The sequence below is a fragment of the Macaca thibetana genome, chromosome 7, assembly GCF_024542745.1.
Source record: "Macaca thibetana thibetana isolate TM-01 chromosome 7, ASM2454274v1, whole genome shotgun sequence".
In the NCBI taxonomy this organism is placed as follows: domain Eukaryota; kingdom Metazoa; phylum Chordata; class Mammalia; order Primates; family Cercopithecidae; genus Macaca; species Macaca thibetana.
The window spans coordinates 58,237,895-58,382,073 of NC_065584.1; the positions used below are offsets into that span (position 1 = coordinate 58,237,895).

Sequence of the window (144,179 nt, forward strand, 5' to 3'; positions counted from 1 at the left end):
GGGGTTTCACCATGTTGACCAGGCTGGTCACAAACTCCTGACCTCGTGATACGCCCGCCTCAGCCTGCCAAAGTGCTGGAATTACAAGTGTGAGCCACCGTGCCCCAATGGATACCTTTCTTTCTTGTGTGGTTATTTAATAATTCTTAAGTTTAATTCTCCAATGACCTGATAAGTTCTTCAAGGATCAGGATTGCCTTTTCCTTTTCCTTTGTATCTCTCTAAACCCCAAGCCATAACAGGTCAACTGTTTTGAGTTAAATTGATGACAATTTTCTGAGGGCTTTTGTAGAGTCATGCATCACAATGACTGGGGTGTGTTCTGAGAAATGTGTTGTGGGTGATTTTGTCATTGTGCAAACATAGAGTGTAGTTACATAAATTTAGATGGTATAGCCTATTAGATACATTGGTATAGTCTGTTGCTCCCAGGCTACAAACTTGTTGAGCATGGCACTGTGCTGAATACTGAAGGCAATTGTAGCACCATGGTAAGTATTTGTGTATCTAAATGTATCCCAACATAGAGAAGGTAATGTGTTGCACTATGACATTAAAACAGCTATGACAGCTATGATGTCACTAGGTGATAGGAATTTTTCAACTCTATTATAATCTTATGGGACCACTGTTGTATATGTGTTCCATCCTTGACCAAAACATTGTTATCGGGTACATGGCTGTACTTGTATCTCTGAGTGAGAACACAAACTTTGGAGAAAGGAACAAACTTTTACTAAAGGCTGACCATGGCTGAGCACTGACTTTGGAAATAGATTTTTCTTCCACTTCCCATTTCTTTTTCTTTTTTCTTTTTTTTTGAGACAAGGTCTTACTCTGTCACCTATGCTGGAGTGCAGTGGCGTGATCATAGTTCACTGTAGCTGGATCTTTGAAGCTCAACCAGTCCTCCCTCCTTAGCGTCCCAAGTAGCTGGGACTACAGGCATGTGCCCCCATGCCTGGCTGATTTTTTTTAATTTTTATTTTTAGTAGAGAAGAGGTCTTCCTATGTTGCCTAGGTTGGTCTTGAACTCCTGAACTCAAGCAACTCTTCCACCGTGGTCTCCCAAAGTGCTGGGATTATAGGTGTGAGCCACCACATCTGGCCTCTAGTTCCCATTTCTGGCACTTTGTATTTATTTATTTATTTGTTTGTTTATATTTATAATGTTGGCCCCCTGTGGTATTTCCACCATTTCTGGCGTGTTTTAATCTCAAATTTGCTAGTCAAAAGTGATTTTTGAGTGTTGTCTTACACATTTCTATTAAGAGGACTGGCTCTCTCCTTTCTCTTTCCTCCAGAGTGGTTGAATTCCCTCTGCTGTCTGCCTCCTGGTTTGAGTAGTAACCCAGGTGGCAATTAGCCTAGTATCCCATCCCTCCTCGCTCTGATATTTGGACTTTATAGAATTAAAGGTCATTTAAGCCTTTGGAAATGTGTCATGTTTCAGCTGGCATGGCTATAGAGTACATATCTTATATATTTTCTTGTAGAAGTCATTTTTTTTCCTGTTGAGTCAGGAGGCAAACTTGTGGAACTCAAATTTAAAACATTGAATAGGCAATCACTATCATGCCATATCCAATGCACAATCACAGGGTGCTTGGCACTGCCATTGATGCTGTAAATAATGGATCCTTTACAATTGTACCTAAAATATACTTAGCTAATTTACTGGAGTGACAACTCTGGTCTGTGTGCTATTAGAACATTTTAATGGCCAAAGTTCTGATTTGTTTGACTGGTTAAAGGGCACTGAACGGTTTTTACCCTGAGGAGGTGAAAGGGGCAGGATTCGAGTCACTCACAAATGATTTCAAGAATTCATTTCAGAAGGAAAGCCAGCTTAGATCTCATGCTCTTCATTAGCTTTCCCAGACCTTCACATTTCCATTGTCACCCTGGAAATGCCTCTTCAGCAACCTTCCTCTTGCCTTCCTCTTCCTAAGTTTCCTTACCAAAATTGCTACGGAATCCCACTGGTTGCTTCCTTGACTCTAGCCCCTACTCTCCATTCTGTGTAGCATGTACTCACCAATTCATCTCTCTTAAACATCTCATTCACCATGTCGGCAATGATGGCTTCCTATAGCAAGTCAGAATTTTTGGCCTGCTAGAACCGGGTGAGGGAAGGGTCAGCTGCTTCCCACCCTGAGTGAGGTCTTTGTGAGTTTGGGGGCCTTGCTTCCTTCCCAATATCTCTCATAGCCTAGGACTGGGACACCCAGGAACTGGGAAGGGACAAGAAAGCAAGAGGCCTTGCAGTACTGAGTTAATATCCTCTCCCTAAAATCTATTAGACCTCTATGCATTGCCTCCATAAGGAAGTTTAGAAATCATCTACCCCTGCGTTTTCTTCCTCACATGTCTCCATTCCATAAATGAATGAGTTCAACTCTGGATCCCGTAGACACTTGCCTAAGCTTACCCAGCTAGTTGTGGCAGAAGGTCTTGACCCCGAGCCATCATATCTCCTCTTATTCCTCCTCTGCATTAAAAAGGCCCTTTGTCACCTGATCTCTCCTGCGAATCTTTAGTTCTTACAACTGTCTGACTTGGCCTGCCCTTCTGATTAGGGTAGACTTTCACTGTCATGTGAAAATGAAAATCCAGCCTCTGTGCCTATAGTCTTAGCTTTCCTTCTGCCTACAGTACTATGTTCTCTTCCTTTTGACTGTCTAAATTTTACTCATTTCTGCCATGTGGGTTTTAGGACAAGGTATTTAATCAACTACTGCTTGAATGATCATGGGCAAAATAATGAGTTTGTTTCCTCATAGGATAGTTGGATTAACTGAGGTAATACATACAAAGGAATTGTTCAGGTCCAACCAACATCAGTTTTCTTTCTTTCTTCCCACCTCCATGGTTAGTGGTGCTTTATGTCATTCATCTTGTCTTTCACCTTAGCCTCTCAATTTGCCCCATAATTATCTTATGTTTTCTGGTATTAGCTCTTTGTGGTAATTATTCGTTTTCTCTACAACTTACTCCCCTTTCCTTGTAAAAGAATCATCTATCTTCACCCCGCTGATGTTGGCCTTGATCGTGTGACTTGCTTTGACCAATGGAACGTGAACAAATGTGACATAGGCCATGCTTTTCTTAGAGAAATTATTTATGTTTCTGCCAACTAACTCTCTCATCCTTTCTGCTACAAGAATGGCTTGTTGCAAATAGGGGCTGTTGGTTCAGCTTGAGTCCTAGATGAGAAAACACGTGGTGCTGCAGTAGTTGACTTGAAACACGAGCACAAAATAAATGTTTATTGTCATAAGTCTGTGAGATTGTGGAGACTGTTCTCATGACAGATTCACCAATAAATGTCTGTTTTCTCTGTGGTAGTCTTGTTTCCCAAAGTAGATTTAAACTCCTTTAGCTTATAAACTAAGGTGTTCAATAATTTTAATAGGCTTATTTCTACAATGCTTTTGCTTCCAAGCCTCTATTCTGCTCTTGGGATCCTCTCTCCCCACATACTACCCTAATATTGCTACTGTTATTATGAGGGTCCAAGGCCCTGGAGTAGCGGGTTTCATTCAGATGGCCATCATCCTTGTAGACATGATTCTTCCAGGTCTGATGGCACTCCCTGTGGCCATGCATGGGAATCTGCAGCAGAGCTACCCATGATCCAGATGTGATCCGTGGCCACTCCAATCTCTCCAGCCCCTGGATGCTGCCAGGAAGCAAGGCCTAGGTGCCTTCTGTACTTGGGCCACAGATTCTTTCCATCTCTCCTATCTCCCCTAATCCGGAAGCACCTCTTCTCAATCTTGGGTAAGCACCTCGTTTCAATCTTTCAACTTTTTCCAAGAAATTTGGTCTTTGCTCTCAAATCCTCTTCCCACAAAAGTTGTAAAGCCTTACAGGCCTCTGTTTTCTTGCCATGTACCTGTTTGTCCCAAGGCAAGCGACATAGAGCTGACTATACCAGCTTGATCACAGTGGAAAAGAAAGGGAAACATCACAGAACAAAAATAGGTTAGTATTTCAAATGATTATCTGATCACATTTCTGATTCAGGCCAGGGTTTCTCAACCTCGGCACTACTGGCATTTGGGGCTGGATAAATCTGTGTGAGGAGCTGTCCTGTGTACTGTAGACTGTTTAGCAGCATTGCTGGCCTCCACCTACTATAGGTGCCAGCAGCACTCCTCCTTCAGTTGCGACAACTCCAAAATATCTCCAGTCATTGCTAAATGTCCCGGGGTGCATGGCAGGTGGGGTAGAGCTGATTTAAGTAAATGAACTAAGCTATAACTTTTGCTTTCCCTAGGACTTAGTACAGTATTTAACCCATAGTAGGTACTTAGTAGATAGTTTCTGATTGAAGGAATTAAAGTAGTGCATTTATTTGTATTTTGGCTGGGGGCTGCAGTTCATCTTAAAGGATGTGAAATGAAGGGAAGTGAAGGGAAATAAATGAGTTTTTCTTAAAAACACTTTCTACTTCCCTGCCCTTTTGTAGGTATGCAATGCATATGGGTGAATGCTCAAGCTAATTACTGTTACTAAGCAATTCTAATGAAATTCTAAATTAGGTCACTCAACCAGAGTGGTGACTAGCAAAGGGTTGGTTGGGAAAGAATATTTGTGAAAAGGAACAACAAAATAAATAATTTATGTGCCAAATAATATAATTCCTGGAGGGCATGGGTCAACAGTAGAGTTCTGCCAATGTCACACTCCCAGAGTTGGGTGCTTGAGGAATTTGCAAGAGTGGAGAAGGATGAAAAGGTGAATTGGAATCCCCTGTGCTAATAAAGCTGCACATACTTTCATGGATCTGGTGCCTCAGAAGACCTTTCTACAGTGAAAGGAGCTTTTCCTTTGAAAGGTGAGGGCTTCCAACATGAAGTTACCTTAGCAGGGGTGAAGGTTCCACATTGGACAAGAGTCAAGATTATATATTCTTTGAGTAAGAGAGGTAAATCTTGTATGTATGCATGTTAGAGTTGAGGATGGAATTACAGAAGAATTGCTATTTATGATATATAGGAAATTAATTCTACCTCTTTTCTTGGACACAATGGCAACCCAATTATGAAGTCAAAAAGGCTAGCCAGGGATTAGCATCACTCATGTTTCATGCTGCTTCTTGCCTGGCTATAATGAACATAGGTGCTTTTATCTTCAGACACACAACACATAATCTGTCATCTCAGGCTTTCAGAAATTTAAATATGCAAGCACTTGGCAGAGCAGGTATCTTTGCAACCTTTCTTAATAATGACAGACTGCTGTTCAGCACCTGGGGTACAATTTAGTGGGTACATCTCATTTTGGCATATGTGTGAAAAGGAAAACCCTGTGTGGTAGGATTACTTTACCAATATGATATTTCAGAAATAGCTGAGATTTAAGTTACTGTGGGGCTGTATTATTAAAGTGAGAGATTTATTCGGTTTACACTGCAAATCCCTGGAGGGATAAGTGTGCTTATATTATAGGTAAAATCAGGAAGGTAAATAGCAAGTCTGGACACCATTTTCTTTAAGTAGTATTTTGGTTGTATGATGATTTCTTAAGGGCAAGAGCAGATAGAAGAGTGTTTAATCAGAATGTGAAAAATTAGACTTAAAGGGAACCAAGAATTTAAAAAGAAGCTTATATTTTAGACAATAAGATATGACTGCTGACTCTAGAATACAATATTTTTAACCTAAAAGCAGATGTTTTAAGTAAAAGGACTCTATCAGGTGTGGTATGTTGATAATTTGGTGACTTACTGGTTCTTCTCCTTCCTGATCATTCTCACTGTCAATGGGGATCCCACTTCTGAGAATACTTACCCCACAAAGTACTTGTGGACACAACTTGTCCCATAAGATTTTCCTCCCTTCCAACTTTCACTGCCAGTTGGAAGAAGTGTCAGACTCACCTTTCCTGACCTCACCACCCGGAAAGCTCCCCTTGCTTTCTCTCTCCCAGTTGCATGCGTTGTCTTCTTGAGGCCAAGCACCAGCCTTCCCTTATTCACAGAGTCCTCCTTAACTTCCACTGCTCGGTATACTGATGCCTCTTGTTGGTGTGGGCTCCACATTTAATTTCAGAATTTGCTCCCAGGATGTTTATATCAGTGCATTGCAAAGTGTGTTGCAGAGAATAAAACTCTATGGGATGTTAGTAGACATCACACGGCAAAGGGGCCCATGTTGAAATAAGTTTAGAAATTCTGTGTAGATAAAGTTTTGCCATCCCTTCCCTACTCCAAACCCTCTTGTCAGAACTGCCCAATGATGTGAATCTCCAAGGTGGGAAAATAATACATGATAGGTTCATACATTACTTACTCACAGATTTTTTTTTCCTTGTAACATCTATTAACACTCTACTGAATTAGCATTCCATACAACAGTACAGACTTCGGGAATGCTCAGTTAGACTACAGGGTTAGATGATGCTGGCTGTGCACATGCTGGGAATGAAGAGGGTAACTGAGTTTAGACGTGGAAAATAAAATCATTAGTGGAATGTCAGGAAGAGAATCCCCAAGAAGGTACCAGCCACTGGAGAGTAATACCAAATGGGTGGGAAATCTCTCAATGCCTTCCAAGTAGGCATTGGGAGTCTAGTAGAAAGGGTAACAGATCCGGGGGTGTAGAATGGGGAAATAGCCTTGAAAGTACTATGCCAAACTGTCAGAAAACCAAGATGGGAAAGAGATGGAAATAGGCATAATTATTTATAAATTCAACAAATATTTATTGAGCATTTACTTTGTACTAGAGACAGGGTTCATAGGACTGAGGTCATCAAGCAGGACCCACACAGCTTGCTGAAATTGAAGTCTCGAGTGGAGAGGAAGAGAATGGAGAAAATCCATTCACAGATGCTAGGACAGGTGAATGGGGGTGGCCCGTCAGAGTAACTCTGCTCAGGGGTATCCTGGTGCTTCCACCCTGGAGCCAGAGACAATCTCTGTAATTTCCAAACCCCACTGCCTAGCAGGATGTGGGCTGTCAAGATATTGCCTGGCAAATCAATGAGAGCACAAACAGCTGGAGCTGACCAGAAGCTGACATTACTGTCCATGCCAGGATGGAAACAAGGAGCGAACTCCTTGCTGCTTAATGACTTCTTGAGTGTCAAGAGCAGAGAGCGCCATCATATTAGATGAACTCCCTCGCTAATTTCTTCTCATTTGCCGATCACATTTCTACAACCATTTTTCTCCTTTACCTCTTTCCTGAATTAACTCCCATTTACATTCTTTTATTTCCAATCACTCTTCAAAGACAGGCATATTGAAGGACTTAAAAAAAAATAAGGCAATTTGAGCCCTCTGAAACAGTTCCTTATTCTTCCTGCCAAGAATGTCCTATGTCCACAGCAGGAAGTTCAATTAGCAAATCCATGAATCAGGATTTTAATTATATATTTATCTGGAAGGAAAAATGCTAGCTTCATTTTTACCCTATACCTTACTTGCAGGAATCACAGCATGACATTGACTGAACCTCGGTCCCTGTGGTGAAATGTGAGATGGTGAAATGCAAACATGTTGGTGGAAATGCACTCAGTTTGTTCGTAGGTATTTCTGTATTTAATAAATAGCAAGAATTCTTGGTTGTATGAAGAAAACTAAAATTGACTCCAGAAGGTTAAGAAGTATCCTAATTAAGAAATTTGCTAATCGTCATTCCCTGCTGTGTCTATACGCTATATTTGGTTTTAAGTCATGACTAAGGCATCTGAACAGTATCTTTTACTGGAACACGCTCTCTGCTGTTATCTTGCCTTCTCAGCTAGATGGAATGAATTATCTTTAAGGCTGGAGACATTTTTTCCTTCTCCTCTTCTTTTTCTTCCTTTCTCCTCTTTCCTCCTCCTTTTTCTTCTTCCTTTTATATTTTCCATTGCAGCTCTTGAACCTAGATGCCCCAAAATGCTTATTGAGTGTCTCCCATCAATATATTTATAAGAACACTGTTTTCAATGGCTCTATGATTAAATATATCATCACCTGAGTGGAAGCACTAATCAAAGGACTGGATATTGGGGGAAATAAGGCCCGTCCTTTCTGTAGACGGTAGCCCACATTGTCCTCGATGAGTAAAGAGAAACACCATTTGTCAGAAAGGATCTTAAGAGATTTTTGTTGACCATATGAGGTCAATCATCTCTCAGAAGCTGGAGGTGGTTCAGAGAGACAGAATCTCTGAGTAAGATCTGAACTCCAGACTTGCAATATTTTCCCAGGTCCTCTACAGCAATCAACAGGTCCGTTCTTGTGAAATTGCTGGAATATAGTTACTGTCCATATCATTGTTACAGGATACCTGGATGGCAACCTTGAATCTTGGTCTTTGGAGGTTTGATTTAATTTAGTTGAATTTTTTTTGTTTTTTGTTTTTTATAGAGATGAGGTCTTGCTCTGTGGCCCGGCCTGCAGTGCAGTGGTATGATGGCAGATCATTGCAGCCTCAAACTCCTGAGCTCAAGCAATCCTCCTGCCTTAGCCTCCCAAGTTGTTGGAATTACAGGCATGAGCCACTGTGCCTGGTTCTAATCTTGCTTTTAAAGAGTCCAAAGCCATGATTAGATTCCTTGTCTCCCCATGCCAAATATTATAAAATTAAATTATTAATTTTATATATCAGATGAATATGAGGGAAATTTGCATTTTTCCCCTTTCCCTTTTATTCCCGTTTACAGAGATTTACCAGGGCTCAAGATTTGCAGACATATTTGTTTGACCCAAGGAAGAACAGGAGTGAAGGAAAACTATTGAGGGATGTCAGGCTACTCCAAGCCACCCTGCCTTAAGATGTTCACTAGCAATGAATGGGGAGAGGACCAAAGAGTGAAAGTTTTCTGTTCCCTCTAAGCTCACTGCTAGTTTCATTGTAATATGACATATATATCGTATTTCCACACTGTTTAAGCATACTTATAATAGAAAAGGATTTGTGGGACAGTGAGGAATTAGAACTATCTCCTAAAAGGGTAAGTCTGAGATGTTTAAATAAGAAATAAAAAAAGATGTAGGACTCAAAAAGTAATTCTCCTAGAGGCAGCACTGGGCTAAGATTTAACCAAGACTTTGTGAACTTTTGGGATATTTCTACTAAAGACCATTAAATCTAGGCTATAGGACTAAACATGAAGAAGGATAAAAAGAGCTTTGGAGTTTCTTCATAGATATTATCGTCATTTTTTTCCCCTTGCTTGCTTCTAAGGAATTCCTTTCCACATTATTATTATTATTTTTGAGACAGAATCTCACTCTGTCACCCAGGCTGGAGTGCAGTGGTAGGATCTTGGCTCACTACTACCTCTGCCTCCCGAGTCCAAGCAATTTTCGTGCCTCAGCCTCTTGAGTAGCTGGGACTATGGGTGCCTGCCACCACACCCGGCTAATTATTTTATTTTTAGTAGAGATGGGGTTTCACCACGTTGGCTAGGCTGGTCTCAGACTCCTGACCTCAAGTGATCCACCCTCCTCTGCTTCCCAAAGTGCTGGGATTACAGGCTTGAGCCACTGTGCCTGGCCCCTTTCCACATTTTTAACTTTTAAAATCTTTAACTTCTGAACTTTTCAGTGTAAGTTTAAGTAGATGTGTATGTTTTAGTCAGTTTGGGCCTCTATACCAAAATACCATAGACTGGGTCGCTTAAACAAGAAATATTTATTTCTCATAGTTCTGGAGGCTGGGAAGCCCAAGACTGAGGTGCTGGCAGATTCGGTATCGCAGGGCTTTCTCCCTGGTTCGCAGATGGCCACTAACTTGCTGTAACCTCACACAGTAGAAGGAGAGGGCTCTGGTCCTTCTTCTCTTATAAGGAGACTAATTCTATCATGAGTGTCCCACCCTCAAAACTTCTTCTAAACCTAATTACCTCCCAAAGGGCCTACTTCCAAATATCATCACATTGGGAATTAGGACTACAACATAAATTTTGGGGTGACACAAACTTTCAGTCCCTGGCAGTATAACTTACTATGTATTGTAAATATGAACATTTCAAAATATAGCTATTGCATTCCTCTTTGAAAATAATTTTATTTTATTGCATTCCTATTAAATGCATCAAATACATTTAAGAGTCTAAATACTGCAGCTATTTATGTTGAAGTGGAATTTATCTTAGCATATTTCTCTCACTATAAGTTTCAAAGTATTTTTTTGTACAGGTTATCATTATAGGTCGGGATATTTATTAAATATAAAAAGTAAAATTAATTGGAAATATGTCTCTTAAAGAGATAGAAGTTTTCAAAGTTAGTTCTTATATCTGTGGATGAATAATGCTAGAATGAAACCGAGTTAGCATCAATGTTACATCTATTTTTCATTTTTTATATTTGTAAGCATTGAGAAACCTTGTTCATAAATGAATAAATGGAAAGTTTTGTTGTTTCAGTGCCAGTCAATTCTTTGGATTCCTTTCAAGTTAGATTCCAAAAAATCATCCAGTGATCTTTCATAAGAACAGGAAAAGAAAGTTTTTTTTAATCAGTGGATTGTTCGACTCAGGCTTTATTTAGCTAGATTAAAATAATAAATTAGAAACCATCTGACTCATAAAAGGATACATAACCCAGTTAGAGAGTCGCTCACTTTCTCAACAACAAGGTCAACAGCAATGTTTTGATTTGTCCCTTTGTTGCCCCTGAAGCTTCTTCATTGCAGAGTAATGCACAGCTGTAAGATGCGGCAAGGGTGAGGTCTGCCTTTCTTTCACAAAACAGGACACGGGCTATTATGAAAGAGGAGGAGGGAACAGAGAGACAGCATGGTGCTCCGATTACATTTGTTCTCAGGAAGGTCATTTTTAGGAAAGAGGATAGATGGTATCTGAGAATCTGGAAATCGACGCTCACGGGACTCTCAGAGAGCCCAAGGAAGAGTTTTTGCATCCACACACCCTAGTTAGAAGACCACTCATGTAGGAAAGATGAATAGATATGCTTACACTATTGGCAATAGACCCTTTGAATAATACTGCAAGGATTTGGAGTTATTCGACTTGTGACAAAAGTAAGAGAATGGAAGAGAATAGAATATAGTCTGGTGGGTGGTGAAGTTACTCTATTGTATTGAAACCATAATAAGAATCAGTGTAACGAATTTAGGCCATAACCCTAAGAAGTTCAAGCACTGGGATGTACCATCAGTCCTTTGTTGAGGGTTTTTAGGAAAGTCATAAACTGATTTGATGATAAAATTTTCAAGGTCTGGGAGAAGACTAGTAACATATTTTCTCTTTTTGATCAAGGATAGGCCAGGATAAAAGGAAAGATAGGGTAAAAATGATTTTCAGTAAAATTTTGCTTGATTTGACTATACGGAGAAGTTACTTACTGGTAGTAATAGTATAGTGAACTTGTTTTCAAATAAAGTTCTGCCGTGGTCACTCACTGGCTGTGTGACCCTGGGAGATTTATTGGTCTCCATGCGTCAGTTTCCTTATGTGTAAAACAAGACCTACTTCATAGCTTAGTGAAGATTAAATGAGATAATATGAAATGATTAAGTGATAGTGCTTTGCATGCTGCTGGCAGGTACTAGTGGCTCAATAAATAATAACTATTAGCCAAAGACCATAGAGAGCTTTAGAAAAGGAGCCTCCATCTCTAGAACTTGTATGAGGAAGTCTTTGGCCTTTGATAGCCTCTAAATTTTGCAGTTTTTGTTCAACTGTCAACTATCTGGCAATTTCTTTGTGTATAGGAGTGGATGTCAGGGTCCCCAATAGGAGAAGCAGTGCTGAAATGCACAGTGATGATGCAGTGACTCTTTTATCCCTTAAATGTGGTGAAGAATATATCACAATGGAGAGAAGAATGGCTTGGTGGTTGAGAATCTCTGGTTCTAGGCTTTGGTATTGCCACCAACCAGAAATAGATCATGGGCAGATTATTAGTCTCTTTGGACTTTAGTGCCATTTGCTAAGAAGTAAAGCTATTGATCAAACCCACCTGTGTGCAAGAAGCATGTGATTAGAGTAAATAGGTGAGGTTGCAGGGATGTAATATGGTAGATACAAAATTGCCTCGATTGTGGTACAGGATAATGCCTGTCCTGTGACAGGTATCATCTTTTAAAAAGCTTGAGCTGCCTTTGCAGAGCAATCAAACAGAAGTCGCTCCAGGGTATGCATTCTGAGCAGGACTTTCAGTTTGTGCTCTCAGATGTGGAAGGATCTTAAAGCTCCCTTTCCGCTCTATAAATCTGATTCCTTGGATACATTTCATCCTTAAGAACACAATAAAATAAAATCAATTGAATTTGATGTCCTCCTGAATTTTCTCTTATCAGTACTTGAAAGGAGATGCTTTCATATAATAGACCAAATAATACGAGAAAGAAAAAAACCACAAATATAGAAACATAAAAAGATGTGTCAGAAAAAGAATTAAAATTACGTTGACAGCTTTCTTCTGTTTGAACAGATGAAACTTTTCTAAAAGATGAAAATGGTTGGTTATATGAAGTCAACATTTAATAAACGAATATAGGCAGAAGGCACTTGCAGGGCTGTCAGATTCTGATGAAAATATATTTAAGAATAGATGTGATTTTTCAGTCTGAAAATTTACATTTGTCAAAGAAGCACTTCTATAAGGATTCCAGAAGTACTCTGGTCCTATTGGTCTCCTTTGCCTTTTTATAGCCTAAGCCCTCAAACTGAAGTAGGAGCTGCTAATTAGCACAGGCACAAATCTTCACCTTGTAACTCTGCCTACATCTTTGGAAGAATAAATTCGAATTTTGGAAGGCTGCAGAACAAAGGCAATTGCCCGTTTTTCTTAAATAAAAAAAAGTGAAAAGTGACTTGAAGCTAACTGTCTGTTTCCGGGGAAATCCCAGAGTAACAGTCCCGAGGTAGGCACATTCCCTTTGAACTGAGAGCAGGATAGTCCAGTTGCTTTCAGGATGTTCCATTTTATAATTTAGAACATTGAAAAAGCATCATAGCTCATCTAAATACCACTTTAGAAATCTCCAGTTTCCCTCATGAGGGCAAAAGAGGCAAAGATGTGCTCATTATTACTACACGTGGCTTCTGACAATTAGCTGTATTCCAGAAACATCACCAGAAGTCAGGCTGAGCCTTTCTGCAGGGTGCATTGAGGGTTCCACATGCCTAATTAACCAGGATTAAATTATTCAGCATCAAATGGAAAACCAGTCAGGACTTCCAATTCTAATTCAAAATGTTTTCTGTTTTACACTGCAATAAAAATAACATTCTGGGGTGAAAGAATCAGATAAGGCACAGTTACAGGAAATGCTGGGGGAATAATTTCCAAGAAGTGAAATTAGAAAGTTTTAAGTGGATTGCTGAAACCTGACTGGAATCAACATAGCCTTCCTTTGGATAAATTGCTGGTGAAATGGACCTCATGAAGACAGTGACACCTTTAGCCAAGTCATGAACATTCCAGGAACAATCCAGTTTTTGTAAGATTGGTTTAATCACGAATGGGGTGAAGGAGGGCATGCAATTCTCACTTAATTTACAGCAGTAAAGAAAGTAAACTCTTAACCAATGTTACTGCAACAAAAATATTTCTTTAGGGTTTTACCTCATATAATAAAAGCTAATGGTTTAGGACCTGTGATACAAATAAAAAACTACTCACTTGATTTTTTTCTTTTGATATTCTAATGAAAAAGCAAACGAGAAAGAGCAGTTTGGTGATAAGGGTTGAAATTCTGAGTCACATTCCCAGACCAAACATTGTCACAGCGAACAATCCACTTCACTCCGAAAGATTTATTTATGGCTGCAGGTAGGATGGAGTGGGAGGCAGATGGGTTGGAGACAGGAAGGTGGGTGGGTATTGGTAGGAGGAGGTAGGACTAGAAGTTTTGACTAATATAATGTGGCCTGATTTTCTGGTAATTTCTGAATCAAGATTTTTTTTTTGCCACTTAACATGGCTATAGGACTTTACATTACCCAAGAGTAATGAGAAAAGTTATAGGGATGTCTGAGGTTTTGACCAAAAGCATGGGAAGAAACAAACCCACTGAATATATTGTAATAAGACAGTGAGAGACAAAATTAAGTTGTATTACAAATTGCTAACATTTATTAAATATTCACCATGTGTCAGCCACTGTGCTAAGTGCTTTAGATGTATATTTAATCATATAGGCCAGTGACTAAGGGTGTGGCGCTTGGGGTCTCACTACCTGGGTTCAAAACTTACTGTGAGCCTTTGTCCAGTTATGTAACCTCTCTCTGCCTACCTCATAGTTAGAAGGTGTTTTACAGAAACATAGCATAAGTCACAGGTGTAATTTTACACGTCAGATTCATATAGTCACATTTTAGAAAGTAAAAGAAACAGGTTAATTTAATTTTAATAACGTATTTTGTTTAATCCAACACATCAAAAATGTTATTTCAATATCCAATCAATATAAAAATTATTAATGAAATATTCTACATTCTTTGTATTGCCTTCAAGATTGGGTGTATATTTCACACTTAGAGTACTTCTAGTGTTCGACGGCCACATGTGGCTAGTGACTACTGTCCTGAACAGCATAACTCTTCACTCCAGGTTTCCAGGGTCACCTGTCTGAGGGTATGATTTGCTTGCAGCATGCATCGAAGTTGTGTTTCCTGAGGTTAGGCAAAAACCCAAGACTCTTGCCAGATGAGAGGATTGAAGGTTTTTTAGAAACTCGCTCAAATTTTCAGCCACTTATAGAAAACTTGCTAAAGGAAATTAATTCAGTTTTTGAATTTTGTAATGCTTTGAGACCTGCAGTTGGTTCTCTTTGTGGACTTGGCCTTTGGCTTCTTACAAGGTACAGTGAGCTCAGGCTACCACCCTGATCTCAGGCTCAAAGTCATGAGTGTAAAGCAGACATTCAGAGGGCATACCCTCAATTTTTGATGCCTCCTTTAGGACCAGAATTTTCTCTCTTTTGGAAGCAGTTATTTTTTTAAAGTGACATTAGGAAAATTCAGGAACTAATCAAATTTGGATTTGATAAGTTCAACATACTCTCTTCCAGTTAGGTATAAACATAATGCCTGTACTCAAGGGGGCTCACAGCCCGGTGGGGGAGGCTATAGAGAAAGCCAGTAATCACATCAGCATACCTGGGTAAGTCTATGAGAGAGATCAGCACAGGTAACAACAGGAATAAAAAGGAAGAGCACTCTCCCATGTCTGGGAGAACTTTGCCATTCAGGGGGTGCCTCACAGAGTTTGAATCTCCAGTGGGACAAGGTGATGCATGGCAGGAGGGTGTTCCTGGCTATGTATTGTATTTTAATAAATGGCAGTGGTGAGTTTATTAAACAAAAGAGACTCCAGTTTAAGCCAACGAATGATTACAGTTGATAATGAATGTGCCCTTCCCTAATTTGTGCAAATATTAATCATTGTTTTTGCATTGGTTCAGGCTATTAAGGACAGAAATGCTCAATAATGAATATAAAAATCTCCTTTTTAGGTGATGGAAAGGAGGAGGTAAGAAATTGCATAGCAATTCATAGTTTCAGAACTGGCATCTACAGCTATAAGACTCCGATCTTCAGAGTCAATTCAATTGTCTTCTATTCAGACACAGCATTTTGGTGAAAGAGAAATGACATTGGGACTTAGAAGAAAATGCCTTATAATATTGTCTATATCTTAAACTACTTGGTCTAAAATTTTGTCTTGAAGTCTTGTATTTACATAATTACATTTGAGTATATTTATCATAATTTATGAAATTATATGTTGAAGTAGTGCTATCCCAAGTGCACTGGGCAGCCAAGGACATTGAACCCTCAGATATCCTCCCCATATAGGGAGCTAGATGATGCTTATACGAGGCTGGCATATGCCAAGAACACTCTTACAGATACTAACTCATTTAATCCTCATAGTACCCCTAAAAGTAATAGTGCAATAGCTTCCTATCACTGCTATAACAGATTACCACACATTTTGTAGCTTAAAACAGTACAGGTTTATTAATCTTACAGTTCTGGAGGTTAGAAGTCCAAAATGGGCCTTGCTGAAAATCAGGGTGTCAACAGAGCTGTGATCTTCTAGAGGATTTAGGGGAGAATCTATTTTCTTGCCTTTTCCAGCTTCTAGAGCCTGCCAGCATTCCATGGCTCATGTCCCACTTCCGTCTTCCAAACCAGTAGCTGATGGAGTCTTTCTCTCGCCCTATCACCCTGACATGGACTCTTCTACCTCCTTCTTCTGAATTTAAGTACTATTGTGGTTATATTGGGCCCACCCAGATAAACTAGAATAACCTCACTCTTTTTTTCCCTGATTATTTTATTTTTATTTATTTATATTTATTTTTAAACTTTTAGTTTCAGGGTACATGTGCAGGTTTGTTACGTAGAAAAATTGCATGTTTTGGGAGTTTGGTGTACAGATTATTTCATCACCTGGGTAATAGGGTAATAAACATAGTACTGGACAGGTAGTTTTTGGGTCCTTTCCCTCCTTCCCTCCTTCCCTCCACCCTCCACCGTCAAGTAGGCCCTGGTGTCTAATGTTTCCTTCTTTCTGTCTATATGTATACAATGTTAGCTCCCACTTGTAAGTGAGAACACGTGGTGTTTAGTTTATTGTTCCTGTGTTAGTTCACTTAGGATAATGGCCTCTGGCTCCATCATGTTGCTGCAAAAAACATGATCTCATTAAAAAAAATTTTTTTTTTTTGAGACAGGGTCTCACTCTATCACTCAGGCTGGAATGCAGTGGCACAATCTTGGCTCACTGCAACCTCTGCCTCCAGGGTTCAAGCGATTCTGTCACCTCAGCCTTCTGAGTAACTGGGACTATAGACATGCACCACAACGCCTGGCTAATTTTTGTATCTTTTGATAGAGGCAGGGTTTCACCACGTTGGTCAGGCTGGTATCAAACTCCTGACCTCAAGTGATCCACCTGCCTCAGCCTCCCAAAGTGCTGGGATTACAGGCGTGAATCACTGCACCCGGCCGATCTCATTTTTATTTTATGGCTGCATAGTATTTCATGGTATATATGTGTCACATTTTCTTTATCCAATCTTTGTTGATGGGCATTTAGGTTGCTTCTATGTCTTTGCTTTTGTGAATAGTGCTGCAATGAAGACACACGATCATGTGTCTTTATGGCAGAGTAATTTACATTCCTTTGGGGTGTATACTCAATGATGGAATTGCTGGGTGAAATGGTAGTTCTGTTTTAAGTTCTTTGAGAAATTGCCACACTGCTTTCCATAATGGCTGAATTAATTTGCATTTCCACCAGCAGTGTATAAGTGTTCCCTTTTCTCTGTAGTCTCACCACCATCCGCTATTTTTTGACTTTTTAATAATAGCCATTCTGACTGGTGCGAGATGGTATCTAATTGTGGCTTTGATTGTATTGCTCTAGTTAGTGATGTTGAACATTTTTTATATGCTTGTTGGCTGTGTATGTGTCTACTTTTGAAGAGAGTCTGTTCATATCCTTTGCCCACTTTTTAATGGGGTTGTTTCTTTTTTGCTTGTTAATTTGTTTAAGCTCCTTATGGATTCAGGATATTAGACCTTTGTTGAATGCATAGTTTGCAAATATTTTCTCCCATTCTGTAGGTTGTCCATTTAATCTGTTGATAGTCTCTTTTGCTGTGCAGAAGCTCTTTAGTTTAATTAGGTCCCATTTGTCAATTTTTGTTTTTGTCGAGATTGCTTTTGGCATCTTTGTCATGAAATCTTCAGCAGGGCCTATATTCAGGATGATATTTCCTAGGTTATTTTCCAGGTTTTATAGTTTTAGCTTTTTACATTCAAGTCTTTAATCCATTTTGAGTTGATTTTTGTATATGGTGTCAGGAAGGGGTCTAGTTTCAATCTTCTGCATATGGCTAGCCAGTTATCCCAGCACCATTTATTGAATAGGTAGTCCTTTCCCCATTGCTTGTTTTTTCAACTTTGTTGAAGATCAGTTGGTTGTAAGTGTGTGGCTTAATTTCTGGGCTCTCTATTCTGTTCCATTGGCCTATGTGTCTGTTTTTGTACCAGTACTATGCTGTTTTGGTAATTGTAGCCTTGTAGCATAGTTTGAAGTTGGGTAATGTGATACTTTCAGCTTTACTCTTTTTGCTTAGGACTGCCTTGGCTATTTAGGCTCTTTTTGGTTCCATATGAATTTAAAAATAGTTTTTTTCTAACTCTGTGAAGAATGTCATTGGTAGTTTGATAGGAATAGCATTGAATTTGTAAATTGCTTTGGACAGTATGGTCATTTTAATAATATTGATTCTTCCTATCTATGAGCATGTAATGTTTTTCTGTTTGTGTCATCTCTGATTTCTTTCTACAGTGTTTTGCAAATCTCATTGTAGATATTGTTCACCTCTCTGGTTTGCTGTATTACTATGTATTTAATTTTTTGTGGTCATTGTGAATGGCATTGTGTTCTTGATTTGACATTCAACTTAGACATTATTGGTATATGGAAATGCCACTGATTTTTGTACATTGATTTTGTATCCTGAAAGTTCGCTATAGTTATTTATCAGATCTAAGGACTTTTGAGCAGAGACTATAGAGTTTTCTAGGTGCAAAATCATATGTCTGCAGAGATAGTTTAACTTCCTCTCTTCCTATTTGGATGCACTTTATTACTTTCTCTTGCCTGATTTTTCTAGCTAGGACTTCCAGTACTATGTTGGATAGGAGTGGTGAGAATGAACATCCTTGTCTTGTTCCAGTTCTTACGGGGAAAGCTTCTAGCTTTTGCCTGTTCAGTATGATGTTGGCTGTGGTTTGTGATAGATGGCCCTTATTATTTTGAAGCATATTCCTTCAATGCCTAGTTTGTTGAGAGTTTTCAACATGAAGGGATGTTGAATTTTACTGAAAGCCTTTTCTGCCATCTATTGAGATGATTATGTGTTTTTTGTTTTTAGTTCTGTTTATGTGATGAATCACATTTATTGATTTACATATGTTAAGCCAACCTTGCATCCCAGAGATAAAGCCAACTTGATCATGGTGAATTAGCTTTTTGATGTGCTGCTGTATTAATTACCTAGTATTTTGTAGAGGATTTTTGCATCTTTGTTCATCTCATCTTGGTGAGAGACTGAGATATTGGCCTGAAATTTTCTTTTTTTTTCTTGAGTCTTTGCCAGGTTTTGGTATCAGGATGATACTGGCCTCATAGAATGAGTTAGGGAGGAGTCCCTTATCCTCAATTTTTTGGAACAGTTTCAGTTGGAATGGTACCAGATCTTCTTTGTATGTCTGGTGGAATCCAGCTGTAAGTTTATCTGGTCCTGGGCTTTTTCCAGTTGGCAGGCTTTTTATTACTGATTCAATTTGGGAACTCATTATTGGTCTGTTCAAGGTTTAAATTTCCTCCTGGTTCAGTCTTGGGAGGTTGTATATTTCCAGGAATTACCCATTTCTTGTAGATGTATAGAGGTGTTCATAATAGTCTCTGATGGATTTTTGTATTTCCGTGGGGTTGGTGGTAATATCTCCTTTGTCATTTCTAATTGTGTTCATTTGGATATTCATTTTTTATTAATCTAGTTAGCTGTCTATCTTATTTATACTTTTAAAGGTCTGATGTCTGGTTTGTTGATTTTTTGTGGTTTTGTACATGTGCGTGTGTGTGTGTGTTTCAGTTTCCTTAAGTTCACCTCTGATATTGGTTGTTACTTGTCTTCTGCTACCTTTGGGGTTGGTTTTCTCTCGTATTTCTAGTTCCTCAAGGTTCGGTGTTAAGTTGTTTACTTGAGATCTTTTTATTTATTTATTTAATTTATTTATTATACTTTAAGTTCCGGGGTACATGTGCAGAACATGCAGGTTTGTTACATAAGTATACACATACCGTAGTGGTTTGCTGCACCCATCAACCAGTAATCTACATTACGTATTTCTCCTAATGCTATCCCTCTCCTAGCCCCTCATCCCCTGACAGGCCCTGGTATGTGATGTTCCCCTCCCTGTGTCCATGTGTTCTCATTGTTCAACTCCTACTTATGAGTGAGAACATGCAGTGTTTGGTTTTCTGTTCTTGTGTTAGTTTACTGAGAATGTTGGTTTCTAGCTTCATCCATGTACCTGCAGATGACATGGACTCATCCTTTTTATGGCTTCATAGTATTCCATGGTGCATATGTGCCACATTTTCTTTATCCAGTCCATCATTGATGGGCTTTTGGGTTGGTTCCAAGTTTTGGTATTGTGAATAGTGCCGCAATAAACATATATGTGCACGTGTCTTTATAGCAGCATGATTTATAATCCTTTGGGTATATACCCAGTAATGGGATGGCTGGGTCAAATGGTATTTCTAGTTCTAGATCCTTGAGGAATCACCACACTGTCTTCCACAATGGTTGAACTAATTTACACTCCCACCAACAGTGTAAAAGTGTTCCTATTTCTCCACATCCTCTCCAGCATCTGTCATTTCCTGACTTTTTAATGATCGCCATTCTAACTGAATGAGATGGTATCTCATTGTGGTTTTGATTTGCATTTCCCTAATGACCAGTGATTACGAGCTTTTTTTCATGTGTCTGTTGGCTGCATAAATGTCTTATTTAGAAAAGTGTCTGTTCATATTCTTCACCCTCTTTTTGATGAGGTTGTTTGTTTTTTTCTTGTAAATTTGTTTAAGTTCTTAGTAGATTTTGGATATTAGCCCTTTGTCAGATGAGTAGATTGCAAAAATTTTCTCCCATTCTGTAGTTGGCCTGTTCACTCTCATGATAGTTCCTTTTGCTGAGTGGAAGCTCTTTAGTTTAATTAGATCCCATTTGTCTATTTTGACTCATGTTGCCATTGCTTTTGGTGTTTTAGTCATGCAGTCCTTGCCCATGCCTATGTCCTGAGTGGTATTGCCTAGGTTTTCTTCTAGGGTTTTTATGGATTTAGGTTTTATGTTTAAGTCTTTAATCCTTCTGGAGTTAATTTTTGTACAAGATGTAAGGAAGGGACCCAGTTTCAGTTTTCTGCATGTGGCTAGCCAGTTTTTCCAAAACCATTTATTAAATAGGGAATCCCTTCCCCATTGCTTGTTTTGTCAGGTTTGTCAATGATCAGATGGTTGTAGATGTGTGGTGTTATTTCTGAGGTCTCTGTTCTGTTCCATTGGTCTATATCTCTGTTTTGGTACCAGTACCTTGCTGTTTTGGTTACTGTAGCCTTGTAGTATAGTTTGAAGTCAGGTAGTGTGATGCTTCCAGCTTTGTTCTTTTGGCTTAGGATTGTCTTGGCTATGTGGCCTCTTTTTTGGTCCCATATGAACTTTAAAGTAGCTTTTTCTAATTCTGTGAAGAAAGTCAATGGTAGCTTGATGGGGATAGCATTGAATCTATAAATTACTTTGGGCAGTATGGTCATTTTCACAATATGGATCTTGAGCATGGAATGTTTTTCCATTTGTTTGTGTCCTCTCTCATTTCCTTGAGCAGTGGTTTGTAGTTCTCCTTGAAGAGTTCCTTCACATCCCTTGTAAATTGTAGTCCTAGGTATTTTGTTCTCTTTGTAGCAATTGTGAATGGGAGTTCACTCATGTTTTGGCTCTCTGTTTGTCTATTATTGGTGTCTAGGAATGCTTGTGATTTTTGCACATTGATTTTGTGTTTTGAGTCTTTGCTGAAGTTGCTTACCAGCTTGAGGAAATTTGGGCTTGGATGATGGGATTTTCTAAATATATAATAATGTATTATATACATTATATAAAATCTACAAGAAAATCTTGTAGATTTTCTAGTTTATTTGTGTAGAGGTGTTTATAGTATTCTCTGGTTGTAGTTTGTATTCTCTGGGATCAGTGGTGATATCCCCTTTATCATTTTTTGTTGTTTCTTTTTGATTATTCTCTCTTTTCTTCTTTATTAATCTGGCTATCAATCTATCTATTTTGTTTATCTTTTCAAAAAACCAGCTCCTGGATTCATTGATTTTTTTGAAGAATTTTTCGTGTCTCTATCAGTTCTGCTCTGATCTTAGTTATTTCTTGTCTTCTGCTAGCTTTTGAGTTTGTTTTCTCTTGCTTCTCTAGTTCTTTTAATTGTGATGTTAGGGTGTCGATTTTAGATATTTCCTGCTTTCTCTTGTTGGCATTTAGTGCTATAAATTTCCCTCTAAACACTGCTTTAGCCATGTCCCAGAGATTCTGGTACATTGTGTCTTTGTTCTCATTGGTTTCAAAGAACATCTTTATTTCTGCCATCATTTCATTATTTACCCAGTAGTCATTCAGGAGCTGGTTCTTCAATTTCCATGTAGTTGTGCGGTTTTGAGTGAGTTTCTTAATCCTGAGTTCTAATTTGATTGCACTGTGGTCTGAGACTGTTTGTTATGATTTCCATTCTTTTGCATTTATTGAGGAGGGTTTTACTTCCAATTATGTGGTCAATTTTAGAATAAATGCAATATGGTGCTGAGAAGAATGCATATTCTGTTGATTTGGGGTGGAGATTTCTGTAGACATCTATTAGGTCCTCTTGGTCCAGAGTTGAGTTCAAGTCCTGAATATTCTTGTTATTTTTCTGTCTCATTGATCTGTCTAATATTTACAGTGGGGTGTTAAAGTGTTAAAGTCTCCCACTATTATTGTTTGGGAGTCTAAGTCTCTTTGTAGTTCTCTAAGAACTTGCTTTATGAATCTGGGTGCTCCCGTATTGGGTGCATATATATTTAGGATAGTTATCTCTTTTTATTGTGTTAATCCTTTTACCATTATGTAATGCCCTTCTTTGTCTCTTTTGATCTTTGATGGTTTAAAGTCTGTTTTATCAGAGATTAGGATTGCAACCCCTGCTTTTATTTGCTTTCCATTTGCTTGGTAAATATTCCTCCATCCCTTTACTTTGAGCATATGTGTGTGTTTGCATGTGAGATAGTTCTCCCAAACACAGCACACCGATGGGTCTTGATTCTTTATCTAATTTGCCAGTCTATGTCTTTTTATTTGGGGCATTTCGCTCATTTACATTTAAGGTTAATATTGTTATGTGTGAATTTGATCCTATCATTATGATGATAGCTGGTTATTTTGACCATTAGTTGTTGCAGTTTCTTCATAATGTCAATGGCCTTTACAATTTGGTATGTTTTTACAGTTGCTGGTACCGTTGGTTCCTTTCCATGTTTAGTGCTTCCTTCAGGAGCTCTTGTAAGGCAGGCCTGGTGGTGACAAAATCTCTCAGCATTTGCTTGTGTGTAAAGGATTTTATTTCTCCTTTGCTTATGAAGCTTAGTTTGATTGAATTGAAATTCTGGGTTGAAAATTCTTCTCTTTAAGAATGTTGAATATTGTCCCCCACTCTCTTCTGGCTTGTAGGGTTTCTGCAGAGAGATCAGCTGTTAGTTTGACGGGCTTCCCTCTGTGGGTAAGTTGACCTTTCTCTCTGGCTGCCCTTAACATTTTTTCCTTCATTTCAACCTTGGTGAATCTGATGATTATGTGTCTTGGGGTTACTCTTCTTGAGGAGTATCTTTGTGGTGTTCTCTGTATTTCCTGAATTTGAATGTTGGCCTGTCTTGCTAGGCTGGGGAAGTTCTGCTAGATAATATCCTAAAGAGTGTTTTCCAACATGGTTCCATTCTCTCTGTCACATTCAGTTACACCAATCAAATGCAGTTTTGGTCTTTTCACATACTCCCATATTTATTGGAGGCTTTGTTTGTTCTTTTTTATTCTTTTTTCTCTAATTCTGTCTCCATGCTTTACTGCATTAAGTTGATCTTAAATCTCTGATAGCCTTTCTTTTGCTTGATTGATTCAGCAATTGATACTTGTGTATGCTTCACGAAGTCCTTGTGCTGTGTTTTACAGGTCCATCAAGTTATTTATGTTCTTCTGTAAATTGATTATTCTAGTTAGCAATTCGTCTAACCTTTCTTCAAGGTTCTTAGCTTCCTTGCATTGGGTTAGAACATGCTCCTTTAGCTTAGAGGAGTTTGTTATTACCCACCTTCTGAAGCCTACTTCTGTCAATTTGTCAAACTCATTCTCCATCCAGTTTTGTTCCCTTGCTGACAGGGAGCTGTGATTGTTTGGAGAAGAGGCATTCTGGTTTTTGCAATTTTCAGACTTTTTGTGCTGGTTTCTCCCCATCTTCGTGGATTTATCTACCTTTGGTCTTTGATGTTGGTGACTTTCAGATGGGGTTTTGGTGTGGACGTCCTTTTTTGTTGATGTTGATACTATTCCTTTCTGTTCATTAGTTTTCCTTCTAACAGTCAGGTCCCTCTGCTGCAGGTCTGCTGTAGTTTGCTGGAGGTCCACTGCAGACCCTGTTTGCCTAAGTATCACCAGTGGAGGCTGCAGAACAACAACGATTGCTGCCTGTTTTCTCCTCTGGAAGCTTCATCCCAGAGGGCACCTGCCAGATGCCAGCTGGAGCTCTCCTGTATGAGGTGTCTGTCAACCCCGGCTGGGAGGTGTCTCCCAGTCAGGAGGCATGGGGGTCAGAGACCCACTTGAGGAGGCAGTCTGTCCCTTAGCAGAGGTTGAGTGCTGTGCTGGGAGATCTGCTGCTCTCTTCAGGTCTGGCAGGCAGGAATATTTAAGTCTGCTGAAGCTGCGTCCACTGCCACACCCTCCTCCACGAGCTCTGTCCCAGGGAGATGGGAATTTTTATCTATAAGGCCCTGACTGGGGCTGCTGCCTTTCTTTCAGAGATGCCCTGCCTAGAGAGGAGGAATTTAGTGCGGCAATCTGGCTAAAGTGGTTTGCCAAGCTGCGGTGGACTCCGCCCTGTTCGAACTTCCCAGAGGCTTTGTTTATGCTGTGATGGGAAAACCGCCTACTCAAGCGTCAGTAATGGCAGACGCCCCATCCCCCACCAAACTGGAATGTCCCAGGTTGACTTCAGACTGCTGTGCTGGCAGTGAGAATTTCAAGCCAGTGGATCTTAATTTGCTGGTCTCCGTGGGGGTGGGATCCACTGAGCTAGACCACTCGACTCCCTGACTTCAGCCCTCTTTCCAGGGGAGTGAACTGTTCCATCTCACTGGCATTCCAGGCACCACTGGGTTATGAAAAGAAACTCCTGCAGCTAGCTCAGTGTCTGCCCAATGGCCGTCCAGTTTTGTTGGTGAAACCTAGGACCCTGGTGACATAGGCACCAGAGGGAATCTCCTGGTCTGTGGGTTGCGAAGACTGTGGGAAAAGCGTAGTATATGGGCTGGAATGCACTGTTCCTCATGGCACAGTCCCTCACAGCTTCCCTTGGCCATGGGAGGGAGTTCCCCAACCCCTTGTGCTCCCTGGGTGAGGCAACACCCCACCCTGCTTCTCCTCACCCTCCATGGGTTGCATCCACTGTCTAACCAGTCCCAGTGAGATGAGCCAGGCACCTCAGTTGGAAATGCAGAAATCACCTGCCTTCTATGTTGATCTTGCTGGGAGCTGCAGACCAGAGCTGTTCCTGTTTGACCATCTTGCCAACCACCCCTACTTGAGATCTTTTTAATTTTGTGATGTGAATATTTAGCACTATACACTTCTCTCTTAACATTACTTTAGCTATGTCTCAGAGATTCTGGTATTTTTTATCTTTGTTCTCATTAGTTTCAGTGAATTTCTTGATTTCTGCCTTAATTTCATTGTTTACCCAGCAGTCATTCAGGTGTAGGTTGTTTAATTTTCATGTAATTGTATGGTCTTGAGTGATATCTTCTTATTACTGACTTCTATTTTCATTGTGCTGTGGTCTGAGAGTGTGGTTTGTATGATTTTGAGTTTTTTTTGAATTTGCTTAAGATTCTTTCATGGCTTTGGGCAGATGAGAAGAATGTATATTCCATTGTTTTTGTGTAGAGAGTTCTGTAGATGTCTATTAGGCCCATTTGGTCAAGTGTCGATATTCAGATCCTGAATATCTTTTTAGTTCTCCACCTTGAAGATCTGTCTAATACTGTCTGTGGCATGTTGCATTCTCCTGCTGTTATTGTGTAGTTATCTAAGTCTCTTCATAGGCCTCTAAGAACTTGTTTTATGAATCTGGGTGGTCTTGTTTTGGGTGCATACATATTTAGGATAGTTAAGTCTTCTTGTTCAATTGAACGTTTTACTATTATGTAATGCTTTTCTTTGTGTTTTTTCATTGTTGTTGATTTAAAGTCTGTTTTGTATGAAATTAGATTATCAGCCCCTAGGCTGGGCATGGTGATTCATGCCTATAATGCCAGCATTTTGAGATGCTAAGGTGGGCGGGTTGCTTGAGCCCAGGAGTTTGATACCAGCCTCAGCAGCATAGGGAGACCTTATCTCTATTAAAAATAAAAAAAAAATAACTGAGCCATGGTGGTGTGCACCTCTGGTCCCAGCTGCTCATAGGGCTGAGGTGGGAGGATCACATGAGCCCTGGAGATTGAGGTTGCAGTAAGCTGTGTTTGCACCACTGAACTCCAGCCTTGGTGAGAGACTGAGACTCTGTCTCAAAGCAACAGCAACAACAACAACAACAACAAAGAATAGCAAACTTGGCTTTTTTGTTGTTTTCCATATGTTTGGTAGATTTTTCTCCATCCCTTTACTTTGAGCCCATAGGTGTCATTGCATGTGAAATGGGTCTCTTGAGGACAGCACGCTGTTGGGTCTTGCTTCTTTGTCCAACTTGCCACTCTGTGCCTTTTAATTTGGGCATTCAGCCCATTTACATTTGAGGTTAACATTGATATGTGTCGACTTGATTTGATCTTGTTGTGTTACATGTGTTGTTGGCTGGCTATAATGCAGTCTTGGTTGTGTGGTTGCTTTGTAGTGTCAATGGTCTATGTACTTAAGTGTGTTTTTGTGGTGGCCAATAATGGTCTTTCCTTTCCATGTTTAGCACTCCCTTAAGGGCCTCTTATAAAGCAGGTCTGCTGGTAACAAATTCCCTTAGCATTTGGTTGTCTGAAAAGGATCTTATTTCTCCTTTGCTTATGAGGCTTAGTTTGGCTTGATATGAAATTCTCAATTGGAGTTTTTTTTCTTTAAGAATGTTGAATATAGGCTTTCAATCTCTTCTGGCTTGTAAGGTTTCTGCTGAAAAGTCCACTGTTCCCCTTGTAGTTGACCAAAGGGAGACTCATGGGGTTTCTTTTGTATTTAACCTGCCCCTTCTTTCTAGCTGCCTTTAACATTTTTTCTTTCATTTTGACCTTGGAGGATCTGATGACTAGTTTTTTAGTGATGGTTGTCTTGTACAGTTTGTCTTAGGCATTCTTTGCATTTTCCGGATTTGAATTTTGGCCTCTCTAGTGAGGTTGAGGACATTTTTATGGATGATATCCTCAAACGTGTTTTCCAAGTTATTTGTTTTCTCTCTGTCTTTTTAAGGGACATAATGAGTCATAGATTTGGTCTCTTTACATAATGCTATATTTCACAGAGATTTCAGTCATTCTTTTTACATTCTTTTTTCTTTATTTTTGATTGACTGAGTTATTTTGGAGAAAAGTTTTTGAGCTCTGAGCAGATTCTGTTTTTAGCTTGGTCTATTTTGCTATTAATCTTGCAATTACAGTATGGAACTTTTATAGTATTTTTCCAGCTCTGTCAGGTCTATTTGGTTATTTGTTAAATTGGTCATTTTGCCTTTGATATCCTGTATCATTTTATTTTTATTTCTTTATTTTATTTTATTTTAAGTTCTGGGATACATGTGCTAAACGTGAAGATTTGTTAAATAGGTATGCATGTGCCATGGTGGTTTGTTGCACCTATCAACCCGCCATCTAGGTTTTAAGCCTCACATGCATTAGGTATTTGTCCTAATGCTCTCCCTCCTCTTCTCCCCCAACCCCTGTCAGGCCCCGGTATGTGATGTTCCCCTCCCTGTGTCCATGTGTTCTCATTATTCAGTTCCCACTTATGAGTGAGAACATGTGGTGTTTGGTTTTCTGTTCCTGTGTTAGTTTGCTGAGGATGATGGTTTCCAGCTTCATCCACATACCTGCAAAGGACATGAGCTCATTCTTTGTATGGCTCCATAGTATTCCATAGTGTATATGTGCCACATTTTCTTTATCCAGTGTATCATTGATGGGCATTTGGGTGGGTTCCAAGTCTTTGCTATTGTAAATAGTGCTGCAATAAACATACATGTGCATGTGTCTTTATAGTAGAATGATTTATAATCCTTTGGGTATACACTCGGTAATGGGATGGCTGGGTCAAATAGCATTTCTAGTTCTAGATCCTTGAGGAATCACCACACTGTCTTCCACAATGGTTGAACTAATTTACACCACCCACATACAGTGTAAAAACATTCCTATTTCTCCACATCCTAACCAGAATCTGTTGTTTCTAGACTTTTCAGTGATCACCATTCTAACAGGCATGAGGCAATATCTCATTGTGGCTTTGATTTGCATTTCTCTAATGACCAGTGATGATGGAATTTTTTTCATATGTTTGTTGGTTGCATAAATGTCTTCTTTTGAGAAGTTTCCTTTGCCCACTTTTTGATGGGGTTGGTTTTTTTTTCTTATAAATTTGTTTAAGTTCTTTGTAGATTCTGGATATTAGCCCTTTGTCAGATGGGTAGATTGGAAAAATTTTCTCCCATTCTGTAGGTTGCCTGCTCACTCTGATGATAGTTTCTTTTGCTGTGCAGAAGCTCTTCAGTTTAATTAGATACGATTTGTCAATTTTGGCTTTTGTTGCCATTGCTTCTGGTGTTTTAGACATGAAGTCTTTGCCTATGCCTATGTCCTGAATGGTATTGCCTAGGTTTTTTTCTAGGGTTTTTATGGCTTTAGATTTTACCTTTAAGTCTTTAATCCATCTGGAGTTAATTTTTGTATAAGGTGTAAGAAAGGAGTCCAGTTTCTGTTTTCTTCATAAGGCAAGCATTTTTCCTAGCATCATTCATTAAATAGGGAATCTTTCCCCATTGCTTGATTGTGTCAGATTTGTCAAAGATCAGATGGTTGTAGATGTGTAGTATTATTTCTGAGGCCTCTGTTCTGTTCCATTGGTCTATATCTCTGTTTTGGTACCAGTACCATGCTGTTTTGGTTACTGTAGCCTTGTAGTATAGTTTGAAGTCAGGTAGTGTGATGCCTCCAGCTTTGTTCTTTTTGCTTAGGATTGTCTTGGCTATACAGGCTCTTTTTTTTGGGTTCCATATGACATTTAAAGTTTTTTTTTCTAATTCTGTGACCAAAGTCAATGGTAGCTTGATGAGAAAAGCATTGAATTTATAAATTACTTTAAGCAGTGTGATCATTTTCATGATATTGATTCTTCCTATCCATGAGCATGGAATGTTTTCCCATTTGTTTGTGTACTCTCTCATTTCCTTCAGCAGTGGTTTGTAGTTCTCCTTGAAGAGTTTCTTCACATCCCTTGTAAGTTGTATTCCTAGGTATTTTATTCTCATTGTAGCGATTGTGAATGGAAGTTCACTCATGATTTAGCTCTCTGTTTTTCTATTATTGGTGTCTAGGAATGCTTGTAATTTTTACATATTGATTTTGTATCTTGAGACTTTACTGAAGTTGCTTATCAGCTTAAGGAGATTTTGGGCTGAGATGATGGGGTTTTCTAAATATACAATCATGTCATCTGCAAACAGAGACAAGTTGACTTCCTCTCTTTCTATTTGAATACCCTTTCTTTCTCTTGCCTGATTGCCCTGGCCAGAACTTCCAATACTAAGTTGAATAGGAGTGGTGAGAGAGAGCATCCTTGTCTTGTGCCAGTTTTCGAAGGTAATACTTCCAGCTTTTGCCCATTCAGTATGATATTGTCTATGGGGTTGTCATAAATAGCTCTTACTATTTTGAGATATGTTCCATCAATGTCTAGTTTATTGAGAGTTTTTAGCATGAAGGGGTATTGAATTCTATTGAAGGCCTTTTCTGCATCTATTGAGATAATTGTGTGGTTTTGTCATTGGCTCTGTGATGGATTACGTTAACTGATTTGTGTATGTTGAATCAGCCTTGCATCCCAGGGATGCAGCCGCCTTGATCATGTTGGATAAGCTTTCTGATGTACTGCTGGATTTAGTTTGCCAATATTTTATTGAGGATTTTCACATCAATGTTCATTAGGGATATTGACATTTTCTTTTTTTGTTGTATCTCTGTCAGGTTTTGGAATCAGGATGATGCTGGCCTCATAAAATGAGTTAGGGAGGAGTTCCTCTTTTTCTATTTCTTGGAATAGTTTCAGAAGGAATGGTACCAGATCCTCTCTGTACTTCTGGTAGAATTCTGCTGTGATTTTGTCTGGTCCTGGGCTTTTTTTGATTGGTAGGCTATTAATTACTGCCTCAATTTCAGAACTTGTTATTGGTCTATACAGGGATTTGACTTCTTGGGTTAGCTTGGGAGGGTGTATGTGCCCAGGAATTTATCTATTTCTTCTAGATTTTCTAATTTATTTGTGTAGAGGTTTTTTATAGTGTTCTCTGATGTTAGTTTGTATTTCTGTGGGATCTGTGGTGATATACCCTTTATCTTTTTTTTTAAATTATATTTTAATTTCTAGGATACATGTGCACAATGTGCAGGTTTGTTACATATGTATACATATGCCATGTTGGTGTGCTGCACTCGTTAACTCGTCATTTATATTAGGTATATCTCCTAATGCTATCCCTCCCCCCTCCCCCTACCCCACGACAGGCCCGGTGTGTGATGTTCCCCTTCCTGTGTCCAAGTGTTCTCATTGTTCCATTCCCACCTATGACTGAGAACATGTGGTGTTTGGTTTTTTGTCCTTGCGATAGTTTGCTGAGAATGATGGTTTCCAGCTTCATCCATGTCCCTACAAAGGACATGAACTCATCGTTTTTTATGGCTGCATAGTATTCCATGGTGTATATGTGCCATATTTTCTTAATCCAGTCTGTCATTGATGGACATTTGGGTTGGTTCCAAGTCTTTGCTGTTGTGAATAGTGCCGCAGTAAACATATGTGTGCATGTGTCCTTATAGCAGCATGATTTATTATCCTTTGGGTATATACCCAGTAATGGGATGGCTGGGTCAAATGGTATTTCTAGTTCTAGATCTTTGAGGTATTGCCACACTGTCTTCCACAATGGTTGAACTACTTTACAGTCCCACTAACAGTGTAAAAGTGTTCTTCTTTCTCCACATCCTCTCCAGCACCTGTTATTTCCTGAGTTTTTAATGATCGCCATTCTAACTAGTGTGAGATGGTATCTCATTGTGGTTTTGATTTGCATTTCTCTGATCATCACCAGTGGTGATGAGCATTTTTTCATGTGTCTGTTGGCTGCATAAATGTTTTCTTTTGAGAAGTGTCTGTTCATATCCTTCACCCATTTTTTGATGGTGGTGTTTTTTTCTTGTAAGTTTGAGTTCTTTGTAGATTCTGGATATTAGCCCTTTGTCAGATGGGTAGATTGCAAAAATTTTTTCCCATTCTATAGGTTGCCTGTTCACTCTGATGGTAGTTTCTTTTGCTGTGCAGGAGCTCTTTAGTTTAATTATATCCCATTTGTCAATTTTGGCTTTTGTTGCCATTGCTTTTGGTGTTTTAGACATGAAGTCCTTGCCCATGCCTATGTCCTGAATGGTATTGGCTAGGTTTTCTTCTAGGGTTTTTATGGTTTTAGGTCTAACATTTAAGTTTTTAATCCATCTTGAATTAATTTTTGTATAAGGTGTAAGGAAGGGATCCAGTTTCAGCTTTCTACATATGGCTAGCCAGTTTTCCCAGCACCATTTATTAAATAGGGAATCAATTCCTCCTCTCTTGTTTTTGTCAGGTTTGTCAAAGATCAGATTGTTGTAGGCATGTGGTATTATTTCTAAGGGCTCTGTTCTGTTCCATTGGTCTATATCTCTGTTTTGGTATACCAGTGCCATGCTGTTTTGGTTACTGTAGCCTTGTGGTATAGTTTGAAGTCAGGTAGCATGACGCCTCCAGCTTTGTTCTTTTGGCTTAGGATTGCCTTGGCAATGTGGTCTCTTTCTTGGATCCATATGAACTTTAAAGTAGTTTTTTCCAATTTTGTGAAGAAAGTCATTGGTAGCTTGATGGGGATGGCATTGAATCTATAAATTACCTTGGGCAGTATGGCCATTTTCATGATATTGATTCTTCCTATCCATGAGCATGAAATGTTCTTCCATTTGTTTGTGTCCTCTTTTATTTCATTGAGCAGTGGTTTGTAGTTCTCCTTGAAGAGGTTCTTCACATCCCTTGTAAGTTGTATTCCTAGGTATTTTATTCTCTTTAAAGCAATTGTGAATGGGAGTTCATTCATGATTTGGCTCTTTGTGTGTTATTGGTGTATAAGAATGCTTGTGATTTTTGCACAATGATTTTGTATCCTGAGACTTTCCTGGAGTTGCTTATCAGCTTAAGGAGATTTTGGGCTAAGACGATGGGGTTTTCTAAATATACAATCATGTCATCTGCAAACAGGGACAATTTGACTTCCTATTTTTCTAACTGAATACCCTTTATTTCTTTCTCCTGCCTGATTGCCCTGGCCAGAACTTCCAACATTATGTTGAATAAGAGTGGTGAGAGAGGGCATCCCTGTCTTGTGCCAGTTTTCAAGGGGAATGCTTCCAGTTTTTGCCCATTCAGTATGATATTGGCTGTTGGTTTGTCATAAATAGCTCTTATTATTTTGAGATACATTCCATCAATACCTAATTTATTGAGAGTTTTTAGCATGAAGGGCTGTTGAATTTTGTCAAAGGCCTTTTCTGCATCTATTGAGATAATCATATGGTTTTTGTCCTTGGTTCTGTTTATATGCTGGATTACGTTTATTGATTTGCGAATGTTGAACCAGCCTTGCATCCCAGGGATGAAGCCCACTTGATCATAGTGGATAAGCTTTTTAATGTGCTGCTGGATTCTGTTTGCCCATATTTTATTGAGGATTTTTGCATTGATGTTTATCATGGATATTGGTCCAAAATTCTCTTTTTTTGTTGTGTCTCTGCCAGGCTTTGATATCAGGATGATGCTGGCCTTATAAAATGAGTTAGGAAAGATACCCTCTTTTTCTATTGATTGGAATAGTTTCAGAAGGAACAGTACCAGCTCCTCTTTGTACTTCTGGTAGAATTAGGCTGTGAATCCATCTGGTCCTGGACTTTTTTTGGTTGGTAGGCTATTAATTATTGCCTCAATTTCAGAGCCTGTTATTGATCTATTCAGGGATTCAACTTCTTCCTGGTTTAGTTTTGGGAGAGTGTATGTGTCCAGGAATTTATCCATTTCTTCTAGATTTTCTAGTTTGTTTGCATAGAGGTGTTTATAGTATTCTCTGATGGTAGTCTATATTTCTGTGGGATCGATGGTCATATCCCCTTCATCATTTTTTATTGCATCTATTTGATTCTTCTCTCTTTTCTTCTGTATTAGTCTTGGTAGTGGTCTATCAATTTTTTTCGTCTTTTCAAAAAACCAGCTTCTGGATTCATTGATATTTTGAAGGGTTTTTTTGTGTCTCTATCTCCTTCAGTTCTGCTCCGATCATAGTTATTTATTGCCTTTTGCTAGCTTTTCAATATGTTTGCTCTTGCTTCTCTAGTTCTTTTCAATTGTGATGTTAGGGTGTCAATTTTAGATTTTCCCTGCTTTCACTTGTGGCATTTAGTGCTGTAAATTTCCCTCTACACACTGCTTTAAATGTGTCCCACAGGTTCTGGTATGTTGTGTTGTTGTTCTCATTGGTTTCCAAGAATATCTTTATTTCTGCCTTCTTTTTGTTATGTACCCAGTAGTCATTCAGGAGGAGGTTGTTTCAGTTTCCATGTAGTTGAGTGGTTTTGAGTGAGTTTATTAATGCTGAGTTCTAGTTTCATTCCACTGTGGTCTGAGAGACAGTTTGTTATAATTTCTGTTCTTTTACATTTTCTGAGGAGTGCTTTACTTCCAACTATGTGGTCAATTTTGGAGTAAGTGCGACGTGATGCTGAGAAGAATGTGTATTTTGTTGATTTAGGGTGGAGAGTTCTGTAGATGTTTATTAGGTCTGCTTAGTGCAGAGTTGAGTTCAATTCCTGGATATCCTTTTTAACTTTCTGTCTTGTTCATCTGTCCAATGTTGACAGTGGGGTGTTACAGTCTCCCATTATTATTGTGTGCGAGTGTAAGTCTCTTTGTAAGTCTCTACGGACTTGCTTTATGAATCTGGGTGCTCCTGTATTGGGTGCATATATATTTAGGATAGTTAGCTCTTCTTGTTGAATTGATCCCTTTGCCATTATGTAATGGCCTTCTTTGTCTCTTTTGATCTTTGTTTTTTAAAAGTCTGTTTTATCAGAGACTAGGATTGCTACCCCTGCTTTTTTTTTTTTCCCCATTTGCTTGGTAGATCTTCCTCCATCCCTTTATTTTGAGCCTATGTATGTCTCTGCATGTGAGATGGGTCTCCTGAATACAGCAGACTGATGGGTCTTGACTCTTTTTCCAATTTGCCAGTCTTTGTCTTTTAATTGGTGCATTTAGCCCATTTTCATTTAAGGTTAATATTGTTATGTGTGAACTTGATCCCGTCATTATGATATTAGCTGGTTATTTTACTCATTAGTTGATGCAGTTTCTTTCTAGCATTGATGGTCTTTACAATTTGGCAGTTTTTTGCAGTGACTGGTAGTGTTTGTTCTTTCCATGTTTAGTGTTTCCTTCAGGAGCTCTTGTAGGGCAGGCCTGGTGGTGACAAAATCTCTCAGCATTTGCTTGTCTGTAAAGGATTTTATTTCTCCTTCACTTGTGAAACTTAGTTTGTCTGGATATGAAATTCTGGGTTGAAAATTCTTTTCTTTAAGAATGTTGAATATTGGCCCCCACTCTCTTCTGGCTTGGAGAGTTTCTGCCGAGAGGTCTGCTGTTAGTCTGATGGCCTTCCCTTTGTGGGTAAGCCGACCTTTCTCTCTGGCTGCCCTTAACATTTTTTCCTTCATTTAAACTTTGGTGAATCTGACAATTATGTGTCTTGGAGTTGCTCTTCTCGAGGAGTATCTTTGTGGTGTTCTCTGTATTTCCTGAATTTGAATGTTGGCCTGCCTTGTTAGATTGGGTAAGTTCTCCTGGATAATATCCTGCAGAGTGTTTTCCAACTTCTTTCCATTGTCACCGTTACTTTCAGGTACACCAATCAGACGTAGATTTGGTCTTTTCACATAGTCCCATATTTCTTGGAGGCTTTGCTTGTTTCTTTTTACTCTTTTTTCTCTAAACTTCTCTTCTCACTTCATTTCATTCATTTGATCTTCAATCACTGATACCCTTTCTTCCAGTTGATATAATCAGCTACTGAAGCTTGTGCATTCATCATGTAGTTCTCGTGCCATGGTTTTCAGCTCCATCAGGTCATTTAAGGACTTGTCTACACTGGTTATTCTAAGTAGCCATTCATCTAATCTTTTTTCAACGTTTTTAGCTTCTTTGTGGTGACTTTGAACTTCCTCCTTTAGCTTGGAGAAATTTGATCATCTGAAGACTTCTCTCAATTAGTGAAAGTCATTCTCTGTCCAGCTTTGTTTCGTTGCTGGTGAGGAGCTGTGTTCCTTTGGAAGGGGAGAGGTGCTCTGATTTCTAGAATTTTCAGCTTTTCTGATCTGTTTTTTCCCCATCTTTGTGGTTTTATCTACCTTTCGTCTTTGATGATGGTGACGTACAGATGGGGTTTTGGCGTGAATGTCCTTTCTGTTTGTTAGTTTTCCTTCTAACCGTCAGGACCCTCAGCTGCAGGTCTGTTGGAGTTTGTTGGAGGTCCACTCCAGACCCTGTTTGCCTGGGTATCAGCAGCAGAGACTGCACAGCAGCAAATATGGCTGAACAGCAAATGTTGCTGCCTGATCGTTCCTCTGGAAGCTTCATCTCAGAGGGTTACCTGGCCATGTGAGGTGTCAGTCTGCCCCTACTTGGGGGTGCCTCCCAGTTAGTCTATTTGGGGGTCAGGGACCCACTTGATGAGACAGTCTGTCTGTTCTCAGATCTGAAACTCCATTCTGGGATAACCACTACTCTCTTCAAAGCTGTCAGACAGGGACATTTAAGTCTGCAGAGGTTTCTGCTGCCTTTTGTTTGGCACACTCTGCCATCAGAGGTGGAGTCTACAGAGGCACGCAGGCCTCCTTGAACTGTGGTGCGCTCTACCCAGTTCGAGCTTCCTGGCTCCTTTGTTTACCTACTCAAGCCTCAGCAATGGCGGGCGCCCCACCCCAGCCTCACTGCCACCTTGCAGTTTGATCTCAGACTGCTGTGCTAACAATGAGTGAGGCTCCATGGGTGTGGGACCCTCAGAGGTAGGCGTGGGATATAATCTCCTGGTGTGCCATTTGCTAAGACTGTTGGAAAAACACAGTATTAGGGTGGGGGTGACCCGATTTTCCAGGTGTCATCTGTTACAGCTTCCCTTGGCTAGGAAAGGGAATTCCCTGACCCCTTGAGCTTTCTGGGTGAGGTGATGCCTCGCCCTGCTTCAGCTCACACTTGGTGGGCTGCACCCTCTGTCCTGCACCCACTGTTTGACAAGCCCCCATGAAATGAACCCGGTACCTTATTTGGAAATGCGGAAATCACCTGTCTTCTGTGTCCCTCACACTGGGAGCTGTAGACTGGTGGTATTCCTATTCGGCCATCTTGGGACTGCCCCCCTTTATCTTTTTATATTGTGTCTATTTGATTGTTCTCTCTTTTCTTCTTTTTTAGTCTGGCTAGCGATCTATCTATTTTGTTAATCTTTTCAGAAAACAAACTCCTGGGTTCATTGATTTCTTTTCGAAGGGCTTTTCGTGTCTCTGTCTCCTTTAGGTCTGCTTTGATCTTTGTTATTTCTTGTCTTCTGCTAGCTTTTGAATTTGTTTGCTCTTGCTTCTCTGGTTTCTTTTTTTAATTGTGAAGTTAGGATGTCAATTTTAGATCTTTCCCACTTGCTGATGTGGGCATTTAGTGCTGTAAATTTCCCTCTAAACATTGCTTTAGCTGTTGTCAGAGATTCTGGTACATTGTGTCTTTGTTCTCATTGGTTTCAAAGAACTTATTTATTTCTGTCTTAATTTTGTTATTTACCCAGTATTCACTCATGAGCAGATTGTTCAGTTTCCATGTAGTTGTGTGGTTTTGAGTGAGTTTCTTAATCCTGAGTTCTAATTTGATTGCACTGTGGTCTGAGAGACTGTTTATTATGATTTCCATTCTTTTGCATTTGCTTAGGAGTGTTTTACTTCCAATTATGTGGTCAGTTTTAGAATAAGTGCAATATGGTGCTGAGAAGAATGTATATTCTGTTGATTTGGGATAGAGAGTTCTGTAGATGTCTATTAGGACTGCTTGGTCCAGAGCTGAGTTCAAGTTCTGAATATCCTTGCTAATTTTCTGTTTCATTGATCTGTTTAATATTGACAGTAGGATATTAAAGGCACCCACTTTTACTGTGTGGGAGTCTAATTCTCTTTGTAGGTCTCTAAGAACTTGTTTTATGAATCTGGGTGCTCCCGTATTGGGTGCATGTATATTTAGGATAGTTAGCTCTTCTCGTTGCATTGTTCCCTTTACCATTATGTAATGCCCTTCTTTGTCTCTTTTGGTCTTTGTTGGTTTAAAGTCTGTTTTTACCAGAGATTAGGATTGCAACCCCTGTTTTGTTTTGTTTTTTTTTTTTTTTTTCCGTTCCATTTGCTTGGTAAATAGTCCTTTATCCCTTTATTTTGAGCTTACGTGTGTCTTTGCACATGAGATGGGTCTCCTGAATACAGCACACTGATGGGTCATGACTCTTTATTTAATTTGCCTGTCTGTGTCTTTTAATCTGGGGCATTTAGTCCATTTACATTTGAGGTTAATATTTTATGCGTGAATTTGATCCTGTCGTCATAACGGTAGCTGATTATTTTTTATTATTGCACATTAGTTGGTGCGGTGTCTTCATAGTGTCATTGTTTTTTTATATTTTGGTGTGTTTTTGCAGTGGCTGGTACCAGTTTTTCCTTTCCATATTTAGTGCTTCCTTTGGGAGGCAGGACTGGTGGTGACATAATCCCTCAGCATTTGTTTATCTGTAAATCCTGTATCATTTTATTATAAGCCATAGATTCCTTGGGTTGGGTTTCAACTTTCTCCAGAACCTCAATGATCTTTTTTCCTATTCATATTCTGAATTCTTTATTTGTCATTTCAGCCAGTTCAGCCTAGTTAAACACGTGTTCAGGGGAAGTTTTGCAATTGCTTGGAGAAATGAAGACACTTGGACTTTTAGAGTTGCCATAGTTCTTGTGCTAGATTTTTCTTATGTTTGTGTGGGTGTTCCTTTACCTATGATGTAATTTGGGTGTAGTAAGTTGACTTCATTTCTGGATGTTTTCAGAGGGCTGAGGCTTTATGCAGAGTCTTTATTTGTTGCTGAATTCTTGTCCTTGGTTTCACAGGGGGGTATATTAGCAAAGCATTTTTGGTGTTGAAGCTTGGGCTGTGATCCAGTAGATGATGCTTAAGTGTAACGGCCAGTAGGTGGGCCTCTTGGTCAGCCACATGGCTCCCGTGTGTTTTCCTCATGTTCTCAGCTGTGCTCCCTCTCAGTGCTCTGGGAGTGTGGGCTCCTCTCCTACTCAACTGCTGGCTGCAGACCTTGGCTTGGCATTCCTAGGCTTCACACTGCAGCCTGGGGTGATCTCAGGCTTTATGTTCCCTTCTTAGCTTGGATGCAGCAGGGGTGGGGAGCTTGGCTGTGGCAATGGAAGCAGACCTTTCACTTGTCTTTTGGGGCTTTACCCTAGAGAAATGCAGGGCTGCTACCAATAGAAGCAATCAGCCCAGGATAGGGGTGGCTGCATTGTGGGCCTAAGCCAGGGGGCCCCTTCTGGTGATGAGCAGGGTAGTGGAGGCTCATGGGGAAGATAGACTGACCTTTTCTCCCTAGGGTGACTGTGGTGTGCTGGAGGTATGTAATCTCATTATTTTAAGGTGAACTGATTAGTGACCTTAATACCATCTGCAACCTTAACTCTGCCTTGCCATGTAAAATAACATATTTATAGGTTTCCAAAGATTAGGAAGTAGACGTATTTGGGAGGCTGTAATTCTGCCTACCACGTTAAGCATTATTATTACCCCATTTAACAGGTGATAAAACACAGTGATGTTAAGTAATGTACACAAAGCCACATAGCTAGAGAGGATCTGGTGTAAGATTTGAACCTAGTATCAAAGTCCATTCTTTTAACCAGTACACTATACTACCTCTTCTGATGTCTGAGAAGCAGGGGATTGGATTACCCAATCTCAATACTATCCACATGCCCTTTAGCTAGAATCTTCAAATTCTCCATATCGTAGTCCTGGGTTTCCTACTCTAGAGGACTGCTAGAATGACTCCATGTCTTTCAGAGTAGAACTTGCCTGCTTTGCCCTTTCATAATTTTAACCTAGGTAAGACAACACAGAGCAGGTAGTTAATCCCCCCAGAGTAAGTTGCATCTTTCTTACCTCATTAACATGTATTTATCAAATACTTATTGAGAATTTATCAGGCACTATCTTTGGCTTTGAGGAATCACAGAAGGTGAAATATGATTCCTGCATTTAGAGAGAGATGGGAGTTATTGGCAGAAAGAGACAAAGGAACAGTTAAGAGAGAATGTGGTAACTGCTATTTTAGAACCGTGTGAAAGGTGGAACTCAATTAATTCTGCCTCCAAAGTGTTCCTTGACCCTGTTTCTTTTCCACAGCCATGATATAGGCTGCCCAAGCCACTGTCTCCTTTACCTAAACACTAGTTTCCTAACTTGTATCTCTGCCTTCCTTTATGAACTCCTACATCCAGTCTCCAAAGATCCATTTGAGTAACTAAAAAAATGCAAATCAGATCCTATTATTCTTGGGCTTAAAACCTTTCAGGAGCTTCTATTGTACTTAAAATACACCCAAACTCTGTAACAAGTTCTGAAACCTCCTTTGCGGTCTGGCCTATGTTCATCTCTGCAAATTATCTCATGCTCCCCTCCCTCTTGCTCACTGTTTTCTCACAAACCCACCTTCTTAGATGGAGTCTCACTATGTTGCCCAGACTAGGCTCAAATTTCTGGACTCAAGGGATAATCCTGCTGCAGCCTCCTGAGAAGCTGGGAGTACAGGCATGAACCACCGTGCCAGGCTCCACCTTCTTCTTAAACTGTAAATACACAAAGTTCTGTCTAGCTCAGGCCCTTGCACATGCTCTGCCTTGGTTTGCTCATTCCTCTTGCTCATCACATGGCTGGTTCTTTATTATCTCTCAGGTTTTAGCTGACCTGGCCACTTGAGCAGATTTCTTCCTCCTTCATTATTTTCTACCATAGCCCCCTGTTTTTTTTTTTTTTTTTTTAAATATTTTGTATTGTCTATAAGTTTCCTGAGGGCAGGGACCACACCTAGAGGCCAGCACAGTACCTAGCACATAGTAAGTATGCAGTATATACTTAAAAAATCCAAAGTAACAGAAAAGGGACCAATTAATTTAGTCAAAAGAGATAATACCAGTACTTTTCCCTAGCTTTGTAGTGTGGACTACAGGAGAGAATTCACAAAGCACTTACTATGGCTCTTGATGGAGATAAAATGTTAGCTATTGTTACTTTCATAAATGGATTAAGTAGTGTTTAAATGTAAAATTCCACACTTATTTCACTCTTTCAAATACATTTTATTTTTTTTTAAAGGGAAGAACAAGTGCAGAGTTTGCCTCAACTAAAGCTGTATTTAATTTATCTTCTGGGTCTTTACATCAAACAGCTCTGTAGGAGAACTTTCTCTCCCTCCTTACTATGAGGGCAGCTTTCACTGTGGTTCCAAGTTCTATCTTTTCCAAGAGAGTCATTTGACCTAATGAGACACAGACCAGTGCTTACTTAGCTTTTATAACAATTCTGCTTGTTAATAAACAGAATTAATCTTGATTAAGCCAATTTATTCAAGTATTATTCGCTTCTATTTCCTTAGGGGTCTGTTTCCGCAGGTCTTTATGCTCTTATTCTAATTTTTTTTTTTTTTCCTTTCGGAGGGCATTTGCTTCCTTACGTCACTCCCAAAGTAAATGTTTAAAATGTTGAAAGAGGTTATGGAAGGAAATAAATGGGAGGAGAAATTCCTCTGAATTTGTTCTCTTGAAACTAGCTGGTTATATTTCCTCCTTCTTGTTATTTTAACTAAGAGATACATTAATGGCAAAGACAGACTTGCTTCCTTGGCTTAGAGGGGGTTCGTCAGTTCAGAAAAGGCCTGATTGGTTTGTTTTTACTGTCAAGTGGCCCTGGCTCACTAATCTATATTCAAAACAAGGCTTGTAAGTCATAGTTTCCCTGCTGGAGTCAATAGGGATCAATTTCCAGACTCTGGAAACATCTTCCACAAATCTCTGAAAGTACTTTGCAGAAAAAGCTCTCTGGCTGCATTCATTCAGCCTGCTTCCAAAGTTTATCATCTGTCTTGACACCTGAAGGTACTCTGGTTCGGAGCATTCCTTGGAGATGGTGTCCCAGCAGAGAGGGCTGGAAGGTGCTAATCTGTTCACATTCTGTTACTGAGTCCCCATACAATGAAGCATGTGGCATCAATAGGCATTTAGTCTGATTATTATGATTTTTTTGTCACATTGATTCATAGAAGATTTAACTCTTATTAAGATTGATACCTAAAATGGAGCATTACTGCTGCATAAGGAGCTGTCACTGGCCATGGGTTACTCAGTTCTGAGAGGATTTCTTCATTGGACTCTGAAATTTTATTCTAATTCTTAAAGGGAAACACTTACTATAAGGTGGAGTTTGCTGTTCCACATAGTAGGCCTAATGTAAACTCTCTCATACTCCTTAAGGTCTTCTCAACCACACTCCGTGGAAGAATTAAGCGTAATGTCCCAAAGTCATTCATTATATGTAATGAATTAATTTCTTGCCTATGCATCTAGAATGGTACTAGATTTGTACCATTCTTGGAAGAATTAAGAAAATAGTCACTCAAATAATTTTTGTAGGGTTGAATTCTGTGATGGAACCTTGATTGAGAAAGAGTCTAGGAAATCTAATGCCTACTTTAGAATCAAGGCTTTATGGAATCAATTCTTTGAGAGGGACTCAAAGGCCAGTGTTAGAGAGAAACAAATCTTCAATATTCACACTCAAGGTGCTTCCTAATTCCTTAAGAGGTCCATCCGTCACACCACCCAGGAGAGGTTGGCTAACCTTCAGCTTGTTTCTCTTGGATTCAGCACAGTCTCAGGCCTTACATTTTTCTTGCTTAGTGTTTATATGACATGCCCACACTGTAAATCCTTGTTCTAGTCTCAGTTCTAATAGTTTCTACCCCCTGACCTTTTCTCATCCCTTCTAGTTTGTATTAGCAATAATAATATGAGTGCTATCTGTCTCAAAGAAAGATCAAATAATATTCTTGAAAGCACTTCACATAGTATAAAGTCATCAACAATTGCTATGATTCTGGCAATTATAATTCTAAGAATGAGGCAGTGCATCTCGGTGGATCCACATAAACATGAGATTCCAGCCCAGATTGACATGGCCAGTTCAGGCAGCCAGGACAATTGGCACAAGGCGTCAGTGACCGGGACACTTGATACTGAAGAATGGGAGTCACCCAGCCGTGTCAAGAGGTAGGGCACAGAGCAGAGGGACTGCGCCTGAGGGGTGGGTGACAGCACCCAGTGGACAGGAGTGTTAGAGAGCTGCAGTGAGGAGAGATCATCCTGTCAGCCTGAGGGAAACCATCAGGGGATCTTTATTGGCCATTAGTTTTTAGTAAAATTTACTGGTAGAGCAAGCTCAAAAGTACAGCATTTAAACTGTGTAAATTAGAATATGCCTAAGTGTACTAGGATGCAAAGAACCAAACTATGTGCCTTATTCAACTTGTATTTATGGGGTGTATGTGGAAGCCACCACAGGCCTGAAAGAGATGAACCAGTTGTGGGTTTATAAAATAATTTGCTGGCTGGCTGCATTGGCTCACGCCTGTAATTCCGGCACTTTGGGTGGGGGTAGCTGAGGTGGGCAGATCACCTGAGGTCAGGAGTTTGAGACCAGCCTGGCTGACACGGCAAAACCCTATCTCTACTAAAAATAGAAAAATTAGCTGGGTGTGGTGGCGTATGCGTGTAATCCCAGGTATTTGGGAGGGTGAGGCAGGAGAATAGCTTGAGGCTGGGAGGCGGAGGTTTCAGTGAGCCAAGATCATGCTGCTACACTCCAGCCTGGGTGACAGAGTAGGACTCTGTCTCAAAAAAAAAAAAAAAATTTACTTCTAGGGAGGACAAATAGCAAATGTACATAAAAACATATTTAACACTGTATACTGCAAGTCAAAAATAATAATTATAGTAGTAATAATAATAATAGTAGCTTAAAATTATTGAGCATATATTATGTGCCAGGCAGCATTTTAGGTACTTCTTTTTAATCCCTGCAACAACTCCATAAGACACTGTTATAAGTACGATTAGTTATTTTCCATATTACAGTAAGGAAATTGAGCCCTAGAAGGTATAAGTGACTTGTCCAAGCTAGCACAACCAGCGATTGGCATAGTCATGGTTTGACTTCAGAGTGAATATTTCTGTCTATTCTAGGTTGCTTGATTGTGGATATAGATAAAGTGCTTGTCAGTAGAATGACCTTCGAAGCTGGGATGGCAATGCCAGATAAGGCCATGAGAAATAACTAGAATTTAATTGAATATCATTTTAATATATTTATGAGCTATAAGGTCCTATAGATATGAAAAATATGAAAAAATACAGGATCCTGTCATATTCAAAGATATTTAGAGCTAGATAAAAGGACATTTAAATTGTTAAGAGCCAAAGAAATCCAAAATCTGAACAGGTAATGTAGCAGCCTGAGCTGGTTAGGAGGAACTCAAGATCTACTTCTCTTTTCCTACAAAGCTCCCATTAAGGACCATAAATAGGACTCAGTAGGCCCCATCAGGAATTCAATGGAACTGGGAAATAATAAAGTTGCAGACAGAAGAAAGGGGATGACAAATTAGAGATGAATTGAATAAATGTTGAAAAGGTTATAACTTTGAGATACCTGGTGACTTCATCCTTTTATTTTAGGGAACAGAGTGTAATAAACTAAATGCTTTGAAGAATATGAATAGTTTGTGCTAATTTTATTTTTATTTTTATTTTTGAGACGGAGTCTCACTCTTTTGACTTGGCTGGAATGCAGTGGTGCAATTTCAGCTGACTGCAGGCTCCGCCTCCCTGGTTCAAGCAATTCTCCTGCCTTAGCCTCCCGAGTAGCTGAGATTACAGGTGTCCACCACCACATCCAGCTAATTTTAGTATTTTTAGTAGAGATGGGATTTCACCATGTTGACCAGGCTGGTCTCAAACACCTGACCTCAAGTGACCCACCTGCCTCGGCTTCCCAAAATGCTGGGATTACAGGCGTAAGCCACCGTGCCCAACCAGTTTGTGCTAGTTTTAACTTAGTTACGTTTTCTTTCTGGATGATAAAAAGGACTAATGTATACATTAATGATCGACATTTAATTGAGTAGATTAAATATGTGGCAAATATGGAGTTCAGACAATATTAATAGAACATACTGTTTATTGAGCCCATACGTAGCAAACATTTTGCTGAGTAGCTGTGCATTTCTCATTTAGTATAACAACCCTATGTCCTATGTACTACAAGTATTTCCATTTTACATATGATACGTGAGGCACACAGAGGTTAAGTCATTTACTCATGGTTGCATGTCATTTATTTAGTAAGTGACAGAGTTTGGATTGGACAAAATCCATCCGATGCCAAGGCCACCATGGGCTTGTTTAACTTTATCGACAGTGATATACCAAGGTGGTGGGGCTGTGGGAGTGGGCTGCCCCAATAGGGAGGAGCATTTTATCACTAACTTTGTTTATAGATGTTCCTTCTGTACTGAACTTGTGTTCTTCAAAATTACTCTTCTGAATAAGCTTTATCACAACTTTTAATTTTTAAAATACTTGGATTATAGTTACATTAAAGAGACTTCTGTTTCTCACCAAGATGGAGTTGCAAGAACTGGATTTACTCACCCACTGAAGCAACTAAAATCAAGCCTCAAACATGTATGATATATATGAAATAAGAGTTTTCAAGCCATTGAACATTAGATAGCAAAGAAGAATAATGCCTGAAAGATGGGAAACAGATGAGGTGAGCCCCTATGATTACCCAGCTTACTGCCCAGAGAGAATTTCCAGGCATCAGGAAAAGGAGTGGGGACCCAGGCATAGTTCAGTGGTCTGAGAATATGGAGCTGGGAGTCTGGAGAAGTCAAGATGCCTAGAGTTCACAGGATGGAGTATCGGAGAGGAAAGAGCTGGAGAGAGAGAGAAAAAGAGAAAGTGAGCGGGAGCCAGAGAGACAGAGAGTGTGTGTGAGTGTAAGAGAGAGAGTGTGATAGAGAGAAAGCAAGCGAGAAAGCTCCAGAGATGTGCAGAGGGTCCCCCTCAAGTTTTCAGTTGGGTACTGGCCAGCTCATGCATCTGTGGAAACTACCTTTAAAACAGTATTTGGTTCTTTTAAATAAGTACTTGGCTGTTAAAAGCAAAATTAATAATAATGTATCCCGTGGTTTATAACATATGTAGAAGTAAACTATGTGACAATACCACAAAACTTTCAACACCTACTAACTTCCATACTTTCTTATGAATTTAGAGAAATAAGACATGGCTATTTGTACCTTTTTGGAAATACTTTTGAATAGCCAAACAGTACTTAACGTTTTATAAAACTGAAAATGCTATTTATTTGTTACACTATTTGCTGTGCACAGTAATAGGTGATAGGTAAAATTTTGTCTTCATAAAATATGTTGTATTTGAAAACAACAATAAATGGTGGAAATAGTATGGATTTTGAAACTACCTGGGGCTTTGAGTCCCAATCGCCCCTGAGTGGATTGTGCAATTTGTATTAGTAATTTAGGAAGTTAGGTTCTGAGCCAAAGGACTGTCTTACCCACTATATATTTATTGTTTATTCCTCTAAAATATAAGTTTCCATGAGGACAAGGGCTTGGTTTTGTTCACTGACCTCAAACCTTGACAGTTTGCATGTCATAGGCGCTCAATAAATATTTGGTGAATGAATGAATAAGTGCGGGTGAACACTCTGGGGCGAATATATAATGGTGGGAGGAATTTTATTCTAAGTAGTTTTTGTTAGCCTATTTTTGTGTCAGAGACTATTTTGAGGAAACTATAAAAGTTACGATGAATCTTTTTTCCAGGAAAATTACAAACACACATATACACGCGCACCCACACACAGAGTGCTTCCTACAACAGGATGAGATTGATGGACTGCTAAGCTAGCTAAGCTTGATTGTGGACTTCCACGTTAATACTCTAAATTGCAAACGTAATTTGGGGCTTGGAGTTAGTTAAGGAAGTTAAGTAGAGGTAATTATCAGAATCACAATTAAACATTTAGTACAATGCTTGGCACTTTATAAACACTCAATAATTCTAATTCTTATTATTACCTGTAGAACTTCGGAAGTAAAATGACCCTGTTCTGCTTCACAGAGATTGACAATCCACAGGACAGTGTCCCAAGTGTGTGTAGTTTTACAAAGATCCACGGATGATTATGACATGTGACCCTATATAAGAGACACTGGTCCAAGTGAATGCTGAACGGGGTCATTTGGCAATTGTTCTCAAGAATCATGTTGAGGGAGGGAGAATAATCACTGTAACTTATTTACATTACAATATAATGTCTAATTGAGAGTCACTGTTTAGTGCTTTTGGAGTAATAGATGTGACTTTGATGAGGTAGACACACAATGAGACAAAAAATGCTAACGTTCAATGGAGAGAGGGGAGGGCAAGAAAAAGTAGGGAGCCCAAATACAACTGGAATAGAAGACAAGCCATAAGAGCAAGAGAACGATATTAGTAATGCTGAAGCCTTTATCATTGTAGTTGTTTTACTTTATCTATTTTTTTCTTTTAATTTTCTTACATTTTTTTAAAAATTGCGGTAAAACACACATAAAATATACCATCTTAACTATTTTATTGATTGATTGATTGGTTGAGTTGGAGTCTTGCTCTGTCACCAGGCTGGAGTGCAGTGGTGCAATCTCAGCTCACTGCAACCGCTGCCTCCTGGGTTCAAGCGATTCTCCTGCCTCAGCCTCCCGAGTAGCTGGGACTACAGGCACGCATCAGCATGCCCAGCTAATTTTTGTATTTTTAGTAGAGATGGGGTTTCACCATGTTGGCCAGCATGGTCTCAATCTCTTGACCCCGTGATCTGCCTGTTTCGGCCTCCCAAAGTGCTGGGATTACAGGCGTGAGCCACCGCACCTGGCCAACTATTTTATTTTTGAGACAGAGTCTCACTCTGTTGCCCAGGCTGGAGTGCAGTGGCACAATCTTGGCTTGCTGCAGCCTCTGCCCCCCGGGTTTAAGCAATTCTCCGGCCTCAGGCTCCCCAGTACCTGGAATTACAGACATGCACCACCACACCTAGCTAATTTTAGTATTTTTAGTAGAGATGGGGTTTCACCATGTTGGCCAGGCTGGTCTCGAACTCCTGACCTCAAATGATCCACCTGCCTTGGCTTCCCAAAGTGCTGGGATTACAGGCATAAGCCACCATGCCCAGCCCATCTTAACTATTTTTAGTGTACAGTTCAGAGATATTTAATACATTCATAATGTTGTGCAACCATCACCACCATCTATTTCCATAACTTTTTCATCTTGTGAAACTGAAACTCTGTATCCATTAAATACAGATTAAAATTTCCCCATTCCTCCTTTCCCCCTGCCCCTAGTAACCAGCATTCTGCTTTCTGTCTCTATGATTTTGACTACTTTAAGTAGCTCATATAAGAGAATGCAATTTGTCTTTTTGTGATTGGCTTATTTCATTTAATGTAATATCATTAAGTTTCATCCATGTTGTAGCATGTGTCAGAATTTCCTTCCTTTTTAAAGCTGAATAATATTTCATTATATGTATATGCCACACTTCGCTTATATAGTGATTTTTTAAAGCCCAATCTCTACCATCATTGTGAACATTGATGAGCAATATTGCATGTGTTTGAGTCTTCTAATTTTGAAGAGAGATGCTCTAAAGGTTAGTGAATAGCCTGAGATACTGGTTTTTAGAAAGTTAGTGCCTATAAGAAAATGTGTAGACACTTAAATTATTTAAGATAAGAAATAGAGTCTGTTACCTAGTGCCTAAGTCTACAACAAAATGGCTGTGTGAAAAATTTAGGGTTAGACATAAGGAAGAATCTTCTGGTAGTTTTAAAGCACTGAATTAAGATTTAAGAGTAGATTAGATAAGGTTCATTACTCTGCCAGTAAAATAAAAGCAGTGTCTTCCACAGTCAAAGGTTTCAATTTTGTTTTAGGCAGATTAAAATTTCCCTATTAACCTTAGCTGGATAGGTGAAGCTGTTTGGCTGACTGCTTATTTTTTAGGTAGAGTGAGTGGGGTTTTGGTCTGTAATCTTCCCATGATGTAGCCAATAGGGCCCACTTTCAAATGGTCAGAGCTACTGTGTCGGAGTAACCAGTTTCCTAGTGAGGCTATCTTAGCTGCAAGTTTAATATTCATGTTACACTGATCATAAAATATGATTACAGAAAAAGCAGATCAACTTTATTTAGAGGGTCATGCTTTGAATACGCCACTCTGAAAAATAATTTAGGTGGATATACTCTTCTAGACGACACCCTTCTAGACTGGTGTGCTGGTTTGAAAGTATGCTGTTCCTTGTTTAAATCTTTAATATCTTCCATTTTTATTAGGAAAAAATACAATGTAAATTATGAAACAGTAGTGAGTGAATTTTATTTTCCGTAGGATCAATTCAGTATTGTGTTTTTTTCCCCCTTATTAATAGATTATTTATTTGTCTTCCCTCCGTCAAACCCTGAGCCAACCATGTGCCCCAGGCTGCCTGGGGAGGTACAGGAAAACGAACACATAGGGCAGACAAGACATGGGAGAAAGAACTGTGGGAGGTGGATATGGCTCCTTCACATGGCAAAGAGGGTGAGAAAGGCTACCATCAGGCAAAAGAGCCCCATGGCCCCAAGAGGGCAAAACCTGGAATGGCACAGGAGAAGAGCTGTTGCTTCAGAGATGGGTTCCTGGCATGACCATAATGAGGCTCCCAAACACAATAGCAGTCTCAGCCCCAGAGTTAGCCACCCTCACTGTGGCAGCCCCAGCCCCAGTGAACTTGGGTGCTGTGTCGATGTCCCTGGGAATGGCTCTGGTTTGGAAGCTGTGGCTATGGGCAAGTGAGGTATGGGGACATGAGACTGCTAAGCTGCTGAGGCTCTCATCTGTCCATGTCTCTGGTCATTTCAGCACCCCTGCAGATAGTGGATGGTTCAGCAGCTGAGAGGTGTTCCTCACCAAGGAGGAGGTGGAGAGGAACTTGAAGCAGGCTACATTTTCAGAGGTTTGGGGGCTGTGGCAGGAGAACTGCTCCCAATGCAGAGAAAACCCGTGTGGTGGTTTTTAAATTGGGTTCCCTAGAGGCAGAGCTTGACATGGAGCCCTAGTAAATCCAGTGATTTATTGGGGAAGTGCATGCAATAGAAGAGGTGGGAGAAAAGTAGGATAAGGCAAGGGAAAAAAGATGCATAAGAATGTGATTTCAACTGTAGACTAGCTAGCTCTGGCCCCACAAAGGCCCCACAAGCCCTGGAGTGGAAATTTTACTATTAAATGGATCCCATCTTTTATTTTTATTTTTATTATGTTTTTACATCTTTTTTTTTTTTTTTTCGTGACGGAGTCTCGCTCTGTCGCCCAGGCTGAAGTGCAGTGGTGCGATCTTGGCTTACTGCAAGCTCCACCTCCCAGGTTCAGGCCATTCTCCTGCTTCAGCCTTCCGAGTAGCTGGGACTACAGGTGCCCACCACCACACCCAGCTAATTTTCTGTATTTTTAGTAGAGACGAGGTTTACATCTTTTTGAGACAGAGTCTTGCTCTGTTGCCCAGGCTGGAGTACAGTGGCATAATCTTGGCTCACTGTAACATCCATCTGTCAGGCTCAAGCAATTCTCATGCCTCAGTTCCCCCGAGTAGCTGGGATTACAGGGGTGTGCCACCATGCCTGGCTAATTTTTGTATTTTTAGTAGATATGGGGTTTCACTATCTTGCCCAGGCTGGTCTTGAACTCCTGGGCTCAAGTGATCTGACCTCCTTTGGCCTCCCAAAGTGCCGAGATTACAGGCGTAAGCCACGAAATTGATCCTACCTTAAAGCATATTCTGTTCAGTCATTGGTCAAGATCTGCCTCCTAGGGTGGTGGGTAGGCTTCCTGGGCAAGGCAATTGCCTTTTGGCCCGGGTAAATTCTCTTGAAGGGGACAGCTCTAAGTTGTCTTCAGGCAATACTGTTGGCCCTCTTAGCATCCATGCGTTCTGCATCCCTGGGATCAACCAACTGCAGATGGAAAGTATTCAGAAATAAAATTGTGTTTGTACTGAACATGTACAGATTTTTTTCTTATTATTTCCTATATAATACCATATAACAACTACTTACATAGCATTTACATTGTATTAGGTATGAAGCTAGAGATGATCTGAAGTATATGGGAGGCTGTGCATAGGTTATATGCAAACACCACACCATTTTATATCGGGGATTTTAGCATCTGTGGATTTTGGTAACTGCTAGAGGTCCTAAAACCAATTCCCCATGGAAATTGAGGGATAACCGTACTCACAGGTAGGGATTGGCGTGCCAGCTTGTAATGGGGATATACGTGGAGCACCAGCAGCACGCACTAAAGCACACCCCTTATACTGCTCAGATCTTCTCGCTTCTCCTTCTGTTCATTTCATTCTGACACATCTTTAACTCTCTTCCTCAGTCCCTCTCGCACATTCCTCTTACTTCCTGTCCACAGTAAAAAGAAAAAGAAAAAACTGGAAGAGTACAGAAGATTATTAAATGAAAAGGAGGTAGACCCCTTTTTGGATCTACCAACCTCTCTTCTCAGATAAACTCACTTTATCATTCCATAATATATACATTATAGCCCTATGCATAAGGCATCTCCTAGCTTAAGACAGAGCTCCTGTTCCAGTCATCAGGTTTGTCCTCCCGCCAGCAGGAAGGAGAAAGGGAAAGTGGCAGGTTGTGCCCTTTCCTTTAAGGACACGTTCTGGGTGTTTCATCTGATATTTTCCCTGACATCTTATCGTTCAGAAGTGAAGTCATATTGGTACACCTCTCTTCAGTGGTGTCTGGGAAATGTAGTCTTGATCCATGTACTCAATTGAAAATAGGAGGTTCTGTTATTATAAAAGAAGTGGAGAATGATTGTTGAAGGACAACTGGTGGCATGCTCCATACTGCATATCTACAATAATCTTCTCAGTGGTCTCCTTTATTTTTTATGCAGTTTGGGTGCATTAGAAATTCTTGATGACTTCTCTACTACTGAAAAAGCACTAGAAGAACACTGAAATTTCCAAGTGTACCTTACGGTGTTGCTTCCCTACATTCCTAGTTTGTGATTTTATTTTATAACCTGTTTTACTTTTTTTGCTTGACAATACACAGTATCAATGTAATATCTGTCAAAGTATAGTTGAACCATTTTTAATCTTGGAATTTATCATTGTAGAAAAGATTTTTTCCTGCGTATTTGCAAGGTTAGGAATGTGAATCAGGATAGGCTTGTATTGCTGCCACACCATTTTTTTTTATTATAAAAATCATATTACTACTACCACTTTATATTGCAAACTATGGAGTTGCCGTGTTACCTCAAACTCTCTTTTCTGATGTTATTAAAATAAGAATGGAAATAACTTAGTTTAATTGTGTTTCTCTACAATTTATCTTTATTGTAGCAAGTTAACTACGGTTTCTAACTGCATTTGACTATCATTGAGAAAATTTAGACAGTCTGAAGTAATTATAGCATGCCAATGTAGGGAGTAACGAATAGTGTCTCCGTTGCTGAGAGCAGCTTCTGCTTTTCATAATGGTGATAAAGGAGACAGTAACTCCCAGCTTATCGTACATGACTCCGTAAGGGATGTGTCTCAGGAAATCTCCAGAATGGAGAGTTTGGGTTTGTAAAAACATATGCACTAGAATGTAGCTTCAAATATGTGTGTACGGAGCCCTATTTTTAAAACACCAACAAAGAAAGATAATGCACAACCTAATATTTCTCTGGTTGGTGAGGATACTTGCGAGATAGTGGTTCTTTATTTTTCACCCTCCAGTGGTGAGTCTCACTGAGAAGCTTGAGATCTTACATTACATAAAGGAGGAATGAGTTGAGGGTTTATAAAAGGGCTAAACTCCACTTTGGGAGGCCAGGGTGGGTGGATCAACTGAGGTTGGGAGTTTGAGACCAGCCTGACCAACATGGAGAAACCCCGTCTCTGCTGAAAATACAAAATTAGCCCAGCGTGGTGGTGCATGCCTGTAATCCCAGTTACTTGGGAGGCTGGGGCAGGGGAATCACTTGAACCTGGGAGGCAGAGGTTGCGGTGAGCCAAAATTACGCCATTGCACTTCAGCCTGGGCAACAAGAGCAAAACTCCATCTAAAAAAAAATAAATAAATAAAAAGGGCTAAACTGTTATCTGTGTTATCTGGGTGTTGATTCAACAAAAAAAATTACTCATCTCTGTTAGAGTTTTTCTATACAATCAAAAAAACCAAATGCTCTAAAACCATGTTAAGTTTCATCCATGTTTTCCAGAGCAACATTCTTCATGGTTGTCTGCTCATGTGCTTCCAGGTTTAGGAACTGGCGGTGGCAAAACTGTGAGTTGTTTATTTTCTGTGGAACAGTGTTTACTTCTGTAAAGGGTTTTTCCCTAGGACAGTGTTTTCAAAGCACGTCTTTTATGCCATGTTCATGTCTTCCTGTCCTCTGTATTCTTATTTTCTTATGATTTTTCTTTGAGTAGACTTCTTCCATTTTAACTTTAAATTCATTTTAAAAGGAAATGTTATATTATTGCTACCAGTAAAAACCAGTTTCTTATCACAAATAGAAAATAACTGCAATAATAAAATTTAAAAGCCCCATGCTGTTATTAAAGTACAGAGAAAAAAATATCAAATTATAAATGCTATAATTATAGAGTATCAAATTGTAAACACTATAACGATTAAAATTACATATAACATTTCAAATATTATAAATGTCATTGATTTATAAAATGCAAAACTAAAAATTAGTTCCTTGAGAAGAATGAAATTTTGGGGGCTGTCAATAATAAGGGAATAGTAGGTTTAATGTTACCTAGTTTAAGACACAGAGGAAGTTTTACTTCAATAGTATTATTTTTTAATTTTGGTTTTACTTAGTACTGATAGTCTCACTCACATGTGCACATGATCAGAAAGGGCCAAGGACAATTAGTTGTCTTTTCTGATAAAATTACATATGCTTATACATGCCCAGAAGGAGTACAGTGATGTGTGTGGAATATGCCATGTGAGCAGGCATGTTAGAGGTCTAGGCCATTGTTTATTATTAGCAATGCTTCTAGACAGTTAAGAAGTTCAGTTACTAAAGATCTGAAACACTCACACCTACGCCAGGGTGCAGTGCTTTATTCAATCTGAATAAGATGGTTTACTGCAGCCGTAACAACTATTATCTCATTCTAAGCCACAATATCTGTGGGTGTGTTATATTAGGTATATATATATATTTTTTTTTAATAAGATACAATAAAATAAATACACAATTATTAAAAAATGTTTGCTGGCATAAATTCTAATTCAGTGGATACCACCTCATTATATTGCCCATGAGGGAGGAGATCCACACACACTTGGTCCAAGTAACAATCTGTTTATAGAAGAGAGATGATTTAAGGAGCTAGTAAGATATTTTCATCTGTAGCACAAGGTATTTATTTGCATTTCTGAATTTGAGATTTTTCAGAGAAAAGTATGTGTTTTGGGATATTTCAGAAAAATAAAATTATACATCCCACCCCAGTGCATTTCTTTTAAGACTGCATTTACCCAAAATGCAGAGGCAGATTCCATGTTGGTATTTGGTAAAATAGTAGAAGTAATTCCTGGAAGTTTCTGGGAGACTTTGTCATTTGATATTACTTTTATATAAATAAACCATTTCTAACCCAGAATTAGGGAACTAGCAGATTTTCTAGTGCAGTATCAGTCTTTTGATGGGACAGAAGTGTTTATTGCTGTCAAGTTTGCAGCTCATTTTGTGTTAGCATAAAAACAGAGGCTTTGAAACTATACTATAAAGGTTAGAAGTGAGAAACCATCCTTGAACACTCTGAAGATCTTGTAAGAAATCACTTGGCTTTGTCATTTCTATCAATAAGTGACCTTTCAGTAAACATGATTGAAACTCAAAATCCAAATTTAAAAGGTAGAAGGCAATAGCTTAATAGATTTTATGTTTGGAAGTATTTTAGTCTGGAAAGAGCCTTTTTTTTTTTTTTTTTTTTGCCAGCAAAATGTATATTGGACCCAGTTTCCAAAGGTTGCTTTGAGTTCTCCAATTCTTATAATGTTGGGACTTGGAGATCTAAGCTATTTCCACTGCCACTTTCTTCAATGGATGAAGCGACAGAAATGATTAAAGATGCTTATCTTCAATTTACCAGCTAGGGATTTAAAAATGTTTTCTGAAATGACTTCAGCAATCACTTACTGAGGGTGATAGTTGCTAGTATCACTGACCTTTGCCCTAGAGATGTTCACATCCAGTGACAGAGGCAGGCATTTACATAATGCAAGCCAAATGGTGATGAATGATCTATATCTATTTAAAGTGGGAAAATGTGGGAGAGAAGAGGAAGCAATTAATTCTTGGCTGGGGACAGCTTTGCAGGAGCAATACTTCAGTGGAACTTTTAAAAATAAGGAGTTTGCCTGATGGAAAATGAGAATAAGGCATTTGAGGTAGAAGCATGGTGGCTTGATCAAAGATGAATGAGTCACCCCGTGGGACTGAGGCGGGTGTTGGTAGAAGTGAGGGGAATCTAGGGCATGTTGGGATCTCTTGGGAAGGTTTTTGAATTCTATACCGTAGACTTTGGACATTATCCTATAGTAGGTGATGAGCCATCACAAAGTTGAATAATGGAATGATACCATTCAACTGGTTTTACAAAAGATAACTGGGAGCAATTTGGATGGGGAGGATTGGAAGCAGAAAAACCAATCAGGAGCTTATGCAGTCACCTGGGTGAGAGGTGATGATGAACTAGTGAAGGAAAACGAGATGAAGATACAGACTCAAGAGACAGATTAAACACAGAATCAACAGAACTTAGCTATTGATGGACATGTAAATAAATAATGGTAATTCAGTGTTAGTTCTGTAATAAAGGCATGTACAGGCTACTGTGAAAGACCAGAGAAAGCTTCACAGATGGTTGACCTGGCAACCACATGTCAGCAGTTTTTATTATAGTTGGGTTTCACATGAGGGTCACCTGGGAAACTTAAAAAAATCTATCAGACTGGGCGCGGTGGCTCACACCGGTAATCCCAGCACTTTGGGAGGCCAAGGCGGGAGAATCACTTGAAGTCAGGAGTTTGAGACCAGCCTGGCCAACAGGGTGAAACCCTGTCTCAGCTGAAAATAGAAAAATCAGCCAGGTGTGGTGACACATGCTTGTAATCCCAGCTACTTGAGAAGCTGAGGAAAGAGAATCGCTTGAACCCCGGGAACAGAGGTTGCAGTGAGCTGAGATGGCGCCACTGCACTCCAGCCTGGGTGACAGAGTGAGTGAGAGTCCATTAAAAAAAAAAAAAAAAAATCTATCAACGCTTAATGCCCACCCCCAGAAAGTCAGATTTAATTAGTCTGGTATTGAGCTGGATCACAGATGCATTTACAAAACTTTCCAGATGATTTTAATTTGTAGCCAGGGTTGAGGTCCATTGCCATAAGCAGTTTGTTGTGTTTGAAGTATGATGTGTGTAGAAGAGCAATGTTAGATGATTGTGGAGGTTAGTCCTTAGACACTATACTAGGGTGTTATTATCTTCTAACTGGGACATTTTTAGAGTAAAAGGAAGCTGAGAATTAACCTGGTACAACATGTGTAAATTAGGACTGTCTCGGGGAAACCTGGATGTGTGTGGTCCCACCATCATAGGAACTGTGGGGAAGCTTTGAAGGTTTCTAAGTAGGGGGAGTATGTGAACTAAACATTGGTTTTTGAACCATTTTAGCTACAGCAGTGTAGGGAAGGGATTGGAAGGGGGAAAGATTGAAATCAGGGAAGCTGATTAGGAAATGACTGTAGTCATCTAGATGAGTGAGACAGCAACTTGAATTAAAGATTTGGCCCTAGAATGAGACAGGAAAAAAAACAGAAACAATACTTGACAGGTGTCAAGGAGTTGGGTTGGCTGGTGTCATAGCAAATATTGCGCCAAAATTAAACAGACAAGACAACAGACTTTTTTCAAGGATATTGTCATGGGGAGAGAGAACAGAACTCTGAACTCAACTCTATGGAAATGGAGGGTGGGAGGATTTTTAACAGCTGGATTGAGAGGGAGAACAGAGGTGGTTTGTGTTTGCTCATTGGCTTTACCCAAAGGAAAAGTCAACTTTCTCTTATGGACAGGAGATAGTTTTACAACTTAGAGCAAGGTGCTGGTTGAAGTTAGGCTCCTACCCTCCCACACAGCCTGGGACTATCTTCCTTGACATTTACATTTTCAAAGAGATGGTTCTCAAGTCCTTGAGAAAAACAGGCATAGGTTGAAAAACTGGCAAGAGGCTTCTAAAAACATTTACACACATCTCAAAAGGACGAGAAAGAATTTATGTATTTCCCAAAGTAAATGCTCTAAGAAAAGGGAGATCAGGGCCTAGAGTCAAGAAGCCTCTCTAAAGTTTTGTCAAGCTGAGGGGAATGTGAAGGCTGTCTTGGTCAGTGGACATGGATATGGGGGTTGAGGGGAAGGGAGGAGTTTAGAATGATTGGAGTCTAGAATGGTTTCTGGCTTAGGTTCTGGGTGGATGTTGATGCCATTTACTACCACTGTAGAGAAAACAGGAGGAAGAGAAGGTTGGTAAAAAAGACAAATTAAGTTTTGGAGAGACTGAGCTTGTAGTGCTTTTCGTATATCCAAGTTGAGTTGGATGTATGGGTCTGTGACTCAGGAGTGGTGTTGGGAGGGTTTGGGAGGTAGGTTTAGGTGTAGTGAAAATACAGAGCTAGTAGCAGCAGCTTTTTTTTTTGAGACAGAGTTTCGCTCTTGTTGCCTGGGCTGGAGCGCAATGGCATGATCTAGGCTCACTGCAATCTCCGCCTCCCAGGTTCAAGTGATTCTCTTGCCTAGCCTCCCAAGTAGCTGGGATTACAGGCATGCACCACCATGCCCGGCTAATTTTGTATTTTTAGTAGAGACGGGGTTTCTCCATGTTGGTCAGGCTGGTCTCGAACTCCCAACCTCAGGTGATCTGTCTGCCTTGGCCTCCCAAAGTGCTGGGATTAGAGTTGTGAGCCACCGTGCCCAGCCAGCAGCTTCTGTGTTAACTCATTGCACAATTTATGTTTTGGTGGGACTAGTCTTGCACTCCCCTACTCCCAGTTGAAGGAGAATTCATATGGATTAAATGGAGTTTTGTGAAACAGTAAGATGTATCTAGTAAGTGCCCAATTCATTTGGTTAGTTTTATTATTATGGTTAACTAGAGGCTAAGGTAAATCAGAACAGGGGAATCAAATGGTCGACTGGTAAGTGTTACTGTAAAGGTGTTTCACTGTATTTTAGTGGCTGTAGGACAAGTAGTTTTTACCGGAAATTCATTTTCCTTAGAATTAGCAAACAAAAACAAAACAAAAAAACCAACAAAAAAAGCAAAAAGGCAGCTCTCTAGAGTTCACATTCTGAATTTTTGCAAGACAATTGAGATTCCTTCTTCTGGACTGAGAAATAACGAATCTCCTTGAACGTGAAAAGAATAACCCCAAATAAAACCCAAACTAAAAGTTGTTTGTTTTTAGAGTTTCACCAAGTGGTGGGAATGCAAAACAGCAGCAATTCGTCTGTTACCTTTGACTCAGTTCCTGCCTACTTTTCCTAGGGGTTTAAGGTCTGTTTCCTTGCTGGAAAATATCTTACAAAGAAGTAATTGGGGAAAAGGATTCACGTCTTAGTTACATCTTCTCCTGTGTGCTCCTGGAGCTTCATATGCTTATGGGAAGCCCAGAGCAGTGTCTTAATTATAGAAACTTTCTGAAAAATGGAGAATGGATACTTCTGCACTATTGTGTTATGACTGGACAGCAGCCCAGCAGAGAATTGGATTTACTTGTGACAGCCTGACAGTATCCTCTGTCCAGTAGTGGCTGTTTCTGACATTTAAATGGTGAGGGATGGAAGTGTGTGAACTATCGATGTCTAACCTACCCTTGACTTCAGGGGCCGATGACAACTGTTCTTACTCTTTAGAATTTGGCATTGAAGTTTGTTTACAGCTGACAAAACTTTCCTGTTATTAAGACCCAAATTTAGATTGGTGTTCTAAGAATTCTCCAAAGGCTGTCCACATGCATTTTGAAGAGCCCTTTGAACATCAAATGGCTCTCACAAAAGAAGGCTTCTTATCAACTGAATGTGAAGGGGAACATTATTCAAAGGAAAAAAAAATCCCACCCCAGGCTTTTTGTGAGGTAAACCATGGAAGAGAGCTCTGGGTTGGAAAATTGCTTTCTCTTAAGCTTATTATCAGACAAAGACTGTAGGGTTCTTATATTTTGCCTGTCCATATGTGCTGGGATCCTTGAGAAAGGTAGTTGTTTTCTCTGGTCCTGAAATAGTTTTAATGTCTTTTAGATTTTTTGGTGTACTTTAGTGGCTGTGCCCTTTCTGGAGCAAGTGGGTATTGACCAGAAGTTCATTTTCTTTAGAGTAAGTGAACAAGCAAACAAAAGCAAAGGGGCAGAGTTCTCCTGCAGAGGCCACTTTCTGAATTTTGCAAGCTAGTGAAGAATCATCTGGGAATCGTGTATCTCTTGGGAAAAGTTAAAAACAGGAAAAACCAAAATAAAATCCCAATCAATCACACACACAAAATCTGTTGTGGGGAGGAGGGTGCTGCCAATTTTCAGTGGCAGAGGAGTAACAGCTGGAGTCTAGCCAGGAGGGCAAGTGGGCTGGGCTGGATTCATGCTGCAAGGTCTTAGTTGGAAGGAAGCTGTCAGATATCAACATGATATATTATCCTTTGCAGACAAACCAATACACCTAAAAATAAACAGCAATCAATATTAAGATCCCATAGCGCACGTTGACACATGCAAGCACAAACCTCACAAACAGATTAGTCTGCCCTGCTTCCCTGTTCATGTGAGATTTAGGGGGAGGATAGGGGGAGGAGGAGGGATGAAGAGATGCCACTCTCTAATCACCCTAGGTAGGTCTTGATGCAGATATGGTGGGTGAAGAAACTAATAGTCAAATATCAGGTGTTTTTGGAAGGTAGAGTCTATTTTAAAACAATTGACTCGGGATTCCATTTTGAAGTTTAGCTAGAGTGTCTGGGACTGACATGGAGTGCCAATAGTTTTCTTTTAAAATAAAATGATGCAGTTTATTTTTTACCATGACACTGCTCCTGCTAACTGAGGTCTAAGTTAAATTGTTGAAAAAGGAGAGTCATTTCAGGCAGTCTTTCATTTTTGCCCTATGGCTGACCCCCACTGATTTTTAGCTCAGTATCATTTTGTTATTAGACTCAAAAATCTGACCTCAAGGGATCCTTTAATGTGTGGATTTTCAAGATAGACCTTACTGTGAATGACTGGGTTAATCTCCTGAGTTTTGAGAGCCAGTTTTGTCCCTTGAGTTTCTAAGTACCAGAAACCTTCTTCTTTAAAAAATGTTGAGACTATGTAATTTGTAAATTCACTGCAGATGATCAATTACACAGAATGGATTTTTTGGTCCCACAATATCACTTATATTTATTGCCTAAGATTAGATGCAACAATGTTGAATTCCAATGTGTGCTTCCAGAAAGTGGTTATAGCAAAATGAAACAAAACTAGGACCTCTGATTTAAATGCAGCATTGTCATCTGTTTGCAGGGATTGCAGAATCCAAAAAGAGATAAGGTGGTTCCAGAAGGGTAATATTTCCAGAACAAAGCAAAGCTTACCCTCACCCGTGAGTGTAAAACTAACATCCTCACTGTCGATCCAACACAGTTTTCACAATAATGCCAGGCAAGTCTCAACATCATATCAGTGGCTTTCCAAGATTTTGGACCATGACTATAGTAAGAAGTATTGTTAGCCAGTGTACACACATAGTTTATTTTAGGAGAAAAATACAGGTGATACACTCTGATTCATTGCCCCATCTCACATTTCTGCCTATTCTATTTTTTTCTACCTTGCCCCCGGTACTGGCATGATCTGGATTCACATCCCACTAAGAGTTGCGACCTCCTGTATGAAACCTCTGAGCTATTGCCAGTCATGCCAGTGTGTATTGAATATTTATTTTCTCTCTCTTTATTTATTTATTTTTTTATTATTCTTTAAGTTCTAGGGTACATGGGCACAACGTGTAGGTTTGTTACATAGATATACATGTGCCATGTTGGTTTGCTGCCCCCATCAAATTGTTATTTACATTAGATATTTCTCCTAATGCTATCCCTCCCCAAGTCCCCCACCTGCCGACAGGCCCTGGTATGTGATGTTCCCCACCCTGTGTCCAAGTGTTGTCATTGCTCAATTCCCACCTATTAGTGAGAACATACAGTGTTTGGTTTTCTGTCCTTGTGATAGTGTGCTGAGAATGATGATTTCCAGCTTCATCCATGTCCCTGCAAAGGACATGAACTCATCCTTTTTTATGGTTGCATAGTATTCCATGGTGTATATGTGCCACATTTTCTTTATCCAGTGTATCATTGATGGGCATTTGGGTTGGTTCCAAGTCTTTGCTATTGTGAATAGTGCCGCAATAAACATACATGCACATGTGTCTTTATAGTAGAATGATTTATAATCCTCTGGGTATATATCCAGTAATGGGATCGCTGGGTCAAATGGTACTTCTAGTTCTAGATCCTTGAGGAATTGCCACACTGTCTTCCACAATGGTTGAACTAATTTACACTCCCATGAACAATGTAAAAGCGTTCCTATTTCTCCATACCCTCTCCAGCATCTGTTGTTTCCTGACTTTTTAATGATCGCCATTCTAACTGGTGTGAGAGGGTATCTCATTGTGGTTTTGATTTGCATTTCTCTGATGACCAGTGATGATGAACATTTATTCATGTGTCTGTTGGCTGCATAAATGTCTTCTTTTGAAAGTGTCTGTTCATATCCTTTGCCCACTTTTTGATGGGGTTGTTTGTATTTTTCTTGTAAATTTGTTTAAGTTCTTTGTAGATTCTGGATACTAGCCCTTTGTCAGATGGGTAGATTGCAAAAATTTTCTCCCGTTCTGTAGGTTGCCTGTTCACTCTGATGGTACTTTCTTTTGCTATGCAGAAGTTCTTTAGTTAAAGTATATCCCATTTATCTATTTTGGCTTTTGTTGCCATTGCTTTTGGTGTTTTAGTCATGAAGTCCTTGCCCATGCCTATGTTCTGAATGGTACTGCCTAGGTTTTCTTCTAGGGTTTTAAAGGTTTTAGGTCTTACATTTAAGTCTTTAATCCATCTTGAATTATTTTTTGTATAAGGTGTAAGGAAGGGATCCAGTTTCAGCTTTCTACTTATGGCTATCCAGTTTTCCCAGCACCATTGGTTAAATAGGGAATCCTTTCCCCATTGCTTATTTTTGTCAGGTTTTTCAAAGATCAGATGGTTATAGATGTGTGGTGTTATTTCTGAGGCCTCTGTTCTGTTCCAATGATCTCTATATATCTGTTTTGGTACCAGTACCATGCCGTTTTGGTTACTGTAGCCTTGTAGTATAGTTTGAAGTCAGGTAGCTTGATGCCTCCAGCTTTGTTCTTTTTGCTTAGGATTGTTTTGGCTATGTGGGCTCTTTTTTGGTTCCATATGAACTTTAAAGTAGTTGTTTTTCAATTCTGTGAAGAATGTCATTGGTAGCTTGATGGGAATGACAATGAATCTATAAATTACCTTGGGCAGTATGGCCATTTTCACGATATTGATTCTTCCTATCCATGAGCATGGAAGTTTCCTCTGTTTGTTTGTGTCCTCTTTTATTTCATTGAGCAGTGGTTCGTAGTTCTCCCTGAAGAGGTTCTTCACATCCCTTGCAAGTTGTATTCCTAGGTATTTTATTCTCTTTAAAGCAATTGTGAATGGAAGTTCACTCATGATTTGGCTGTTTGTCTGTTACTGGTGTATAAGAGTGCTTGTGATTTTTGCATATTGATTTTGTTTCCTGAGACTTTGCTGAAGTTGCTTATCAGCTTAAGGAGATTTTGGGCTGAGATGATGGGGTTTTCTAAATATACAATCATGTCATCTGCAAATAGGGACAATTTGGCTTCCTGTTTTCCTAATTGAATACCCTTTATTTGTTTCTCCTGCCTGATTGCCCTGGCCAGAACTTCCAACACTATGTTGAATAGGAGTGGTGAGAGGGCATCCCTGTCTTGTGCCAGTTTTCAAGGGGAATGCTTCCAGTTTTTGCCCATTCAGTATGATATTGGCTGTTGGTTTGTCATAAATAGCTCTTATTATTTTGAGATACATTCCATCAATACCTAGTTTATTGAGAGTTTTTAGCATGAGGGCTGCTTCATTTTGTCAAAGGCCTTTTCTGCATCTATTGAGATAATCATGTGGTTTTTGTTGTTGGTTCTGTTTATGTGATGGATTATGTTTATTGATTTGTATATGTTGAACCAGCCTTGCATCCCAGGGATGAAGCCCACTTGATCATGGTGGATAAGCTTTTTGATGTGCTGCTGGATTTGGTTTGCCAGTATTTTATTGAGGACTTTCACATCGATGTTTATCAGGGATATTGGTCTAAAATTCTCTTTTTTTGTTGTGTCTCTGCCAGGCTTTGGTATCAGGACAATGCTGGCCTCATAAAATGAGTTAGGGAGGATTCCCTCTTTTTCTATTGATTGGAATAGTTTCTGGAGGAATGGTACCAACTCCTTTTTGTACCTCTGGTAGAATTCATCTGTAAATCCATCTGGTCCTGAACTTTTTTTGGTTGGTAGGCTATTAATTATTGCCTCAATTTCAGAACCTGTTATTGGTGCATTCAGAGATTTAACTTCTTCCTGGTTTAGTCTTGGGAGGGTGTGTTTGTGTCCAGGAATTTATCCATTTCTTCTAGATTTTCTAGTTTATTTGCATAGAGGTGTTTATAGTATTCTCTGATGGTAGTTTGTATTTCTGTGGGATTGGTGGTGATATCCCCTTTATCATTTTTTATTGTGTCTATTTGATTCTTCTCTCTTTTCTTCTCTATTAGTGTTGCTAGTGGTCTATCAATTTTGTTGATCTTCTCAAAAAACCAGCTCCTGGACTCGTTCATTTTTTTGAAGGGGGTTTCATGTCTCTATCTCCTTTAGTTCTGTTCTGATCTTAGTTATTTCTTGTCTTCTGCTAGTTTTTAAATTTGTTTGCTCTTGCTTCTCTAGTTCTTTTAATTGTGATGTTAGGGTGTCAATTTTAGATCTTTCCTGCTTTCTCTTGTGGGCATTTAGTGCTATAAATTTTCCTCTGCACACTACTTTAGCTGTGTCCCAGAGATTCTGGTACATTGTGTCTTTGTTTTCGTTGGTTTCAAAGAACATCATTATTTCTGCTTTCGTTTCATTATTTACCCAATAGGCATTCCAGTGCAGGTTATTCAGCTTCCATGTAGTTTGCGGTTTTGAGTGAGTTTCTTAATCTTGAGTTCTAATTTGATTGCACTGTGGTCTGAGAGACAGTTTGTTGTGATTTCTGTTCTTTTACATTTGCTGAGGAGTGTTTTACTTCCAATCATATGGTCAATTTTAGAATAAGTGCAATGTGCTGCTGAGAAGAATGTATATTCTGTTGATGTGGGGCAGAGAGTTCTGTAACTGTCTATTAGGTCTGCTTGGTGCAGAGCTGAGTTCAAGTCCCAGATATCCTTCTTAACCTTCCGTTTTGTTGATCTGTCTTAATATTGACAGTGGGGTGTTAAAATCCCCCATTATTATTGTGTGGGAATCTAAGTCTCTTTGTAGGTCTCTAATGACTTGCTTTATGAATCTGCGTGCTCCTGTACTGGGTGCTTATAGATTTAGGATAGTTATCTCTTCTTGTTGAATTGATCCCTTTACCATTATGTAATAGCCTTCTTTGTCTCTTTTGATCTTTGTTGGCTTAAAATCTGTTTTATCAGAGACTAGGATTGCAACCCCTGCTTTTTTTTTTTTTTTTTTTTTTTTTTTTTTTTTTTTTTTTTTTTTTTTTTTTTGGCTTTCCATTTGCTTGGTAGATCTTCCTTCACCCTTTTATTTTGAGCCTATATGTGTCTCTGCACATGAGATGTGTCTCCTGAATACAGCACACTGGTGGGTCTTGACTTTTTATCCAATTTGCCAGTCTGTGTCTTTTAATTGGGGCATTTAACCCATTTGCATTTAAGGTTAATATTGTTATGTGTGAATTTGGTCCTGTCATTAAGATGTTAGCTGGTTTTTTTGCCTATTAATTGATGCAGTTTCTTCATAGTGTTGATGGTCTTTACAATTTGGCATTTTTGCAGTGGCTGGTACCAGTTGTTCCTTTCCACATGTAGTGCTTCCTTCAGGAGCTCTTGTAAGGTAAGCCTGGTGGTGACAAAAATCTCTCAGCATTTGCTTGTCTGTAAAGGATTTTATTTCTCCTTCACTTATGAAGCTTAGTTTGGCTGAATACGAAATTGTGGGTTGAAAATTATTTTCTTTAAGAATGTTGAATATTGGCCCCCACTCTCTTCTGGTTTGTAGGGTTTCTGCAGAGAGATCTGCTGTTAGTCTGATGGGCTTCCCTTTGTGGGTAACCTGACTTTTCTCTCTGGCTTCCCTTAACATTTTTTCCTTCATTTCAACCTTGGTCAATCTGACAATTATGTGTATTGGAGCTGCTCTTCTCAATGAGTATCTTTGTGGTGTTCTTTGTATTTCCTGAATTTGAATGTTAGCCTGTCTTGCTAGGTTGGGGGAGTTCTCCTGAATAATATCCTGAAGAGTGTTTTCCACTTGGTTCCATTCTCCCCATCGCTTTCAGGCACACCAATCAAAAGTAGATTTGGTCTTTTCACATAGCCCCATATTTCTTGGAGGTTTTGTTTGTTTCTTTCTACTCTTTTTTTCTCTAATCTTGTCTTCTCATTTTATTTCATTACTTTGATCTTGAATCACTGATACTCTTTCTTCCACTTGATTGAATCACCTACTGAAGCTTGTGCATGCATCACAAAGTTCTCATGCCATGGTTTTCAGCTTCATTGGGTCATTTAAGATCTTCTCTACATTGTTTATTCTAGTTAGTCATTTGTCTAAGCTTTTTTCAAGATTTTTAGCTTCCTTGCAATGGGTTAGAACATACTCCTTTAGTTTGGAGAAGTTTGTTATTACCAACCTTCTGAAGCCTACTTCTGTCAGCTCGTTAAAGTCATTCTCCATCCAGCTTTGTTTTGTTGCTGGTGAGGAGCTACAATCCTTTGGAGGAGAAGAGGCACTCTGGTTTTTAGAATTTTCAGCTTTTCTGCTCTGGTTTCTCCCCATATTTGTGGTTTTATCTACCTTTGGTCTTTGATGTTGGTGACCTACAGATGAGGTTTTGGTGTGGATGTCCTTTTTGTTGATGTTGATGCTATTCCTTTCTGTTTATTAGTTTTCCTTCTAAGATCCTCAACTGCATGTCTGTTGGAGTTTGCTGGAGGTCCACTCCAGACCCTGTTTGCCTGGGTGTCGCCAGCAAAGGCTGCAGAATAGCAAATATTGCTGCCTGATCCTTCCTCTGGAAGCTTCATCCCAGAGGGGCAGCCACCTATATGAGGTGTCTGTTGGGCCCTACTGGGAGGTGTCTTCCAGTTAGGCTATATGAGGGTCAGGGACCCACTTGAGGAGGCATTCTGTCTGTTCTCAGAGCTCAAATGCTGTGCTGGCAGAATGACTGCTCTCTTCAGTGCTGTCAGACAGGGATATTTAAGGCTGCAGAAGTTGTCTGCTGCCTTTTGTTCAGCTCTGCCCTGCCCACAGAGGTGGCGTCTATAGTGGCAGTAGGCCTTATGGAGCTCTGGTGTTCGAACTTCCCGGCCACTTTGTTTACCTACTCAGGCCTCAGCAATGGCGGACGCCCCTCCCCCCACCAGGCTGCAGCCTCGCAGGTTGATCTCAGACTGCTATGCTAGCAGTGAGCAAGGCTCCATGGGCATGGGAACCTCCAAGCCAGGTAAAGGAGAGAATCTCCTGCTCTGCCGGTTGCTAAGACCATGAGAAAAGTGCAGTATTTTCACTGAGTGTCCTCATTTTCCAGGTACAGTCTGTCACAGCTTCCCTTGGCCAGGAAAGAGAAATCCCCCAACCCCTTGTTCTTCCCGGGTGAGGCAACACCCTGCCCTGTTTCAGCTCACTCTCTGTGGGCTGCACCCACTGTCCAACCAGTCCCAATGAGATGAACCAGGTACCTCAGCTGGAAATGCAGAAATCACCCATCTTCTGCATTGATCACGCTAGGAGCTGCAGACCAGAGCTGTTCCTATTTGGCAAACTCCTATTTTCTCTTTTTGTCCCACAGCTCCTAGAGTAAGGAGGGACTCAGTGTTTGGAGAGGGGACTGTCACCTGAGAATTAGTAACCAAACCTCAGATCCTGGAGGATTCAGCACCGTTTGTGGAAGTTGTCAACTCTGCTGACACACAACAAGGTCCTAGTACTTTAACACCATTTTCAGAAATTTTGAGGTTCACCTACCATATTGTCCTGTCACTATGGTTGCCAGATTTAGCAAAAAACAAAACCCCAAACAGGTTGCCCAGTTAAATCTGAGCTTCAGATAAAAAAACAATTTTTAGTATAACACGCAGAATACATTTCTAAGGAAAAAAATTATTTTCTCTTCTTGACTCTATATTTTCGGATTTGTGTTCTAAAGAATACTACTGTGTATGGGATGGTAATAGGTGCTCCATAAAAGAATTCTGTGGACAAATTAGTTTGAAACTCTTTGGCTAAACAAAGGCACCTTGTTGTGTGTGTGTGTGTGTGTGTGCATGTGCAAATGTGCATATGCATGTGTATGTGTGCGCACACAGAATTAAACTGCAGGACATTTCAGAGCCTTGTCTGTCTCTTATCAATATGCACTTGACTCTTGAGGGAGGTACTGATGCAGTGATACAAACTGATTTGACCACGGAGCTGCCAAGGAACCTAGTTTGGGAAACGGTATCCTGGATAGATGCCTTTTCTTTTTATGGAATGTTTTTACAGAAAAATTACTTTGTCACCATTTCCTATAACCTTAGGTTGTTTATATTTGTAATATTGCCAATGTTTTGAATAAAAGCAAGTAATTTGCAAAAATAGAAGGGAAGATTTTTCTTTTTCAGTTAGCTCCAAGGATGAGAAGGAAATACATTAATTTTCCAAGCTTCCTGTGAATGTTATGTTTCATATTGCCATTATACAGATTGTTTTATACTTTCTTTATTTCTAACCTTAATTCTTAAATTATAACTTTCCTTTTCTATTTTCAGTGGTAATGGTAAGGTAACAATTGAACTCTTAAAAATTTAAACAAAATGTATTTTTTATTTAAAATAATTTATTTTTCATTATAGAAAATATAGAAAAGAATAAAAACAAAATGAAAGAAATAAAAATCACCCAAAATCCTGATATTCAGAGATAACCACTGTTGATATTCTGCATAAATCAGAGCTGCTAACAGTAGTTTAAATATGTGCTTTATTTGACTGTATAATATTTACATTTTTTGAATTACAATGCCAGCATTTACAACTGGAATGATTTCTCACAAACACACATATTTCTAGTGTCTTCTGAAATATTGAGAGTAGGCATCAAGTAGCCTGCATTCCAGCATCGCAGAGCTCAAAGCTGAATGGGAGCTGCTCTTGCTAGGAAAGAAAACTCCTTGTCCTAGTTTATCTGCCTACACCCTGAGGTTTTTGGATTTGAGACTCTAGTTGTAAGCCATTCTGATCTTTTCCTTCTTGGAAAATATTTAATTTTAAAAAGAGAGTATCCTTTCATATTCAGTTGTAAGTTCTTAATATTTTGCGAACATTTCCCTACATCATTAAATGGTCTATGTATTATATTTTCTGCATAATATTCCATTATATGGGTATGCCATACTTTATATAACCAATCCCTTACTATTGGGTTTTTATGTAATTCCTTTTTAATCTATTAAACACATGATACAGTAGGATAAACATCCTTGTAGCAAGATTGTGCATGTGTATGATTCTTTTTTTATTAATAAAGTTTTGTATTTGAAATCGCTGGTTCAAAGAATAGAAATATTTTGAGGACTTTTGAGACTCCTTGCTAGTTATGCTCACCTATACTTTTGTATGTTGAACAAGGAAATAACTTTTTCAGAGCTCTTAATAGGTTAGTGTGTCTTTCTAGGAGCATGTCTGTGGTAAGCAATGTTTCCCACACTTTGAAGCAGAACCCTCTTCTCACAAACCCCTAACTACTCCCAAAGCAGTACTGTTCTGTGGAGGAGAGTCTGAGAAATTTCAAGCTGAATTGGTGGTTGTGAGGAAGTGCAAAAGGTGACAAGCATTTAAAACAAGCTGTATTTACGTCACAATTCCATTTAGCTGACAACTGAGCTTAAGGTTTAACTGCAATATGTTATGAATTCCTACTCAGAGATACCTTCCTGAAAAGGCTGCAAGCCTGTGGGATGGGGACTCTGTTCTTACCATTCTCACTCCCCAGAGCTCCACTTCCCAGCCCCTTCTTTCTTCCTTCTTCCTCACCAGTGCTACCCTCATTGCCCCTGATTATTTTTCTGATTATTTGTGAAGGAAAAAGGGCTGAGATTCCTCCTCTCTGGGCAGGGCATCTCTGAAAAAAAGTCAGCAGCCCCAGTCAGGGGCTTATAGATAAAACTCCCATCTCCCTGGGACAGAGCACCTGGAAGAAGGGGTGGCTGTGGGCACAGCTTCAGCAGACTTAAATGTCCCTGCCTGATGGCTCTGAAGAGAGCAGTAGATCTCCCAGCACAGTGCTCGAGCTCTGCTAAGGGACAACAGACTGCCTCCTCAAGTGGGTTCTTGACCCCCCGTGCATCCTGACAGCAAGATACTTTATACAGAAGGACTCTGGCTGGCATCTGGCAGGTGCCTTTCTGGGATGAAGCTTCCAGAGGAAGGAGCAGGGAGCAATCTTTGCTGTTCTGCAACCTCTGCTGTGATACCCAGGCAAACAGGGTCTGGAGAGGACCCCCAGCAAACTCCAGCAGACCTACAGAAGAGAGGCCTGAGTGTTAGAAGGAAAACTAACAAACAGAAAGCAATAGCATCAACATCAACAAAAAGGATGACCAAACTAAAACTCCATCCAAAAGTCACCACCAGCAAAGACCAAAGGTAGATAAATCCACGAAGATGAGGAGAAACCAGTGCAAAAAGGCTGAAAGTTCCAAAAACCAGAATACCTCTTTTCCAAAGGATCACAACTCCTTGCCAGCAAGGGAACAAAACTGGATGGATAATGAGTTTGATGAATTGACAGAAGTAGGCTTCAGAAGGTGGGTAATAACAAACTCCTTTAAGCTAAAGGAGCATGTTGTACACAATGCAAGGAAGCTAAGAACCTTGATAAAAGGCTAGCAGAATTGCTAACTAGAATAACCAGTTTAGAGAAGAAGATAAATGACCTGATGGAGCTGAAAAACACAGCATAAGAACTTCGTGACGCATACACAAGTATCAATAGCTGAATCCATCAAGCAGAAGAAAGGATATCAGAGATTGAAGATCAACTTAATGAAATAAAGCCTGAAGACAAGATTAGATAAAAAAGAATGAAAATGAATGAACAAAACTTCCAAGAAATATGGGACTATGTGAAAAGACCAAACCTACATTTGATTGGTATACCTGAAAGTGATGGGGACAATGGAACTAAGTTGGAAAACAGTCTGCAGGATATTATCCAGGAGAACTTCCCCAACCTAGCAAGACAGGCCAACATTCAAATTCAGGAAATACAGAGAACACCATAAAGATACTCCTCAAGAAGAGCAGCCACAAAACACGTAATTGTCAGATTCAACAAGGTTGAAATGAAGGAAAAAATGTAAGGGTAGCCAGATAGAAAGGTCAGGTTACCCACAAAAGGAAGCCCATCAGACTAACAGCGGGTCTCTCTGCAGAAACCCTACAAGCCAGAAGAGAGTGGGGGCCAATATTGAATATTCTTAAAAGAATTTTCAACCCAGAATTTCATATTCAGCCAAACTAAGCTTCATAAGTGAAGGAGAAATAAAATCCTTTACAGACAAGCAAATGTTGAGAGATTTTGTCACCACCAGGCCTGCCTTACAAAAGCTCCTGAAGGAAGCACTAAATATGGAAAGGAAAAACCAGTACCAGCCACTGCAAAAACAAACCCAAATGTAAAGACCATCAACACTATGAAGAAACGGCATCAACTAAGGGGTAAAATAACCAGCTTAGGATCAAAATATGGCATCAAATTCACACGTAACAATATTAACCTTAAATGTAAACAGGTTAAAGGCCTGAATTAAAAGACACAGACTGGCAAATTGGATAAAAAGTCAAACCCCACCAGTGCGCTGTATTCAGGAGACCTATCTCATGTGCAAAGGCACACATAGGCTCAAAATAGAGGGATGGAGGAAGATTTAACAAGCAAAGGGAAAGAAAAAAAAGCAGGTGTTGCAATCCTAGTCTCTGATAAAACAAACTTTAAACCATCAAAGATCAAAAGAGACAAAGAAGGGCATAACATAATGGTAAAGGGATCAGTGCAACAAGAAGAGCCAACTATCCTAAATATATATGCACCCAACATAGGAGCACCCAGATTCATAAAGCAAGTTTCTAGAGACATACAAAGAGACTTAGACTCCCACACAATGATAGTGGGAGACTTGAATACCCCACTGTCAGTATTAGACAGATCAGCAAGACAGAAAATTAACATGGATATTCAGGATGTGAACTCAGCTCTGGACCAAGCAAACCTAATAGACATCTACAGAACTCTCCACCCCAAATCACCAGAATATACATTCTTCTCAGCACCCCATTGCACTTATTCTAAAATCAACCACAAAATTGGAAGTAAAACACTCCTCAGCAAATGCAAAAGAAAGGAAATCATAGCAAACAGTCTCTCAGAACACAGTGCAATCAAATTAGAACTCAGGATTAAGAAACTCACTGCAACTCACTAACAACTACATGGAAGCTGCACAACCTGCTCCTGAATGACTACTGGGTAAATAATGAAAAATAAATAAGTTCTTTGAAACCAATGAGAACAAAGATACAACATACCAGAATCACTGGGACACAGCTAAAATAGTGTTTAAAAGGAAATTTATAGCACTAAATGCCCACAGGAGAAACCAGAAAAGATCTAAAATTGACACCCTAACATCACAATTAAAAGAACTAGAGAAACAGGAGGAAACAAATTCAAAAGCTAGCAGAAGACAAGAAATAACTAAGATCAGAACAGAACTGAAGGAGATGGAAGGGATGAAAAACCCTTCCATATATCAATGAATCCAGGACCTGTTTTTTGAAAAGATTAACAAAATAGATAGACCACTAGCCAGAATAATGAAGAAAAGAGAGAAGAATCAACTAGACTCAATAAAAAATGATAAAGGGGATATCACCACTGATCCCACAGAAATACAAACTACCATCAGAGAATACTATAAACACCTGTACGTGATTAAACTAGAAAATCTAGAAGAAAAGGATGAATTCCCGGACACATACAACCTTCCAAGACTAAATGATTGAGCAATAACAAGTTCTGAAATTTAGGCAGTAATTAATAGCCTACCAACCAAAAAAAAAAAAATAAATAAATAAAAAGCCCAGGACCAGAAGAATTCACAGCCGAATTCTACCAGAGGTGCAGAGAGGAGCTGGTACCATTCCTTCTGAAACTATTCCAATCAATAGAAAAAGAGGGACTGCTCCCTAACTCATCTTATGAGGCCAGCATCATCCTGATTCCAGAACCTGGCAGAGACACAACAACAACAAAAAAATTCAGGCCAATATCCCTGATAAACATCAATGTGAAAATCCTCAATAAAATACTGGCAAACCGAATCTAGCAGCACATTAAAAAGCTTATCCACCATGATCAAGTTGGCTTCATCACTCAGTTGCAAGGCTAGTTAAACATGCAAATCAATAAAATCCATCACATAAACAGCACATAACGACACATAAACAACATCACATAAACAGCACCAATGACAAAAACCACATGATTATCTCAATAGATGCAGAAAAGGCCTTAGATAAAATTCAACACCCTTCATGCTAAAAACATTCAATAAACTAGGGATTGATGAAATATATCTCAAAATAATAAGAGCTGTTTATGACAAACCCACAGCCAATATCATACTGAATGGGCAAAACCTGGAAGCATTCCCTTTGAAATCCAGCACAAGACAAGGATTCCCTCTCTCATCATTCCTATTCAACATAGTATTGGAAGTTCCGGCCAGGGCAATCAGGCAAGAGAAAGAAATAAAGGGTATTCAAATAGGAAGAGGAAGTCAAATTATCTCTGTTTGCAGATGACATTATTTTGTATTTAGAAAACCCCATCGTCTCAGCCCCAAATATTCGTAAACTGATAAGCAATTTCAGCGAAGTCTCAGGATACAAAATCAATGTGCAAAATTCACAAGCATTCCTACACACCAATAATAGACAAACAGAGAGCCAAATCATGAGCGAGCTCCCATTCACAATTGCTACTAAGAAAATAAAATACCTAGGAATACAACTTACAAGGGATGTGAAAGACCTCTTCAAGAACTGCAAACCACTGCTCAAGGAAATAAGAGAGGACACAAACAACTGGAAAAACATTCCATGCTTATGGCTAGGAAGAATTAATATCGTGGAAATGGCCATACTGGCCAAAGTAATTTGTAGATTCAATGCTATTCCTGTCAAGCTACCAGTGGCTTTCTTCGCAGAATTGGAAAAAACTACTTTAAATATTATATGGAATCAAAAAAGAACCCATGTAGCCAAGACAATCCTAAGCCAAAAGAACAAAACTGGAGGCATCACACTACCTGACTTCAAAGTATGCTACAAGGCTACAGTAACCAAAACAGCATGACACTGGTACCAAAACAGATTTATAGACCAAAGGAACAGAACAGAGGCCTCAGAAATAATACCACACATCTACAACAATCTGATCTTTGACAAACCTGACAAAAACAAGCAATGGGGAAAGGATTCCCTATTTAATGAATGGTGTTAGGAAAACGGACTAGCCACATACAGAAAATTGAAACTGGACCCCTTCCTTACACTTTATATAAAAATCAACTCAAGGTGGATTAAAGATTTAAACGTAAGATCTAAAACCATAAAAACCCTTGAAGTAAACCTAGGCAATACCATTCAGGACATAGGCATGGGCAAAGACTTCATGTCTAAAACACCAAAAGCAATTGCAACAAAAGCCAAAATTGATAAATGGGATCTAATTAAACTAAAGAGCTTCCGCATAGCAAAAGAACTATCATCAGAGTGAACAGGCAACCTACAGAATGGGAGAAAATTTTTGCAATCTATCCACCTGACAAAGGGCTAATATCCAGAATCTACAAGGAGCTTAAATGTACAAGAAAAAAAGAAAAAAAAAAAACCCATCAAAAAGTCGGCAAAGGATATGAACAGACATTTTCAAAAGAAGACATTAATGTGGCCAACAAACATAAAAAGCTCATCATCACTGGTCATCAAAGAAATGCAAATCAAAACCACTATGAGATACCATCTCACACCAGTTAGAATGGCAATCATTAAAAGTCAGGAAACCGCAAATGCTGGAGAGGATGTGGAGAAAAAAGGAACGCTTTTACATTGTTGGTGGGAGTGTAAATTAGTTCAACCATTGTGGAAGGCAGTATGGTGATTCCTCAAGGATCTAGAACCTGAAATACCATTTGACCCAGCAATCCCATTACTGGGTATATACCCAAAGGATTATAAATCATTCTACTCTAAAGACACATGGACATGTATGTTTATTGCAGTACTGTTCACAATAGCAAAGACTTGGAACCAACCCAAATGCCCACCGATGTTGGACTGGATAAAGAAAATGTGGCACGTATGCACGATGGAATACTACGCAGCCATAAAATGAATGAGTTCATGTCCTTTGTAGAGACATGGATGAAGCTGGAAACCATCATTCTTAGCAAACTAACACAAAAATGGAAAACTAAACACCGCATGTTCTCACACATAAGTGGGAGATGAACAATGAGAACACATGGACACAGGGAGGGGAACGTCACACACCATGGCCTATCAGGGGGTGAGGGGCAAGGGGAGGGATAGCATTAGGAGAAATACCTAATGTAGAGGATGGGTTTATGGGTGCAGCAAACCACCATGGGACACATGTACCTATGTAACAAATCTATACGTTCTGCACATGTATCCCAGAACTTTAATAAAAAAAGTGCCCACTTTAATTCCTTTTCAGAATACAAACTTAAATAAACTGACAAATCAGTAGACTCACAGTTTTCTTTTTTTTTTTTTTTTTTCTTTTTCTTTTTTTTTTTTTTTTTTTGAGGCGGAGTCTTGCTCTGTTTCCTAGGATAGAGGGCAGTGTAGTGATCTTGGCTTACTGCAACCTCTGCCTCTCCCAGGTTCAAGCGATTCTCCTTCCTCAATCTCTTGAGTAGCTGGGATTACAGGCAGGTGTCAACATACCCAGGTAATTTTTTTTTGTATTTTTAGTAGAAACGGGGTTTCACTATGTTGACCAGGCTGGTCTCGAACTCCTGACCTCAAGTGATCTGCCTGGCTTGGCCTCCCAAAGCAGACTCACTGTTGAAACTTGGGAGCAACAGCTTGCTTTGCAATGTGGAGCTGTAAGCAGTTCACCCTCCAGAGAGGGTTGAGGGTGACCTTGGAGAGGAAGACAGGGAGATCTTGAAGAAGTCCCTGAGGGGAAGTCACCTATGGCTGTGGGGATAGTAGATGTGAAGGGGGTGGGACTAAAGAAGAGAGGAGTTAGTGGTGTTGGAGGCTGGGTGGGGAGGGTTGTGAACCAGAGCTGCAGTAATAAAAGCCACAGTGGTAGAAAGATACGTGGTCACTGGGTGTGGTGGCTCATGCCTGTAATCCCAACACTTTGAGAGGCTGTGGTGGGCAGATCACTTGAAGCCAGGAGTTCAAGACCATCTTGGGCAACACGGCGAAACCCTGTCTCTAATAACAATACAAAAATAGCCTGTCATAGTGGCACAAGCCTGTGGTCCCAGCTACTCAGGAGGCTGAGGCATGAGTTTGGCTTGAACCCGGGAGGTGGAGGTTGCAGCGAGTGGAGATTGTGCCACTGCACTCCAACCTGGGTGGCAGAATCAGACTACATCTCAAAAAAGAAAAAAAAAAAAAAGATATGTGGTCAAATTAGAGAGGGAGAAGAGAACCCTCAGGATGAATTTCAAGGTATCTTACTCATCAAAGATATATGAATATATGTGTATATATAATTACCTAGGCCTTTTATATCAATGCTGTACATTTTATGAAAAGAGATAGACAACTTTGTGCAAATGATGGTTAAAGAGGCTCTTATGACTAGAGTGGTCTTAAACATTTTTCAAAAGCACGAAGACAAATAGCATAAAGTCACTTTAAATCTTAGCATGCAGAATAAACAAGAGTTAACATTTTTAGTGTTGTTTTTCTAGAACTTCTGAGCTAATTTCTCCGTAAACTGTTAATGAGTCCTTATTTAATTCCCACTTTTAAAAATGTAATTAGAAATCCTTTGCATTCTCTCCGCTTTCTCTTGGGTTTAAAAGTTCTTCTACCACAGAAAGAAGGATGAGAGAGGTGGCTGCTTCTTGTTTTTGGATGTACACACACAGTGGTAACTAGGTCACCTCTGGTTTTAACAGGCTTGCTGTTTACTTTGTCATGGAAAATGCAAGCAATAGCAACTTTTCTTCATTTTTTAGTCTAATTTAATCAAACACTATTGCCATTTCTTCCTACAGTTTATTCATTACTGTTCGTGTTTAAAAGTTAGATTTTGCAACTTTGAACCTAAGAAGTGAGTTGGTGTTTCCTGAGGTGCAGAAGGAGAAGGGGCCGGAGAGAGGAAAGAGGGAGGAGAAGTTATCTGAGAAACAACTTTGAAATGGAGATTTGCGTGCAGAAAGTTCATCGAGGTGTGCTCTTGGGTATAACTCCTGTGAGGGAATGAAGAAAGCAGGTTTGTGCAGAGGGACAAGTTGAACTATGTAATTACAACAAAAGCCTCAGCCCAGTGCTGGAGCTAGAAAGCTCTTCCAGAAGTTTGTTTGTTTCTTTGTTTTTTTGAGGCAGGGTCTTGCTGTGTTGCCTAGGCTGGAGTGCAGTGGTGCAGTCATAGTTCATTGTAGTCTCAAACTCCTGGACTCAATTGATCTTCCCTTCTCAGCTTGCCAAGTAGCTGGGACCACAGCTGTGTACCATCACACCCAGCTAAGTTTTAATTTTTATTTTTTTTGAGAGGCAGGGTCTTGCTATAATGTCCAGGGTGGTCTTGAACTCTTGGCCTCAAGTGATCCTTCCACCTCAGCTTCTCGAAGAGCAGGATTACAGGTGTGAGCCGCCATGCCCCGCTGGAAGTATTCTTAGTAGAGGCAGGGGTTTGGCCTTTGTGTCTTTGCACTGACCAGTCATTAGATGGGAGCTGAAGGAGGAGTAAACTGGAAGCCAAGTAGCTCCTTCAGCTAAGAGCAATTTTTAGATATCCTGCTGTGAGCAAGCAAAATGCTTGTCACCTGCAAAAGTGAGCACCTTGGTTCAGGAGGGAATATCTAGGTGGTGCACCAGAGCATGTCAGATTTCACCTGTTGTGCACTTGGGTCCACTTCCTTGATATAATAAATTTATCCCTTCCAGGAATAGCTCTTCTAGGATTCTCTTTGGTTCCTTTTTTTTTTTTTTTGAGAAACTTACAAGAGAAAGGTTAGTGACATGAACTACGTCCTCCACTGCTGCAGCTGGTCTCAGTGATGCAAATGCTACTCATCATTTCCTCCTCTATGTTCCCTTCACCCCCAGAACTTCTGCTGTTCTAGGTGGTTTACCAGGTGGGGTGACCGGGACCTCTGGTCTGAACCTCTGGTCACCATTCCTTTCATATCTTATATCAGCTGCACTTGTTCATTTACCATCAAAGTTAGTCAAGAGAGTACCGAAACACCCTAGGGGACCACCTGGATGTCAGACATGTCCTTCCCTGTCTCTCTTGTCTAAGGACACCCCTCACTTGTTCCACTGATCAGGGCCAATTACTCCTGCCAGGATGATGTCCTTTCCTTACCTGCTAGTCTTTTGGCACAAGAAACCTGAAGAAGCTGAGTTGCAGCTGTAGCCTAATGATTAATGTCATTTTTGCTGTGTCCTCTGGTACATGATTTTTCTTCTGAACCTGCAGGAGTCAAAGTTCCAGAGATAGGAAGTACAAATTTCATAAAGGGTGTGAATTTTCTGTGTTAACTTGGGTGGGCCACAGTGCCTGGATGTGTGGTCAAACATCTTTCTGGATATTTTTGTGAGCGTGTTTTTTTGATGAGATGAACATTTAAATGGCTAGACTTTGAGTAATCTGGTTGCCTTCCATAATGTGGGTGCACCTCACCAATCAGTTGAAGGCCTGAATAGAACAAAAGACAGACTTTCCCCCAGCAAGACAAAATTCAGCTGGTTTAGGTTGGGGCGCTCAGAGGCTCCCACTTGGCCTTCCACATTATGGAAGTACTTAACCCTGAGGCCAAGAAACCAATGTGGGAATTCTGCCTCCTCTTCTTCTTTCTTCTTCTTCTTCCTTCTTCTTCTTCTTCTTCCTCCTCCTCATCCTCCTCCTCGTCCTCCTCCTCTTTGTCGTCCTCCTCCTTCCTCGTCCTCCTCCTTCCTCATCCTCTTCCTTCCTTGTCCTCCTCCTTCCTCGTCCTCCTCCTTCCTCTTCCTCTTCTTCTTTCTTCTTTCTTCTTCTTTCTCTTCCTCCTTCTTCTTCTTCTCCTTCTTCTTCTTATTCCTCTTCTTCTTTCTTCTTCTTCTCGTCCTCCTCCTCGTCCTCCTCCTCCTCCTTCTCCTTCTACTTCTTCTTCTTCTTCTTCTTCTTCTTCTTCTTCTTCTTCTTATTATTATTATTATTATTATTATTATCATCATCATCATCATCATTTTGAGACAGGGTCTTGCTCTGTCACTTCCGCTGGTGTACAGTGGTGCTATCATAGCTCACTGCAGCTTCGATCTCCCAGGCTCAAGCAATCCTCCTTCCTCAGCCTCCCAAGTAGCAGGGACTACACATGCATATTATCATGTCCCTAATTTTTCTATTTCTTTGTAGACAGATTTTACCACATTTCCCAGGCTGATCTCAAGCTCCTGGGCTGGCCTTGGCTTCTCAAAGTGCTGGGATTACAGGCGAGAGCCACTGCGCCTGACCTATGTTGGTATTTTGGTAGGACTGAGGAAATTACCATTAGGTGGGTTCTTGAACCTAATGTATTCATCATTAGGTAGACCTGGAATAGAAGTGGGGTCAATACAACATTTCACTGGGGCCCAGTATGACTTGGAGCCTATGTCTAGTAGGACTCAGAATGTCCTGGTATTTCCCTTTCTCCAATGTATGGTTACCCTAATATATGATCATAGGTCCACTTGGCAAATGATCTGGGTAATCATATACATAATCATACTATATACAATTGCCTTGGTGTTTCCGGGTCTTTTCTCCTGAAGACCCAGTCTCTCCTTCAGTCAATGAGTTTCTGTGTTTGAAAAACAGACTCAGATCCAGAAATTGAAATTGAAAAGAGATCATAATGTTTTTATTAGAGTAGCTTCTCTCGTCCTCTTGATGATTCCTTCTTGCTTTTCTCCCCTGACTTCATAGCAAATATGTCTATTAGCTGCTTATCTATCTTGTGCACAGGCGCAAGGACTCTGTGTTCTGTGAACCATCTCCCATTGCTCTCCATAGATGAAGCTCCTCTGGATCTCACTCTGACCATGCCACCTGCATTGCTTCTGATTAAGCGTCAAGTGTACCTCCTGGTCTTGATTGTTTGGGGATTCTATCATCCTCTATGTCATTAGGGAGCCACGTTACATGATGGTATATCTTTCTGCTACCCCTGGCTTACGAAGGACAGCCATCATTGTGCTTCTCCACAATGCTGGTTCTTTTCTCACCAGCATTTTTAATCCTCTCCTTACTGCTTTAAATAGAGCGTTCTTCTGGTGCTCAAGCAGAATATACTTGGCTGACAAGTTACTGGCCTTAGTGGTATATCCACTCCAGCATGTCCATTTCTTTGAGTCTTTTGATCCATTTGTCTATCATCTATCATGGCAATTCTAACATTTCTGTGAGTCATCAGTTTTTCTAAGCATCCAGGAGCTAGCTCAGCATGTTTGTCTCATATCCTTGGATCCTTGAAAGGGTGTTAAATCCTATATCCTTTATACAGATTTATGTTTTATTCCCCAGTCTTTTCCAATAAAGCTCCCTTTGGATCCAGCCCCATATATCTGCTCCTGGCCCCTGCTGGTAAATGTTGACTATGTCCTGTAGTTCCTTCAGGGAGTGATGCCTTTCCCTATAACAGGCCCACTATTTTCTGGATGGGATATATATATATATTTTTATAGGAACTCACTTTGTCACCCATGCTCTGGAGTGCAGTGGTGTGATGATCTTGGCTCACTGCAACTCTGCAACTTCCGCCTCCCAGGCTCAAGTGATCCTCTTGTCTCAGCACCCCCAAGTAGTTGAGACTACAGGTGTGAGCCGCTGCACCTAGTTAATTTTTGTATTTTTTTTGTAGAGAGGGGGTTTTGCCATGTTGCTCAGGCTGGTTTCAAACCCCCGAGCTCAAAAGATCGGCCTACCTCAGCCTTCCAAAGTGCTAGGATTACAAGCTTGAAGTACCACACCCAGCATAGATGAGCTATATTTTGACTTGATTACTGGTCTTAGTTACTGACTAGGAAGGAAGGTGCCAGGGTGAATCGTGAGTGGGGTTCATATTGTCCTGCAAGGTAGTGGCATCTCTACTTCCCTTATTTGCAAGAAATGGGGAAGTTCTAACCTTCAACATGGGATAGTAGGACACTTCTGGAGGGGAATTTGGGGTTCCAAGGTTTTAAAGTACGTCAGCTTAGATGTCCAGATCCCAAGTTTTAGGACTCTCCCCAGCCAGAACTCTCGGCACAGTAGACCTTGCAAGGTTGAGAATTCAACCTTGTCTTGAGCTCTTCTAACCTTGTAATTAACTTCTGAACCCAATTCTCAGCTTTTCTACTTTTTGGCTGCAGGATATAACAACGTTTTCATATGTTATCAGTTAGACCCTTTGATTTTCATAATTCACCTGGAATTGGTGATTAATTACCCTCAGCTTTTCACTGTCTTTCTCTACTCATTGATAGCACTCAGCAATAGCCATCTGATTCCATTGCCCTTATAATTACTACTTCTCAAATGCCTGAGATATAGTAAACTTGTGAGTGCATTCCTTTCTGCCACTGTCTCCTCCTGGTTCACTACCAGTGAAAATTTAAGCAAGTTAACCAACCCCTACCAAAGACCAGGGACTTCAGTAATGCATCTGCCACCAGTGATGGGGTCTTTATGGCCGGCCAGTTAGCAGGTGGGCCAGCTTAAAGATCCCATTTTCAGGTTCTGTGTTTGTTTGTTTGTTTGTTTGTTTTTTGAGATGGAGTCTCGCTCTGTCGCCCAGGCTGGAGTGCAGTGGAGCAATGTTGGCTCACTGCAAGCTCCGCCTCTTGGGTTCACGCCATTCTCCTGCCTCAGCCTCCTGAGTAGCTGGGACTACAGGCGCTTGCAAACACGCCCAGCTAACTTTTTGTATATTTAGTAGAGATGGGATTTCACCGTGTTAGCCAGGATAGTCTTGATCTCCTGACCTCATGATCCACCCATCTTGGCCTCCCAAAGTGCTGGGATTACAGGCGTGAGCCACCGCGCCCGGCCTCAGGTTCTATTTTTTTCCATTGCCCCTGACATCAAGTGTCCTAGGTCAGGTACGCACAAAGTTCATTGGAGAATGATGTTGGGAAGAACACTTTTGAAAAAATGAAGGAAGCAGATTTGGGCAGAGGGAGAAGATGAGGGACAACACAGTCACAGCAAAACCTCAGCCATCCCCATAAGGAACTCTGGCATTGGATGTCCCTTCAAAGTAGTCAATCCAATGCTTGCCTGCATCAACTAACCATTAGATATGGACCACTCTCAGGGAGAATGTGTAACCTTGGACAGAACAGTTTCCTTGGGCCAAGTGCAATATCCAGGTAGGAACTCAGCTATGAGTCATCTGCAAATCACTTCTGGAAGCTGAGGGAATTACTATCTTGATCTTGAAGAGAAAACTGGGCAGCACATCACAGCATCTACTATAGTTGTGGTCTGAGATCACTACTTGGATGTCTAATAGCGTCACAGGCTTAACATTTCCAAAGCATGGCTCTTATTATTATTATTTTTCTCTCTGAGTCTGCTTATCAGTCTTTGCAAATACTGTTATAAAGGATTTGTGAGGATCAGACCATAGCTTTTGGTTTGTTTCTTTCTTGCCTAAACCCCCATATGATGTCAGCAAGTCCTTCCAGTTATAACTTAAAAAGTATGTTTTGAGTCCACCACTTCTCTGTACCTTTACTGCTACTACCCTAGTAAGCCACCATCATCTCTTGCCTATAGCATTGCAAGTGTCTCTTAATCAAAGTCCGTGTTTCTATTCTTGCTTTCTACAATTTATTTTCTAAATGGCAACCACACTCTTAAAGATGCAAATCAGACCATGTCACACTTTTACTTACCTCTTTCATGATTTTGCATTGCACTTGGAAAAAAATCTAAACTCTTTACCATGGTTTTACAAGGCCCAATATTATCTGATACCTCCATATCTCTCTGACCTCATCTTCTCCTTTCCACCATAGTAGTCACTATTATGGCCGCCTAATAGTCATTTCCTCCCCTTTTCCCGACATAATTTTGATTTTTTTTTCAGAGCACCAATATTCCCAGATAATGGAGCTATAGTAATCTAAGCCAGTCATGACTGTACTTTCCTTGCCTAATTCACTGCTGGATGGGTGGGTGGGGAGTGTTTATTAACTACTTCGGGCCTATAACACCAAATAAAATTCTGCAAGAGGCTTTCTGAGAATCTTTAAAAAATCTTTTGTTGAAAGGAGATGATGTGGCTATCACTGGCCCTTCTCCATTCCTTCTGCATGAATGTAGACATGCTGCTGAAACCGCCACAGACATCTTGTGACCATGAAGAAAAGACCTAGGGAATCACAGAGATTTTGACTCAAATGATTGAGCCTCAAAAGCAGTCTCTTAGTTCTGTCCCTGAAACACTCAGCTTTTTCCCACCTCCAGGCCAGGCCATGCACTTGCTTTCCCTCTGCCTGGAACTCTTTTCTCTCGTATCTTTGTACGACTGGCTCCTCCAGGTCTCAACTCACCTCAAAGAGGTTCTTTCTGACCATCCAATTTCAAGTAGCACCCACCTCCATCTCTTGTCCTGGCACTCTATCATAGTATACACATTTAAAAATAGCACTTAGCATTTTGTGAAAATGCCTTATGGAATGAGTGATTACTTTTTTATAAGCTGTCTCTCCAGTAGAATGTAAGTTTTATGAGAGTTGGGATGTTATTTGCCTTGTTCAATGAAATTATCTCCAACACCTAGACTAGGGTCTGGCTTACAGTAGGTGCTAATGAATGTTGTTGAATAAATGAATAAATGTCATCAAATTCTAGCTGCATTTGGGCCATTCTCTTAATTTCTCTGATTTTTACAGTTTTTTGATTTTTTAAATAGGGATCAAGTAATACCATTTAGATGCACCATGAAATGCTATGAGTGGCAAATGAGACAATGTTTGTGGAGGTGCGTGAGATTGCAGAAAGCATTGATGGTGCAAGCTCTGAGATTGTGGAGTGATAACAGCTCTCTCTCATTTTTGAGTATCTATGCTGTAATGCTGTAGGCATTGCAAATTTCTTTCTTTTATTAGACTCTTGTATATGCAGAAGAGAGTTATGAGCCTAGGAACCTGAGAAAGTAAAATCAAATGACTTGATTGCAGTGTTTATTGCAGAAGGCACCTGGGAGCACTCTGGTTGCTGTGTCTGAATGTGGCATAACTTGGTCTGGGGACTGCAGAGTGAATGAGTTTGAATTTAGGGTACCAAGGGTAAAGTCAACATACAGGCAGCTGCTAGCAGAGTGGAATGATAAAGGCATGATTATCTGAGGAAAGTGACTGGGGATTCAAAAATCAGAATAATCATGATAATAAAGTCATAAATTGGGCTTTATCAAAGGAAGGGAAAAAGCAGAAGGAAGCATGAGGGAAATATGTCATTTAGTTGGTAGAAACAAGTGTATGGAGGTATTTTTGGCTGCTGTTTACAGAGGTGATGATAGGGGGAAATTATATTAAGAAAACTAGGGAAGTTATTTCTTGAAAATTTAAAACATAAAAGTAGACTAGGCAACATCTCTACATTGTTCCCAATAATATTTAAGAGCCTAATAAGGAGAATAGAAATGTAATTATTACCCAGGTATGAACAGGTGGAAATTCCAAGATGGAAGAAGTCAATATAAAATAATAAAAATGAGGTTCTACTCCAACAGTAGTCTTCACTTATTGGAGAGGTGATGTTTCACAGTGGAAAGAGGACTAGACTTGGACTCAGAGGAACTGATTTGCTAGACATTCATTTGCTAGACAATACTGATTAGATATCTTCCATGTCTAGACATTCTTGGGTGCTGAGAATACCACACAGTCTCTGCCCTTAGAGAGTAACTCTACAGGGCATTGTGGGCAAGTTGGTAAGCAATTTCAGCAGTGTGATAATACTGGAGTAAAGGAAGAACAGGGTGCTTTGAGAACACAGAATCCAGCCTGGTGTGTGCGTGGGGGGCGGGGGGCGGTGGGTGGGTGCGGCGTTGGACTGGGAAAATGCATTAGAGGAAGTGATGTCTACGCTGAGACTGGAAACATGCCAAGCTGGTTTGTGCCACAAGGCCTTTGCACCACCTGTTTCCTCTGCCCGGAATGCTGTTCCCTGTGCTCTCTGATATTTAGTTTAAATATTACCTCCTCAGGGTGGTTATTCCTGACTAACTAATGTAAGGAAGCCTGACAGAAAACCTTTAACAAATCACTGTTAATGTTTTTAGAATATTTATCATCATCAGGTGTTTTCTGGTATTTTTATTGTTTGTCTCTCCATTAGAATATTTTCTTCATGAGAGCTTGGACCTTGTCTTCTTTGTTCCTTGCTGTATCCTCAGTCTTTAGAACAGTTCCTGGCTCAGAAGAGATGCTCAACAAATATTTGTTGAATAAGCAATCAAACAAATAAATACTAATAACAGTTGAGGAAGGGAAAACGGGGACCAAAGGGGAGAGGAGAAAAATGTTCTTTCCGTCAGAGAAACCAATGGTTGTTGTGGGTTCTACAAGATTCCCATGCCCCCTCAGGATTTGTCGGAGAAAGCGACTCAGTGCTCCTCACCAGATCTTCGTTGCCTGTGTAAGGAGTTTCCTCTTCCACACTGATGGGCTTTTATTTCAATCTGATCCTATTCTGCCGCATTTTAACTTTCTGTTGGCACCCTCCTCTGTATTCCAGCTTTGCTACAGATATTTTAGTTTTTAGATATCCTTGGTTCTTCTAATGGAGTTTAGAGGTCAATCTGTGGGCTCAAGCTACCATCTTGAATCTGAAAATCTAAAGGAAAATACTACTCTTAGTTAAGGTTTGAACCCAAGTCATTTTTCCCCATAGATCTTCTGAAAAAGAAACATACGCAAATTACCTTAAGCCAAGCAGAACTAGGAAGGAAAATTTGCTGTAAAAGCAGTAAATGCAACTAACACAAAATAAAGTGTTTTAGAGTAAGTACATCAGGATTTTCCTTTTATGACTGAGGTTCCCCTGAGGGTAATTAATCTAAAAGGGTGCTCAGATAAGGTCCTTTAATATTGCCACCACCATAGAGCTGGCCTGTGGTGACTGGCACTAAGCTCTCCTTCAGACCCTGAGGAGTTTTTTGTTCAATATGCTAGGAACTTCAGTACAATAAGGTAAGGGAGAAGCTGTTCGTGGAAGGATCTCATGGGGCAGCTGCACCTCAGTGGACTCATCATGCTCTAGAATTAGATTTTTAGGTTCATAAAAGTAATTTTATTGTTCTTTTGTTGGGTGGTAGTCAAACTTCCATGTTTCTGATTTATCCACTTCAATGTGCTGCTGTATTTTGTTCTACCCAGGGCATTCTCTTCTGTGAAGAAGGTTTCCTTAGGACACCAAATGCTTAATACACATAAAATAGAGTAGAATATAAATTCAATTAAAAATAAATTTGAATGGAGGAATGAATAAGATTTTAAGAAAAGCTATGTCAACTTTGAAAAGAAGAGCAAAGTTGGAGGGAGTTCGTCTGATCAGAAGTTAAAGCATATTACAATGCTATAATAATAAAAACAGCAAGGTTCTTGTGTAAGAATAGAGAAGTAACCTAATGGAACAGGACAGAGAGTTCTAAGAAGATTGAGGTATATATGGAGGCTAGGCTTTTGAGAAAGTGGCATAAAAAAAAGTGGGGGAAAGAAAGGTGTGAAGAAGTTTCAAGTTCTTCCTTTTTTCCTCTGTCCACTTTCTGTTTGAAATTCTCTGCTTTGTTCTTTTTCAATCCTCCCTCTCATGCAGTGGGAGAGGTGGGCCCATGCCCAGGAAGAGGAGCCTCACCCCACTTCCCTGCTGCAGGAGGCCTAGAGGAAGTGAAGCAAAGGAAGAAGGGTCAGGTAACTGGGGCCTATTTCTGACCTAGGCACTCTAATCCAGAGTTACAGGAGACTAGAGAGGGATTTATGGATAAAACCATAATTAATTCAACCCAAATGTAATTAAGTAGCCTATGCTTTTGTCCCATACCCTTTCTGAGGCATGTATTTCCATAAAAAGCCCTAATGTAATATTCAAATAATCAGATAACAGGTTTGCTGAAGGCTTTAAAAGGAGACAGGAAAGAGGATTCATATGGCTTAAAAATTCTCCATTAGACCTCTCTGTTCTAAGGAGATGTTGCAAAGGATCATGCATACTGGGATAAAAAGAATTTATGTTCATTATTGCAGTCAACCCACAGCCTGCCTTCTGACCATCAGTGATTCACATTCCTCCAACATGCAAAATATTCCCAACTCAGGACTCACCTTGTCTCAATTCTTTTTTTATTCCCACTCCATATCCAGAATCTTTCCATTACCCTGACCACCTCAGCTCCCTTCACAGTTTACACACCTTTCTCAGAAAAGCCCAAGAAAAATCCCTTGAAAGGCAGAAGGCAATTGCCTGTAGTTAGTACTTTATTTTTCCTTTGCCTAGAATTTACTCTATGGGCATATTATCCTTTCTTTGGGAAAATTATAGATGGCTCATGCCAAACTTATGGACCCCAGATCCTGGCTAGCACTTCTTGGGAAGGCAGTTACCATTATTTTCGGTTATAAAGAGCGGTGTTGCTCCCTTCCTAGATTTTGGGGCATGACTCCTCTTTTGGGCTTTTATGTTACCCTGTGCATTCTTTGTAGATTATTTCTAGTGTTAATTATCTTCAATAGTAGTTCTTCTGTCACTTCTGGACAGAATGGGCTTATTGTTTGAAACTCTTGTACAAGAATAGACTAGGATAATGACTTTTTCTTGCTTCATGAACTTTAAAATATTCATTTCATATTGTTTGATGGAGATGGCAGATACTCTTCCTTTTGTGTGCTTAAGACAGAAAACAAATTTCAGCAGAGAGCAGAAAAATACCTTTATTTGGAAAGTAAAAGAATGAGTGAGATAAGCGTTTTTTTTTTTTTATGCCAAATCTTATTACCTGGTTAAAATAATGCTGGTGTCTTTTATGTACATCAAATGGATCTACTTCTATGCAGGAAGCCTCCACCCCAGTCCTGTCCCTTCCTTGCTTGGCTGTCACTAACGTAGGAGTCATTGTTAATACGCTACACTAGTTCTTGAAAATAATGTGTAAGAACTGGGGGTGAGATGGAGAGAAGCTTGATAATTTGTGGGTCCACAACTGGGGGTGAGAAGGGTGAAAATCAGAAGCAGCTTTGAGGAAGTGACCACTCCCTCCCTATCCCAGGCTAGCTCCCAGGCAGGACTGGTCTATTTAATGTTGATTCTCCAGCCCCCATTCTTTCCCTTTGTAATCCAGCCTGAGACCTAACCAGTAAAAAACTCGTTTGGTTAAATAAAAACCTGTTAAAAACATGCAATCAACTCTTGAAAGCATAAGTAATGTTCTCACAGAGTTAATCTCTTTTTCCTCTATGCTTCTGTAATAGTTACCTCTTGCTGTATAACAAACCGCCCCAAATTTAATAGTCTAAAACAGCCATCATTTTATTTGCTCATGATTCTGTGTCAGAAGTTGGGGCTAGTATCAGACAGGTGGTCTGCTGGTCTCACTTGGGGTCACCCATGTATCTTTAGTTATCTGCGTTGGCTTAAGTTGGGCTGGCTCATCTCTGTTGCATGTGAACTTATCCTAGCTTGAGCTTCCCCACATGGTAGCATCACCTTCCAAGAGGGTGAGAGAAGAATCTGCAAGGCCTCTTGATGTCATGGCTCGGATGTCTTGCAATGCCATTTCTGTTGCATTCTGTGGGTCCAAGTAACTCACAGACCAGCCAAAATTTAAGGGGTGGCAAAATAAGAGGAGCTACAAGGAGGAGCTTGATAAGAGGAGCTACAAGGTCTCATTCCATAGGATGCATGCCTATAGGGATGGGAGGAATTATTGATGCCATCTTTGCAAATAATCCACCACAGCATCTATAGCACATGCATGGCTTTGTCTCTAAGCTTTAGAGAGAGGAAATCTTACTTGATATGCCGTGCCACAGGCACTAGGCCTTTCACAAAGCAAATGTTTGATAGTCATTAGTTACATTGATTCACATGTCGAAGAAGGGTGGAGTTACCATGAGTCTCATAGGAAGCCAAAATGTGGGTATCTGGACATCAAGTCAAATCAGGGGGCTTGGAATAGGTTCAGAGGCTAAAGGTGTAAGGCGTATTGGGGCATCTTCTGAGATAGCAACTTCTAAATGCCCATGGAGAGCTGGGAGGATCTGGCAGGAGTAAGGGTCAGGGATGAAGCTGGGAACGAGGAAATGTGAGTAGTGGGATTCAGTGAAAAAGCTTCAGAAGGTGGTTCAGGATCTGGGATGGGTTGATAGGCTCCTTTGGTGGAGAGCTTCGTGATCCAAAGACTTAGGAATTAAAAAAAAAGGTCATATGGCCCCCTGGTAAAATAGGACCAGGAGGCTGGGCGCGGTGGCTCATGCCTGTAATCCCAGCACTTCTGGAGGTTGAGGCGGGTGGATCACGAGGTCAGGAGTTTGAGACCAGCCTGGCCAATATGGTGAAACCCCGTCTCTACTAAAAATACAAAAATTAGCCAGCCATGGTGGTGGGCGCCTGTAGTCCCAGCTACTCGGGAGGCTGAGGCAGAAGAATCACTTGAACCCGGGAGGAGGAGGTTGCAGTGAGCTGAGATCACGTCACTGCACTCCAGCCTGGGTGACAGAGTGAGACTCCATCTCAAAAAAAAAAAAAAAAAAAAAAAAAAAAAATAGAACCAGGATAATCACAATAGATATTTATGTTCAAAAGAGAAAAGAGAATAACAGGAATCACATAGCACTTACCAGTCCACAGCAGTTCTGCAATCTAAATAGACACATGCTGCCACAGAGCTTTGCCTTTGGGATCAGAGCTAGGATCTATTTCCTGGGAGTGGCTCCCTAGTCCATTGTTCTTCATGTCTCTTAGTGTCACTTCCTAAGATGCCCTTGATTTCCATAAAAATGGCTAGTATTTGCAGCTGAGTAACCTTTTCAGCCTGTTTCTCATAGAAAGCTGGGAGCCCAGAGGCCTCTCTTTATTTTTGGGGGTCTCAAGTCTATTTTAGTCCAAGTTGACGTAACTTTCATTAGCACAACTCTCCTGAAATCTCTGTGGGTTTCTATAAGGGTCTGTTTCAGATCTACTCCATTTAATGAAAGTTCCATGTACAATTCTGAGACAAGCCTCTCTTTTATTTTGGGAGCCATGTCAGGCTGCTGTGGAACAATTATTTTAATGCAAGCACTTTGCATAGCTGAGAGGACCCATTAATCACTGCCTTAAATCTTACAAATGGGCTTGCAGGGGCAACTTGATTTGATCTTTATCTTGGGGCTGTTTTAATACTTTGAGGATCTTTTACTGGCTTAAGAGACTGGAAATGAGACATTGTCTAATTTTATTGTTTTATTGTCCCATCCAGTACGTTCTGGCTCCTCTATATACCTCTAAATTCTGCTTGAAACCAAACAGTTCTACTAATTCATCCATCTCTTCTCTTACCATATCATAATCAGCTAAAATAAGCCAATTGACACTCAGTACCTGCAAATCATCCTACCAAGATCTGCAATTTCATTAGTTCATTAGAACTATCTTCCTAGTTTACCATATGTGATAGTTTTGCCAATTATTTCTTTATTACATAATGTGGGATTCATTTTCCAGCCTGCTAGAGCAGATTCTTCATTGCATTTCCAGCCTCTGCTAACTATTTATTTGCCAGTTTTTAGACTTGGCTAAAATTTTCTTTGCTTCTTCTCCAGGCTCTGCTTGCTACCTGGTCTTAGAGTCAGTGCTACTTGTTTTAGATTTCATTATACGTTAGAACAAATTTCTTTCTCAGCTGTTTTTTTCTTTATCACAAAACACCCGCAAACCTTGTGGCTTAAAACAATAAACATTTATTATTTTTCATAATCCTTTGGTAAGTTGGGTAGTTTTTCTGATTTGGGTTGGTGAGTTGGGCTGAAAGGTGTAGGATGGACTCACTCACATATCTGGAAGTTGCCTAGATGTCTATGGAGTGATAGAGATGACTAAATGTCTGTCATCATTTGTGGGCCAGCTTGAGTTTCTTACATTGAGATGATTGTAGGTTCCTAAAAGGCAGCATAGAAAGGCAAGCACTTTGTGTTTCTGCTTGTATCATGTTTGCTCTCGCCCCATTGCTCAAACAAGTCAAATGGCAAAGCCCAGAGTCGATGTGCATTGAGACTACCTGAGGGCATGGATAGGAAGGAGAACTAGTGCAGCCAGTTTTACAAACAATCTACCACCCTTTTAGAGTTTTAATTTCTGCTCAGTATTAATTCTATTCCACAGATAAAAGTTCCTAAGCAGTAGCAAATGATGTTCTGTGCTTATATTTTCTAGCACTTCCCAAATTAGTGTGTACATACAGTATTCATGAACAGTAAAGGGAAATTTCTTCTTTTTTCTCTTTTGTTAAACTTTTGTTAAACCCACAGTTATGTAACATTAATAATAAATTTCTTCTCATTTTTTTTCCTTTGTGCAGATTAATGGTGTACATGAGATATTTTTTACATGTATCTAATGTGTAACAATTAAGTCAGGATATTTAGGATGTCTGTCACACAAATACAGTGCATTTTTAAAAGTATAGGCACTCTGCTATCAAAAATTTAACTTATTCTTTTATCTTACTATATGTTTTCACCCTTTAACACACTTCTCTTCATTCTCCTCCTCCTTTGTACTCATCCTTCTCAGTCTCCGTTATCTGTTTTTCCACTCTCTACCTAGATATGTGCAATTATTTTTAGTTCCTATATGTAAGTGTGAACATGTGATATTTGTCTTTTGTGCCTGGCTTATTTCACTTAAGACGATAACCTCCAGCTTCATCCACGTTGCCCCAAGTGACACAATTTCATTGCTTTTTATGGCTGTATAGTATTCCGTGGTGTGTATATACCACATTTAAAAAATGCAGTCCACCATTGATGGGCACTTAGGTCGATTCCATGTCTTTGCTATTGTGAATAGTACTGTAATAAACATATGAGTGCAGGTATATCTTTGATATATTGATTTCTTTTCATTTGGATAAATATCCAGCAGTGGGATTGGTGGATTGAATGGTCATTCTGTTTTTAGTTTTTTGAGAAATCTCCATATTGTTTTCCATAGTGGCTGTACATTCCTACCAACAGTGTTTAAGTGTTACTGAGGAACACAAATGGAGCTGGAGGTCATTATTCTATATGAATTGATGTAGGAACAGAAAACCAAATACTGCATGTTCTCACTTATAAGTGGGGGCTAACGATTGGGAACTCATGGACATAAAAATGGCAACAATAGACACACTGGGGACTAATAGAAGGAAGGGAGGGAGAAGGGAAAGTGTTTGAAACTAACTATGCTCACTATCTGGGTGATGGGATCATTCATATTCCAAACCTCAGTGTCACACAATATACCCAGGTAACAAACTTGCACATGTACACGCTGAATCTGAAATAAAAGTTGAAATTACACTAAAAAGAGTTCCCTTTTCTCTGCATCCTTGCCAACATCTTTCTTTGTCTTTTTAATAATAGCCATTTTCTTACGATTAGTGATGTTGAGCATATTTTCATATATGTGTTGGCCATTTGTATGTCTTCTTTTGAGAAATGTCTATTGATGTTCTTTGCCTACTTGTTAATGAAATTTTTTTTTCTGTTGAGCTGTTTGAGTTCCTCATATGTTCTAGCTATTAGTCACCTGTCAGATGAATAGCTTGCACATATTTTTCCCATTCAATGGGAACAAAGGGAATTTTTCCATCCATACTGGCAAGGAAATAAGCATTATATGATAAAAGAATGTTTCTTTCCTAAATTTTTGGTAAAGATCATATTTGTGAGAAATTGTGCATACTTCTATTTCTTTTATACAAGTGTAGGCTTTTGGTTCTTTGAAAGCATTTAACATGAAAATACTTTTTCGTCTAAAATGGTAAAAAAAAGTTTTACATTTACTGTTTTATGGTATTAACAGTAATAGGTCTGACTACTTAAATAACAGGTCTGACTACTTAAGAAACCCAAAACAACTTCCAACTTTTAAATTGATCCACTAAGAATCTTAGAGAAGAAACTCATAGTGGTGATGTCTAAGTGAAAAGAAAAAATAGAAAGGAAAAAAAAAAGAAAGAAAAAAAGCAGAGGGCAATGTGGTTGAAGAGAAATGAAAAACAATAAGTACACAGTACCACAAAAAATATGGTCTGGAGGGGAGGTAAATTAAAAGAGCTATTTTAAAAATGGGCCTTAGGCTGGAAGGTTAATTGGAAAGAAAAAAGGGAATTGAAAAGAGATTTCGGTTTGTGATGAAGATGTTTTTTAATGGAGGAATTAGAAAATGCCATGTTAGATAGAAGACATTTGCTTCCATCTCTTCCAAGGCTCTTCTACTCTAGAACTGTAGAGAGAAAGATGAAAATTGCTAGGGTCTGTATGTCCATGTCCACACGTTGAAATTGAATCCCCAATATGATGGTATTAGAAGGTAGGCCTTTTGGAGATGATTAGGTCATGAGGGCAGAACTCTCACAATGGAGATTAATGATCTTACAAAAGAGTGGCCTTGCCTTTTGTCCCTTGTGAGGACACAGCTAGAAGGCTCTGTTTATGAACCAGAAAGTGTGCCCTCACAAGACACCAGATCTGTCAGCGATTTTATCTTAGACTTCCCAGCCTCTAGAACTTTAAGAAATAAATTTCTGTTGTTTATAAGCCATCCAGTCTATGGTATTTTGTTATAGAAGACTGAATGGACTACTATAATAGTAGGACAAGAATAAAGGTGCATTAGTCATCATTCTGATGGTAGTGGTAGTCTGTCTGGAGTGGCTGCTGTGAAGACACCAGTTGCAGCAGGGGAGGCACAGCTGGGGCTGTGCATTCCATGGAGCCAGCAGGGGCTGCAACAGGTGGGAGCCCCACCCCCTGCCAAGTTAGTGGGGCAGGAACTCTATGCTCTTGGGGGTAGCTTCAGCTACCCAGCTGTGACTATGGACCTGGGCATCCCTGGGCTCCTGGGGGCCTAGGAAGCCCCTTGACCCTGCTGGCTTGAAAACGCCTGCTTCTACTGCTTGGCCTCTCCCTGCTCCCAGTGCCCACTCTGGGGCAGAAAAAATCTGTGGCCGAGCCAGTGTGCTGTCATGACCTGGCCAGGTGTGCATGTACTTGGGGTTGTACTGACACACCAGCCCCCTGCCACCTTGGCCACCTCTGGACTTTGGGTGCCAATGAGCACAGGAGGGTAGCTGAGGAGGGGCTGAGGTTGGCTTGGTTTGGGCCTACAGACACAAACAGCCTGGGTACTGTGGAGGACATGTTGATGGTGCCAGGAGGAAGACAGGTTCCTGGGTGGAAAAGGTCAGGTTTCTGGTGAAGCCTCACCTTCAAGCCAGGGACAGCTTGAAGTCTGGGTGTTGGGCTGTCAGTTCTGGGTGGAGTCTGTGACCCAGAGTGAGAACTTATAGTGCTATTTTCAGGCCTGCCCATGGCCACCCTTGGACCTATCAGCACGCATTTCCTCACTTCTGAGCCCATAAAAACCCCAGACCCAGCAAGACTCACATAGACATTGGGACTACCAGCTATGGGAAAGAGCTACCCACCACAGGTCTCCTCTGCACTGACAGCCGGATACTCACTGGGATGACCTGCCTGCAGAAAGGAGTTACCCACCTTGGGTCTCCTGAGAGCTGTTTTGTCACCCAGTGAAGCTCCTCTCTGTCTTGCTCACCCTCCAGTTGTTTGTGTATCTCATTCTTCCTGGATGCAAGACAAGAACTCAGGACCCACTGAAAGGTGGGACTGAAATAGTTTTAACACAAATAGGGCCAAAACATGTTCCCCATTTACCATATTGTGGGCAATGAGAAGAAAAGAGCTGTGGCCCTTTGGGGAGCTCAGCCCCAGGGTCTCCCTGGGCCAGGGCTGGGACAACCTCTTTAGGACTTTGCAGTTTCTGGTGTCTCCAAGTTTCTGGGTGCCACTGTGTTTCCTGGCTCCCACAGGGGAAGCTGCTTGTAGTACACCTGGTCCAGCCACAGCCTTGCACAGTACCTGTGCTGGCACTTAGAGCTGCCCATTCTGCCACAGCCAGCATGCTTGGTTGTGAGCAGTGACTGGACGCTGTGCTCACTCACACACCCTTCACCGCTCTGCACCTGGCTCACTCTTGGCATGCGTGGGATTTGGGTCAGTAGTGCAAGCTGAGTGCAGCCTGCTGGGCCAAGTGGGTGGAATGAACCCAGTGGGCACAAGCAAAATGCAAGCAGAGGTGCTGCTGGCCACAGAGGTGTCCAGCTGGTGAACTGACAACTAAGGACCATGTGACAATTCCACTCTTGGTTTTCTATAACAATAAATTATAAAGGCTGGATATAGCAGAAGAAAGCACATGACAGGCTGATTTGAACATTTTGGCACTACTCACAAACCAACAGGGAAAAGACATGCAATGGCAGCATCAGCAGTGGAGCCAGCAGGTTGGGTGGTAGGGAAATGACTGCAAGGCAGGTGAACACATTATATTCAGAATCAGCTTATGCTTAAATGGGAGTTGACATATTTCAAACCAAATAACTACTCTGGAAGCCAAGCTAACTCTTGGACTTGAAGAAATTAGGAGATAAAAAGAGTAGAATTAAGAGTTCCCTTTTAAAGGTGCTTTAGGAGTGAATAATACTTCAAAAATAGTAGCTTAAGTGTTTCAGTGTCACTAATGTACAAATCTGAAAGTGCCTTGAAAAATAGGAAATAATTATGGAGCCCATTAGAATTTTACAGTGGTTGTGGGAAAAATAGTAGAAATAACCTCTTCAGATTTAATGAGGGAGTACATTTAAAGGCAAGTTTAGATACATTGAGCATGCATTTATGACAGAGGACTATTTCATTTAATTACCCTGTTCATGTAGAGTATTTGTGCCTCATATGTAAAATGAATACAGGTAGGCTATGCAGGTTATTTCCTTTTATAGGATGTTAAAGAAAATTGGAGTACAATAATAATGAGAATTTTAAAAGAAAAACTTATAAAATAGAATGGAGTTTGGAATTTTTATAATTAAAAAATTATATAAGAATTTATGCATATTATAAAAGACTTGGAAATTAGGAGAAAAACCATCAATAGTCCCAAGACCTTAATCACAATCACTTTTATTATTTTGGTGTGTTTTCTTTCTTATATTAAAGTGCATTTAAAAACATAGTTTTAGTTGTAGTCAATGCATGTTTTTTCAATTGGCTTTTGTCATTCAACATTTCATTATAAATATAAAAAACAAGAATTATAATTTAAAAATGTTTAACATCCTTCATTTCATTAATGAGTATCCAAATTTTTTGCCCAACTTTCCATGGCACACAAAAATGTGAGGCTGGTATACAATAAATGCCAAGCTCCAAACTGGAAGATCAGACACTTGCTGGTTGTTTACTGGTTATTTACTGTATACCTATTTCACTGGTCATGTTTGCTAACAGAACCTTGATTGTGTCCAGGTGTTTTTTTTCTCTACATGATTCAGGTGAGGTGCTCTATTTGTGGTTTGAGGGTTAATTCTTCCTCTGCCAGTAAGATGTGAAGGTGGGAAGTCTTCCCTTGCTTTTAAGAAGACAATGGATGAGATGGTTCTTTTGCACCATGTCCAGGTTCATGCTTGTTGATGGGAGAACCAGTTTATAAAAAGAACCTAGGATTATACTAATAAGCCACTAAATGAACTAACTCGGAAACCTCTGGACTTCTTTTCTGTTTAGGCACATCTCCACCCCTGCAGCAGACTTCTGCCTGGATATCCAGGTGTTTTCATACATCCCTGAAATCTAAGTGGGGGTTCCGAAACCTCAACTCTTGTCTTCTATGCACCCACAGGCCCAACACCACATAGAAGCTGCCAAGGCTTGGGGACTTGCATCTTCTGAAGCAATGGCTGGAGCTGTACCTTGGTCCCTTTTAGCCATGGCTGGAGCTAGAGCAGCTGGGATGCAGGGCACCAAATTTCAAGGCTGCACAAAGGAGCAGAGCCCTGGGCCTGGCCCATGAAACCATTTTCCCCTCCTAGGCTTCCAGGCCTTTGATGGAAAGGGCTGCTGTGAAGATCTCTGAAATGCCTTGGGGACATTTTCCTCATTGTCTTAGGGATTAACACTCATTTCCTTGTTACTAATGCAAATTTCTGCAGCCAGCTTGAATTTCTCCCCAGAAAATGGTTACTTTTCTACCTCATGGTCAGGCTGCAAATATTCAAAAGTTTTATGCTCTGCTTCACTTTTAAATAAAAGTTCCAAGTTTCAGATAATGTCTTTGTGAATACATATGGCTGAATGCTTTCTGAATTGGCCAGGTCACCTCTTGAATGCTTTGCTGCTTAGAAATTTCTTCCACTAGATACCCTAAATCATCTCTCTTAAGTTCAATATTCCACAGATCTCTAGGACAGGGGCAAAATGACACCAGTCTCTTTGCTAAAGCATAGCAAGAGTCACCTTTACTCCAATTCCCAATAAGTTCCTCATCTCCATCTGAGACCACCTCAGCCTGGACTTCATTGTTCATATCACTATCAGCATTTTGGTCAAAACCATTCAACACATTTCTAGGAAGTTTCAAACTTTCCCACATCTTCTTGTCTTTTTCTGAGCCCTCCAAACGGTTCCAGCCTCTGGCCTAATACCCAGTTCCAAAGTTGATTCCACATTTTCAGTTTATAGCATTACCCTCCTCTGCCAGTACCAATTCTCTGTATTAGCCCATTTCATACTGCTATCAAGAACTGCCTGAGACCGGAAAACTTATAAAGAAAGGTGGTTTAATTGACTCACAGTTCTGCATGGCTGGGGAGGCCTCAGGAAACTTACAATTATGGTGGAAGGCAAAGGGGAAACATAGCACATCTTACATGGTGTCAGGAGAGAGAGAGTGGGCAGTGGAAACTGCCACTTTTAAACCATCAGATCTCATGAGAACTCCCTCACTATGATGAGAACAGCATGGGAGAAACTGCTTTCATGATCCAATCACCTCTCACCAAGTCCTTCCCTCGACAGGTGGGGATTACAATTTAAGATAAGATTTGGGTGGGGACACAGAACCAAACCATATTAAATGGGGGCTCAGCAGGATGACTGAATTAATTGTGGACAAGATAAGCATACATTTTCTCTGTGTTTCAAAATTAAACCATGAGTTAAATTGTACTTTTTCTCTACCTCAACACAGTTTTCCTAACTAGGTTTGATAAGGGTGGCACAATAGTAGATTGATGTTATACTTTATTATTTAGTTTAATGGCCCCCAATTATTTTATATTTAGGTTAATATAAAGAAAACTATGACAAACATCTTTGGGTCTACAGATTTTTTTTCTTTTTCGGTTATTTCTTGAATTAGATTTCTGCAATACATTTGCTGGTTCCAATGAAATGTTCATTTTGTTTGTGTGCTAAATTACTCTCTATAAAAGGTGATTCTAATTTACATGGCACTAGTGTATCCATTTTCATTTCACTTCTCCTTCTCCTCAACTTAATATTGTTAAATACTTTTTCTAGTATAATGAATGAAAAACATTCTGTATTATTTTAATTAATATTTCTTTGATTATTTGGTCAATGGACTGTTTCTGAACATGTTTACTTGCCATCTATAATGATTATTTGATATTTGATGGTTACAATTTATTATTTTTTATATATGATATAAAAATCTCTTCAGAAAGTCAAAATGGAAATCTTTGTTTATTACAAAGTAAACTAGTTCAATAGATTCAGCACTCAGTACTCTGTGCCCGTTGGAGGAGATTGAGAATGGAAAATGGAGGGAGCTGTTCCGAAGCACATGGCACCTGTCTCTTTAGGAGTGCTCACTGGAGCAAGCCCCATCCATAAGCCCTAGAAAGTGTTTGTCCTGCTCTGCACTGGTAGGCTGCCATCTTATTTTCACTGCAAGCTTCCTGGCCACAACCTATACAAAAAAATTTTACAACTAACAGACAGTATAACCTCCCACCCTGGAAAACTGTCCAACAGCCAATGCTGTAAAATTTCACTGTTGTGGTCTCTTTTTCTTTGCTTGTTCACCCTCAATGATGTGTCCCAGCAGGCATGATCTCCTGATTTGACCTGCTCCTTGGGTAGTTCAAGCTCCTCTCTTCTCATTCCATCACACCACACCACACTGTGGGTGCAGTTGCTGTGGCATCTTCCAGGATGTCACCATCATCCTTTGAAGTCAGCGTCTGAGAAGCCAACAGAAGAGCCAGAGGATGACTCAGAGCTCTCCCTAACTCTGCCATCCTTCCCAAATTTCCACACATAGCAGGTGTTGCCACTTATCTCAGCAACCTTCAGTTCAGTCTCATTGGACATCGTCAAGAAAAGTGAAGCTGCTGTCAATGCTCATCACCTGGGGAACCTGTCTCAGTTGCTCCTGGAATAGATTTGCCCTGGGAGGGGCATCTATCTCTTGGGTAGTCAGTCCTGAAGGGGAAGATCAGAGGTCAAAGACTTTTGTCTCATTAAAGAGGGCCATGTATGTGAATATTAAAGTTCACTTGATTTTTTAAAAAGTTCTAGAACAATCTGACAATATTAAGGAAGAAATTGACAGCAGAAGAAAAAGAGCCTTTATCCTGTCAAGCAAATATATTTGAAGAGGTATATATTTCAGAGATTTTTGGCATACGTGCAAACATTTTATAAAGTTGAATTGTAAAGTACACATAACTTTGCAGTTTGCATTTTTATTTATATGTCTCTACAAGCAAGCTCCCACATTGTTATAAAGCATTATTAGTGTTACATAGATATTGCTGGTGACTTCATAAAACCAGGCATGGTGACTCCATTCCCCTTAAAAATGATTGGTTCAGATGTACTCAGGTGACCCAGAAGAACCAGTTCTTCTTCTGCTGGATATTGCTGTGTTTGTAAGTGATGCTAGTTACCCAGCAACCATCTTGTTACCAGGAGGTCAACTACAAAGCCACTCAACACATTGAAGATGGCAAATATTTATTAAGCATTCCTATGTCCAAGGTGTGCTGCTATGAGTAAAATGAACACACCATCCTTTCTGCTTTCTACAGTATTATGATGTATTGGGGAAGATAAATAGTCCCAAATAATTGTGATATAAAACCAATGTGATGCTGCCTTTACCATTGTTATTACTGACCTATACATGTAAAAAAGTCTCCAGTGCTTTTTTAGGTAGCAGTCATAGATCTGAGCCATCTCTTAGTGTGCTCTGATCAGGCCACCAGATATTAGCGGCCTTAGTAATTTTCTTATTTGTAGAATTAGGGGGTTGGACATTTTGAGCTTGAAATCTCTTTAAATTATTAATAAAATTGGATTTCATATTTCTCCCAAATTGAGTTATAATAACCTTGAATGTGAACAATTGAATGAACGACTCCCAAGAGGTTTTTGTTTGTTTTTGAGAGTGTCAGGAAATTATATGTTGGAATAGAATGTTAGGATAGAATGATCAGAAAAAAATGTAAAGTGAACAGATGTTTGGTAGGAAAAAGAAAGGTGAAAATGGGTAGCAGCAAATTAGAGACACTTTGCAAATTGATCAAACAAAAGCCAGCCAATTCTATTTTGGACTGTAAAGCTAAAACAGACAATGTGTTCTGGAACAGAAAGATTATGTATCCAGGAATAGATATGAATTAGAGGGTGGCTTGACTGACAAATTGCAGATTGTGAAGGGCATAGATCTAATTGAGTATCTTCCTCTTCATGTGTGTTCCCTCATGCCAGTTCAGTAGGTCACTGGTGCTGATTGGATGGTGAGTCAGAACAAATGGAAGGAAACCACTTTCCACTCTGGGTTCTCAGCATGTAGATTCACTGCCCCTGTATTTCAGCAACAAATATAGAACTCAGACTCAAAATGACAAGTGTACCACAAAGCAGGATCTGTAGTAGAACACATAACACAAAGTAATGAAATTTCCTTCTTGGAAACCAACTGTTGCCCTTGAGGTCAATAAAACATTTTTCCCTATGGAGCATTGTTCATTTGGCTAGATCCACACTTTTGATGTATAAACACGGCTAATATTGACTTTGACCATGTTACCATAGTTTCAGATCTTTTGATTCATCAGTTGTAAATTGTCCGACTTGCTTTAAAAACATTGCATTTTTAAAATTACTTATTGGTAATGTATTAGAAAAAAGAAACTTATCAAATGCTTGCCATTAAAGCAGACACAGAAGGAAGATAATTTAAACTTGTGTTTGAAGGCAGTCTTCCATCTGTGGCACTTCTCAAGTCAGATTCTACTTTGCACTAAAGCACATTTCTTTGTTGGAAAGTTTGGAAGTTTATAACTGACTTTTAGAAGATTTTTTCATAGGATGTTTTATGAAGAGCCCCAACCAAAAGTCGGCTGCTCTGTGGCAAAGATGGATGGTCTTTTCCTCTGCAGAGCAGTTAGGATGTGTTAGCTCTTTTAGGCCACACCTTGTAGACCCAGTAAATGTGAGCTCCTGTGGGTTAAGAGTATTTTCTTTTGATACAACATTTTGTAATGGTCCTAAAAAAAAAACCTGATTTTTCTCTAATTATAAAAATAAGTTATACTTGTATAAAATTTGTATGACACAAAGTATGAAAATGCTTCACACTCCTGCCCTCAGAAATAATCACAATTATTACTTTGCTAGGTATGTATTTCTTCAACATATTGTTTTTTAAAACATATATGTGTATTTTCTTTATTTTATCTCTTTTTCTACCCTCAATTTCTTTCCATTTAACTATATATCTTGTTCATCTTTCTATGTCTATATATTAATATATACATCTGGTACACACACACATCTGGTTCCTTCATCTTTCCATATATACACACATCTGATATCTTATCCTTTTGATGGCCGAAGCTATTTCATTGTAAGTGGTTTGTTAATTTTTATGGCAAATATGGAAGTGTTTGTTTTTTAGGGTTAAAAAGGTGAAAGAATTGATGGAAATAATGAAGGTATAAATATACTTCCTGAAAGAGTAGTCTACATTGTAATCTCTTCTCGTTGTGCTCTGTGTTGCAATCTGATTTCTGCTAGAGTTGCTCATCAAAGTCAATGACTCCTGCTGAATCCAGTGAAACATTTTTCATATTATTCTTCCTTTACTCCATGTAGCTATTTGTGCCTTTTTTTCTGGTAACATTCTCTCTCTCTCTCTCTTTTTTTTGGTTTCTGTGACACCACCATCCTGTCTTGGTTTTCTTCCTTCCTGGCCTCTCTGCTCTAGCCAGCCCCTTCCTATTGGAGTCCCTCCGTGCTGGACCCTGGACCCTCTTCATGCTTGTGCTCTCTCCCTAGGTAATCTGATCCTTTCATGATTTTAAGTACCATGTCTATGTCGATCACTCCAAGCTTTTGATCTCTAATTAGTTGTGCTGGGTGCAGGACTCATCTCTAATTGCCTTCTCAACATCTCCCTTTGCATGCCTCACTTGCCTGTTAAACTTAGCATCAAAACTGGACTCTTGATTTTCCTCTCTAAGCCTGGCCATATGCAGTCCTCTCCATCCTGGTTAATGGTTTCCCTGTCTTCTAGTCACTAAAACAAAAATCTGGTAGTTGTCCTTGACTCCTCTTTCTAAAATGTCTTGGACCCATCTGCTTGTCTTTTCCTTTGTCAACCCCATTCTGGTCCAAGCCTCCATCATCTTTCTCTTGGACTATTTTGTAGCACGCTACCTGTCCTGTATATGCCACTGCAATTCTGTTTCATTCTAAATGTAGTACTCAGAGTTAAAGCACAGATCACATCATTGAGCTGCTAAAAATCCGTCAGAAGCTTCTAATATTATCAAAAATACAGTCCAACTCCTTACCATGGCATGCCAAATGCTGAGTTATCTGGCCCTTGTGTTCATCTTCATCTTTGTCTCACAGCACTCTCTCTCTTGCTCACTCTGCTTTTGGTGAAAAGCAATCCCTAAAGCGGCTTTCATTCCAAGGGCCTTTGCCTTACTTACTCATTCACTTACTCATTCACATAATCATCCATTCATTCAACAATTATTCATTAAGTTGCAAATAGGAATGCCAACCACTGAGAGGAATTTGTCTGTGAAGACTGCACAAATGTTCTTCCAGCATGTCATTTACGCTCATGTTTTAAAGGCAGGACCTTGGCTCCATCAACTTTGCATATCAGCCAAGACAAAATTTCTCTGGAGGTTGTTGCTGAAAACCTGGAGAGACCAGGTAAACAGCCAACTCAGTCATTTTGCTTCAGGCAGTTTCACATTATCATATTTTTGATATTATTTCATTCTCCTACCCAAAAAAGTTTCAGAACTGGAGGATAGGTACTCAGCGTGTGACCTAGGTCACACATCCATAATTCACATTAAAATGGTCATTAATTATTTTTTTCTGTGCTGTATCTGGCAAGTGTACGTACTAATTTGAGTTTAGACGTGTTGGTGCTATTTCTATCCCTCTCTCCTCAAAGATCTTAATTTCTAGTATGAAATCACAGATGGCTATCCCCGAACACTCTAATAACTGTAGTCACATTGGGGTACTACTTCAGGGGCAAAGTAACCCTGGACTTTTTGTCATGTCATCACCAGTGTGAATATAGATCTTAATGAAATGTAAACACATTGCATGCTGTTGAATAGGAAAAATAGCTCCAGGCCTGCTCTGGTCTGTGTTAATTGCGATGCTTTTCTGTGTGAATGAGAGAAGGGAATTATGTCTTTTTGTTTATTCTATCTCTATTCCCACAAGGAAACTAGGAGCTGCTTTCACCCTTCTGACATTCATGTTCCATTTTGCATTGACTAATGGAAAAAAATCTGAGAAGCATTTCCCGAATCCTGACATTACTGGAACGTATCCATTTCTAGCTCTCCTGAAGTTCGAATGATGTTATTTTATTGTGGCAGAATGATGTATTGAGATACTGGTTGTGTTTTGGTTCTTCCTTGATTTTGTGCTCATCATTTCCTTCCAGGTTACTGGGCTCTTACACTCATTTGCCATCAAGGAGGGTTTGTTGATTGTTTAAAAAAAAAAAAACAATCTGTCTTCCTGGATTTTTTTTTTTCCCGTTGGAAACCTGAGTTCTTTGTGGGGGGATTACACTGGTCAGAAATTGAGGAGAGAGGAAAGGAAGGTATATTGAGCGCAGATGTTTGCTCTCAGCTGCACCAGGTATAGGTGGCCAGACCTCAGGGAAAAGGGTGACATGGAGCAGCAGGGAAGCTGACACAGGCTGCGAATTCTCAGCGTCCCACAAAGACTTCCCATGCCCCAGTCAAAATCAGGAATCAGAGAGCTGCCATACTTGAAGGGAGATGGGCGTGGAACATGCCGTCTCAGCAGTAACTGCTGTGGACTGAACATGAGAGGGGTCTCCTCCAACGTGCTCTTCTTTTCATCACAAAACCTCGAGACATCTCCATGACCCCAAGAGTGAGAGTGTGCAGCAAGCTCCAATAATGGCTGAGGTTGACTGTTCTGCTAATAGGGTCAGAAGGTGTTCTCTGTTTAAATAAATTCATTTTAAGACAAGAAAAAATTGGTCTATTATTTCATACTTAAGATTGTGATATGAACCATAACTACATTGTGGAAAAAACTGCTTTAGCCCAAACTGTGATGTCAAGAGGTAACCTCTCTCCACATCACTTTTCTGTGCTTCACTTAGCATAGATATATCCTAATAGCTCATGTTATTAGTTTTGCATTTTTAAGAACTTTGTCTTGGAGTGGAGATGCAACTTCTATTTATCTTCTTGACTCTGTGCTTCACAATCTCCAACTTAATGTCATCACACTAGAAAAGCAAATGGACCTGGGTCTAAAGGACAGGTCAAAAACCATATGGAAAATGACACTATTTTACAATGAACTTTGCGGAGTGTAAGAATATAAATACAATAATTACACATTCAAACCTCATCGGCTGCTGAGGTAGCATCTAAAAATGTCCAACAATTGGCTCCCCAGCAGGTGCACTCCAAATATAATGATGTTCTTGAAGTTTCTCTTTACAGAATCATTTCTCAAATGTGTACAAATTGCTTTGTGCCAGCGTGGAGAGCTCTTTTAGCATCTCAACTCAGATTTCAAAAGAAGACTCATTAATTAGGACTTTTTCAGACAAATTCCTTTGCCGACAGGGAAAACTGCTGACACATTACTGAGATGATACTGAAGTTCAAACCTGTGTGTGTGTGTGTGTGTGTGTGTATGTGTGATTTTTTTGGATGATATTCTTGAAACCAAAATTTTTGTTTCCAGGTCTTTAATGTTTCACTTTTGTTCATGTTATGTCTTGTGTCTCCAAAAAGGTTAAAAAAAGTCTTAAGGATAGGACAATATCATGGTATATGTTCCCTCCCCTCCCCTCCCCTCCCCTCCCCTTCCTTTCCCTTCCCCTTCCTTTCCCTTCCCTTACTCCCTCCCTTCCCTTCCCTTTCTCTCTCCCTTCCACTCCCCTATCCTTCCCTTTCTCCCTCCCTTCCACTCCCCTACCTCCCTTCCACTCCCCTCCCTTCCTTCCACTCCCTCCTTCCCTCCCCACTTCCCTTCTCCTTCCCTTCTTCCCTCCCTCCCTTCCTTCCTTCCTTCCTTCCTTCCTTCCTTCCTTCCTTCCTTCCTTCCTTCCTTCCTTCCTTCCTTCCTTCCTTCCTTCCTTCCTTCCTTCCTTCCTTCCTTCTCCTTTCTTTGTCCCTGTATCTCCCCAACTAACTATGCCCATAGTTTTTAACATATCACAGAACAGGCACTAATGTCATTTTTGCTGCTGTATATAACCTTGAGAGAGGGAATTGTTTATCTTGTTCACCATTATATTCTCAGCATCCAGTGCCTGAACCACAGTAGGTACTCAATGAAGTTTCAGAATAAATACATAAATAAATCAACTTCATTAGTCAGTTGACCAATTTAGTAATCATCATCAATAGTATTTAAAAGACTCACTAAAGCTCTAGAAGCCCTGGAGAAACCCTAAAGCAGTGAATGCTGGATATATAAATGGCTAGTTCTATTTTGTAGTGAAGACAGATTTCTGTCTCAGTCAAACAACTAAATTAAGGTACTTGGATATGACTACTACTTGTACAGAACATTCCTAGAGAGAGCCAGAAGCAGCATCATATAGGAAATTATTGACATTGGAAAACTATTTTTACTCTGATTTCCTTTTAGAATACAGCATTGAATGTACCTATGCTGCCACTCTTCATTATGTCCCCCATCTTGGCAATGAGCTTGTAGTGCTGGTTTCCATGTTTCCTTGGGCATACAGACCTGGATAAACCTGTGCCTGTTCTTAATGTAGGTGAAACTTATTGTCAGAATGAGCTGCCTTATACGAACCAAGTGGGGTTGTCTTCTAACAGCATCACTTTTGTGTCAAGTTAATACATTTCTGTTTATTTTCCTGAGATCAACGGGGTTTCTAACAAAAGTTAGTTGGGCTAATATTTCAAACTATTTTAAAACATATGGTGAACTCAGTGAGACTCTGCCATGAACCATCTCCAATGTGTATTTTAAAGGCCATTCAGTCTGTGTTTAGTTTATCAGAAGTTTTTATTTTATTTTATTTTTATTTTTATTTTTATTTGAGATAAGATCTCTGTCACTCAGGCTGGAGTGCAGTGGTGGGATCACAGCCACTATGCTTAACTAATTAAAAAGTTAGCATGTCTAGTAGGGATAAGGTATATACAAAGGATGAAATAAAGGTTTAAAAGGCACCAACAGAAAAAGAGAAGCTGGAAAAAATAAGACTGTATCCAAATCCAGGAATAAGGAAAAGGAAAGGAGAGAAGAGGACAAAAAAGGTGAAAACAGGCAGGGGAAATAGCATGATCTGAGGCATATTTACAGAAAATAAGGGCTTTGGCTAAAATGTAAAGTATGTAAGAGTCATGAGAAATAAATTTCCAAAGATTGCTTTGGGCCAGATCTTAAAGAGCCCAGATTTTGAAAAGTAAAGATCTCCAAAAAAATTTAATTAATTAATTAATTTGTTTAGTAGTAATGGGGTCTTCCTATGTTGCTCAGGTTGGTTTTGAACTCCTGGGCTCAAGTGATCCTCCTGCCTTGGCCTCCCAAAGTGCTGGGATTATAGATGTGAGCCACTGTACCTGGCCTAGTTCATCTGAGTTTTGAGAGGCTTTTTGTAATTAATTTTCTTCAGTCATCAAAGCTTTTTTATATACAGTAATAGTTACATATTTATTTATTTAAAAACAGTGTTGTTCAGAAGTAAAAAATACAAAACAAAGAGTAGTCTGGACAGAATATCTTCTCAGGATCTCACGGGGTAAACAGCATGTCTCTCAAGTAAACTTGATTACAATTTATTACTTTGCATTGGGCCCATTGCTTTTATTTTATTTATTTCTCTTTCTCTAGCTTTATTATGGTAAAATTGATAAAAATTATATATATTTATGGTATATGATGTGATGTTTAGATATCTGTATATACCGTGAAATAATTAAATTAAGAAGATTAACATATTAATCATCTCTTACCTTGTTGCGGGAAGTCAGGGACCCTGAACGGAGGCACCAGCTGGAGCCATGGCAAAGGAACATAAATTGTGAAGATTTCATGTACATTTATCACTTCCCTAATAATACTCTTATAATTTCTTATGCCTGTCTTACTTTAATCTCTTAATCCTGTTATTTTCGTAAGCTGAGGATGTACATCACCTCAGGACCACTATTGTGTTAAACTGTACAAATTGACTGTAAAACGTGTGTTTGAACAATATGAAATCAGTGCATCTTGAAAAAGAACAGAATAACAGCGATTTTCAGGGAACAAGGGAAGACAACCATAGGGTCTGACTGCCTGTGGGGTCAGGCAGAATAGAGCCATATTTTTCTTCTTGCAGAGAGCCTATAAACAGATGTGCAAGTAGGGAAGATATCGCTGAATTCTTTTCCCAGCAAGGAATATTAATAATTAATACCCTGGGGAAGGAATGTATTCCTAGGGGGAGGTCTATAAACGACTGCTCTGGGAGTGTCTGTCTTATGTGGTTGAGATAAGGACTGAAATACACCCTGGTCTCCTGCAGTACCCTCAGGCTTATTAGGGTTGGGAAAAAACTCCACCCTGGTGAATTTGAGGTCAGACCAGTTCTCTGCTCTCAAACCCTGTTTTCTGTTGTTTAAGATGTTTATCAAGACAATACATGCACAGCTGAACATAGACCCTTATCAGGAGTTTTTGATTTTGTCCTTTGCCTTATGATCTTTGCTTTGCCCTTTGCATTGTGATCTTTGTTCTCCTTTTTGCACCTTGAAGCATGTGATCTTTGTGACCTACTCCCTGTTTGTACACCCCTTCCCCTTTTGAAATCCTTAATAAAAACTTGCTGGTTTTGTGGCTCACGTGGGCATCACGGTCCTACTGATATGTGATGTCACCCCCAGGTGCCCAGCTGTAAAATTCCTCTCTTTGTACTCTTTCTCTTTATTTCTCAGCCAGCAAACACTTAGGGAAAATAGAAAGAACCTACACTGAAATATTGGGGGCTGGTTCCCCCGATATTACCTCACATACTTAACTGTTTTGTGGTGAGAATATTTTAAGATCTACTCTCAGAAATTTTCAGGTACACAGTACATTGTTATTAACTATGATCACCATGCTGTATGGTAGATCTGCAGAAATTATTTCTTTTGTCTAACTGAAACTTTGTACTCTTTGGCCAACATTTCCCCATTTTCTCCTGCTCCTTCCCCATTGTTTTTTATTAACATAGATACGATGTGGTTAGGACCATACAAGGTTAAACTCCTCAAGATTGAATTCTTTAGCCATGGTCTATAGAATGATGTCCAAATTCCTTAGTTTTCAAAAATCTGGGCTTTTAAAGATCTGGCCGAAACCTATTTTTGGAAATTTATTTCCCATGTCTCTTACATAATTTACATTTAGCCAAAGCCCTTATTTTCTGTAAATATGCCTCAGATCATGCTATTTCCCCTGCCTGTTTTCATCCTTTTTTTGTCCTCTTCTCTCCTCTCCTTTTCTTTATTCCTGGATTTGGAGACAGTCTTACTTTTTCCAGCTTTTCTTTTTCTGTTAGTGCCTTTTAAACTTTTATTTCATTCTTTGCATATACCTTATTTCTACTAGACTGTCCTGAACCTCTTCAGGGCAGGGTGCATGTCTGGTTCTTACCTACGTATCCCAGAATCCAGCATAGCTTCCTGTACTAGTAGGTTCTCAATTGATGTTTGTAAATAGATTACGCTTTTAAATAATTGGAATTATGTTATGTGGAAGAAGCATTCAGGGAGCTGGCTGAGCCTGAGGAACCTGATTGGAAACAATAGTGCAAATTCATATAGTCACAATATCCAAATCCTGAACTACAATCAGCTTTGAGAAATAATGAGATTGTTTCATCATGGACCAATTCACCTTTTGCATGAGATTTTTTATTTTATTTTATTTTTATTTTTTTGAGACAGAGTTTTGCTCCGTTCCTCAGGTTGGAGTGCAGTGGTGTGACCTCGGCTCACTGCAATCTTCACCACCTGGGTTCAAGCAATTCTCATGCTTCAGCCTCCCAAGCAGCTGGGACTATAGGTGTGCCACCACACCTGGCTAATTTTTGTATTTTTAGTAGAGATGGGGTTTTATCATGTTGGCCAGGCTGGTCTTAAACTCCTGGCCTCAAGTGATCCACTTGCCTCAGCCTCCCATAGTTCTGGGATTACAGGTGTGAGCCACTGCACCCAGCCTGCATGAGATATTTTATATAGAGTCTGGTGTCAGAAAGACCTGAGTTAGCCTTCTAGCTTTGTGAAAATTACTGAAATCTCAGTCATCTAATGTGCAAAATGGGAAAATAGTAGTTTCTGCCTAATGGAGAGTTGTGAGGACTCAATGATTATGTAACAACATTCATGTTAAATTCTCAGTAAGTGCTAATTAGTCAAAACTTGGAATAATGGTTCAGTCTGACCTGTCTTTGGGGCCTCCACATTAGAGTCTGAGCTTTGACTAGGAACTTCCTGGATGAAACCTAAAGCTTTGTGGGTTACTTTTACTTTGCCTCAGATTGCTATCAATCTGATGACCAGTTCTGCTCTTCACTTTGACATTACCTTCATCCCTTCTTGAGGATCAACACCGTAAGAAATACCGTGGTCTTCTTCAACACACATGCTATCTCTCTAGCCTAGGACCTCTGTCTGATGGGAAAATGGGACTCTGACCTTGAGCCACTCCACCATGCTTGTCCTCCGAACCCTCCTCAGAAGAACTTTGGGGACGCAGGGAGCTCTTCTTGACAAAGGACCACACCCTACCTCTCTAGGGGGTGCTGTACCATGCAGATGGTGTTCACTTTCAAGAGGCAGTGTTACACTTTCACAAGAAGCAACTGCAAGGTCTGATGTGTGATTCATATGGGCAAATATGTCTTATGTTATATGTTATTTCCTATTTTGTAATGGTATTTGTTATGCTTAGTAAATGCACTTTATTATAGTTTACATATAATTTAGATAAGTAATATAATTTTAAAATTATTGTTTACCCTTATATTTGTGTGAGATAGGTAAGTATTCCACTCATTTTGAAAAGAGGAAACAGATTTATTGTAGTGAGGTAACTTCTTGTATGAGAAAAACTTCTTATGAAAGGATTACCACTGTGAGTCTTCTCAGTTGAGGGACCATACAGTTACACAAATCCCCAAGCTAACTTTCATTTTGATAAACTAGGCCTGGAACATGGACGAGAAGCTGTTCCTACTGCAGTATGGAAACAAGAAACAATTCTAACTTTAAGTGACATTCACCTCTTACATACTTAATATTTTCATAACAATTTTTCCAAATTCTACAGAAATGTGAATGCTCTGGATGAGTCATGCTATACTCAAGGGAATTACGTTATCCTTAGATCTATGTGCTATTGAACTCAAGCATTTGATTTATTTCCTGTCATCTGTTTTGCAGACTGCATATTGGAGGATATTAGGGGTGAGTGAATTTTCATAACACCCTAGAATTGGAAAGAACATTAGGGATCATCCCCAGTATAAGACCCCACTATATTATTTCTGAAAGATGGACCTGAATATGCATTTTGCATATATTCAGTGATGAACTAACTCATCACTTTGGCCTATTCAGTTTTCAAACAGTTTGAACTGTTAGAAGTTTCTTTTACTTCTTTTCTTTCTATCCCCTTTTCTTGTTTTCTTTCTTCTTTGTTGTAAATGAAAAATCTGATTTATTTATACTTTCACCCACTGGTCCTCCAAAGCTATTCAGAATGATCCAGATCTTTCTTCTACACATTAGCTCTTTTTGTTATTGATACTAACTCTTATACTAGCTTCAGCATGTCTGGTGTCAGGGATAAACATCCCAATTTCATCACCCATTCATCAACAACAGGTTTTTGGCCCTTCATGCTCCTGGGAACACTTCTCTGAGTTTATCAAAGTAACTCTCAATACTTGGAATCCAGCCTAGAAAAAAGGGTATGGATGTGGTCTGATCAGTGGTCTGGACAATGACCTATGCCTTCCAAGTCCTTCTGAACAGTATACGTCTATTAACTCTTTTTTTTTTGATACGGAGTCTCGCTCTGTTGCTCAGGCTAGAGTGCAGTGGCGTGATCTTGGCTCACTGCAAGCTCTGCCTCCCAGGTTCATGCCATTCTCCTGCCTCAGCCTCCTGAGTAGCTGGGACTACAGGCACCAGCCACTACACCCGGCTAATTTTTGTGTTTTTAGTAGAGACGGGGTTTCACCGTGTTAGCCACGATGGTCTCAATCTCCTGACCTTGCAATCTGCCCGCCACGGCCTCCCAAAGTGCTGGGGTTACAGGCGTGAGTCACCACACCCGGCCGTCTATTAACTCTTAATAGAATTAAACAGTACTACCAAAGTTACATTTGCATCATTTGTATCATATTATTGATTCATATTGTGATGGCAAATAAAATCCAGAGGTCTTCTTCTTTAAAAAAGAACCTGTTTCTCATAACAGAAATAGAATATTGTTATTGTAGAAACTCTATAAAAGATAGATAAAAAGGTAGAAAAAAAAACTTAGGTAAATCCTTCATACTTTAAAAATGTATACACCTATATATACATATATTTGTTTGTATGTTTTATGAAAGTGAACAATACCAGACATGCTACTTTGCAATTGATTTTTAAACATTTTTATATCGTAAAATATTTTTCCATGCCAGTAGTTATGAAATACCTTTATTATACTTAATCTCTTTATAGTATTCCGTTGTGTGGATGCACCATAGTTTAACTATTTCTCTATTGACGGTTATTTAAACTGTTAAACATTTCTTTTTCTATAATAAATGCTGTGATGAATATGCTTGTATATACACATTTGCATACTTATTTAACAAATTCCTGGCAGGAACTTATGTCAGAATATGCACAGCTCCAGATTGGATAAATCAGAATATGCACAGCTCCAGAAAGTGTGGACTAATTTACACTTCCTCTAACAGCACATGAGATCATCTGTATCAAGGGTCTTTTCAACACAAACAGCTTTTAAGCCAGACCTCTTCCATCTGCAGTTGTCTTCTTGATGTTTTACACTTGGGTCTAGAATGATCAATTTATTTATGTAATATTGCATACTTTTTGTTGGAGCTTGTCTTTCCAACCTATCCATGTCTTTATTCTCAGGTATTTCATCCTATTTTTGGTCATGTACAAATTTACCATGCATGCCATTTCTGTCTTTAAAAATGTCTCTAGGACAATGGCAAGAACTTAGTGACTATCTTACTGTAGTTCTCCATAAACATAGCCAACTCAAGGATTTGAGTGTAGATGTTTATTTGGAAGATGATCCGAGAAAGCAGGAGTGCGGAGGTGGGGAGAGAAAGGCAGGGAAGGAGAAAAAGCCATTTGAGACTGTTATAGGCATTGGGGCTCAATTCTAGAGAGACCTCCTGAGAGGTGCACTGAATGCCTCCCAGATTGTCTAGAAGGATGGATGTGTGTTGCATATATCCACTGGTATCCATCTCTAGTTGGTTGTGTGTTTTCCCTGGGGCATTGACATCTCTGTCCTTTCAGGGTGTGCTTGTGAATAGGGCCAGTGGACTCTCTCTGCTTCAGAGAAGTCCCTGAGAAAGAAAAGGAATGACTCATAGTGGCCCCCCAGCTTGGGGTAGAATGCTGTCACAGCACAAATGAGCTTGCCCAGAATATCTCCTGTAGCTGTGGCCAAGATCAGAGGTGGGCTGGAGGATGCTACCATTGTGGTGCACTACAAAAGTCCTCTATCTAGGTCGACATTAGTCCAATAGTTAAAAATTTAATTGGTGTGTATTTCTCCATCTTTTCTATGAGGATTTTATAAAAGATTTTGACAAGTTCATTGTAGAAATCAGACCAATAGCTGATAATCTCTGCCGCAACATCAGTTTAGTAGCCATTAAAAATAGGGAAAGATGAGGTTTAAATGACTTATTCTCAGTGAACTCAGGCAGGTTCCTAAGCATAGTGTCTTTTCTTTTTTATAACGAGCTGTTTATTTAATGTGTTTTATAATTTTGCCAGAGATTGGTGTTCATGGTCCAAAAATTTGCAACAATGTTTGCCCACCTCTTCTGTTCCTTGAAGCCTTTACTGTGAACTTTCCAAGATTTCTGATGGTGGTTTGTGATCGTAACTCTGAAAATGTGTTCAGTAGCCTGGGACCTAATTTGTCTGAACCTGAACTTTGAGATATTTTGGTTTAACCAGCTTCTTTCTCATTGTGGGTACTTGTTTGCCTCTTTGCTTCTGAAGTCTCTGATCCTCACAGTGGGCCCACCTGACTTTTCCTTACAGGGAAGGTAATATTATGCTGACTGTAGCACCATGTCCTGCGGCATTTAAGGAGATTTGGAGATGCAACATGAAGTCAGATTTGATGATAGACTTGCTCTGACTGGGTACCTGACGGTCTCATTTCTTGTCTCTAGTCTCATTTCCTTGCACTTGATTTCCTGCTCTAATAACTGGTCTAGGCTGGGTGCGGTGGCTCATGCCTATAATCCCAGCACTTCGGGAAGCCAAGGCAGGTGGATCATCTGAGGTCAGGAGTTTGAGACCAGGTTGGCCAACAGGGTGAAACCCTGTCTCTATTAAAAATACAAAAAAATTAGCTGGGTGTGGTGGCAGTTCACATCAAGAAGATAAGTTCATCTGCAGAAACCCAGAAGGCTAGAACATGATATTGAAGACAGGTTAATCCCAGCTACTCAGGAGGTGAAGTAGGAGAATTGCTTGAACCCAGGAGGCAGAGGTTGCAGTGAGTTGAAATCGTGCTCCAGCCTGGAGGACAAGAGTGAAACTCCGTCTCAAAAAACAAAACAAAACAAAAAAACAAGCAAACAAAAAACTGGTCTAGCACCTTTACCCATCAGTTATTTGAGCTCTATTTTCTTTTCATAATTTTCTCCAAGTGTTGGAGCCCTGCTTCTCAAACTCAACTCCAGTAGTGTAGGGGCCTGGATATCTGCTGTCAGATCACCCTGAGGCTGGACTGCCCACTTGATTTACTCTCCCTATATCCTTACTTTATATATTTAATATAGCTGGGTGTCACCTGCTTGTCTTCATGATGTTAAGATATGGTAAAGGGAATGAGGAAGCATTCATTTTCATGACAGAAATGTTGGATGCATCAGGATAAGAGAGGAAGATACCATTGGCGAGTTTCACCATTTGAGCTTGTGTTTGAGTTGATGTTTCTGAAAGGTTGCATGTTGGTTAACCATTAAAAAATTGACCAGCACGAGGCTCCTGATTGATTCTGATGATAACCAGGGTAGCTGGGAGCCATGTGTATGACAGGAACTTGGAAACTTGGAAGTGATGGCAACATGCCTGACAGGTACATTGTTGCTGGAGAGTATGTGTGTGAGTGTGTGTGTGTGTGTGTGTATGTGTGTGTGTGCCCGTGTACACACATGCATGCTCATGGAAATAGCCACATACCCAACTGAGCATATGCAACTGAGAGAAGGCTATGTACCAGGATTTATGGGAGGATAGGAAGAAAAGGTTGGTAACGCCATGTGAGGAGCATGGATAAAAACCACTTTGAGGGGATTCTTTTAGGTGTAGGTAAGGTGTGGGATATAGTTTGTGCAGTTGGGTTCCTTGACCTTATGTTTATCCCTATAAACGTAGACTATAGGGAAAAAGAGCCTTTCTGAAATGCTAACATCTCTGCTCAGTTCCCTATATTGTTTCCATGGCAGCAGAAGTCACACCCTCTGGAGACCTGCCACTCCTCATTGGGTCTCCTGGGTGCCATTCACTAGCCTGCCTAGCTGGACTTCCTTCTGCAACCTGGTAACCTGTCTTCAATATCATGTCCTGGCTTCCTGGGTTTCTGCAGATGATCTTATCTTCTTGATGTGAAGTTTTACTCCCATGTCCTTTAAAAATTAGATTTATGCTTTTTGGAATAAGAATTATCTTTCTGTTGCCATTCCAGAAATTAATACGATGTCTGTATCATAGATTTTTCTGAGATATCCTTAATAACTTGAGAAAGGAATTATTAAGTATAATCTATTTTAAAACCTTTGTAAATATTTTGTATCAATTGATTAAAAAAATTAGGATAAATTCTTTGTTAGGCTTTTCATTTTGTCAGGCTAGGTAAAGCACAAATCGGATCCTGCCATTCTTTAGTTTGACACCTCTCAGTTGCATCCCCTCAACCTCAGAATATAGTGCACACTGCTCATTGCTCTCTTAAATCCTTTGTTCCACCAAGCCCTGCCTTGTTCTTTATGCTCAGTCCCTCCACACTCCCTTTACCTCACACATGCACTTGTCATTCCTCCTTCTGTACCTCTGCTGCTTTCTTCTGTCTGGATGTTCTGCTCCCCTTTCTTCATCTGCTGACTACTACTTAACCTTCAAGATTGGGTTTAGGCATCGTCTCCTCCAGGAGGGCTTCCCTGATTTTCCCCTTACTCCATGCCAAATGGGCCAAATGGACCAGGGCATCTAGTGAGACTGAATGGAGCGCACATTTCTGTGGGTTGGCTTGGCTGCGTTGTCTTCCTCTTTCCTCTATGATAAAGAAATAATGGTAAGAAAAGCCCCACGTGAGTAAAGGAAATAGTAAGTAGAGGAGCAGCATCCCACAGTTTAGCTAGCTCCATCCATAGGTACTGTCGGGGAAAGAATTTCAGAGGGGTTTGAGCAGCATACAACACAAATGCAGTCATAAGGGAAAGAATATTGATTTTGTGTATAAAAAGGGTAAAACAATCCTTCCAGGATCAGCTGTGGTCAGTATAGACAATGAACTGAATACATGTGTGTCCCCATTGCCTCACATGCCCTGCTTGATGCTACTGTGGCCTTGTGGGAAATCTGGAGGGAGAGTGTAGAGGGTGAGCAAGGCCACTGAGGCTGGCTGTGATGTATGACGACTGGGGGATCCTGGAGGGCCAGCTCAGAATAGAATGGGAAACTACCTCATGCTGGTTTCCAATATCCCTTTGTAAATATGTCCCTATCACTCCCCACTACAGTCACTCTTTGTTGCAAATCCTTGCTTGGACTCTGCCATGGTACTGGATCCCTTCTCTCCCCCATGCCAATTTCCTCTCCTGCTATCTTTAAATTCTGGGCACTTCACACTCTCTCATTCTTTTGAGGTTGCCAGTGAAAAGCACAAAATTCCTTAATCTGTATCCCAGAGTGGAGTCCTATTTTTGCATAATCAGAAAAGATTATTAATTTTTTTTTCACACGAAGGAGTTGATTTTACTGTTAACTTATGCAGGTACTTCAGAAACAATGGTACTAACTTAATTCTAAGAGCAAATTCTCTTTCCTTGGCCTACTAGAGTGTTTCTAGGGGTGGCAGTTAGGTGTAGGGAAAACCTCAAGAGGACTCTGTGGTATCGAAAGAACTTTGGTCTCTAAGTCAGAAGACATTGGTTTAAATGTTCATTCAATGGTTTGTAGCTGTGTGATTGTGCCCTTAATGGCTATATGCTTTAGTTTTCTTATTCTGGTTATAAAATGGGGACCATAATAACTGTTACTATCATGAATAAAGAAGATAATGCATATTAAGGTGACTGCTAGGGCAGGGACTGGCTCAGAGTAGGTACTCAAAACTGTAGTTTTTTTTTTTTTTTAAAGATATTTCTAATTTCTGTGGTATTAGTAATTATTGTGGTAATGGTCTTATTTATCTTTTGTGATCTTTTGGGGTTTATAGTCTCATACTCCAGCCAACACCTAGCATTTTCCAGGTTTCTAAATTTTGGCAGTGTAATTGTAAAATTACATTTCATTGGTGTTTCAATTTTCATTTCACTGATTACTTACAGATTTGAGTGTCTATTCATAAGCATGGTAGTCCTCTGAGGTTTCCTTCACTGTAAATTGCATTTTGTCATCCTTTACCTATTTTTCCTTTGAGATTGCTGTCTTTTTATTTTGGATTTAGGAATTTCTTAGACATTCTAGATATTACTCTAAAATGGGTAAAGTGCATACTGATGTTTTCTAATTAAGCTCCTCTCTACCCTGAATACAAGAAATCCCCATACTGAGGCAGGAATATCATCATCCCTATGCAGCCTGAGGAAGTTACAGAAGATGGATCTTCATCTTTCTACAACCCTTAGGATTAAGGGTTCTCTTATAAAAGGGAGAGGAGAAATGTCAGAGGCATTTGAACCAGAGTGCCTCCATCTTAAATAGGGGCTAGGTAAAATAAGGCTGAGACCTACTGGGCTGCATTACCAGGAACTTGGATGTTCTAAGTCACAGGATGAGATGGGAGGTCGGCATGAGATACAGGTCATGAAGACCTTGCTGATAAAACAGGTTGCAGTAAAGAACCCGGCTAAAACTCTCCCAAACCAAGACGACAATGAGAGTGACCTTTGGTGGTCCTGACTGCTACACTCCCACCAGTGCCATGACAGTTTACAAATGCGAAGGCAACATCAGGAAGTTACCCTATATGGTCTAAAAAGGGGGAGAAACCCTTAGCTCTGGGAATTGCCCACCCTTTTCCTGGAAAACTTATGAATAATCCACCCCTTATTTGGCATATAATCAAGAAATAACCATAAAAATGGGCAACTAGCAGCCCTCAGGGCCGCTTCGCCTGTGGAGTAGCCATTCTTTTACTCCTTCACTTTCTTAATAAACTTGCTTTCACTTTAAAAAAATAAATAAAATGGGTAAAGCATTATAAATATCTTCTCCTACTCTGTCAGTGCTTTGTTAATTTTGTTCATAATATCCTTTGTGGAACTGAAAAGCTCAGTTTTTATGAAACCTCGTTAGTCAATGTTTTGCCTTTTTGTTTGCGCGTTTGCATTTTGTTTAAGAAGTAGTTCTCATCCGTAGGTCACATAGACATTCTACAGTTTCTTCTACTAGCTTTGCAGCTTTGACTTTTGCATTTAGGTAATGGGTCTTATTAGAGTCCGCGTCAGGCTTTGCATGTGGTACTGGGACAGGGCTCCAGTTTTACTGTCTTCCTTATCATCTTCTTTGTATTTCTGGAATGTAACTGGCACACAGTAGTGTTCAGTAGGCAATTGAATGAAAGAGTTGAGATTTCCTCAGAGTTAGGGAAAGTAAACATGTGTGTATGTAAATCCTGTGACGGATATTTCCATTTGACTGAGGGGAAGCATGGTTAGAACTGGAGGGCCGAATCCTTCCTCCACTCCCCAGTGCAAACATTGATTTAGGGGCCATGTGTGAGGGGTCGGTATTGGGAGGATAGATTAAAGAAAATGCTTATCTGTTGATTGAAAATTACTCAAATATTCCCTTTTCTATTCAGTTTTATGTGAATCAAGATGTAATAAAGTCAAGGGCAATATTAAAAATATCTAACAGCTGCACTGAATAGGCACTCACTAATCAGGATGAATGCTTTAAGTGTGTAATACTGGTGTGATTCGCTGAATATTAATTGTGGAAACTATGTAGTTGCTAGATATTATTAAATGATATATATATAAATGCTTTATGAACTAAAGACTTATACAAATACTAGGCACTACTGCTATTAGCTCTATTTGACCGCATAGAAATACAATTTAAAAATCCCCTCTTTTTTCTATATAATATTGATCTGGTTGCCATAATACAATCTATGAACCAGTAGATGAAGTAAGTCAATTAATTACAAAAATTTCCTTTGACTTTCTTGAAAAATGCTCTGCCTTTCAGTGCAACCTGAAATCAGAGGGTTAAGCTGCTTCAAAGAATGTTACCTGTTATTTGACCTGCGACCCTATTTTTATTTTAGAAAAGTTTGAGGGTAACTTTATAGTTCTTCAGTTGTAGAAAAACATTCCAGTAGGTGGAGCTCTTTCTCAATGTTTGTTCAGTTTTTACCATGGTAGGGACTCATTTCTTGTTCACCTTTCTTTTCTACAATGGCTTAGTCATAACAACACAGATACTTACAGCAGCATCTGAAATTAGCATCAAATATAGGCTATATATTTCTGTAAAATGAGTTTTTTCCCCAAGTTATTTAATGGAGCAGCCATGGTTAATTTCCTTTTGAGACCTGATCAAACACCATAGGATTTTTTTCCCTCCCTTTGATTATCTGCATCAAAGATCCAAAAATACCTACCTTTTACTATGAAGCTATGTCTAGGTCCAAGATCAAATAGTGCATGTTTTTGTTCTCAATTCTAGTCATGCATACTAATGACTTAGCTCTTGTATGGTCTGTGTTGCTATACACCTCCTACATATTAACAATTTTATGTGTGGGGCTTAGAAGCTGCAAGTGTATGTGATAATAAATATGAGCATAGCAAGAGGGTTCATTCTGGTCTGAGTAATTCATTTAGTACCATCTCTACAGGCCTGTCTACCAATCTGGAATTATACATAAGTAACATAATTAAAAGGAAGATGTGTCTAGAGATGGTCACTTTAGAGGCAATATACAGAACTGTAAAATCGACTTCTGTGAAATAATGAGCAATTCCAGAACTTAACAGGACTTAAGTTTTTGCAAAAGCTAGTAACGTATTTTGGAAATATCATCTGATCTCTGGTTTACCTTGGAGTATATATATATATTTAAACTAATTTATTAGTAAACATTAAAAAAACTTCAAATCCTACAAACGGAAATCTATAGGAAAGTTATTACATTGTTCCTTCAGTGAAACTTCAGTTTTGTACAGAAATAAAAAATAATTATAGCTGAAGTGTCCAGCTGCTGTGCTCACAAGTGTGAGAGCAGAAAAAAATACATTCCTTTCTCATTTGTTCTGTTTTATTTCTTCCCTTGGCTGCTGTTTGGCTTATGGGCAATACAGAAAACACATCTAAAGAATGGAGTATTTTTCTATGATTAGCCTTGAGGCATGGCAAGTGGACAGTAGTAATGCAATATGAGGGTGCGGTAGACCAGACGTGTTAGACTGTCTGCTAATGCCAAAGAGATGTCTAAAGAAATGAGAGATGGTGAGGGGTAGCTGTTGTTATAGTTTACTGAAATTTCTCAGTATTAGGCAGGAAGACTGGAGACTGCCCAGATAATTGTGTGGCTGCTGTCCTTTCATCATGCTTCAAGTCTAATAGTAGGAAATGCAAGTAAACTTAATTCAATAGATACTAAGGATGCAATAAACAATGTTAGGAGCAGGGCAAAGGAATTTGAATAAATATGAATTTTGTTTTCATAGAGGAGACATACAATTGGATCATTATAATTGAAAAATATTGTAATAAGTGTTATAATAAAGATGTATATGAAGAAACCTTTGGTTCTCTATTAATAAGCATCTTTAATAAGCATCTACTATTGTCCAGTCAATATGATAGGGACTTTTGTCCAATATTTTAAAAATAAATTAATTTAATCACCACAACTTACTATTACCCATTGTTTACAGATGAGGTTTGGAGCAGTTAGGAAAGTAATGGTCCATTTATCATGTCTTGTTATGTATAATGTTCTTTTCCAGTGTCACATTCTGGGCCCTAGGGAGTCAGGAGCTTGAGTTAATATACTCAAGATATGGTAGAACCTACCCAAAGTTTTGGGGTCTCTAATCTCAGTGGAATTATTTAATGTAAAATTGTCTTTTTCCTTTAGTGAATTTATCAGAAGACCCTCAATAAACATATCAGAAGATCTTTTCCTTTTGGATGTTACAAGAATGTCATTGTATTGCTGTGGCAGGGAGAGATGAAAAAATCCATCAGGAATAAATGTCCTCTCCCTTTCTGCTTAGCCTGAAACTACTGCTTCTAGGGACAATCCAGGCTGTGGGAGCTCCCAGCTGAGGGGACTGCCTGCTGATTTATTGGCACTTGTTCTCAGCGACAGCAGCTCAGAGGCGAGAGGGGGTGGCACTCTGTGATCACAGCTCCTTTTGGAAACCTCTGTGGACTCTAACAACAACAACTCCTCATTGTTTCCCATCTCCTTCAATGGTATATTGGTGTCTTGGTGAGTAGCCTTCATATTTCAGCACCACAGTGGAGGACAGCTCACAGCGCTTTCCTTGTTGAGTTCTTCAAGGGCGGGTCTAATAAGGAAAATGGGTTCACCAGGAAAGTGACCCTGGAAACTGATCTACTCTGAGGTTTCCTTCTAGCTGTTTTGAATTTCTGAGGCAGGATATAGTTCTTCAGACTTACTTTGCTCAGACTTAGCTCATGTGCTCCTTTTGGGTTATTATAAAGTGCCTATATTTTCCTCTAGGCAATGTCTGAACTAAAATTCCTCTTCATATGCCTCCTCCACACATCATGAAATCTGGGAGCAGCTTTGGAAATCTCATATTTTTTCAAACTGGGTGCATAGAACTTAGCTTCCTTACGGTCCCGGGTTGGGTAAATATAAGTGGTCACTTTTTGTTTCTTGGTGTGTGACTTTTAAGGTGTTTGCTCTCACTGATTTGCAGAACAAGAATAGAAACTGGCTTTCTTCTGGCACAGCTCTGGTTTGTCCTTCTGTCTCTTCTCTCCACCCAACCCCCATCAGCTTAGAGATTAGAAAGAGATGGCATTTTCTTAGGGATTAATCTGAAGCATCCTTGTTAATCCCCCCTCCCCTTCCTTCTTGTGGAAGACCTCCCTTTTTATCTGAATTTCTAGCTGGGGAAATTAATTTTCATGTTATTTTCTTACATAGCATTTGCTAGAGACAACTTAGTAAACATCATGTGACTAGTTCATGAATTTAACCCTTTTTATGCCAAGAATGATTTAACTCTATAACCATCACAGGTTACGCAAAATCCACAAAGTGACAATTGGCAGTTCCACACAGTGTTAGCTGTAGATCTTTATATAATTACACATTGTAAATCTCAAATGAATGAGGAGCTGTGTGTTGTGTTGCAAAAGAATAGAATTTTCCCTTAGGCAATTCTATTCAACTTCTATAGACCATTAAAGCTGGAGACTCTTGATGGGGTGGAGGGGGCATCCTTGCAAACACAGTCTCTCAGAGAGCATCATGAGCTCCAGGCTCTGCAGGCTTCAGCACCTGCTTTCCAAACTTTGGTTTTCAATTAATATCCAAATAAAAGAGGCATGTGCATCTGTCTAAGGCAGAAAATAGATCATGGGAGATTAGGGGTTGTTTACTGAAGTCTTGTTTGTTTGAGAAAAGGTGACCTCAGTGGGTTCAACTGTATTCACACATTTGGCCAGTCTTAGAGTAAACTTCCCTTTTTGGTAAAATAGAATTAGTGCTCCCAGGGAACTTCAAGACAGAGCCCAATACATACCTGTCTTCTGATAATACCACAGTTTTACGAGCCACTTATTTTATTAGAAATTAGTGCAAATTTTGGATTCTGCTGCATAGTATATCCTGGATTGTTTTAAAATGAGTATAGTGTTTAAATTATGTGCCTAGGACAATTGACACTTTACGTGCCATGTTTATCTTGGAATTTTGCATAAACTTTGACACATTAGGGGCACACAAACACAGTTTGAGAGTGCAATCCTGGGCCAATCCTGGGTTGCATCCCTTGGTCTAAGCCACTGGGGGTTATTACCCAACTTGCACTGGTACTGTGAGCCACCCAACTCACCTCCTTATCCCCTACATGGACCATGTGAAGGTACCACTCGTATGGTTCCTGAGCTTAGTTTTGAATCATTTCCTCTGACCCATCTCCAACTTGATGTATTGATTGGCTGTCATTCCTGTTGGCTTTTGTTGAGTTGTGTGTATCCCTAGTTAGGTTCTTGCTTCTGTCTCCCCTCCTGTGGTTACAATTGCTTCCCAAGATTGGTCTTTTTATCTCTTGCCTTTCAGTCTTTCCTTTGCTTACCATTCTTCAGCCACCTGGGTGGTCCATCCTTGCCTCCAGGATGTTCTCTTTCAGCAGGGTTCACTCCCAGTAGCTTCCCCTCCAGATTGCCTAATGCCCCATGAAGAGGGTTGAGAGTGGGTCCTCCTCTGTCAACAAGGAGGTAGACACAGAGGCAAGAATTATTGTGTAATTGAGTAATGCTTTTTAGCCACAGTTTCTTTCAATATGTCCTGGAGCATTGAACTAGACTAACTTTTCATCATTTTTCCAATTAGAATACTGTTCTCAACCAAACATTAGTTTGCAATAGTTTTAAATTACCATGCATGATTCGCAATGATTTAATATTCACAAAATTCCTGCCATCTTAATATGCTCTGGAATGGGAGGTTGATTGGGAAGTCATTTCATGAGTGGAGGAGAGCAATTTAAAATTGTTAGAACATTTCACGTATCTTAGCTCTTGGTTGGAATGGTTTGGTGCCTGCTTAATATAGAAGAATCTGAAATTACTGGGCAATGAAATTTCAATCAGGGGCTCTGTATCTGAGGGAAACTCTCCAACAAATAGACCGTGAGCTTTCACATCACTCTATTCCTTTGGGAAATCTTTTTTCTTTGCGGGGGTGGGGAGTGTATTTTGTGCATATTTCCAGCCAACATTTAACTAGACCTAAAGTTGCAACAAACTCCACAGGGATCTATTCTCTCAATTTCATACCTGAGTCTCTCAGTGTTTTCAGGTCTTCAAGAAACAGAAAAGTGTACAATCTACAACAGTTTTGATACGAACAAACTTCATTTCCCAAACTGTGGAATAATTACTTATTTCTCTGAAAATTTGAGCCTTTCTTGTAGTACGTTGGGTATCAGCAGCACAGAGTTGTTTACATGGCACCTGGGAATCTAAGTGTGTGTGAGTAGGTGATGTTTTCTTTGGCTTACTTATGTCTAAACACTTTGATCTTAGTGTTATTTTAAGTTTAACTCCATGGAGTTTAAGATTTCCACTGAGCTTGATACTGAGCAAAAGGTAGAGTCTCATGGATTTCAAAACTAGAGGGCTTGTTTCTCTGTGGGCTCTGAGACGTGAATCCCTGACTTAAAACAAAGTTGTTTCATTGGCAGTTAATCTCCGTCTGGCATGTTAGGACATAGCCAGATACCTGGTAGAGGTATTCCTACCTTTGGTAAAATTGCAAAATAGATGAGGGTGCTAGCAAAAGAAACTATCACCAGAGTGAACAGGCAACCTACAGAATGGGAGAAATTTTTTGCATCTACCCATCTGACAAAGGTGTAATATCCAGAATTTACAAGGAACTTAAACATATTTACACAAAAAAAGCAAACAACCCCATCAAAAAGTGGGCAAAGGACATGAACAGACACTTCTAAAAAGAAGACATTTACATGGCCAACAAGTATATGAAAAAAAGCTCTGCATCACTGATCATCAGAGAAATGCAAATCAAAACCACAATGAGATACCATCTCATGCCAGTCAGAATGGCGATGATGAAAAAGTCAAGAAACAATAGATGCTGGAGAAGATGTGGAGAAATAGGAACACTTTTACACTGTTGGTGGGAATGTAAATTAGTTCGACCATTGTGGAAGACAGTGTGGCAATTCCTCAAGGATCTATAACCAGAAATGCTATTTGACCCAGCAATCTATTACTGGGTATATACCCAAAGGAATATAAATCATTCTGCTATAAAGACACATGCACATGTGTGTTTATTGCAGCACTATTTACAATAGCAAAGACTTGGAACCAACCCAAATGCCCATCAATGATAGAATGGATAAATAAAATGTGGTACATATATACCATGGAATACTATGCAGCCATAAAAAGGAATGAGATCATGTCCTTTGCAGGAACATGGATGAAGCTGGAAGCCATCATCATCAGCAAAGTAACACAGGAACAGAAAACCAAACACCACATGTTCTCACTCATAAGTGGGAGTTGAACAATGAAAACACATGGACATAGAGAGGGGAACATCACATACCAGGGCCTGTTGGGGGGTTGGGGGGGTGAGGGGAGGGAACTTAGAGGATGGGTCAATAGGTGCAGTAAGCCATCATGGCACACATATACCTATGTAACAAACCTGCACATGTATCCCATCTTTTTCCTTCTCATTTTGCTTACTCTTCATTATTTATTTTTTCTTTATTTTTTGAGATAGACTCTCACTCTGTTGCCCAGGCTGTAGTGCAATGGTGTGATCTTGGCTCACTGCAACCTCCGCCTCCAGGGTTCAAGTGATTCTCCTGCCTCAGCCTCCTGAGTAGCTGGGATTACAGGTGTGTGCCACTAGGCCCAGCTAATTTTTGTAGTTTTAGTAGAGATGAGATTTCACTATATTGGCCAGGCTGGTCTCAATCTCCTAACCTCAAGTGATCCACCCACCTCAGCCTCCCAAAGTGCTGAGATTACAGGTATGAGTCACTGCACTCAGTCCCTCTTCATTCTTGATGATCCCTTTAACTATTCCTAGTACTCCAAAATAGCCTTCTCATTTTCCAAATACAACCTTTCTATCTTCTCTGCCTTACGAACAATCATCTCAGTCTTTTCTACCCTCGCTTCTGGGGCTCTGATTCCTCTTAATGTATTGATAAGTGCTTATGAATTAAGCTACAGCCTGTCTCAGCCCACACATTTATTTATTTATATATATTTTAGAGATGGGTCTCACTCTATCACCCAGGCTGAATGCAGTGCCTATGCACAGGACTGATCATTGTGCACTATGGCCTCAAATGCCTAGGCTCAAGCAATCTTCCTGCCTCAGCCTCTTGAGTAGCTGGGACTATAGGCATGCATCACCATGCCTGGCTGATTTTTAAATTTTTTATGTGGAGGCAGTGTCTCATTATGTTGCCCAGGCTGGTCTCAAACTCTGGCCTTAAGTGATCTGCCTGCCTTGACCTTCCAAAGTGTTGGAATTATAGGCATGAGCCACCGTGTCCAGCCCTACATGTTTTTTCTTTATTAAAAAACTTTGTAGACAAGGAGTTAGTGCCTACCAGTGACTCTCAGCCTAGAAGTGGACTGTCCAGTCGCACAGTAAAGAGCAGGTGGTCTTTTCCTGTGTCTTTGAGGAAGAGCTTTGCCCCCATTTATCCTTCACTGTTGACATCAAATAAGGCCAACAGGGACCATTAGTATTTCTCCTATGTTTACTGAAGGACAAATCTCAGAGTACATTTTGTTTGTAAAAAATGCCATTCTAGGACAGCACACATTGTTTATTAACTTGTTTTAAAGGCAATTTAAGAAAGCTCAAGTCTGATTAAATGATACAGAAATGATGTTTCTGGAGAAAATATCTCAGTTCATTAATTTTTAAAATCTTTGCCCCCTCCTTCATCTTTTAAGCTGTGATGCTTTTTATTATTCTATTATTTATTTATTTTTCCAAAAAGATGTTTTGAAGCCTCTGAATTTTCCTCTTGGGTACGTTTTACTGCTATTACAGTCCCTTGTCGCTATTATTCAAATGTTCAGCATTTAGAAGTACTAAGTGTCTTTCCTGAGATTGTAACTTTTATTCCCAATTATCTGATAAACACAAATCAAATATTTATCATGTGATTGTGATTAAAATATGTAAACCCTCAACTATGTTTATAGCAAAGCAATTCTTCCTGAAAAATAAAATAATCTTTTATTTTTGTAACCATTACTGGACAATCGTGAAGTGTTTTCTCTTTTGACACACACACACACACACACACACTCACACGTATATATACTTTTTTTTAGTGATTTCTCATTAAATTCTAGGAAACTATGTCAAGATCTCCCCATTTTAGTTTTGAAGAAGTTTTAAAGTTACTTAAGGCAAAGTAGCATGCTTGAGTGTCACTGTGAATGAGGAAGGGTGTTTTTAGAACACACAGTCCTGATTACACCTTCTGCCAAGTTATATGCAGAAACTGTCTCCAGTGTTCCTAGAAATGCACTTGCTTGGGCACAAGCCTCAGCTATGGTTGAAGTGAAGTGGGATGTTGGTTTGTCTTGTTTAGGTTAAAATACATTCTGTCAATGAAAAATAATTTAGGGACACATTTGTTCAGATTGGTTATAATACATTTATCTGGTGTTTGAGAAACTACTCTGGGAGATTGAGGAGACTCAGAAGTTCAGAGGATCAGAGACTGTGATCCAGGAGCCACATTGGCTTTACATGGGAGAAGTAGGCTTCTGGGGGCTCTTGGAGGAAATAAGAGCAAATACATGCACATTTAGGTGATGCTGTGGGGAAAACCAAGGACAGGAGTGGATGTTGAAAAGAAGGCAGATAAGTGAAAGGGAGAGGCACCTTTGCTTGAAAGAAGGGAAGAGAAGTGGAGCCGTGGAAGTGGAGGAGATGGATGAGGCTTTGAGGCACAGGTAGAAGCCCATTTATGAGCACTGTGCTAAGTATTGAACATTGACACCATTAGATCCTTACAGCAACCCCATGAGGTGGGTGGGATCCCCCCCAGTTTACCTGTGCGGGAACTGGGACACAAAGAGAGGTTGACAACTGTTGAGGTCCCACAGCTGGGATGCTTCAGCGTTAAAATTCTGACCCAGGTTTTAAAGGCCCTGTTCTTTAGCTCATGATTTTATCCATGATCTTGCTGATTCTTGAGATGAAGGCTCCTGGAGAGATTTTCTTTCTTTGGTCACTTTGCTGACCTTTTCTCTTGCCTGTTTATTACTAGATGGTCACACATGGAGACCAGGTCTCCCCACCTATAGACTGTTCCTGGAGCACTTTCCTGGTTTTTTTCCATCGTGATTCTGATTTCAGCCTACTTGGCCATTGTTACTTCTCATTTGTATTCCAGGGAGAGAAGTCACCTGGCTGTTGGCACTGCCCACTTGGCAGAGTCACTTAGCGGCTTCTGAAGAGAGAGAGCCTCAGAAATGTCAGTCATTCTTTCAGAGATGCAGGGAAGGTGGAGTGAGGGGCATGTGTCGTCTCGTGACTAGCTGTGACTTTCCCTGCAGCTGCTTTCCCAGCCCACTGCTGCTTCCTGCATCAAGCTGGGGCCCTGCAAACCAGCTTGCACCTGCACCTCTTGAGAGGAGGAAGCCGCTGATGAGGAGGGGCAGCCAAAGTCGGCTCGGGCAGCCAGGGTGGGCACAGCCAGCCTGGCTCCAGATCCACCAGGCTGTAGGCAGCTGTGGGTTCTCCACTGTCATGGCATCTTGCCATTCAAGCTCCCTGAGCGAGGAAAGGATGGAGAGAGAACTGACGTGCTAATCAATTTTGGTCTTGTCACTTCTGTTTGGGATACTGTTTGGGAGAAGGCCACTAGTGCATGACCATGTTTAGAGCTGTACGTGTTTTCCCAGGTGGGATAGTTTCAACTTCACCACGGGCTTCTGCTCTCTCCAAGACTCTGTGTAGGGCTCTGGTCTTTGTGGACTTAGGACTCTTTAGGGTAGGGACTGAGACTTGTTCCTATACCCACAGTGTCATATTCAGGCACATACAGGAGTCAGGGAGAATAATAAAAGTTTGTTGAATGAATGAATTTTTTGAATGAATGAATGACAAACACCATTCATTGAAATTTATTTTATTATATTATATATATATTTTTTTGAGGCAGTCTTCCTCTGTCTCCCAGGCTGGAGGGCAGTGGCACAGTCTCTCACTGCAACCTCTGCCTCCCAGTTCAAGCGATTCTTCTGCCTCAGCCTCCTGAGTAGCTGGGACCACAGGCGTATGCCACCATGCCTGGCTAATTTTTTTTTGTATTTTTAGTAGAGATGGGGTTTCACTATGTTGGCCAGGTTGGTCTTGAACTCCTGACCTCAAGTGATTGTCCCATCTCGGCCTCCCCAAATGTTGGGATTAAAAGCGTGAGCCACTGCACACGGCCCATTCATTGGAATTTATTAAGAAGTGTTCTTGAAAAAAAACAAAACAAAACTGGTAAGGGAATAGTGGGGAAGTTGGATAGGAAAGGGAAAGAAGCCAATAAATTGTACAAAAGCAAGCAAAGTCTCCCAGAAGCTAACTCTGGTTCAATCCCACAGAAGAGCTTTTGAGATAGCAGCAATCACACTTCAGTGTTGGCCAGAACAGGCACGAGGCCACTGAGGTATTTATACCCAGTACCATCCAGCATTAAGAGGTGCTCCCAGGGACATCAATTTTCATGCTCTCCAGCTTTGGGTATGTGATGGCAGGGCTGTTCCTGCAGCCTGCGGGCAGCCTGCTGATAAAGAGACAGGTGTTGGCTGTGGGGAGTGAAAGTGCACTAGAATTTGGTGTATACAGATGTCTTGATACTTAAAGAATGGTCCGTGGGTTATCAGCATTAGCACAACTTGAGGATGCATTAGAAATTCAGAGCCTCAAGCCCCATCCTGGAGTTACAAAATCCTAATACATAATATAACAGGATTCCCCCAGGTGAGCTTTTAAAGCGCAATAAAGTTTGAGAAGTGCTGTGGTGAAGGGAGCCAGGAGATTGTGTGGTATGCTGACATCTCTTACAGGGCAAGGCCTCATTAATAATTCTCCAAACTTGGAGAAACTCCCTACCAACTTATTTCTATGGGGAAAAGTATGCACAACATGTGGCTCCTCCCAGGGGTACTAGCAGTAGAAGAGGGATTGATGTCTTAAGAACAAACAAATGAACAACAGTAACACAATTCTCATCCTTGAAAATTGCAGTCACCAGGACATCAGTATTTGGATATTTAAGAAACAGATTACTAAATACAGTAAGCTTTCCTTAGGCCATAAGCTCCTTATATAGGCTAACCTGCTCAATTCTCACAATAGCCTTGAAGTGGTACTTTTATAATCACTACTTCCATTTTACAGATGAGAGAGTAAAATACAGAGAAGTAATTTGTTCTAGTCACTCAGTATGTGGTAGATCTCAGAATCAACTTCAGGTCTCCTGGCTCTAAGTGATTCTTGGCCTGTATTCTGTAATTGCCTCTTGGAGGAGGGTGGGAGCTGATTGGGACTGCTCCTAGAATTCTTGAATCACATATGCTAGCTACCTTGACTGCCTACGAACAAAGTCAGTCTGGCACTTTACTACCTCCCCTTTAAATGGCTTAATTTCAGAAGGTATTGCTTCTTCTTCAAATATTCTTAAGTTTTCTGAGATAGAAAATTATTCAAGCCTAAGGAGGCACTAATGCAGTTGCTGCTGGAAACTCTTTGCACTGAGCCTGGAGGTCAGGTTCACGGTTCATCTGGTCAGATGCTCGCAGGGGCTGATGTGTGCAGAAACGGCCTGGATCCAAGCCTTGGAGGCTCCCAGGGGAAGCTTTCCATGGGGATGGGCAAGTGCTTGCAGAGGGGAGGGCTCCCTTACTCTCACTCCTCTTGCCAGAACTCAAACATAGCTCCCTCACCCTGTCCCCCAGAGGCATAGAATGCTGATGATGTTCTTTGAAACAGTCAGGGAAAAGGCTCCCCGAGTGTGTAGCATGAGCATTTTCTGCATGGCCAAACTGGCTCGCAGCTGGCCTGTGTGCTGGGAGCCTAACATAGGAAATAAAAGTGAGCGGAGTGAAGCACCTGATCCTGCTGCACATGCCGAAGGGGGCCATGGGGGAGCCTCTTCTGTCACCTTGGTTTAATTAAGGGTGGATGGAGGAGGCCTTTCTTCAAGAAAATGCCAGGAGTGTCTAAGGGATTTTTGAAGTAGGCAGCTCATTTGCAGCATAAGGAAGAATGATTTCATTCCATTGAGTAAATAGGCAGGGAGATGAAGAGCAGTGGTGACTTTTAATTTCACTTTAAGGAGATTATGGAAAGCAATATGGTAATGATCCCTGAGAGGCAGCGGCATGCCAGTGGACTCATTCTTAATGTCAGGGACTTTGCTTATATATAAATCTTATTATTTGTCTCTCTTCAACCACCAGTGGGTTGTGCAATCTGGATCCCATTATATTGCCTCAGTTCTTCTGTGAGAAAGATGGAATTATTTCAGTCCTCTGATGATTCATGGGGTTCATCTGGGAAAGAAAATAGAGGGGCTTCCTTCACTAACGTTTCCTGAATGCTTGCAAGGCTGGTAGGACATGGTCTTTGCTCTTGAGCCACTCCCAGCCCAGGCTTGCCCACCTGTTTGACTTTGGAGACAGAGGGAGTGTTAACTTTAGTTAGCATTTTCTTTTGATTAGGTTTTTGCTGCTTGGCTAAAAGGTACACACTGTTGGTGGAAATCTCTGCTTTCTTTTTTGACTGTGCTGCCCTGGGTTCATCTTTTTCAGATTGTGTGAAAACCCTGGTGATGCATCTTTGAATGGGGAGGAGAGGTTCTGCTGTCCACTTATCTTTCTGTCCATCTGATAACTCTCCATTGTTTTCTCAAGTCTCCTCCAGAGGGGAGGCAAAGAATAAGTGCCTTGATTTTATAGCTTTTTCTTTCCTAAGGGCCTGCCTGGGAAGGGTATTGCTTCTTGTTTCCCTCAATTTCTAGGCTACTTGAAGGAATATCATGCAATGAATTTATGTAAACCTGGGCTCCTGGCTCTGCAGGCACTTTCTCATAATGAATTACCCCCCACTCCTCAATTCAGTATGAGAGTGAATGGGCCTGTCATACAGACTCCTGAGGCCTTTCAGTTGTGGCCTCTCTGTCTCTTATTTCCTGTATCACTCAAAGTCCAACCAGGAAAACAGAAATTACTCTGTTTAAGACAACATGAATTTAATGCAAGGAACTATTTATGATGGGAAGAGCTGGGTAGTCATGTAGAGGACAGTAGGTACTCTAGAGATTAGAAACAGTGAGAGGTTGCTATACCATCCATGTCTGCAGGGACAAAGAAAGAAGGAGGTGTTACTGGAGCCTATGGGTTGGGGTCATCCATAGTTGTCTGTTCAGTGGGAGCCGGGGTAGAGAAGGCATAGCTTCTGCTGGAGATTCTATCCAAGACAGTGGCAGAAATACTCTGGCTTCTCCTTTCCTCCCTCCAGTCTCATTAGTGCTCCTGCTGGTCAAATCCAACTGGAAGCCAGCTGAGGAGGGAACATGGGAATGAGCCTGCAAGAGTTAGTCCCTCTGCATTACAGAGTTAGGGGGAAGGCTGGGAAGAATTTAAGAACAAGATGTCTAGGGCATAGCACTAGGAGCCTCACCTGTAGCCTCTTCCCAAAGTCCTGAAGCAGTTCCAGCACTCTGATTATGTGCACATTTCCTCATGTGTGTTTGCAAACCTGACATAAATGGTGGTATGAGATCTTGGTTGCTTGTTTGGAGAAGTTCAGGGATTGTCACCTTTCTTGGTCGCCTTTCATGACCTTCATGTTCTAGTTCCTATTTATTCTTGTTTTTCACACCACCTTCTCATCTTCATACTAACTAGCTCAGATCTGATTTGCTAATCTGCACGAGGTTTAATTTCATCCCAACTAATTTGGCCCCTATTTCTCTTTGCATTTCCTTATCCCCTCCTTGGTCATTAGGAATAATTTTCTTTGATAAGGTAATTGAGATGCTGGGCATAATTTATCAGCTATCATGGCTATATCAGGATTCCATATTAATGAAGACACAGTGGTAAGACTGTTATTTCAGTTCCTGTTAAATCCAAACTCACTCACTGCATTGACACTGAATGGCAGTAAACTACCATTCATTAAACTCACCAAGCTTATATTATTCTCCATAGAGACAGCTGGAAAATTATCCTTGGGTGCCACAACACTAATTTTAATTTTAAAGAAATGAGCCATGAACTGCTGAAAATAATAATTCTCAATGATGACACCTGAGAGGCTGTTGTGGGTATCAACCAATATATTAATTTTAATCTCTGGTTTCCAAGCAGCAGAAATCCTCTTGCTAGTTATACAAGAAATGTGTTAAGGCATGGCCCATACAGCTATAAACACAAAAAGAGTTTTTGAAAGAAATGGCTCTCCACTTTGCTGAATAGGTTGCTGATGATGTTTTTACAGGGTCTTCTCATTTGGAATGGTAGGGAGTTGACCAGTTGTCTGTCTTTCTGATATGAATATCCCACTAATAGCACTAATATTCTTGCTTTAGGAGAACTGTATTTTAAAAAGATGCTATTCTTCAAAAACTTTGTGTTTCTTGTTTGGATTTGTGTACTTGTGTTCTTTGAGACCAAAAGAATTTGTTTTGCAACCAAAGCAAATATTCTACAATACACTACTAACAAGTAATATCCATAGCTAGTTTCTGAAATACTTTTGAGATATAAAAGCTAAAAAGAAAATCACTTCTGAATTCCAAAGGAAAATGAGTCAGCATTACATTTTAATTTCAACTTATTACCACCATGACCATCATGACCCGTTTGCCTGTTTTTACATTTTATGAGAATTTGCCCTTTGTTTTGTTTTGTTCAGGCTCATTTAACGTGTTGGAGCAGATTCTTCAAATATCCTCACAGTGATAAACCCTGGTATGGCCCACTATTCAACTGTTCCATAAACTATGATGGATTGTATTAGGGAGGTTGTATAAGGCCTGAACAGCGTTGAATTTAGCCTTAAATGGTTGCAGTTTTAGTGTGTACCATGAGGCTCCTTCAGCCAAGGAGGTTGAAAGCCTTCTAATAACCTAAATCCCTAGAGCAGAAAGAGAAGAGCCTGTAGTTTCTTATTCTCTTAATTATTTAAATTTCTTTCTTTTTGCTTCTTGGAAGCACTCTCCAGGGTACTAACAGTCAAACCACTGAGGAGAAGATTTATTTCTCTTCACAAAGATCAGGTGGTTCAATCAGAAGCAAGTGGCCACTAGAGATTTGGATGAGTTTGGTAAGCAGCTCTCTTTTGAAATCAGTGCTTTGTTCCTCCTTCCTCCCTCCCTTCTCTTTCCCTGACTACAGGTTGCACTGCTTTCCTTGAGGAGATAAGATTTTGCATAGAAAGTTTGATTTGCTTCAGAAATCATGACTTTGCAGCTGTAGAGAATCTCATGAGTTCCGTTGATTGCCCTTTCATTCAGTCCTGCAAATAATTCTAGAAACATTACTAGTTCTCTTCCCATATTGGAGGCCAAAACATAAGCCAATGCCCAAGATAACCATTCTTTAAAATTCCTTCCAAAACAGATTCTAAACTGTTCGAAAATCCATTTCTTCTAAGAAAAGAAGCCAGACTAAAATATATATATATCTATATATCTATATCTATATCTATATCTATCTATCTATATATATATATATATATAATTAGCATACTAACTCAGCTCAAATCTCTCATGCTCTATTTCTTCTAGATTCCATAGGTTAGAGTTATGAGTTATTGAGGACACGGGGAGTCTGATAATTTTTAGTGTCCCCTATAGCACTGAGGATAGGTCTGAGTATAGAGCAGACACTCGGAATATGTTGATTAACTTGCTAGGTCTGATTTCATGGCATTTGGAGATCAGGATTCTATTGGTTAAGATGCTACATTTTGCAAGTAAGAAAAGACCCAACACAAGTTCGCATAGAGAAGAATGATTTTATTAGCTCCTGTACCTGAAAAGGCTCCATGAAGGCTCTAGCTCTGTGTTTCTTCTTTGTTTCCAGTTGGCTTTATGAGATGGTTGCCTGCCTCAATCACAGAATAGAGTCCCAAGTTCACCCATGCCTTTATCCCCAGAGATTCAGTTTCAGTTAAGCTTAGGTGAGGCTCAGGAGTTCGTATTCTTTAAAAATGCCCCAGGGGATTCAAGTTAGGGCTTAGAATCACTGCTCTAGGGGTATTTACCTAGGCTAAGGTGACACAATAAGATTTTGTTTCCTTGGAGTTTGAAATCTGGAATGGGAATACTCAGAAATTGAATGTTTCTGAGGCTGAGTCATGCTAATGATAGTCATTTATAAAGAGGACCTCTAAATTCTCCTGTTGAAGTCTCATTTACCTTAGTCCCAATTCTTGCCACTTCTTGGTCATTCACTTGATTCTGTGAGATACCCTAGTGCTTATGCATCTATCCAACCATCCACTCAACAAACATTTATTCAGTATCTAGCTAGTTGCTCTCTCCTGAATTTCATCTAAAGAATCTATGAAAGTTGTTTAAAAGGTTGACTTGGGTGAAATTTTACAACCTGTTGTCCCAGCTCTTATATTGATAAACCCCAATCCTTTCTTATTATTTGGTTTTACTTTCTTCAGCTTTTAAAAAGACATTCACTATTTTGTTTTGTACTGTATCCTACTGTTATCCAACTTCTTTCCTGTCTGAGCATTAGCATCCCCAAATCTAGAGACAGTCTGGAGAAGTGATTACCAGCCAGACTGTCTGGGTTTGACTTCTTGCTCCTCTTACAAGATACCTAGCTTTGTCTTTAAAATAATAATTCTTTTAGTTTTTTCAGGCTGCTATCACAGAATACCATAGGCTGGGTGGCTTATAAACAACAGAAATTTGCTTCTGACAGTTCGGGAGGCTAGGAAGTCCAAGATCAAGGCACCAAGAAGTTCAGTGTTTGGCATGGGTGTGCTTCCTGGCTTATAGACAGCTGTTTTCCTACTGTATCTTCTCATGGCAGAAGGGGTCAGGGATCTATCTAGGGTCTCTTTTATTAGGGCACTAATCCCATTCACGAAGGCTCCTCCTTCATGGCCTAATTACCTCCCAAAGACCCCACCTCCTAATACCATAATATTGGGGATTCAAATTTCAACATGAGTTATAGAGGGAACACAAACATTCAGTCTATCATAGTGTTAATAAAAGTGCCTAACTCGGGCCAGGCGTGGTGGCTCACACCTGTAATCCCAGCACTTACTCATAAGGCTGTGGCAACCAATAATCTAGGAAAAGCATGTGTCACTTTCTCATGGAATACTGAATGAGTGATGGCAATTATTGGCATAATCATTAGGTGTTTCTGTTGCTTAGAGCAGGTATATCTATTGTTTCTGCAAAGGGTCCATCTCTGTGGCAACTACTCAACTCTGCCATTGTAGTGTGAAGCAGCCTTCAACACTATGTAAGCAAATGAGCGTGACTGTGTCCCAACAAAACTTACACAAAAACAAATAGTGGGCTGGGTATGGCCCATAGGCCATAGTTTTTCAGTATCTGGCATAGAGCAACAGGAGCTACAAGTGTGAATTAATACAGTTGTGGAGTGAGGCTCTTATTATTGATAGTCGTGGCTTATTGAAACTTGTAAGAAAACTTCTATTATTTTTAGAACTAATAAAATTCTGGAAAGAGAAAGGATGGGTCGGGACTCTAGTTTTAGCAGGACTTTAGGTCATAAAACATAGGTCTCATGATTACCAATATGCATTTATTGCCTATACTTGCTAGCTGTGGGGAATAGGAAGGTACATAGGGCTGGGTCCTCAATGGGAAAGGCTTCTTTTTCTTTTGATCTGCTTCATGTGACAGGTGTGGGTTTTAATGTTCATGGTGTTACTAGGATTCCTGGAAAAGACAGTTGTGAAACCAAAGTTTTCTTATGGGAAATTATTTTATAAGGATAAATATTCTTCCTCGGAAGCACTTGTTTAGCCATGTAGAAGCCACTCAGGAGCTATGCCTAGAGAGGAATTCTTTAAGGACCTTCCAGCATGTAGTTATGGTTTCATTTTTCAGTGCAGTGGAGCGAGGCTGTGAAGGTTTACTCTGCATTTAGAGGGGAAAAATGTGACACCTCGCCGTCCCATTTATCAAGAGCTTGGCACTTTTGTGGGCAGCAGGGAGACTTGTAAAGAAGACAAATAAAACCTCTGGGAACAATAGTGATTCACTCCCAGAGAAGTTCTTGCTCAGCTGTATACCCTCATTTCCAGGAGTGTAAAATCAGTACTGTTTCCTGCAAAACAAGAAAACCCAAATTGAAATATACCAAAGTGAGATAGCGAGAGAAGGAGAGGGGGAAAGAGGGAGAGAGACTTGGGGAAGAGATGCTGAGAGGTAGAAACAAGGGGAGAGAGACTAGAGGAAGGCAGAAGTCAAAAGACAGAATTCTTCCTCATTCCCTCAGCCCTTTTTCCTCACAGATGGAGTCAGAATGAGAGGCAGAGGTATAGAGAAAATAACTCAGAAAGAAAGGCAAAAGAAAGAGGAGGCTATTGGTCTTCAGAGGTGGGAGAAAACAAGACATAGTTTACTGGGACACTTGAAATGAATTTTCATCATTTAAGGCTTTATCTTACAGGGGAGCAGTTTATTTTGCCACCTGGTGTCTCAGAGGGAGATGCACAGACAGGTAATGGCCATAGGATCGCACCTCTAATATGCCTGTGCACTCATCCATCCTGTTTAAAAAGCTAGCTCATTGGTAAAATCATGGTCCCCCTGAGGCCCTAAAGTTCATAAAATAATATTTATTCAGTAATAGCTAATTCTTCTCTCTGGTCAGCAGGTATCATTTTTAAAGAAAAAGTTCAGGGCAGAAACCTAAAATACCTTGTGCTTTTCTGGCATCAGATGAGAACCATGGGTATGTACTGCTTATAAAGAATGGACTTTTAATGGAAATCTTGGTTGAGTGAAGAGAGCACTATTTCGCTGGACTCAAATTTTCTTTCTTTCCCTGTGTCTTCACTTATGGAGGAAGATTTTTATGTTGTTTTGGTTCAAACAACAGCAACTTGCTGAGTTTTTTTTTCTTACAGATCTTAAAATTTAATATGAACTAGCTTTTTGACTTTTGCCTGTGGAAAGGGTAGGGGAGAGGGTGATGAGGATAAATAATTTGCTCTAAGGCAAGTGTAGAGAAATCTGAGATTATAAGTAGTGCGGTGTTTTTTTAAGGTACACTTTGGGAGTTTCAAAAAGCTTTTGAGGGCCTTGATGGAAATTTTGGATTGACAATTGTAAATGTCAGAAATTTTTGTTTACCCATGGAACAGATCCATCAAGATAGTGGCAAATGTTCAGAGGCCATAGGACATGAAAGACATTAGCCTATATCTAAGAGAAGCTAGATTCTAGCCAATAAAGGATTTCAATACAAATTGACTGTGGTATTTCCTTGGGCTACAGACCTTACTTCTGTTACAGCTGTGTTGCAATTTGATTTGCAACATAGCAAAGTCTGTTTTGCTTTTCAGAATGGAAGTGGCTGAAGTCTGCTTTTCAGAATGAAATGAGTTACATAAGAGATACTGAATAACTCACTTGGAGTTGTTCTCCATCTCTTATGTTTTGGAGAACTGCGTGCTGTAATCTGTGCCTTGGGATGTGTCAAGGCCATTTCTATGAGGTGGCGAGAGGATAAAGAGCATTTGAGTGGAAGCAAGTGTTTGTGGACACTGTTTGAGGACAGAAAGCCAAACTCAGATGATTGTTTGGGACTGGAATGACTGTTCCCGGTTGGAATTGTTTTACGTTAAGTAACTGACACAAGCACAAAGGAGTGGTAGGAGAGAGACAAGGAACGTTTTCATATTTGGAGAAATGGTATAAAAGCTCTTGGAAATGAGACAATAAAAGCAGGTTTGAATCTCCTCTTCTATAGTGACTCAGAATATTTCAAATTTCCGCTGTGTGCTGTGTTGTCTCATTAGACTGCCACAGAATATCCATTCAGGATATTCACTTCATCAACAGTGAAATGAAGATTAGATCTTTCTTCTGCCTTCCATTATCCCTGAGAACTGTCAGGGGAGATGTCCATCTCTTCCTGGAAATGAAATGCACACTACCTGCTTAATAATTAACCTCTAGAATGTCATGTGAAATATCTGAAAATTAACTCATTAGCTCAGGGAATCAGAATTTGTCCAAAAAAGGCATCCTAAACTGAGCAATAAGTTGTTCATTGCTTCTGAATCAACAAATTACAAACATGAGCCTGATTACGAAAAGGATTGGCAAACCAAATTAATTTCTTTTGAGCTTTGTGATGATCTATATAGCAGCCATCCCTGCTTTTTCTTTTGAAAAGGATATGAGTGACATTCTTTTCTTCTGAAAAGGCAGGGATATAAGTGACATTAATAACTGCCAATAAGGATCCTTGTCATATAATCCAAGCATTATCCCAAGATACTTTTCTTCATTGATTTGCATATTCCAATTTCTTACAAAATTATTCAAGCAGGATTATACTCAAAAGCTGTGGATATTTATAATGGGAAGAGTTTCCTACCTTTAACTGTTTTTGTGTTCATTACCATTGCAAACTTTTATTTATAAATAAAATATTTGTTTGTGGGGTCTGATACTCATCCATACTCTTTAGTCAATATGGAAATAATGCCAGAGTTCTTTATTCTTAGAACCTACGCATATCAAATAACTGCTTGTACCGTTGTAAAGAAAATGACCCCATTAGGGCTCCTGGGAAGTCCCTTTTTGATGCCATGTTTGGGATTAACCGTCAGATATAAAAGGACACACTTCAGTTATAACCTCAAGGCGCTTATAGGTTGCTGGGCTTTCTAGTGACCACTGGCCATTGTCACATTGTTGCTGGAAGGTTATGCATTTCTAATGGCATGGAAGATATTTTTGCTCTCCTATTTTAAGCACAAGTCTCTTCTGTCCAGACACCTATTTTAGTTCAGTAGCTAATTAGTCGCAAGAGCTCTTGAACCTGGTCTTTTGGTGCTTCTGAATCAGCAGGTGCTATGATCACAGATATATAATAGTAGGATGAGATAAAAATGCCAATGAGTATAAATCTGGTAATACTGGGTTCATGTCTCTTCTTTGCATTTGGCATAAAAGGGCTTCAGTACTCAGGGAGAAAACCCTGAAAGATGTTATATCTGATGTCCTGATCCTTGAGGTGATGTTTGAAGAAAAGATTGATAGAGACTCATGGGACTTTAATTTTTCCCATTTATCTTCTTTAAGTGGTAAAGTGGCATAATAAGAAACATAAACCTGCCAAGAATGTGGCATTTGCTAAAAGAAACTATTGGTGCCAAAATTAATCAAACGCATTTTCCTTCCCCACTCAGATTGGGGTGTATCCTGGTCCTCTAACTCACACTTACTCACCTGTGAGGTGACAATGTCCCCTTGCTACAGTAGGCCAAGTTTCTCTGTTTCTGAATTCAAGAGGCTTTGTTAAAATTCTAATAATTCCTGGATTGAGAAGAAGCTCTAAGCTCCTAAAAAGCCAGTACAATTATAAGTTCATCTTCTTTACCTTTCTGCAAACTAGGGAGTGGAGAAAATTGACAACAATCTTAGAGAAAAATGAATCATACTATATAATACATGATGTACTTAAAGTTATAAACAAAATTACCTTTGAAAGTTAGTCCAAATACTTTCTTCTCTGAAGTCATTCCTGATATTCTACATCCCTGACTTTCCCACTCTAATAGATAGAAGTGGGTTCTCTCTTCCCAACACTTCCCATGCCAGCAACCCTTCAATAATGCTTAGCAGACATAGCCTGCTGAATATTACAATGATTTGTGTTTGCGTTTTATGTCAAATCTAAACTTCTTAAGATAGTGTTGATTTATTTTTACATTTTCTCAAACAATCCAAAATGGTACCTGGTCATAGTAAATTATATAGTAAATTCACATAGTAAATTCATAATAAATATTGAATAAGTTGATGGAGATGGTTTCTACTCGTCTTCTGAGCATTTTGAAACAGGTCTTCAGTTTTCTGCTAAAGATGCAGATTTATTCAAAAGATGTTCACTATTCTATGTGCCAGGTACTGTGCTAAGTGCTGGAGATACAACAGTGATATAACACAAAATCTTCCTTTGTGGCAAAAAAAAAAAAAAAAAAAAAAAAAGCAAATACATACAATTTGCAATGGTGACAGGAGTTAAGGAGAAAAATGAATCATGAAAGAGACATAGAGGTTGCAGGAGGGTGTTCAGGAAAGACTTTCCTGCTAAGGTGGCAATCAAGAACAGACCTGAGGGAGGTGAACAGATAATCTCCTAGGTAGGGGAACAGCAAGAGTGGCCTGAGGTGGGAGTGGGCCTGGAATGTTCAAGAAAGAGCAAGGGGACTGGTGTGTAGCTGCAGCCCAGTGACGGAGGGTAGAAGGAGCTGAGGCCAGAGAGGTAGAAGGGGTGAGATCAGAGAGGATCTTGTAGGCAGCTCCAAAAATTTGGGATTCTACTCTGAGACGAAAAGCCTGCTGGAGAGTGTTGAATATAGGAGCAGCATGAGTTGACATAGAGGGAAAAATTTTGTCAATGATGAAAGTTGTGTTTTGATTATCAGAAGTTTTGACATCATCTGCGAACACGAAATTTTACTCTAAGGTAGAAGGCAGTTTAATGGTTTCAGGAACCTTTGATTTGAAAGCATACTTAGTCATATCCAGCATTTCTAAACTCATTTAAGTGGAGTACTGGAACCAATGTGTATACTGTTGTGATTCTGAGGTTAATGTATGTAAAACCCATATTTTGTGGCCTACATTTTAGTAAATCTTGTTTTTCTTAAAGCTTTACTGATGTACTACCTTGAATATGTTTTTGTTGCTCTCAAACTTACCCACCACAGAACTTCAGTTCTCTGATGTATACAGTAGGCACCATGATGGAACTTCAGCTCTCTGATGTATAGTGTAGGTACCATGATGTGTTGGAAGTAAACTCTCACCAGGCTGGAAGCCACTGTAGATGAATGGTGATCACAACACTTTTTGGATCTTGTGCCTCTATCAGTAAAATATTTTAGAACTTTCTACCCACAATCCACATATGTTTATTTATCATTTACATAAATGTACTACAATGGCCATGTATGCTTATTATAAAACATACACTTAAATTAAAAGGATGTCATGAATATAAAATAAACACATTAAAGTGATATTTTATTGTATTTCTTTATAGTTGTAAAATATTTTTTTTCTTATCCAAGTATTAGTACCATTTTTAAAGGAGAACAATGTACTTTAATATGGTTTATTTGTTTTTAAATGATTATTTTAACATTTTGCAGTGAAGCCATTAAAAGGTGTACTTCTGCCTCAAGTTTATTTTGAGACTTAGTTTTCAATTATTATCATAGTTGAAACATATTTCTCAAAACATCCAAGTAAGAGGAGTGCATTATGGACTTCACAATCATGTAAGTCAATTTTCAATCTAGAATTCATCTTGTGATGGTTTTTGTTGAAATATGGCTAGCAAATTTCCATCTTCTGTGATCTCAATCAGATGTTCTTGCAAAACTAATTTGAAGATAATCCATTTTAATGTTTTTAACAAAGGCATTCAAAACCCACTGAAACTCTCCATTTGGAAGATTTAAAAACAGCATTCAGAGAGGGAGTGTTTATAGTGTATACTTACAGTGTTTTCCTCAACAAAATCATATGATGATGGAAACATTCCCAAACGTTCATTTTCACAATGCTCTTTCTATAACATGAATTTCTTTCAAAAAGAAGTTGCTTTGTTGCTTATTGTTACAATACCTAATTTACCTTGAAGGAACTGATTAAATACGTAGCTGGCAAAGAGCTTGTACTGGAAGTAGAAGTGTTAGCTTTTCCATTGCTCTCTTCTTATTTTTTTCACTTGCATTTACATTATTAATTCATTGGATTCTTTGCAGAAAAGCCATAACAGCATTTGGTGAGAATTAGTTTGATTAAAATTAAATAACATGATCTGTGACTTCACTTTGCTGGGCACATACAAACTGTGATGTAGAGCAAAATGCTGAAAACCAGACAAAGCGAGGGCAGGCTGGCAGCTTCTCCCATTCTGTGATAGGGTACATCTAGATCAGTGATGTCTGACTACCTGGCTGTTGGACACATGCACTGAGTGAGGGTGCCAGAACTGATCTGTACATTAGATATTAGTAGAGCTTGGTTTCTTTCTCTATTTATAGATTAAAATATAAACAAATGTAAATGCCCTAATATTTTTTACAGCACTCCAAAGGATCATCTGGCGCACTCCAAAGGAATTATGCAACTCATGTGGGAGGCTACTATATTAGATGCTGGCATTTTCAACTTGGGGGACTGAAAGTCCTTATGAGTCACAAAGGGTTAAAAAATCTTGCTGTTCCATCCTTTGTAAGATCCCATCAATAAAAATCAACCACAAAAAAATAATGGTTTTAGGGACAGAGGTAATTAATTACATCACAGTAGTAGTTGAAAGCAAAGTTAATTAAACCTTTGGCTGCTCATTGCTTACCTTCAAATACAAATGAGTGTCTACACCTGTCCAAATATTACCTTGCACCAATGATTTCTAATAGTGAGGCACAATGTGGATGGCTTCCAGCAAGGCTTCTTTCTTTCATAAGTTCTGTGTCCCAGCTAATTTCTGTACTGCATCTCCTTTTACTATTCCTAGATTAGGTATGCTCTTGCCCTGGGAGAGGGTAAGTTCCTGTATTCCTTCCTCACTTTTGGTATCAAGTTACCAGTGTCATTGCAGGAAGGAAAGTGGTTGGAGCCCAATGTACTACTCATCTTAAATTAATGAAATATTTTTAGTGGCATCCAATTCTGTGATGCTTTTGCTTTTACTTTCTTTTAAGCAGTTTTTAAATGGCTCGTATAAAATGAAGCTTTTTGTTTGTTTGTTTGCTCACTTAATGGTGTGAATGCACCTCCTGTTAAAAAATTCCCAGGGCTACTGTAGGACAAAAAATTTTATAACCTTTTCTTTATTCTCTTTCCTGCAAAATATCTTGGGAGCAGAGTAAACTGTTAAGATGTAGAGGAATTGCAAATGGTGTGTGGCTGCAGTGTTGATGGGTGTTGCCACAGCTGAATAATGTTGGCAATCCAGGGACATGAGAAAGCAGTATAAGGAAAAGGTTTAGTTTTATGAGCATACAGAGGTATGTGGTTAGAAAATGCCCCTGGGGCCGGGCTCTGTGGCTCAAGCCTGTAATCCTAGCACTTTGGGAGGCCAAGGTGGGCGGATCACCTGAGGTCAGGAGTTCGAGACCAGCCTGACCAGCATGGTGAAACCTCGTCTGTACTAAAAATACAAAAAATTAGCTGAGCATGGTGGCGGGTGCCTGTAATCCCAGCTACTCGGGAGGCTGAGGCAGGAGAATAGCTTGAACCTAGGAGGCGAAGGTTGCAGTGAGCCAAGATCATGCCACTGCACTCCAGCCTGGCAACAGAGTGAGACTCCGAAAAAAAAATCAAAAAACAAAAAACAAAACAAACAAACAAAAACAAAAACAAAACCAGAAAATGTCCCTGGATATTCTCTTTTCTTCTTCTTTCCTTTTTCTTTCCTCCCTACTGCCTTCCTTCCTTTCCCCTCCTCCTTCCTTAATTTCTTTCTATGGAACATAGGAACATTTACAGAACATTCTGCAGAGGAAAAAAGAGAATGGGATAAACTATTTCAGATATGAAGAGTTTAAGTGAACTCATGAATCCACGAGGTTCCCAGCCTGAGTGAGGTGAGAAGGGAGAGCCCGTGAAGGCAGCCCAGTGTAGAGTACCAGAGCCAGAGAAGGTTTAGGTCGGCATCCATGCAGGTGGGCACTGGTGGCCTGACATGGGGTGTCAGAGCCCAGTTGGGGTTACGGAGTGCATCCAGGTGTGTAAACAGTCAGTGCAGGTGTCAGAGCCCAAGCAGACTAAGGAAAGTATTCACGTGGACAGAATGTGACAGCCTTTTGAAAAGCCTGATTTCCTATCTTTATGCCTCTTAAGGAACGGGAAACATTTCTCCACCTCTTCAAGCTAAGGGAAGCATTGCTAAATCAATGACAGTTTGACCTGCT

The 144,179-nt window shown here is 39.9% G+C and overlaps 1 pseudogene; it reads right to left on the reverse strand.

Annotated features, from left to right (window-relative positions):
* Window positions 1-48,951: 48,951 nt before the first annotated feature.
* On the reverse strand, window positions 48,952-87,241 carry LOC126959147 (ATP synthase F(0) complex subunit C2, mitochondrial-like; annotated as a pseudogene).
* Between the last annotated feature and the right edge of the window lie 56,938 nt (window positions 87,242-144,179).